Source organism: Saccopteryx bilineata, chromosome 4 (genome assembly GCF_036850765.1).
Source record: "Saccopteryx bilineata isolate mSacBil1 chromosome 4, mSacBil1_pri_phased_curated, whole genome shotgun sequence".
Taxonomy (NCBI): domain Eukaryota; kingdom Metazoa; phylum Chordata; class Mammalia; order Chiroptera; family Emballonuridae; genus Saccopteryx; species Saccopteryx bilineata.
The window spans coordinates 129,629,724-129,767,236 of NC_089493.1; the positions used below are offsets into that span (position 1 = coordinate 129,629,724).

At 47.4% G+C, this 137,513-nt stretch overlaps 3 protein-coding genes across 12 annotated transcripts; 2 read left to right on the forward strand and 1 right to left on the reverse strand.

Annotated features, from left to right (window-relative positions):
- Nucleotides 1-17,004: 17,004 nt before the first annotated feature.
- On the reverse strand, nt 17,005-36,536 carry STOML1 (stomatin like 1). Its single transcript, XM_066278125.1, is given in 12 exon segments — nt 17,005-17,133; nt 17,136-17,228; nt 18,175-18,198; nt 18,201-18,383; nt 18,825-18,866; nt 18,869-19,013; nt 28,140-28,145; nt 33,247-33,450; nt 33,766-33,917; nt 34,967-35,074; nt 36,394-36,496; nt 36,498-36,536. Coding segments are annotated over 12 exon segments (1,182 nt in total). The 3' UTR covers nt 17,005-17,050.
- Nucleotides 36,537-38,695: 2,159 nt separating this feature from the next.
- PML (PML nuclear body scaffold) lies at nt 38,696-88,032 on the forward strand. 4 transcript variants are annotated; one of them, XM_066278123.1, is made up of 9 exons: nt 38,696-38,932; nt 40,763-41,226; nt 63,363-63,943; nt 65,411-65,481; nt 71,028-71,165; nt 71,548-71,806; nt 73,102-73,154; nt 81,334-81,484; nt 82,546-82,688. In XM_066278123.1, the coding sequence occupies exons 1-9, from the start codon at nt 38,798-38,800 to the stop codon at nt 82,551-82,553; spliced, it is 1,860 nt and encodes a 619-aa protein (XP_066134220.1). In that variant the 5' UTR covers nt 38,696-38,797; the 3' UTR covers nt 82,554-82,688. The 4 variants fall into 4 exon arrangements, with proteins under 4 accessions (XP_066134220.1, XP_066134218.1, XP_066134221.1 ...); XM_066278122.1 differs by having other exon boundaries at nt 38,774-38,932; nt 82,541-88,032; XM_066278121.1 differs by lacking the exons at nt 81,334-81,484; nt 82,546-82,688 and adding an exon at nt 73,754-75,166.
- A 9,745-nt stretch (nt 88,033-97,777) lies between these two features.
- On the forward strand, nt 97,778-106,311 carry ISLR2 (immunoglobulin superfamily containing leucine rich repeat 2). 7 transcript variants are annotated; one of them, XM_066278129.1, is made up of 5 exons: nt 97,778-97,856; nt 98,084-98,251; nt 98,665-98,954; nt 101,197-101,333; nt 102,705-106,311. In XM_066278129.1, the coding sequence occupies exon 5, from the start codon at nt 102,713-102,715 to the stop codon at nt 104,939-104,941; it is 2,229 nt and encodes a 742-aa protein (XP_066134226.1). In that variant the 5' UTR covers nt 97,778-97,856; nt 98,084-98,251; nt 98,665-98,954; nt 101,197-101,333; nt 102,705-102,712; the 3' UTR covers nt 104,942-106,311. The 7 variants fall into 7 exon arrangements, with proteins under 7 accessions (XP_066134226.1, XP_066134231.1, XP_066134228.1 ...); XM_066278134.1 differs by having other exon boundaries at nt 98,772-98,954; XM_066278131.1 differs by lacking the exon at nt 98,665-98,954 and adding an exon at nt 100,565-100,656.
- The last annotated feature ends 31,202 nt before the right edge of the window (nt 106,312-137,513 follow it).

Consider the following 137,513-nt stretch of genomic DNA (forward strand, 5'->3'; position numbering starts at 1 on the left):
ACACCCAGAGTGAGTCATGCAGGAGGTGCCCATGGGCAGGCCTGGCTGGGAGGAATGAAAGGCACTGCCCATACCCCAGGAGCCTCAGAGAAGGAGCCTGTGGATACGGCTGTGGAGAGCAGCCAGAACCTGGGACCTGAGGGTGCACATGACCCACGTCACCCTGGAAAGGTCAGAACTCTCTGAGAATGAGAAGGGCTTGAATGAGCTATAAAGCTAAAACTGAAAACATGGAAGTCAGGGAAAGCAGGTGTGCCTCTAGGTTCCCATGTGTCCTGACTATATAAAATCATTTGTTCTTCTTTTTTTCCTTTTATTTTTCAAAATCAAATGTAATCTACTTTGAGTCCTTGGCTACCAAGTGGAAAAGTCAATGTCCTGAGTCATCTTACTCTTACCCTAGAACATCAGAGAGGGGCCTGTGGTCTTCAGTCCCCTCTCGTGAGCTAACATAGGCTCTCTGACTGAACCTCCAAGAGTGGGCATCTCCAATTCCTGCGTAGCTTGGCCACAAGACACCACTCAGCTGTGTGCCTCAAAGTTCCTTGAGGACACTGTCCCCACTACTAGCAAAGCCTCAGCCCCCTCACCCAGCTTTTCATCCTCTTCCCTCTGCCAGCTTCCACCTCATCCTACTTAACTCCTTTCTCTGTCCCTTTCTCCCTGGGGCAGACTTCCATCATTCCTGGTGTGCATCATTCACAGACACTTTAGACCTAAGCCTTGGGGTGGGGAGCACAAGGACCTGGGGGGGGGGACTCCCAGCAGGAGGCTACTGATAATGAGGATGATGGCAGCTCACTTGTTCACACTTAGCCATGTGCCAGGCTCTGCCCCTAAACATTCTCCCTAGTTTAGTCCATGTAATCCTCATAAAGACCTGCGAGGCAGACATTATTGTTACCATTTTCCAGATGAGGGGGTAGCAGAAGAGAGAGGTCATGTGATTTGCTGTAGTTCCCTCAGCTAAGAAGTAGGAGAGCCCGGATTCTAACAAGGGCACATTCTGGGAACAAAGGGCGTGGCTTTCAGCAGGTCCTCAGAGGAAGTCTGGGACCAGAAAAAAAGCCGAATGTCTATGCTTTGAAGTGTGGCCAGAGTGCTGTTCAAATCTTCACCTCCTTCCTCCACAGTCCTCTGGAATCTCAACTCCTGCAAACAGCCACTCAAACACAGACTGGGGAAGGAGAGACAGCATTCCTCCCTGAAGGAGTGTGACTCATACTCAGATTGTTCTTTATGGGCAGAGGACAGAAGGAGCAAATAAAACACACCAACCATCAATGAGTCTAGCCGACACAAATAAAAATTAAAAATTGATGAGACGAGAAAGGGGATATTAACACAGCCATGGAGATGGCTTTTGAAATGTAAGAGAACTGTATACACAAACTCCATGCTTATGAATTAGAGTACACATTCAATAATAATATTGAGTGTATATACTTGTAAATTGCCCAAACTCATGCAATGCATGAAAGAGCAATAGCCACAGAAGAAAGTTTGGAAGTTGTCATTTCTGAAAACGATACCTGGTGTATAGCATTTGAGTGTGAGTTTCCTCAAACTGGAGGAATGGGTCGTGTATACATTATTTAAATTCTTCCAGGGCATCTGGGGGAAATGATGGTTGATTTCATGATCCTGAATGGATCTGATAAAGCCAACATCACCCTGATGTCCAAATCTGACAAAGATAGCCATCCTATCCCTCCCACCTTCCTGATGGTAACCACAGACCAATGTAGTCTTAGCAATGGAGACAAAAGCTCCAGATAAGAGGCCCCCAAAAGGAATCTATTATCACGTCTAATGCCGTCAGCATTGCTCATGACTGTCCGACCTTGGTGCTTGGCGCTCCTTCCTGTACCCCACCCAGATCATGCTAAGACAGAAATGGAACTCGATATCTGGCCCAGGCAATTTGGACACCACATTCACTCTGCAGCATCCCAAGTGCTCCCTCCAGGAAACAGAAACAGTACATTGGAGAGGGGGAAGGGGGGCAACTCTTGCAAAAACACTGAAAGCAACAGCTCAGACTTCTGCTGGAAATTTGTGGTCAGCTGGAATACCCTGTGGGGTTGATAATTTGTCATTTCTGTTCCTTTTTTGAGAAATTCTTACATGTTTGTTTCTTTGTTTTTAAATCAATGTCATTCTCTGCTTCTCCTTGCTGGGCTTGGTAACATCTGACTAAACACTCAAGTCCTGACAGAATTCCCTCTTTCGCTGTATCAATGTGCACACCCCCAAAACTTTGGAACAGTGCCTGCATGTGGCCACCTGGGGAATCAGATCCTGGGCCTAAGGGACTTGATCCAACTGGCAAAACATATATGTCAGACAAGAGAAGGGCTTTGGCCTCTGTTTGGAGTCCCAGCAGCCTTGGGAGCTTCCTGGCTAAGAAACAGACTGTCACTGCACGTGGTGGCCACTAGAGAGTGCAGGACTCAATATCCAAAATATGTGACGTCAAAGGCCATTTCATTTCTTACAGATGTTTTCATTTAAAAAAAATATATAATTCCAATATATATATAGTATATATATATAATTCAAGTATATTAAGGAGTAATTTGCACATAGTGAGCATTATAGGTATGCAGTTTGATGGGTTTTGACAATGATGTGCAGTTGTAGGAAAAAACACACAATCAAGATGTAAAATATTTTCATCACCCGGAAAAGTTCTCTCAGGCCTCTTTGTAGTCTACTTTCTATCCCCACCCTGAGAGTCTGGCAGCAATGAACCTGCTTTCTGTCCCTAGTTTTGGCTTCTCCGAAACCTAATATAAATGGAGTCATGTAGTATGTGGCCTTTTGTCTCTGTCTTCTTTCACTCAGCACAATTTTCTTTCAAAATTCATCCAACATTGTGTGTATTAATACTATAGTTACCATATTTCCCCATGTATAAGACGCTCCCAGGTCTTAAAATGCACCTTAATTTTGGGGCCCAAAATTAAAAAAAAAATTACATAAAGTTATTAAACTCAAGTTTTATTCATCATAAAATTCATACAACTCCTCATCACTGTCAAAACTCCCATCCATTAGCTTGTCAAATCACAGTCTTTATATATTGCCTCGTCCTCAGTCCCATCTATGGCATTTGAAATGCCACACTTCTTAAATGACTTGACAATGATCTCAATCTTGATATTATCCTGGGATCTTTTCACTCAGGTACAAACTTCTGCTATAGTTGGTTTCTTCATTCTTCCTGCTGGTGTCAAATTGTCCCCAGAAGACTTCATCCATTGATTCCATTCGTCTCTCATGGCAGCTTTGAAGGGTTTGTTAACACTGACATCAAGTGGTTGAAGCTGGGATGTCAAGCCTTCAGTTATGGTTTTTTTTTTTTTTTTTTAATTTTTCTGAAGCCGGAAACGGGGAAAGACAGACTCCCGCATGCGGCCGACCGGGATCCACCTGGCACGCCCACCAGGGGGCAACGCTCTGCCCACCAGGGGGGCATGCTCTGCCCCTCCGGGGCGTTGCTCTGTCGCGACCAGAGCCACTCTAGTGCCTGGGGCAGAGGCCAAGGAGCCATCCCCAGCGCCCGGGCCATCTTTGCTCCAATGGAGCCTTGGCTGCGGGAGGGGAAGAGAGAGACAGAGAGGAAGGAGAGGGGGAGGGGTGGAGAAGCAGATGGGCGCCTCTCCTGTGTGCCCTGGCTGGGAATCGAACCCGGGACTTCTGCACGCCAGGCCGACGCTCTACCAGTGAGCCAACCGGCCAGGGCTAGCCTTCAGTTATGATGGCAAGTTTTGTTTTTTGCTCTGCAGCAATCTTCTTTGTGTTTTTTGTTATGTGTGCCCTGAACTGATCAAGCACAAATAGGGCAGGTTTGCATAAAAGCCCACCTGGTCTCCTCCAAACTTTCTCAAACCAGATCTTCATCTCATCCTGATCCATCCAACCCTGTCATGAATGTGGACAATCACTCCTTGAGGAATGCCTTCTTTTGGCATTGTTTTGCGTTTGAAAATCAGCATAAGAGGCAGCTTGGTTCTGTCAGCACAAGCTAGAACAACTGTATAATGACTCTTTTCATGTCCACTTGTCTTCACATTTATAGTTTTCATCCTGTTCTTATCAACAGTTCTGTTACATGGGACATCAAATTGAAGGGGGACTTCGTCTATATTTTCAATCTGTCCCAACTCAAACTGGTGTGTCTTCCAACACTGAATGACAAAACAATGAAATTCAAGGACCTTCTGCTCATAGCTTTCGAGCATTTTTGGGCAAGTCTAGTGTGTGTACTCATGTTTAGTCCATTCTGTTTCATGAACCTGAAGCACCAATTGTGTCCTCCTTTGAAATCAGTAACTTCTTTTGAATCAGCAATTCTTCTTGCCTCGTGCTGAACCATCTTTGTGGACACAGGAATTCCAATTGCCCTTAGCTCTTCAATTCATATCTTCAGTTCCCTCTCTAAATCAGGCCATTTTGCTGACTTGCCTCTCATGGCCTTCTTCTGCAGTGGTGTTTTCAGTAGGGTTTCTTCTTCCCGTAGCCAGTCTCGGATTGATTTCTCAGTTGGAGGAGGACCAAACTTACATTCAGCAGCACGATTTCCATTTACGTTTGCAAACTGGATCACTTTTAACTTGAATTCAGCACTGTATGAAAATCTTTTCTGAGCCATTTCTGGGGAGAATGTGGCACAATGTAACCGTAATATTCCAATAACAACTGCAAAAACAATGAGCACAAAGACAACAAGCACGAAAAAGCAGGAAATGCAAGTAAAAATTCTACAACCACTGTATAAGATGGACCCAGGTTTTTGACCCCAAATTTTTCTAAAAAGGGTGCATCTTATACATGGGGAAATATGGTAGTTTCTCTTTTTATTTTCTTTTTTTTAATGAGAGAGAGACAGAGACAGGCAGTAAAGGAGAGAGATGAGAAATATCAATTTGTAGTTAGTTGCAGCACCTTAGTTGTTCATTGATTGCTTCTCATACATGCCTTGACCTGGAGGGTTCCAGCAGAAGCCAGTGACCCCTTGTTCAAACCAGCGACCTTGGGTTCAAGCCAGTGATGTAGGGCTTCAAGCCAGTGACCTTTGGGCTCAAGCCAATGACCAAGGGTCCTGTCTATGATCTCATGCTCAAGCCAGTGACCCCACACTCAAACTGGATGAGCACCACACTCAAACCAGTGACCTTGGGGTTTCAAACCTGGGACCTCAGCATCCCAAGTGGACACTCTATCCACTGCGCCACCACCTGGTCAGGCTGGCTTGTTCTTTTTTATTGCTGAGTAGTATTCTATTGTGTGGCCCACAATTTCTTTTTCCAAATACCAGAGAATAAACATTTGGGGCGTTTCCAGTTTGGGGGTATTATGAAAAAACTACTGCAAATATCTACCTACAGGTCTTTGAATGGACATAGTTTTCCTTTTTTCCTGGTGATATACCTAGAGATCAGGTTAGTGAGCCACATGAGGGTATCTTTAACTGTACAAAAACTGCCAAACTGTTTCCCAAAGTGATTTGTGTTCTACAAAGTGGCTGTTGTCACTTTATATTGTCTTTTTTTAAGCCAATCTAGTAGGTATGTAGTGGTGTTTCATTGTGATTTTAATTTTCATTTCTTTGGTGACCAATAATGTTAAGGCTCTGTTCATGTATATATTTCCTATCATATCTCACCTTTGATGATGTTTCTGTTTAAATCCTTTGCCCATTTTAAATTGGCCTGTCTTATTATTAACTTGGTAGTATTCCTTATTGTTCTAGATTGAAGTCCTTTGTCAGTTAGGTGTTTTGCAAATATTTTCTCCCAATCTGTGGTTTGTATTTGTATTTTCTTTTTAATTTTGGCAAAAGCCGACACAATCATGTTTCTTCTTGTAGGGTTGTACTGTTGGTCTTATCTAAGAAACCTCTACCTAAACAGGTCACAAAGATCTTCTCCCATTTCTTTAAGTGAGAGGAGGGGAGATAGAAAACTCCTGCATGTGCCCCGACCAAGATCCACCTGGCAGCCTCCATCTGGAGCCAATGCTCAAATCAACCGAGCTATCCTCAGTGCCCAGGGCCAACACTTGAACCAATCGAGCCACTGGCTGTAGGAGGTGAAGTGAGAGAGAGGGGGAAGAGAGAGATGGAAGGGGAGAAAAGCAGATGGTTGTTTCTCATGTGTGCCCTGATGGGGGATTAAACCCAGGACATCCTCACTCCAGGCCAACGCCCTATCCACTGAGCCAACTGGCCAGAAATTTCTCCCGTATTTTCTAATATAAACATATAATACTGTAATTTCCCCCCCCACATTTTGATGTGTTGTTTTTATTTAATTAAAAATATTCCTAATTATTCTCATGGTTTCTTCTGTCAATCATGAATTATTTGAAAGTGTTTTGTTTAATTTTTGGATATTGGGGGGGTTCCAGATACCTTTCAGTTACTGATTTATAGTTTAATTTCATTATTATGAGAGAACATATTTATATGAGTTTAATTATTTTGAATTTTTTTAGGTTGATGGCTCAGAATACGGTGCTTTTCATATGCCTTGAAAAGAATGCATGCATTGCTTTTGTTGGGTGGGGTACCCTACCAATGTCAGTCAGGCTAGGCTGATTGACGCTGTTACTGTTGCCACCCACACCCACATTGATTTTCTGTCCAAGCTCTCATTCTATTCAGTATTGAGAGATGGATTTGTCTATTTCTCCTTTCCATATGCATCCTGAGGGTCTGTTCCTTTTGCAAGCACCTTGGGGCTATTTCTCTTCTTGATGTACTTGACCTCTGTACCATTATGTACTGTCCCTCTTTATTCCTGGACATAGTTTCTGTTCCAAAGTTCATCTTTTTTTTGTTTTGTTTTTTTGCTTCTTGTTAATATAGACGTTTCCGGGTTTTTTGGATTGGTGTCAGCATGGCATGTCTTTTTGTCATTCTGTGACTTTTAACCTACCTAGGTCATTAGGTTGCGATCTGTCTGTCCTCCACAGCCAAGTGGGGTTCCACAGAGGGGCTGTGCGTGTGCTCTTGCTCTCCCCCTAGTGGTCGATTGCTGTTACTGTTCCTCTGTTCGGGCTGGCTCAGCCTCCTTGAGATTGTGCACCTGGGATGGGAAGAAAGGGCCTTGGCAGTGCTCCTGACTCTGGCTTTGCATCTCTGGTGGGACTGGGACAGGGCAGCGTTTCCTACCTCTCCAACAGAGTCTTAACTTCTGCCTCTAAGCGCACATGGCTTCATTTAAAAGAACCACACACACACCCAGAAGCAGATGAGGTTGTGTACCTCTTGTGTGTCTATACCAAGTGTGTGAGGTCTCTCCCCTCTCTTGCCCCCCTGCTCTCCCCCCAATCTCCCTCTTGGGACATGGTGGGGAAGGGACACCCCACCTCCACCCCACCCTTGAATGCTGTTTCACACAAAACTGCCTTCTTTGTCCCATCTTTCCTCAGAGGAGCCTGTCACTCTCTGAGGCCAGTTCTCTTGGTTACCTACAACTTTAGCTCTCTAGTGGGTTTAAAAACTATAGTTTGTGCAGATGGTTAGGCTGGGACTTGTCAGCAGATAGTGAGTGGCATTCTCTCGTGCCCTCTACAGCCCGAGAGGGTGCAGAACCCAGAGGGCTTTCTGTGCACGAAGTGCCCTCTGAGTGACCCCTACTGCCTTCTGAGGTGATGTCCATGGTTTTCTGGGCCTCGTGGGTGTTTGGATTGCCCCATTTTTGGGGCCATGTCTGCTGTCTCTCGTGCAACTGACATTCAGGGAACCCTGACTCCATTCCAGCACTGTTCTGAGTATATTTGTTCATTTCCAGCCATCCCTGACTCCTCTTTTTCCTCCCATCCCCACCTCCAGCCTATCAGCCGATCCTTGGCTCTGTCTTCAAGATAGAACCCGTTCCTTTCAAATCCAACAAACAAACAAACAAAAGGATGGCTTCCCCAAGGGCCCCATAATTGCATTTATCCCAGAGAAACGCAGGCTTATCTTCATGGAGGAACTTGCACACAAACGTCCATACCAGCTCTATTGATAATCAAGCCCAAACCTGGAACCTGGCCAAATGTCCTTCTGAGGGTGAACGGCACATCCATACCATAGAGATGAGATGCCAGCAATGAGAAGGATTGAATAGTTAATACAAGCAACAGCACAGGTGAATCTGCAGGAACGTACACTGAATGGAAAGCCCGACTCCCGTACAATTCCATTTGTGGAAGAAAAGTACAGACCAGTGGTTGTCAGGGGGTTAGGAATGGGGGGAGGGCTGTGGCTAAAAAAAGGTTGACAAGAGGAACCTCATGATGCTGGTACACAACATCTTGATTGTTGTGGTGGTTACGTCAGGCTACATGTGACAGAATTGCACAGAGCTACACACATACACGCACACATGAGTGCACAATAACTGGGGAAATCTGAATAAACTCTGTGGGGGCTCCAATGTCAGCGTCTTGGTTTGGATACTGTGTTTTGGTTATATGAGATGTTGAAGAAGCATGGTGGGGGGGTGTATGGAACTTCTCTGCATGTGTCTTTGCCTGTAAATCTATAAGGGAAACAGAAAGTTAAAATACATAGAACTAGAATCCAACCTCTTCTAGTCATCTGCCCTGATATCTCCCTGGTCTAAGCCATTCTTGTCTCTTACCTGAATTATCCCAACAACCTCTTAATATGTCTCTGTGAGTTCACCTACCATCTCTCCTCAACAGAACAGCTCTCTGGCAGTTCCTGTCATTTGGGGAAATAAAGACCAGCCAGATAGAAAAGCAAAGGCTATTTATTCAGAGCAAGGAGGGCAGCCTTGTCACTTTGTACTGGCAGAAAGTCAGAGGAGGTCGAGATGTGGGACAGCTCTACAGCAGAAGAAGGAAGGCTGGCGGCCTGGGGATGCCATTGGGGACCCGCGAGACATGGACCATCCTCTGGGGTTTATCAGGGGGCACATTGGCTTTCTCTGGCTGCTCCCAGGTTGGAAATAGCAACAAAAATTAGGGAAGCTGAGAGTTATGGATCGAGTCCTGAGTACTTGCAGCCAATTGTTACAGAAGCCATTGCTTAGCTTTGTGGATTGTCACGGAGATAGAGCTCTGGCTTCCCACAGGCGGCTTCCTGGGCTGATATGGGAGGCTGGTTTTCTGGGCAGGCTGCTGCCACTTCAGGCCAGAGTTCTTTTGTTGTACATGGTCTGGCCACTGCCCATCTGTATACTCGGACTTTCATATTCCACCGCTAGGACTCTCCAATAGCACCCCATGGCACAGAGCCCCTACGATGGCCTACGAGGCCTGACCTGGACTGGCTCACCTTCACACCTGGCCTCCTCTCCCCTGCTCTCCATCTCAGCCACCTTGGCCTCCTTGCTGTTCGAGAACATGCCAGGCCCTCTCCCAACGTACTAATGGCCTTCTAACACACTGAACGACTTTCTTAATTTTAATGCTGAGTGTTTCAGTCTAACTCTCCAACTAGAATGTGAGTTCCACAAGGAACCAGGTCTTGGTTGATTTGTTCACCACTGCCCCAGTCTTGTCTGGCCCAGGACAATTTTTTGAGTGGATAAGTGAATGAATATGTGAGTATATGTGTGAGCAGATATAACATCAACTCCTCTTTATTGAATGCTTGGAGTTTACTGGGCATTGTGCCAAGTGCTTTCATATAGTGTCCCTTTTCCACTCTCTATAGCTCTCCTACAGAGGAGGCATTAGCAGAACCACTTATTCTTCAGGTAAAATGGTCCCAAGGGACATAGCATCCAGAGTTCTGGAGTTTCTCAGGGACCTACATAAATGTTTAAAAATGAAAGAACTCTGGGATCCAAATCCAAAAACTTCAAAATGATGCATATTAATTAATATTTAATCAAATATCTACAAAATGTCATGAGTTGTTAATTTATGTCATTAATTTTGTGTTAGCTTGGATCATGAAATGTAGTGTTCACAATAATTTCATTACTTTTGGAAATAATTTTTAAATTGAATTAAAAAAAATCTGTGAGTACTTCAAGTAGAAACCAATGCCAGAGCGTGAGAATTTGCAGACATCACAGTGTGAATGAATGACTCATAGTTAGATAACTTCCAAGGCACAATCACAAAAATCACTTCATGTCATTTACAGTAATATGTTATGTTTAAGTAGCAATTCTGTGCATTTTAATAATTGATTTGGGGAGGAAACCTCCAAAATTAACAGCACCTCATGTTAGGGAAGTCTTAAATGAGCTTTGACATAATTAGCTCCATTTTACAGATTAACTCCTTGAGCTGCAGTTCCTGGGTCACACTAGTCAAACTTCCCTGCCCAGCTAAGTAAGCAGGGAGGCCTGTGCGAGTGACCCTATGACTTAAGATTTTATCAACAGCACTTCTTTCCCATGACTTTGTCAAAGTTCAAAAACACCCAGAGCCACACCCCTCCCCACCCCATCCCATGTGATAGGCTTTGTGTGGGTGAGTGCATATCATCCCACTTCCTTCCTGCCCTTCTTTCTCGTCTCTCTCCCTCTCTCTCTAATTTAAATTTCAAATGGGTCAAAAATTTATATGTAAAAAATGAAATTACAACAGTACATGAAATTCCTTTGTGATCTCAGAATGAAGGTTTTTTTATTTAATTAAAAAATCTAAGTGCCATAACCCTGGCCAGGTATCTCAGTTGGTGAAAGCACTGTCCCAATATGCAACTGTTATGGGTTAGATCCCCAGTCAGGGCACACACAAGAATCAACCAATAAATGCATCAATAAGTGGAAAACTAATTGATGTTTATCACTCTAAAATCAATAAATAAAACTTTTTAAAAAGTCTAAGAACCAAAAATAAAATATTTATAAATTCAGATACATTTTTCAAATTTCATGGGGAAATAGCAAAAGCAAAATTGAAATGCAAACAACAAATTGGGTTTCAAGAAAGAATTTTCTGCCTTAGCTAGTAAGCTTAGTTGGCCAAGAGCTTCATCCCGAAACCACAAGGTTGTGGGTTTGATCCCCAGTCAGGACACACACAGAAAGCAACCAATGAGTGCACAACTGAGTGGAACAACAAATGAATGCTTCCCTTCTCTCTCCCCTCTTTCTCCCTTCCTTTCTCTGTCTCTAAAAGTCAATCAATCAGTAAAAAAAAATAAGCCCTGGCCGAATAGCTTGGGTGGTTAGAGCATCGTCCCAAAATGCAGAGGTTGCTAGTTCAATCCCTGGTCAGGGAAACATACCCTGGACACAATGTTCCTGTCTCTCTGTTTCTTTCTCCCTGCTCCTCTCCAAAAATGAATAATTTAATTAATTAATTAATTAAATTAAAAAGAACTTTACAACTCATACTAGAAACAGCTTATCTTTCGTGTATTTAAAGAGCTCCTAGATGTCAAAAACAAAAATAGAAACAACCACTGCTAGAAAAATGGACAAAGTCAATGAAATTACAGTTTGCAGAAAAGGAAACACAATGGCTCATAAAAACATCTCAGAATGTTCAACTTCACTCAAAATAAGAGAAAGGACAATTGAAAGGTTTCAAAGTAATTCAATGGGGTAAAGCTATCTCTTCAACAAAAAGTGCTAGAATAGTTGGATATCTACATGGGAAGGGAGGAAGAATCTCAATCTTTTATTTTACACCATACACAAAACGTAACTCAAAATGGATTATAGACTAATACCTGAGTCTGGAACTTTTAGAAGAAAACATAGGAGAAAAACCTTCGAGACTTTGGAATGCATGAAGACTGCCAGGACGGGACACAAAACTTCTCACCATTAAGATATTATGGATTGAGCCTGACCAGGCAGTGGCACAGTGGATGGAGCATCGGACTGGGATGCGGAGGACCCAGGTTCGAGACCTTGAGGTCACCAGCTTGAGCGCAGGCTCATCTGCTTTGAGCAAAAGCTCACCAGCTTGGACCCAGGGTCGCTGGCTCGAGCAAGGGGTTGCTTGGTCTGCTGAAGGCCCGTGGTCGAGGCACATTGGGAGAGCAGTCGATGAGCAACTAAGGTGTCGCAACGAAAAACTAATGATTGATGCTTCTCATCTCTCTCCATTCCTGTCTGTCTGTCTCTCTCTCTGACTCTCTCTCTGTCTCTGAAAAGAAAAGAAAAAGATATTATAGACTGAATGTCATTGAAATTAAAAACTGTTCCTTGTCAAGAAGTTTGAAAGGCAAGCTGGGAGGAAGTATCCCCAATACACATGTCTGCTAAAAGGCTTGTAGCTGGAGTTTACTAAGAACTCTAAAATCTAGTGCAGTGGTAGGCAGTTACATAGGCGTGGGCAGAGCAAGGATGGTGGGCCGGGCACCAGTTGTGTTTCAGCTCCAGGCTCAAAGGGCGGTAAAACCAGACAAGTCTACCTGGCTGACCTCAGGACCAGCTGCTGCATTGAGTAATGACTCTGCCCTGGTGTCGACTAATCCTTAGAGCCCATGACCCTGAAAGGCTGTATCTGTAGAGCTAATAAATATTCTATTTTTTAAAATTTAGAAATTAAATTTAATGGGGTGACATTGATCAATAAGAGTATATAGGTTTCAGGTAAACATCTCTAGTATTTGAGCTGTTGATTGTGCTGTGTGCCCATCGCCCAAAGTCAGATCATTTTCCATCACTGTATATTTGTTCCTCATTACTCCCCTCTTCACCCCCTCCTCCACAACCCCCTCTCCCTGGTAACCACTTCATTTTTATCTATGTCCATGAATCTCATTTTTATATCCCACCTATATGTGAAATCACATAGTTCTTAGCTTTTTCTGATTTACTTATTTCACTTAGTATAATGTTCCCAAAGTCCATCCATGTTGTCATGAATGGCAATATGTCATCATTTCTTATGGCTGAGTAGAATTCTATTGTATATATGCACCACATCTTCTTTATCCAGTCCTCTACCGAGGGACACTTTGGTTGTTTCCATGTCTTGGCCACTGTGAATACTGCAATGAACATGGGGGTGCATGTGTCTACATACCAGTGTTTTTGAGTTTTGGGGGTATATGCCCAGTAGAGGGATTGCTGGATCACATGGTAGGTCTATTTTTAATCTTTTGAGGAACCAACATACTGTCTTTCATAGTGGTTGTACTACTTTACATTCCCACCAGCAGTGAATGAGGGTTCCTTTTTCTTCACAGCCTCTCCAACACTTGCTATTACCTGTCTTGTTGATAATAGCCAATCTAACAGGTGTGAGGTGGTATCTCATTGTAGTTTTGATTTGCATTTCTCTAATAGCTAGCAAAGATGAGCATCTTTTCATGTATCTATTTGTTGCTGTATGTCTTCATGGGAAAAGTGCCTGTTCAGGTCTTTTCCCCATTTTTAATTGGATTATTTGCTTGTTTGTTGCTGAGCTTTGTGAGTTCTTTATATATTTTGGATATTAACCCCTTATCAGAACTGTTGTTTGTGAATATCAGCTCCCATTTTGTTGGCTGCCTGTTTGTTTTGTTGTTGGTTTCTTTTGCTGCACAGAAGCTTTTTAGTTTGATATAGTCCCGTTCATTTATTGTCGCCTTTACTTCCCTTGCTTTTGGAATCAAATTCGTAAAATGTTCTCTACAACCAAGGTTCATAAGTTTAGTACCTATGATTTTGAATATTCTATTGAGATCCTGCTCTGGGACTCCCCCTAAAGTCTCTAGCCTTAAAAGCCCTTAGGACAGATGACCCAGCTGCTCCACCTTCAGGGAGCACACCTGCACCCCCCCATACACATGGGTCTCTCTTTTTCCTAATTTCTCCTTTGGCCTCTGTAACTTGTCTCCTAAAGCCCATTTCTTCTATCTCTGTGACTTTCTAAATAAATTTCCCCTCATATTTTGAGCCTTGACTCTGAATTCTTTCCTAGCCATAACTCAAGAGCCGAGGCTGCTGAACGGAGGTCCGGTCTGACTCACTGGTCAGGCATCAGGAGCTGGTTTTCGTTCCCACCACCATCAGTGTGTGAATACTATACCAGTAAAATAACCCAGTTCTTCAATGGGAAAAATATCTGAACAGACACTTCATAGAAGACCTGTGCCCGATACACACATAGAAAGAGACTCAAGTGTTGGCACCACTGCTGTGGAGTTGGTTTGACAGTTTCTTGACCCAGAAATTCTCCTCCCAAGTATTGACCCAATTGAAACCATATGCCCATCAAATAACACACTATGTTAGCATGGGTGTGAGGGAAAACACACTCTCGATCACTGATGACGAGAATGTAAAGTGCGGTAACTTCCAAACACAGTGTTTGGGCAGCATTTATTAAATTACAAATCCTTTGACTTAGCAATTTTCCTTCTAGGATTATACCTTACAGATAAACTCAACCACAGTTTAAATGGCATATTTAAAGGTTATTACTGCAATATTGTTTGGAATAATAAAACTCAAACACAATCTAAATGTAAGGCAGGTTAAATAAATTGTCATACAGCCATATAGTGGAACCATATGTGACTATAAAACTGAATGGGGAAAGTCTATGTGTGCCAATACTAAAAAACCCCAGAGGGTACATATTTGGATTTTCTCCTATATATGTTAAAAACAACAACAAACTTCTGGAAGAAAAACCAAGAAGTTAATACCAGGCGACACCTGTTTGAAGGAAGATACGGGAAACGTGTGGATGGAGACACTATATAATCCTTTAAAATTTTTGAACCATGTGACTGTACTAGCTATTCAAAATGTAAGTATTTAAAAAGTAACATCAAAATCACACATTATATATTAATATACTGCTCACAAAACTTAGGAAATATTTCAAAATGAATATGAGTGATAAAATATTTCCTAATTTTTGTGAGCAGAATTAGGGGGTATTTCAAAATGAATATAAAGTATCCCCTAATTTTTGTGAGCAGTATACAAGAAAGTGTTGTAATATATAGGCAGTGTCTCATCCACCACAGGGACATTTCCACCACATAGTAAGTTACTATTTTTATCCCCCCTCATACTTTAGGGTCTAGTTCCTCAAATCCGAGGTGCCTGTCTGCTTCTTCCAGCTGTGTCCTCGCAGGGGCTTTCCTTTCTGCCCAGCATGTTTCCCCATTTCTTTTCTTCTCTTTTCACCCACCTGGCTGCAAGCCTCAGATACACCTCCTCATGAAGCCTTCCCTGATTGACACCCTTCCCGCCCCTTCCCCTCACTAACCTTGTTAGTGCCCTTTTCCCATGGGGGCTGACAGGTTTGCTCAGTGCCCCGAAGCCCAGGGGCCCTTGGCCTGTGGGCCCACTTCCCCAGAGCACTGGCCTCGCCAGTGGCTGTAGTTCCAAGACATGGTGTTCAGCGGGCCTTGCTCTTCACCAAGGACATCACACTTTCGATTCCCCTAAACATCCCGTTGAAACTCCCCTGCCCACTGGGGAGTTTTGGTTCCCTTGAAGCTTTCACCAGAAGGTGCCAGGGCTGCCCTGTTTGACATGTGGGATTCCCGGGCTGTAGCAACAGAGAGCACAGAGGTGAACTGCTCAGATGGGAAGCCCATGGCTCTACCCGGAGCCCAGGCACCTGTGCAAGGCACAGTGACCCAGACGGTGGACAATGGGTACAATGATCACTCTAAGTGGCAGGAAGCCCAAGAGCGACCAGGGAGGACAATGACCCAGTAGGCCTCAGGGTGGCGGGAGTGGGGCATGGGGACAACACAGGAAGCTTGAGTAGAAGTCTGGCAGGCGGTCCCCAGGTAAGCGGGGTGGATCCAGCAAGGGCCACTGCAGCTGAGCCCAGGGTATCCTTGTGCCTCTGCACTGGGACCAGGTGCAGGAGGAAGGACAGAGCACTGGCAGGACAAAAGGACACAGCCCAGGGAGCAGAGAGGGCCCTGTGGGAGGCCTGTACCACAGGCTGCTCCACAATGGGAGGGATTTCTGTGGGGGGTTTTCACAGCCTCTTGGGAAAGTAAGACTCATTTCCCAGCACTGAAGAAGTCAAAGGCCCCTCCTCTGGGGCCCCTGGGGTTTGATCTGGTCAAAGAAGCAGAAAGCCAAAGGGCTCCTGGAGCTAAGCCCAGGCCACACCTCCATGCTAGTTTCCTCCCCTACAGCAGTGGAGAAAGTGACCCCAAGTGTGACCAGAGGGGAAGCTGAGGGCAGCCCAGGCTCCTCTCCTGAGTGTGACCACCTGCTTCACACCAGGTTAATGTTTTGGAGACCCTCTGACACACCCACACCTACCCCTGGCATACCTCCTCTCTGACTCCTGGCCCTGGGGCTTTGAGACCCCCTCAGGAGGGGATGTGTGGGAGAGTGATTGAAGAGCACCAGGAGGGCTGATGTCAACCTCCCTCACCCTGGTCCCTAGCCAGGGACACTGTCCCCTGTGTCCCTGACACTAGGGACACAGCCAGGCACATCCACCTTCATACCACACTGCTCTCTACTATGTTGTAAACACATTTATTTGAGTTTTCAAAAGTCTGGTAAGAAGCAAGGGAAGGACAGGGCTCCCCTTAGCTCTGCCTTAGACCTGGGCCGGCCATCAGGTATGCAAGACAGTCAGATAAGGAAGCAGGTCTTCAGGGCAGGGGGAGTGGGCCCTGTTGCGTCCTACCCCACCCCCACTGGCCAGTGCCTGGACTGCAATCTGAAAGGTAGGCCCTGCCTGGTCCCCAGATCCCTTTGGTTGCAGTGACCACTTCTTGGTGGCCATATCCATCCTCCCCATCCTCCACCCTCTCTGACTGCCCCCCCACACACACACACACTCTGGAGCTGGGAGCTGAGCCATGTACTTTGCTCCCTCTCACTGGGACCACACCAGCTGCTGTCAGACTGCTTCCTGGGCCCTGGTGCCCTGCCCCCCTCATCCCCAGTGCTGGGTACCCAGCTCAGGGTCGGTCACCTGGCAGGGGACTGGGTTGGACAAAGGCTTGTCCAGAGAACTGCTGTAGGTCAGAAGGGCAGGCCTCACCCTGCCTCCATTCCCTGGCTCCTGGCTGGGCCTGAACTCCTTGGGGCTTAGTAATCTGCGGTGTGGGCCAGTGCCTCTTCCTCCAAGATGGACCTCCAGCTTGCTGCCAGGCCTGGGGTGGACGGTGGATGGTCAGCCAAGGCTGCTACTTCATGGCCCTGAAGATAGCCTCCAGCATCATGGCTACTGCTAGGTCACCCTTCAACTTCAGCCGCCAGCTCATGTAGGCCCTAGGGGCAGCAGCTCCCTGCACAGCAGGGCCCGCAGGACCACTATGGCAGGGATGCTCTCAGGCACCCCACGCCCCACCCTCCCCCCTTGCCCTGTGGAAAGAAAGAAAACCAAACATGAGTAGGGGACAGCTCTGCAGTGGGGGAGGAGTTAGCATGTCCCACTGGGAGGAGCAGGGAGCAGTTGTTAAGCACTCAGACTCTGATACCCTGGGTTCAAGTCCTGTGGGCTATGTAACTGCTCAGAGCTTGTCTCCACTCTAGTGAAATGGGGATGTGATGTTATAAAGTACTGTACTTTAATTTGCTGGTTACATAGAGACACCAAGGCAGGATACAGAAGAAATTTTAGGAGGAGGTTTATTAATAAGCTGGCTACATATGACTACACGGGGTATAGCTAACCCAAACTGTGCAGCCTCGATCATAGTCCTGAGGCTGGTTATATAGACATGATCACATACTGGTTGGGGGGAAAAAGAGGAGAACATGATACCAAAGTCATTTACTGATAAGCTTACAACATTTATCTATAGGATCTATTAAAAGGAAAAACATCCCTACATATCAAGACCACAAGATAACACAGTAGCAATAAATGTCGTTTTATATATTAAAGACATTCCTAAATCTTTTAGGGTTTTTTTTCTCCTCAGAAGAGAGGGGTAAGGGGGGCCTGGCTCTCCTTTTTGAAATACCAGTATCAATAGTTTTGCAGTTCCTTGACACCTTATCACAGTGACAGTTCCTAAATCACAGGCTTGTGGCAAGAACTAGGTGAGACAACGCATGGCAGTGCTCAGCACAGAGCCTGGCACACAGTAGGCCTGCAACATGTGCAGGCTTGTGGCTCAGGAAACTGACAGGATGGTGGGGAGACAAAGGCCTGGATGATCCTGGTCTGAAGATAGCGTGTGAGCCCCTGACTGCTGTGGGTTCACCCTAAGCTGTTGGCAGGACCAGGGAGTCCGAGAAAGGACCGGGAGAGGGGCAACAAGCAAGCTAGGTGGGAAGGAGAGGGCAGGGAGGGGGGCCACACCTGTCGTGAAGTCCAGGAAGTAATGCTCTGTGTGCCACAGGGCAGGACGACATTGAACCGGTAGCAGGCCCCGATGTGGCTGACTAGGGCCTCAGACAAATAGGGCTCCAGAGCCACCAGCAGCCCCTCGGCCACAGGCTGCTTCATGTCGGGCCCAGCACCAATGTGAGGGACAGATAGCTCAACTATATTCACCATCTCTAAGGTGTCTGCAGGGGTGGCGCACAGGGTTGGGGAGAGAGGTAGAGAGGGGAGGGAGGTCAGTGTGCTGCCAAGGGCAGGGTCACTGTGGCCTCCATACCTTTACAGCAGTTCCCTCTTACATCCCCTCCCCCTCTGCTCTCGAGTTTTCAGCCTTAACTCCCCAATCCCATCTGAGCTACTGCAGCCTTGAATATCAATCAGTCTCTTCTGGGGATGCTGTTGCTTCTGGCCACACAGGCTCCCAAGGCCTCCAGCACTCAGACTCCGGGGCCCTCCCACTGCCTGAGCTCTGGTCAGCTCTAGAGTATAAGGGGCCTCAACAGACAGGCAGTGTGTGGCTTGCCCAAAGGTGCTCACTTCAGGGAGCAAGGAGCGAAGCCCAGCCTGTGCTGGGCACCAGACCGAGTGCCCTGCTGCGCCCCCACCCTTTTCTGGAGGCTCCTCACCTGGCCTCGGGGGCAGGGCACCTCCTGCCACTGAGAACATGCCCCCCCAAGGAAGTGGAGAGCCAGCTACTGGAGGGCACTGTCCAGGCCAGGCCCAGGCAGGTTGTCCTGCAGCGGCTGCAGCACGGTCTCCACTGCCAGCTCCACGCGGTCCACCTAGAGCCCCCAGGCCCTGGTCACATTGTTGATCTCCAGATGTGGGACAGCATGCGCAAAAAGGGGCCTCATTCAGTGTATCTTCCCAGGAGCACCTGCTGTGGGCATGCTGGCAGAGCCACACATGACCATGCTTGCACACGTGGCACCACACCTACCCTTGACGAGTTTCCACCTGTGATTGTGGGGCATGGGACAACTACAGCCCAGCTGTGGGATGCTGGCAGTAAGCAGCCAGGAGAGGGCCAGGGAGGACATGCAGCAATGAGTTATCCAGGTGAAGGGGCATCAAGGAAAGGACGGCCCTTCCAGACAATGGGAAGGACGCATGCACAAGCCAGAGAGGAGAACCGGAACGTTCTGGAACAGCAGGTCAGGTGTGGGCTAGGAGACTGGAGACAGCTGAGGGGTTCAGAGGTGGCTGCTCAAGCTCACCTGGATTTATTCCGAGGCACAGGAGCCGCAGGGAGGAGTTTTGTGGGAAGTTTACAGAGCAGACTGGCTTGTTGAGAAGTCTCTGGGCTGCCAGGTGGACACTGGGTTGGAGGGGGCTGAGGGCAGAGGCACAGAGACCAAGCAGGATGTTGTTTCAAATTGCTAAATTGCTGACAGAGTCCTGGCCAGGTGGCTCAGTGGATAAAGCTTTGTTCTGGCTCCCCAGAGGTTGTGGGTTTGACCCTCAGTCAGGGCATAGACAAGAAGCTATCAGTGAGTGCACAACTAAATGGAACAAGTGAAATAATAAATTGATGCTTCTCTCTCTCTCTCCTCTCCCCCATTCCTCTCTCTCTCTTCTCTATCTCTCAAATAAATGAAAAAATCAAACTACTGACAGGAAGGATGTGGAGCTCGTGTCAGGCAGACAGGCGGTGTGGAGCCCAGACACACCAGGGAGGAGTATCTGCAAATGACAGACGCTACAGCAAGACCCAGAGAAAGACCCAGGCGGCTGGTCGTCGGCCCAGATGTGCGATGGTGGAGGCGGGGGGGGGGGGCACCCCACCCTGGAGAGGCCAGTTTTCTGGTGTGGGCCATAGTGTGAGTGTTCACCCAGAAGGACACATAGTGGGTGATGCAGAATTGCAGATGGGTCAGGGAGGGATGATAACTTTTTAAAATACATTTAAAAAAGTTGTGGCTGGCACAGCCAACTGTCCAACAGGCAGTTGAATACATGGGTCCAGGGTGCAGGGGAGGGGCTGATCAGTGGTGTAAATAGTGTGCAGAGGCAGCGAAAGCCCCACGTAATTGTGCTTTGCCCAGGGGGTCATTGGTGAAAAGAGGCCATTGACAGAAACCTGGAAACTGAAAGCAGGACAACAAGGGGTTGTAGGAGATGACTCTGCACCTATGTAGATGGCGGTTAACTGCAGAGCAAGGGTTCATTGGAGACAGGAGATCTTAGGTGTGTTGGCCATGGAGAGACACTGTCCTGGGTTACTTGAGTGCATGTACACAGAATTCTTGGAGAAATGCCTCCAAGAACCGGATGTCCTTTGTGATTGATAAGCTCTGGGACTCTGACTCCTCTTGTGTCCTTGTTCATGAAAAGAAACAGTAGACATGCAGGGTTGGGGATGAAACGGATGGGAAAAAAGGCTTGTGTAACTCTAGTTTTAACTGCTGAGCTATGGTTTTTGGAACTCAATAAATATGCAGTGGCGCAGTTTCTCGGGGCTGAATCTGCCTAAGAGTTTCGGCCCTCTGTCCAGTTAATTTGAATCTGATGTGTCTTTTGCCTCGCAAGCCCAAACCGTAAAGAAATTCGTAACATCTGGTGCCCAATGTGGGGCTCCATCCCACATCACAGGGGCTTGAAGATGTCAGAGGTTGCAGTCTCGGGACCATCAGACCGAAGGGGGTACAAGACTGCTCTGTAGGTAAGTGAATCCTTCGGGAGGCAGAGTGATGGGGAATTCTCACACCAATTCCTCAATGGAGTCCCAAAAAATACATGATACTACTGCAAACATTATTAGAGGGTTATAGTGTAACTGTAAATAGTAAAAATATTAAGTTATTAATTAAAAATATAAGAAAGGGCCTGACCTGTGGTGGCACAGTGGATAAAGCGTCGACCTGGAATGCTGAGGTTGCCGGTTCAAAACCCTGGGCTTGCCTGGTCAAGGCGCATATGGGAGTTGATGCTTCCTGTTCCTCCCTTCTCTCTCTCTCTCTCTCTCTCTCTCTCTCTCTATCTCCTGTCTAAAATGAATAAATAAAAACTTTAAAAAATTAAAAAAATATATAAGAAAGCATTGTTACTGGTTTCAGCCACAAAGAAAGGCTACTTTAAATTTAAAAACCTGGAACCAAGTAATGAGAGGTTGACAGTGTGATCATCAACAAGGAGACACTATTCCCCTCTCTGTCTGGTCTCTTTATAATTTAATTTCTTTAGCTTTGCAGCCATTACAGTCTGATTCTGAATCTTCATGGCCTCTAGCTCGTCAGGTAAAGTTTGATATTGATATAGGTTGGGCAGTAACTGCTAAAAGGAGAGAAGCTTGAAGCATTACATCAATTGGTACAAACTCAATTAGAATGAGGACATAGAGAAGAATCACGAAGTCCTTAGAATTCTCCAGTCTTTGTAATAAAGAAAAAATACTGATTTTCTTTTCTTTCTAAAATATATATATATATATATATATATATATATATATATATATTTTTTTTTTTTTTTTTTTTTTTTTTTTTTTACACAGAGACAGAGAGAGAGTCAGAGAGAGGGATAGATAGGGACAGACAGACAGGAATGGAGAGAGATGAGAAGCAGCAATCATCAGTTTTTTGTTGTGACACCTTAGTTGTTCATTGATTGCTTTCACATATGTGCTTTGACTGTGGGCCTTCAGCAGACCGAGTGACCCCTTGCTCAAGCCAGTGACCTTGGGTCCAAGCTCATGAGCTTTGCTCAAAGCAGATGAGCCCGTGCTCAAGCTGGCGACCTCGGGGTCTCAAACCTGGGTCCTCCACATCCCAGTCCGATGCTCTATCCACTGCGCCGCCACCTGGTCAGGCAAAATATTGATTTTCTTTGGTGTTTTGGCTATGATCCTCTTAGCTATCATTTTGTTTCTTTCTTATTCTTTGCCTGGAAACTGAGGCAGGGGACATGTGTTGGATCTGACTATAGAAAATATCCCAGCAGCTGCCAAGAAAATTTTCTTGGGGAAATTTTATTTAGTCCCATCCATTGTCAGTCCCTCTGTCAGAAAATGTCTTGACTAAAATCAGGCAGGCATCCTTCTAGTCTGACTGTGCTTTGAAGTTCCGGGTTTCTCTCTGGTCTCTCTGGTTTGTCTGATTCTACTCTGTTTAGTTTTTGTTTGATGTTGTCTAAAATGTGATTTTTTAAGGCCTGAATTAAGTTTTTGCATGCAAAAATTGGAAATGTGGCTCTTATATTGAAAAAATAGTTTCATCTCTACATTTTTTGTTTTAAAATTAGAAATTGTAAGGAGTGCTCATTTAAATTAAAATTGAATAGAATATGAATCCTTAAGACTTGCTAATTTGGTTAATGAATTTTAAGGTGTATTCAAAGTCTGAAGTCAAATAATAATTCAAGTATTAAGATCAATCAAAGTTATGTTATACTTGTGTTTCTGTATTGAAAATTGTCTTGTTTGTGTGTGAAGATATGCTCAAATCTGTAGAAAACAAAGGAATTAAGCAAAATTAAGTCATTTCAAGAATTTATCTCAAGCTGCTTCAGGCAGTTGGCTGCCTGTCAGGCCCCATCCTGAAAAAGGGGGGGCCCTGAGGAAAGTGGGAATTTGGCTCCTCTGATGAGGGAAAACATTTATCTTGTAAATAATTAAAAGAGTGACTTTTAAATTACAGTCTAAACTTTCTGACAAAGATATTTTTATACTCAATATGACCAAATCCCTGTCAAAACTCTTAAAGAGTTAAAAACAGCTTGCTCCCAGTATAGAACTAACTGTCCTTATACACAGAAACTGCTATCCTCCTTTCAAACGGACTCTGAATATTTTGTCTCAAAAAATTTAGAGATGTTAGCTCAGATCGTTCTTTTGTTTTGTTTTGTTTTTTGTTTTTTGTTTTTTTTCTGAAGCTGGAAACGGGGAGAGACAGTCAGACAGACTCCCGCATGCGCCTGGCCGGGATCCACCCGGCACGCCAACCAGGGGCGATGCTCTGCCCACCAGGGGGCGATGCTCTGCCCCTCCGGGACGTCGCTCTGCTGCGACCAGAGCCACTCTAGCGCCTGGGGCAGAGGCCAAGGAGCCATCCCCAGGGCCCGGGCCATCTTTGCTCCAGTGGAGCCTTGGCTGCGGGAGGGGAAGAGAGAGACAGAGAGGAAGGAGGGGGTGGGGGTAGAGAAGCAAATGGGCGCTTCTCCTATGTGCCCTGGCCGGGAATTGAACCCGGGTCCCCCACACGCCAGGCCGACGCTCTACCACTGAGCCAACTGGCCAGGGCCTCGGATTGTTCTTTCAAAAGTGAAATAGTTACAATTTATGACTTAGTAGGAGAATCAGGCTTGTATTCAAGTTAATCAGAATACTAATGCTAACCCTTCTGTTAATATTACACAAGATGAACAAATATTTTAATCAAGACTAACACTTCAAAAACATCTTTGTTTCTAGCAATGTTAGCTATTGTGTCTATAACAATAAGCAGAACTAACTATTCTTACTAGATTTATGTTATTTCCACAGAGAATGTTAAATAGCCCAACACTGTGTCAAAGCTATGTAAATCAATCTTTAGAAAAAATTCATCAGAAATATCCTCAATCTTTAATAATACATTATATGGATGATATACTGATAGCTTGTGAAAATAATGATGAACTTTCAGTCACCCTTAAAGATGCTTCTGAAACCTTGAATCAGTATGGTTTAATTATAGCTGAAGACAAAATTCAAACATCTTGTCCTTTTACATATTTAGGAAATATAATTGAAAATTAAAGAATTAGTCTTCAAAATGTTAATTTATGAACTGACTCCTTGAATACTTTAAATGACTTTCAAAAATTATTAGGTGAGGGGGAGGGGGGAGAGGGAGAGGGAAAGGGGGAGGGGGAGGGGTACAAAGAAAACTAGATAGAAGGTGACAGAGGACAATCTGACTTTGGGTGATGGGTATGCAACATAATTGAATGACAAGATAACCTGGACTTGTTATCTTTGAATATATGTATCCTGATTTATTGATGTTGCCCCATTAAAAAAATAAAATTATTTAAAAATAAAAAAAATTATTAGGTGATATTAATTGGTTGAGACCCTCTCTAGGAATTCCTACTTATGCACTAATTTATTTAATATTATTCAAGGAGATTCTGATTTAAATAGTGGCAAAACAAGAGTTATCACTTATTGAAAAAATTATGCATACTGCTTATTTATATCGAATTGATACACATCAATCTATTCAATTAATTATTTTTCCCTCAGAACATTCTCCTTCTGGCATCATATGGCAAGAAAACAAGATATTAGAATGGTAATTTCTGCCACATAAAACTCAAAAGAAATTATGTACTTACTTAGAGAAAATCTATACTTGAATTATTAAAAGTAGACTTAGAATAAGGCAACTAATTGGAAATGATCTGAATAAAACTATTGTACCTTTAACATGTAATCAGATTTCAGACAACTAGAAGTTAAATACTGATTGGCAAATTGCATTGGCTATTTTGGTATTGTAAATAGTATCCTACAAATAAAAGAATCCAATTTCTAAAAAGAACACAATTGATTTTGCCAACGAAGGTATCGGCTAAGCCAATTCAAAAGGCTTCTACTTTTTATACTGATACAAATAAATTAGGTATCGCCGGATATACTGGACCAGTGATAAAGTAATAAAAACTCCATATACATCAGTTCAAAAAGCAGTTATCTGCTATATTATTACTTCTTAATGATTTTTCTTGCCTTATTAACAGTTACTGATTCACAATATGTAAAACATACAGTCAAACTTATAGAAACTGTTTACATTTCAAATGATGGTTCTGAATTACACAAATTGTTTCAAGAGTTACAACTTTTATTGTGGGAATGAAATTCGCTCATCTATATCACTCACATTCATTCTCATACAGCTTTACCAGGACTATATCTACTGAAAATAAAAAAAATTAATCAATTACTCATTGGATCAATGGAGATAGCTGCTAAATTTCATGCAGAGACTCATACAAATAAAAAAGGTTTAATGCAGCCTGACCTGTGGTGGCGTAGTGGATGAAGCCTCACTCGACCTGGAAGTGCTGAGGTTGCCGGTTCGGATCCCTGGGCTTGCCTGGCCAGGGCACATGTGGGAGTTGAAGCTTCCTGCTCCTCCCCCTTCTCTCCCTCTCTCTCTCTCTCTCTCTCTCCTCTAAAATGAATGAATAAATAAAAATAATTAAAAAAAAAGGTTTAATGCAAAAATTTAAAATAACCAGGCAAGAAGCTCAAAATATTGTTAGAAAATGTTCTCAGGGCAGTATTATAAATGCTCCTCCATTACCAGGAGGAATGAATCCTAGAGGACAACACAGTAATGACCTGTGGCAAATGGATGTTATTCATATTTCTTCTTTTGGAAAACTATCCTATGTACACTGTTCTATTGATACTTATTCTTCCTTTTGATGGGTCACACCTTTGCCTGGAGAAAAGGCTGATTGTGTCATTCAACATCTTATTAAAGCTTTTAATGTTATGGGCATTCCAAAAGCAATTAAAACTGACAATGGTCCGGCCTATACATCTGCTAAGTTTCAAAAATTCTTAGCATTTTGGAATATTAAACATACTACTAGAATTCCATATAATCCACAAGGACAAGTGGTTATTGAGAGCAGTAATCGCACTTTAAAAAATGTTACTTGGCCCTGACCGGTTGGCTCAGTGGTAGAGCATTGGCCTGGCGTCTGGAAGTCCTGGGTTCAATTCCCGGCCAGGACACACAGGAGAAGCACCCATCTGCTTCTCCACCCCTCCCCCTATCCTTCCTCTCTGTCTCTCTCTTCCCCTCCCACAGCTGAGGCTCCACTGGAGCAAAGATGGCCCAGGTGCGGCCCTGACCGGTTGGCTCAGCGGTAGAGCGTCGGCCTGGCGTGCGGGGGACCCGGGTTCGATTCCCAGCCAGGGCACATAGGAGAAGCGCCCATTTGCTTCTCTACCCCCACCCCCTCCTTCCTCTCTGTCTCTCTCTTCCCCTCCCGCAGCCAAGGCTCCATTGGAGCAAAGATGGCCCGGGCGCTGGGGATGGCTCCTTGGCCTCTGCCCCAGGCGCTAGAGTGGCTCTTGTCGCGGCAGAGCGACGCCCTGGAGGGGCAGAGCATCGCCCCCTGGTGGGCAGAGCATCGCCCCTGGTGGGCGTGCTGAGTGGATCCCAGTCGGGCACATGCGGGAGTCTGTCTGACTGTCTCTCCCTGTTTCTGGCAGAAGGAAGGAGATAATTCCCTAGAATTATGTTACATAAAGCTTTATTTACTTTAAATTTCTTAAATACAGGAGAAGATAATTTGCTGCAGATAGACATTGGACAAAAAATAATAGTTCTAAGATTAATCAACCTGTGCATTATAAAAATGAATTGGATCAATGGGTACCTGGTGTAGTGCAACATTGGGGAAGAGGGCTTATAGAGTCGTTGCAGAATCCGGTGAAGTCCTTTGGATCCCTGCTCGCAGAATTAAACTATATGAGTAAGAAAAGTAGATTATTTCCATATCCACCCATTGCCGAGATGAAAGAAATGAATTTTGGAAGAACCTTAAAGCGCCGCTGCTTGGTATTGAGAAGGTTAAAATGCCAAGTTGGGGTCAACTTAAAAAGCTGACCCTTGAGGGTAAAAAAAATGCTACGAGCTACTAGAAAAAAACAAAATGCTACTAATCTGTTCTTTTTTTTTTATTTTTTTTTTATTTTTTTATTTATTCATTTTTAGAGAGGAGAGAGAAGGGGAGAGAGAGGAGAGAGGAGGAGCTGGAAGCATCAACTCCCATATGTACCTTAACCAGGCAAGCCCAGGGTTTCGAACCGGCGACCTCAGCATTTCCAGGTCAACGCTTTATCCACTGCGCCACCACAGGTCAGGCCTCTATATTCTTTTTTTTGTATTTTTTTTTTTTTTGTATTTTTCTGAAGCTGGAAACAGGGAGAGACAGTCAGACAGACTCCCGCATGCGCCCGACCAGGATCCACCCGGCACGCCCACCAGGGGCAACGCTCTGCCCACCAGGGGGCGATGCTCTGCCCCTCCGGGGTATCGCTCTGCCATGACCAGAGCCACTCTAGTGCCTGGGGCGGAGGCCAAGGAGCCATCCCCAGCACCCGGGCCATCTCTGCTCCAATGGAGCCTTGGCTGCGGGAGGGGAAGAGAGAGACAGAGAGGAAGGAGGGGATGGGGGTGGAGAAGCAAATGGGCGCTTCTCCTATGTGCCCTGGCCGGGAATCGAACCCGGGTTCCCCGCACGCCAGGCCGACGCTCTACCGCTGAGCCAACCAGCCAGGGCTACTAATCTGTTCTTAGCACGATTGCCTTGGTAACAATTCTGGTAAGTATGGTTGAAATTTTTAGTTACTGGGAATACATCCCTAATCCTCCATTAAGTAGAGCTATTCATTAAGAAGATAGTGCCATTCCTATTTTTATTAATGATTCTAATTGGCTTAAGGGCCTTTTGAGGATAGAGGCCCCTTAGTAACTTCAGAGGAAGGCATGAAATTAGAAAATTATACAACAGGAGTTGAGGAATTACCTATATGTATAGGATATGAACCACATTGTTTAAAAATAGAAGCTCCAGCTTGGCTCTCTATTGTAAAAAAATAATAGTAAAGGAGAAGGAAAGAAACATGTTTTTGTTACAAGGATATGGATTTAAAGGTAATATACATCTATACCTGGTCCTGAACCTCCACCTGATTTACTACCCTGTCAAACTTCAATTGTTAATCAGCTAAGTGAATGGGTACATTGGGAAAATTACAGAGGTGAAACTGCTCGGGTTTTACTTAATATTTCCTATGGAAACGTCATACATTGGAGCCCTTGTGGTTCTGCCCAGTGAAAGGGCAGGGTGTTGATCTAAGGTGGCATAAGAACAATGGTTCAATTACAGCTGATGGTAGAGGTAATTAACTATCATATGGCATGGAGGAGGGATGTCACCTCAAGCTCCACATATAAAATTTGGCCCTATACAATATCATTTGTGGAAAGTAGCCATGGCACTTAAACATATGTCAGCGTGGAAAGGAGAAATCTGGAGAGATTATTCTTCTAATCATACTATTTAACCTTTAAGAAGAATGAGTCACATTTCATATCTGCTTGTGTTAGCTTGCCTTATATGTTTATTACAGGTGAAACCAAATGGACAGCTGAAAATTATTCAATAACTTGCGATAAGTGTGCTTTTCATACATGTATTAACTCTTCTATTCTTTTTAATAAAAATAGTCAAAGTCTATACATTTTAAGAGCCCAAACAGGAGTCTGGATTCCAGTACAGATGCATCGGATGTGGCAAGATTCCCCTTCCATGATGCTGTTACAACATTTCATTAAGTCTTTGAAGAGAACCAAGAGACTGGTTGTACTGATCATCACCATCATTATGGGACTAATAGCTGTATCCACCGCGGCTACTGTATCTGAAATTGTATTACATCAAAGCATACAGACTGTGGACTTTGTGAAAATATGGCATGAAAATTCTGAACAAGTATAGATAGTAACATTAATGCTAAAGTTAATAACTTAGAACAAACTGTGATTATGTTAGGAGATCAAATTATTAGTCTGCAAAGACAAATTAAGCTAAAATGTGATTAGAATGTAACTACTTTTTGTGTTACCCCTATTCCTTGGAATCATACTTATTTCCCTTAAGAGAATGTTAAAAAGCATTTGTTAAATCATGGAAACTTAACTATGGAAATTTTAGATTTACAAAAGCATACTGATGCTACTTTTAAGGATCAGTTGAAATTGATTGATAGAGAAAATTTACTAACTGCTATTTCTGATGGAATCAGTAATTTGTATCCTCTAAAACAATTTAAGATTTTTGAAGGAACTGTAGGAGGCATTGTACTAATCATTTGTTTTATATTTCTTTTAGTATATATAGTTAGAAGAAGAGACAATTGGCATCAAAGCAAAATAGAGCAGCAATCTGCCATGTTATCTCTTATGCTACATAAAGGGCAAGCAAAATAGCCTTTACATAGCATTCAGCTCTAGAAATTAGAAAGAAAATGTATTATAAGTTTTTTAATAGGTAGAAACATCACCTGCTAAAACTAAGCATTTTGGAAGGGACGTTGCTCCTCCCTCACTCTCATGGCTATATATAACTGGCCCCTAAGATGGCTGGTTAGTCAATGATGGGTAAGATTCCTGAAGGCAGGAACAACCTAAGACAGGCACAGTAGAAGAGGGGCCATAAGGAGAAGGCTTAAGAACTAACAAAGGTGAGGCTCAAACCCTCACCCCGGAGAATGCAGGAGACTGCTCTCCTGAAGTAGTGGTCATTATCCACTGTCCAGGCCACCTAGAGAGGAGGACTCCATGGAAACTCTAGAAAAACTAAGCAGCTGATGATACTATCAATAAGGTAGCCATAAAACCAGTAGGGTTTTTAGGAAATTTTAGTAATTTTACTAGAACCCTTGTTGCCAAAGGTTTTTTTGAAACAAATTAGAAAAAGATTTTGCTAGAAAGGGACTACTAGGTATAAGTAGAGGTAGTTAGAAAAGTCAGTGTAGGCTAAGGGACTACTAGGTGTAAGTAGAGGTAGTTAGAAAAGTCAGTGTAGGCTAAGGGACTACTAGGTGTAAGTAGAGGTAGTTAGAAAAGTCAGTGTAGGCTAAGGGACTACTAGGTGTAAGTAGAGGTAGTTAGAAAAGTCAGTGTAGCTAGAAAGGGACTACTAGGTGTAAGTAGAGGTAGTTAGAAAAGTCAGTGTAGGCTAAGGGATTACTAGGTGTAAGTAGAGGTAGTTAGAAAAGTCAGTGTAGGCTAAGGGACTACTAGGTATAAGTAGAGGTAGTTAGAAAAGTCAGTGTAGGCTAAGTAAAAAAGAAAAAAGGGGGGTATGTAGGAGACGACTCTGCACCTATGTAGACGGCAGTTAACTGCAGAGCAAGGGTTAATTGGAGACAGGAGATCTTGGAGTGTGTTGGCCATGGAGAGACACTGGCCTGGGTTACTTAAATACATGTACGCAGAATTCTTGGAGAAATGCCTCCAAGTACCAGATGTCCTTTGTGATTGATAAGCTCTGGGACTCTGACTCTTTTTTTTTTTTAATAAATAAATTTTTATTTAAATGGGGTGACATCAATAAATCAGGGTACATATATTCAAAGAAAACATTTCCAGGTTATTTTGTCATTTAGTTCTGTTGCATACTCATCACCCAAAGAGAGATCGTCCTCCGTCACCCTCTATCCAGTTTTCTTTGTATCCCTCCCCCTCCCCCTCCCTCCATCCCTCCCCCCACCCCCGTAACCACCACACTCCTGTCCATGTCTCTTAGTCTCACTTTTATGTCCCACCAATGTATGGAATCCTGCAGTTCTTGTTTTTTTTCTGATTCGCTTATTTCACTCTGCATAATGTTATCAAGATTCCACCAATCTGCTGTAAGTGATCCGATGTCATCATTTCTTCTAGCTGACTAGTATATCATGGTGTATATGTGCCCCATCTTCTTTATCCAGCCTTCTATTTTTTTTTTTACAGTGATTAAAAGCCTTTAAGCAAACTCTTGGCCCATACAGCAAGAATCCATAAAAGAGTAGTGTCCTTAGGGACTCTGACTCTTCTTGTGTTCTTGTTCATGAAAAGAAACAGTAGGTGCACAGAGTTGGGGATGAAACAGATGGGAAAAAAGGCTTGTGTAACTCTAGTTTTAACTTCTGAGTTATAGTTCTTGGAACTCAATAAACATGCAGTGGCGCTGTTTCTCAGGGCTGAATCAGCCTAAGAGTTTCAGCCCTCTGTCCAGTTAATTTGAATCTGGTGTGTCTTTTGCCTCACGAGCCCAAACTATAAAGAAATTCGTAACCAGGAAGGAAGAAGGAAAAGCCAGGGTGGGGTAATGGAAGCCCAGGGGAGCAGATGCTAGATCTAGAATAAGAGAAGGATGAGTGCTCAGAGTCAATAGCCACCACCAGGGGACTCAGGGGAAGGACAGAAAAGTACCCTCCATGTTAGCAAGGGGGACTTCTCCATGTCTCTTGGGAGACTGGGTGAAGCCTAGACCGAGGACGGGAGGGAAGGAAGGAGAGGGGTGAGAGGCAGAAAGGCAGGAAGAAGGATGAGAGGACAGAGGGAGCAGGGCCTGGGCCCAGAGCACTGCTGGTGAGGGGCTGAGCCTCAGACTGGGAAAGTGGGTGCTTCCAATGAAACAGCACAGATGTTGATGAGTTTGAAGGGGTGATGCTGGAGAAAGCTGAGGCAGTAGGAGGTAAGGCCTGCTACAGAGAGGAGTGTGTGAGGGTGGGGGCGCTGGACCAGAGTAGGGAGGGGGACAGTAGCTGTCCTAGAGCAGCTGAGTAGAATGGCAAGTAAGAGGTGGGGAGTGTTCAATCCCTCCATATATATTATAAAACACAGGCAAAAAGGGGAGTGAGGATGAAAAATGTGAGAAGAACCAGCGCTTCGGGAGATGTGCAGGCCTTCTTGAGATTTCACTGTAACCAGAGGCACTGACCCCACGTTGCCTGCAGCCAGCTCAGTCTGGGCAGTGGGACCTCAATGGGCCCTCAATGAACAACTAAAGTGAAGCAACTATGAGTTGATACTTCTCATTCCTTCCCCTGCCCTCCTCTCTCTGTAAAATCAATAAATACAATGATATGAAACCAGAAATCAATCACGAGAAGAAAACTGAAAGACACACAAATCCATGAAGGCTAAACAACAGGCTACTAAACAATGAAAGGGTTAACAACGAGAGCAAGGAAGAAACCAAAAGATACTGTGAGACAAATGAAAATAAAAATGCAACAACCCCAAATCTATGGGTCACAGTTAACATAGTTCTTCTTTTTTTTTTTTCAATTATTATTTATTTTAGAGAGAGAAGAAGGGAGGAAGGAAGGGAGCGAAGGAGGGAGGAAGGGAGGGAGGCAGGGAGGGAGGGAGGGAGGGAGAGAGACAGGAACATAGGCTGCTCCTGTATGTGCCCTGACCAGGGATAGAGCCGGCAACCTCTGTACTTTGTGACAATGCTCTAATCAACCAAGCTATCCAGCCAGGGTAACAGTTAACACAGTTCTAAGAAGAAAAGTCATAACAATACAGGCCTACCTCAAGAAACAAGAAAAATCTCAAATAGACAATCTAAGCTTCCACCTAAAGAAAGTAGAAAGAGTTAAACAAAGTTGATAAACCCTTAACCAAACTCAGCAAGAAAAAAAGTGAGAGGAAATAATAAATAAAATCAGAAATGAAAGCAGTGAAAACTGACATCACAGAAACACAAAGGATGATAAGAAAATCAATCAATCAATTAATCAATCAATAGAAAGCCCTACCCAGGTAGCTCAGTTGGTTAGAGCCTCATCTGATACGCCAAGGTTGCAGGTTTGATCGCTGGTCAAGACACATACAAGAATCACCAATGAATACATGGATGGATGGAACAACAAATGTTTCTCCCTCTCCCTCTCTCCCTTCCTCTCTCTCTAGAATCAAATAATAAATAAATAAATAAATTTAAATACCAAAATCACCCTGGACAAACAGCTTGGTTGGTTAGAGCATCATCTCAATACACAAAGGGTGTGTTCCAGTCTGTCTCTCTCCCCCCCCCCCTTCCTCTCTCTCTAAAATCAATAAAATAACACACACATGCACATGTGCACCATGGAGCACAGAACTCCCCAGAAGGTGACTGGGCCAGGTGGCCCCCCCCTGCTCCTGTCACCACCTGCCTGTCCCAAGTCTACAGAGGGCCCAAGGCCCAAGGTTGTCATGGTAATGCCAATAGAGCAGTGAAGAGCAAAACTTCAGCAGTGAGAGTTAGCCCCCAGGAACTGCTGCTGAGACACACCCTGTGAGAGCCCTTTGCTTCTCAGGGCTGGTCTGCCCAGATGGCTATAGCCTGTCCTCACTTCCCTTCCTCTGCTCATCGCCCCACTCACACCACTGGCTCCTCAAAGGCTGTCACACTCTGGACATACAGTAAACTGAGGCCCAGAGTGACTTGCCACTGCTTACTACTGAGGCACTAGCCCTCGCCCCCACCCTGAAAAGCCCCTACCAGGAGTTGGTCATTGATCCTGAACTTCTCTGTCTGGATCTCCTGCAGACGCCTCCTGAGCAGCGCCTTAGTCATGGCATTCTGGGTTGTCATGCATGTGGCTGTGTTCAGGTCCTTCACCATCATCACTGACAACACCGGGTCCCAGATGCGAAACTGGACATCAGCCCCCACAGACAGCACAGCCCTGTCCTTAGAGGCCAGCTATTGGGGGAGGCCACAAAAGAGGAGAAACTCAAGGGGCTGAAGCTGCAGGGAGGTGATGCCACTGAGACCACCCAACTTGACCCACATACCTCGTCACCAGGCCTCATGGACAGAATGGTGAGCCCAAGTACACGGGGCTAGGTATATGGAGCCAGGATGGACTCCCAGACTCCATCCTCCATTGTCTGGTCTACTCCCTACCCACCTCCCCTGGGGCCTGATGGCTATTAACAGGCCAAGGTACTGGCACCCAGAATACATTCTGCACAGGCCCCTACTTGCTCTGTCTAGGAGAGCCGAGAAGCCCCTCACCTTGCAGGGAGGGGCATTGAAGGCTCGCGTCCTCAGATCCACCCTCTGAAAGGAGTCAATGAAGGGCAGGAGCAAAACTATACCAAGCCCTTGAGGGATACGGATCCAGCCCAGTGGAAACACAATCATCCATTCATAGGTGGGCATGATCTGGCCATAATGGCAAAAGAACGGTTGAGAGTGGTGAGCCCAGGCTGGCAATGATGTCTGCCTACGGCCCTCCCTCTCCTCTTTCCTCCTTGCCCTGGGCAGTGTCAGGTATCCTTAAATTCTGTTTTTAGATGAAAACACCAAAGCTCTGAGGGGTTAAGTGACTTGCTCAAAAATCACAAAGTCCCTGTGTGAAATGGGCAAGATCTGAACACGGTTCTGAATGACTGGGGAGGCCATTCTCTCCCCTGCCACATGGACTGACTTGCTCCTCAGAGCAACTTTTCACCTCTGCAGTCTAAAGCTAGATGTGACTCACACTGGGAAGCTGTCTGCCCTTGAATTAGGGGCAAATTGTGGTCTGGTCTTCCAGCATCCCCAAGCAAAGGGCTTTGCCAGCTTTGGGAGTCTGGAGTCCTCAAAGAAGTAAATACATCCACATTAAGAAATGAAGGCCCAGAGAGGCAAGATGACTTGGCCAAGGTCACAGTATTTGTTTCAGGAACAGTATTAAAACTGGATTCAGGACTTTCTAAGGACTTCTTTCCAGACCACATGAAACCCGAAGGCTTTCTAGAAGAGCTGACTATGGCTTAGGACGGCACAAGGTCAAGGCCTGCCTGGGCTTCCACCTCACTGCAGCCTTTGGTGTGATCTTCAACTGTAGCATATACCTTTCCCCTCCATACTACCCTCTGTGGAAACGAGGCCTGGATTCCTTTCACTCATCTGCTGGGCCAACTTGAGTGTTTTTCATTTCTAATGTAGCCTAACCCAAAGGGGGTAAGATTTGGCAAAGCTATCGGTATACACCGCTTTAACACCATCATCCAGGGCCCAGGACTTGTGGGAGTTTGGTTCCCATATGACTGGACAAATCTGAGCCTCAGTTTTCTCATCTGAAAGATGGGAGTGAACAATCCTCACCCAGTCCGTTTCACAGAAGTCTGCTAATAAGGGAGGAAGGCAGAGGATGGAAAAATTCATCCATCAATGTCAAAGCTCTCAGTATGGTCCAACCACCCTGGGGCTGTCCCTGTCAACCTTATCTTTAGGGCAAATCAGCCAGAAATGGGGAGGGTAATTATCAGCAGCAAGAAGCCCAGGAAACTGATGAGGCCATGGCAGAGGCAGGAGGGCCAGGTCTGAGGTGCATCGGGGACAAGAAAACAGAGGCAGTCAAGGGACACCAACCAGATCTGGCAGGACAGCTACAGATAGAGTGAACATGTCAACTGTACCCTTTGCCCACCTGCCATCCTTCTCAGGGCTCTCTATCTGCCTCCTTGCCTAATACTACCATATCTTTGGGCAGGTGCTAGTTAACCCTCTGCTGGACAATGGCCACTGGATCTGAGAAAAACATGGGATACCTTTCTTATTGGGGTGAGCAGGAGTCAATTTTGTCTGCTTTACATCACCTTCCCAGGCTTGGCATCGAGCCAGGAGCCCCTGGGAATCTATAAACACAGGCTGAATTGAATTGAATGCTGCTGGCATAACTCACTCCTTCTCTACCAGCAGCCCTGTAAGTTCGCCTAAAGGGATAAAGCATTAATGACCCACCGATAGGGGTCATAGGTGAGGACTAAGATGATCTTTCCTACCTCACAATTCTTTCATCCTACTTTAATGCCCTAAGGACAATTAAATGCATGCTTCACTTGAAGAGCTTCAGGCGAGAGGTGGGAGAGAGGGGAATGAGGAAGATGTGGCTCTTCAGAAAACCAGGAGCCCTAAGATTGGAGTGGAGCTGAGAAAGCCTCAGAATCTGGGACAAGGCTATTCTCTGTTCTCCTTCTGTTTCAACCCTAGACAGAAAGTAGACAGGAACCTCTGCCCCGCCTTCCTAGGAACCCGGTACCCTCTGGGCTCTAGAAGCCCCAGGATACCAAGTCTCCTTTCCTGCCTGGCTCTCTGATCCACAGGGCCCCTACAGAAAAGGAACCCTTGGGTGAGGTAGCTGTCATGACAAAGGAGGGTCAGAGAGGGACCAAATCCTCCACGGTCTAGTCGTCAGGCTGAAGGAATGTGGGATCTGGAATGCGGAGCTCCAGGCTCTGAAGCAAGACAGGGCCAGAGCAGACTCGCAGGGGGCGCATCTCCACCAGGAAACAGGGATGTGCTCAATCAAGTTCAGGGAGTACAGATGTGCGGGTGTGTGTGTGTAAAGACCCTGCCACTTCTCAGCAGCCTAGTGCCCTTGGCGCGCTGATGACCTTCTATGCCCAGACCTTGATTTCTTTCTGGTCAAAATGCCCAGGCCTAAGGGCTGACGGCAGCCAAGGAGGAATGAGGCGGGGCGGGGCTCCCTGGAAGAAGGTGAAATCCTACAGGCCCCTCTCCACATCGTGTCCCCTCTCGCTCCCTCCTCTTCGGGCGCGACTATGCCAGCCCAGCTGACTCGTGCGAGGCAGAAAGTTCGGGCCGGGGGATGCTGGCCAGGTCCCCGCGGTCCTTTGTGCTGGGCGACCGCTCACCGGCCCCCGGCCCCGCCCCGTTCCAGGAACAAGCATCCTGTCTGCGAGCTCAGGAAGCCGAAGCTCGACTGCTGGAAACGGTCAAAGTCCCCCAAGGTCAGCGGCACCCCCAAGCGCCCGGTACCCAGACCTGTCGAGCATTGGTCTGGACAGTTAAAGGCCAAAAGACAACACGCCCCGCAATCCGACTTTGCTAGAGCCGATCTTCCGACCTCCCCTTCGCCCCGCCCCCGAGGCCACTTCCGGTTTCCACTGCGCAGACCCGGCACAGGAGGCGGGGTCAGGTGGGTCCGTCTCCCTCAGTATCACAGCGCCACCTGCACTAGGAGGACCGAACTGCGGCCGCGGGGTTGCGGCGGGGAGCGTGGTCTTGGTTCCCGGGAGTGCGCAGGAGTCCTCGCCTTGATCTGCGTGTTTCCTCTTAGCAGTAGAAAAGGATCAGGAGGGAGAAGTTGGCTTTGAAAGGGTTTTTTTTCAGGAGCCAAATCTTATCCAGAATCAAGGAAATGGTTCCATTCCCTCTCCAAACTCAAGTCCTGTGGTAGGAGTGTGTATTGCTGGCAGCCAGATGGAGGCTTATCTAGAATTACAGTTTCTCCACGGGTGTGTTTCACTTTGTGTCCTCACAGCCCAGCAAGCCGGGCCTGGCACAGAGTGGATCTCTGTACTTATTTGTGGACTAGGTCACTGTGGTCTACTTCTGAACTTTGGCACACACACACACACACAAAGAGGGGATATTTCATGTGCAGACTTCAGGGAGTAGGCAGGGTACAGAAGAAACGAGGGGTTGGCACAGAGCTCTCACGAGGTAGACTCTCCAGAACATCCAGAGGTAGATCCTTATGTCCAGAAACAGTTACCCAGAGGTATCTTTTCTCTTCAGGGCTTAAGAAAACCCAAATGCAAAAGGGAAATTTACTCTGAGAAACACTGACTCCCAACAGGGCACTGAGGCAGGCTGTCTTCTAAAATGAACAGTGATTAATAAAGCTTTGCTTGTCTCAGTCATGTGCCAGTCTGTCTCCTCATGCCCCGCAACCGCCCAGCAATAGCGCAGTTCCAGGTCCCTTTTGCAGAATGGCTGCTCACCATCTTTGGCTTTTCCTAGTTTGATGGCCAGGTTCTAAAGCCTTACGGGTACGGGTACTGGTCGGCTGTAGTGGAGGGCAGGCTCCCGAGGCCTCACACAGTCCCTGGGAACTTGGGTCTCCCCCACTTCTCCTTTATACACACCCTCAGATGATAAGCCTTTACAAGAGCAAAGCCCTGTCACCATCCCTTGTAGCCTGTTACAAGCTGGAACTGAGCGCAGAATGGGTACACAGGGGTCAGCATAGTGGTTGGTATGGTTTGAAGTGTGGAGCCAGGGGAACTGGCCCCTGTGAGGCCACCTGGAATTTTACCTTCTCCCCTTATCAATTAGGGGGTCTGACATGCTTCTCTACTGGTCAAGAGCTAGCTTGCTTTCCTCTCACTTTTCATACTCAGTCCCCAACTCTCCCCCTTCCTTATCCATCCTCCATTGCCTAAGATTCACTAGCCTTTCCAACTGTCAGTCAAGGCATCATCCTGTTCCCCTCATCTCCACTCAGTGCCCTCCCAGTGTCTCTGACTCAGGTCCCTTCTTGCATCCCACAGCCACTGTCCTATAGATCAGCCACCTACCTCCAGGTTGTCAGTGCTTTCCTAACATGTACAACATATCACCTTGTTCCCAGGTTCCAAACCAACCCTGTCCTCCACAAAACTGGTCTATCTCCTTAGCTACAGTCTTGCCCCAGTCCACTCCTGGCACGACCTTGCTCATGGATACCCTCTTGAATCAGAAAATAATCAAAAATAGTTTCCAAACAGGCCCTCCTGTTTCCAGGCCCCATGCCTTTACACTAATGTTCTCTCCCCAGTCTCTGAATCCCTGGTGAATTCTCACTGTTCCAAATCCCAACTAAGGGACCTCCTTCCTAGCCAGCCTCAATACTGTGTGGAAATCCCCGTTTGGAGGGCTGCCCTCCCACTAGATCTGGGATTCTTCCAAAGCAAAAGCCATGTGTGCTCATCTGCGAGCTCACTGCGAGCTGATGAATGGTTCAAAGCCCAAGGCGGGGGCCACCTCCCCAACTTCCGCTCTGCGGCTTTCCCATTACCCCGTGTCAGCTGTGCGTCTCGCGTTCTCTCTCTACCTCCTCCACGTCCTGGGCGTGTCTTCGAGTTCCCTAGTCAGCCTCTCTTCCTCTAGAACTGCCCCCAGCTCCTTTCTCACTTCCTTTCTCAAGGCGGGCCCTGAACCGACACCGCCCCTTTCGTACAGTTCCGGAAACTCTACCTTCTGGCGGTTGGTTCTCGTTCAGCTTCTCCCGCCACCCACGATCAAAACTGAGAATCGAAACTGCGCTGGGTCCATGCAGCGGGAGTCTGTATCCGCCCGTTCTTCTGGGTCCCAGCAGGACCCCGCGCTGCCCCACGCGCCCACCATGCCTCCCCCGGACCCCCTCTCCGAAAGCCGTGAGCCCAGTGCGGACCACAGCCCCACAGAGGTACCTGCTGGGTTTGGGGAGATGGGGTTTTAGGCTTTGTTAACTTGCTAAAGGGAGAGGACTTGGCCAAGTACACAGAGGGACGACCAGACCTTAGGATCCTGACCCTTTTGGCTCAAAGCAGGAGTAGGGGAGAGTCGGAAAGGGGACCAGGATGAATTAGGGGAGCCCCGCGCCATTCTCCATTGAGCAGTGGCACCTGGACCGACTCTCCCCACGCGCTGGCGACTTGCCTCTTTGCCCCTTCCTGCTTTGACAAAGGCCCCAGGGCAATAGCCTTATCGCCTCCGCCTGGAGCTTGGCTCTTGACGGGGAAGAGGGGGGGAGGCATGATGGCAAAAACAATACCTAAGTACTAGATCAGAATGGGAAATTGGCCCGGACAAGAGAGGTGAATCAGTTAAGGCCTCGCAGTTCTTGTGGGGGTTTTTTTCTCCAGGAAGCCTTCCAGATCCCTCTCCTGGAACATCCTGCCGGCCCAACCCCATTCCCAAGGAGGTTTAATTAGGTTTTTCTCTTAGAAGATTTGCCTTACTTTTCTGAGCAAACTCCCAGCCTCCCATCCCCAAAAGGAACTACTTAGATCACTTGCTCTATGTCCTTCCAGGCCCCTTTGAAAGCACAAATAACACTAATAGCAGTAATTTGTATTATTTGCGTAATTAAAACTGGGAATAATGCTGCTTAACATTACTAATTAACACTTATGAAAACTTCTCTTGGGCCATGTACAGTGTTAAGCACTTTTTCTGCATTTTTAAAAATTGTGATAAAATATACGCAACATAAGATTTGCCATTTTAAGCCTGACCTGTGGTGGCGCAGTGGATAAAAGCATCAACTTGGAACACTGAGGTCACCGGTTTGAAACCCTGCACTTGCCTGGTCAAGGCACATATGGGAGTTGATGCTTTCTGCTCCTCCCCCCCTTTCTCTCTCTCTCTCTCCTCTCTAAAATGAATAAATTAAACAAAACAACAAAAAAAAGATTTGCCATTTTAACCATTTATAATGTACTGTTCAGTTTCATTAGGCCCATACACAACGTTCTGTAATGCTCACCACCATCTATTTTTAGTTTTTTCATCACCCCAAGCAGAAACTGTACCCTTTAAGCAATAGCTCCATATTCTCCCTTTCTTCCAGCCCCTTGTAATCTCTAATCTACTTTCTCTCTGTGAATTTGCCTACTTTAGATATTTCGTTTAAGTGGAATCATACATTTGTCCTTTTCTCTCTGATTTAGTTCATTTAGCATAATGTCCTTCCATTTTAATGCTGAATAATATTTCATTGCATGTACTACATTTTGTTTCTCCATTAATGGACAGTTAGGTTGTTTCCACCATTGGCTGTTATGAGTAGTGAGTGTGCTGCTATGAATGTGGGTATATAAGTATCTGTTTGGGTCAGTGTTTTCAGTTCTTTTGGGCACGTATCTAGGAGTGGAATTGTCGGATCCTATGGTAGTTCTATGTTTACTTCATATAAGGTTTATGTGTTTCCTGTCTCCTTTCTAAACTGAGTTCCATGATGGTAGGGATGAATGTGTCTTATGTATGTATACATGTATCTCAGCTCCTGGTACTCTGTCTAATGGGGAAGGAGATGCTCAATAAATTGTGGAATTAGAATGGGAAGGCCTAAGTAAATGGGAAATTGGGGATCTGATAAGCCTGGGTTTTGCCTCATCCAGTGACTTTCTGGAATGGAATATGAAATCCCATTCCGTCCTCCAGCCATTGGGGCAGGTGTCGGGTGGTGGGGATGGGGGTTGAGGAGAGTAACTCTTGGGACTTCAGGCCTTACCCCTCCCCTCTGGTCCCCCAGCAAGCCACGGAGGAGTTTCAGTTCCTGCGCTGCCAAAGCTGCCAGGCAGAAGCCAAGAACCCTAAGCTGCTGCTTTGCCTGCACACGCTGTGCTCAGCATGCCTGGAGGCCACGGGCATGCAGTGCCCTGTCTGCCAGGCGCCTGGGCCCTCGGGTACTGATGCGCCTGTCCTGGATAACATCTTCTTTGAGAGTCTGCAGCGGCGCCTATCGGTGTACCGGCAGATCGTGGACGCTCAGGCCGTTTGCACCCGCTGCAAAGAGTTGGCAGACTCCTGGTGCTTCGAATGTGAGCAGCTCCTCTGCACCAAGTGCTTCGAGGCGCACCAGTGGTTCCTGAAGCACGAAGCCCGGCCTCTGGCCGAACTCCGCAGCCAGTCGGTGGGAGAGTTCCTGGAAGGCACGCGCAAATCCAACAACATCTTCTGCTTCAACCCCAACCACCGCAACCCTACACTGACTAGGTGAGCCAGCGGGCTGGGCTGGGTTGAGTGGCGCATCCAAGAGCCAGGTGGAGAGAAGGTGAGTGGGGAGCAGCGATCCAAAGTCCAAAAGCTGAGAAGGTAGGGCAAGGAGCTTCTAGGGTCTTTTTGGAACTCCAAGCAGCATCTGTAGCATTGCACCCACAAATTACGCCATGCCACACTTGTGGATTGTAATAGTTTACAGTTTTCCCCTGTACTAAATAATACGGCAGAATTATCTTTGCATCCTAGTCAATCATTCCTTTAGGATAAATTTTTAGAAATGCCATTGCTGGGTTAAAGGGGTATGAGCATTTGACATTTTGGTACCTATTAGCAAACTGCTGTTCTGAAAGTCTTACCCTGGAATTTTATGTACGTGCTGCCGTGGGATCTCAGTATAGCTGGACCCTAGGATGAGATAGATGAAGGTAGTTTGCATCTGAAAAGTCAAAACTGTAATAACACTGCTGTCTGGGAATGTGTGTATGGAAAAAAAATCAACTCCAGTTATTATTATTATTATTATTATTTTTTTTTTTTTTTTCATTTTTCTGAAGCTGGAAACAGGGAGAGACAGTCAGACAGACTCCCGCATGCGCCCGACCGGGATCCACCCGGCACGCCCACCATGGGGCAACACTCTGCCCACCAGGGGGCGATGCTCTGCCCATCCTGGGCGTCGCCATGTTGCGACCAGAGCCACTCTAGCGCCTGAGGCAGAGGCCACAGAGCCATCCCCAGCGCCCGGGCCATCTTTGCTCCAATGGAGCCTTGGCTGCGGGAGGGGAAGAGAGAGACAGAGAGGAAAGCGCGGCGGAGGGGTGGAGAAGCAAATGGGCGCTTCTCCTGTGTGCCCTGGCCGGGAATCGAACCCGGGTCCTCCGCACGCTAGGCCGACGCTCTACCGCTGAGCCAACCGGCCAGGGCTTCCAGTTATTATTTTTATTAAACAGCACACTTTCAATTCCTTTTTTGATAAATGATGTATTTCTATGGTTCAAAAATTACAAACAAAAGGTACATAGAGGGTAAAGTGTCTATTCCTCTCTCTAATCTTCATAATTCCCCCCACTTTTCCCTCCCCCATCCAGGTATCCATTGCCGCTAGTTTGAATGTTTCTAGAGTTTTCTTTATGAATTTATGCACAGATAGGAATATATAGTTTTTTGAGGTTTTATTTATTACCCTGTTTAGCCAGACCAGGCGGTGGCGCAGTGGATAGAGCGTCGGACTGGGATGCAGAGGACCCAGGTTCGAGACCCCGAGGTCGCCAGCTTGAGCGTTGGCTCATCTGGTTTGAGCAAGAGCCCACCAGCTTGGACCCAATGTCACTGGCTCCAGCAAGGGGTTGCTCGGTCTGCTGGAGGCCCACGGTCAAGGCACATATGAGAGAGCAATGAACAGCTAAGGTGTTGCAATGCGCAATGAAAAACTAATGATTGATGCTTCTCATCTCTCTCTGTTCCTGTCTGTCTGCCCTGTCTATCTCTGACTCACTCTCTGTCTCTGTAAAAAATAAATAAATAAATTTTTTATTACCCTGTTTAGCCAAAAAGGTAGCATACATATGTGAAATTTGGGACACCCTCCCCCAGTAGATTGTTTGTGTATTGTGTGCTTGTTCTTGGTGATGGGAAGGTGTTGTATGCCCGTGGGAGACGTGCCAAGAACCATGTACCAGGTGCTTCAGCGGAGTGTGGCTCTCTTCCTGGTAGGAGGTTTACCATGGCCATAACAACTGCCTTTCCCTGTACCCATTCCTCAACAGTGGATATTATTGTTTGAATTTAGATTTCTTTGTTTATTTATAAGGATGAGGTTCAGCAGCTTTTCATAAGGTTTACTTACCATTGTTTCTTTCTTCATTTGTGAATTGCCTATTTAGGTCCTTTGCATTCCACCCGCCCCCGAGGAATTAATCTTTTTAATTTGTAAGAGCCTGTTACAGTGCAAATACATTCCTCCTACAACACAAGGTACCCATGTTTAATTTTAGTTTTATATACTCCTATCCATCAGGCTCTTTCTATATGGTGTCTGGCTTTGATTATCCTAGGAAAGATTTTTTTTCCCCATGCCAATGTTAAAAATATTTTCTTATACTCTATTTTAATAATGTCATAGTTAAATCTTCAATCTGGATAGTGTTTAATTTTGTGTGTGAGTAGGAACCTTCATTTTGCTTTTCTCTCCAAATGGAAAGCCAGATCTCTCAACTTTTCATTGAGAGATTTTAATCGTTTTGTGTACTAAATGCCCACAGAGTCATGAGTATGTTTGTAAATCTCTGTTCTGTGCCAATGATCTGACTATTCCTATACTAATCCTTACTGCTATACGGATTTCTGTAGCTTTTTTTACTTACTTTTTATTGATTGATTTCAGAGAGACAGACAGAGGAAGGGAGGACAGAAAACTTTCCTTTGTTGTTCTGCTTAAGTTGTGCATTCATTGGTTGCTTCCACAGGCAATCTTGGTGTTTTGCGATGATGCTCTTACCAAGGGAGCTAACCCCTCAGGCCTGTAGCTTTATTTTGATAGGGCAAGTTCCCATTTTTGAAAAATAATTTTATTTTCTTTTGCTTTGTTTGTTTGTTTTTTCTTTGCTCTTAAGCAGTTTTAGAACTTATATATTTATTGGGATTTTGATGAAAATTTCAGTAAATCAGGAGAATTGGCCTTATCTCTGGTTATATCTTTCGGGTTTTATAGTTTTAATCACCTATGTCTTGAACTTTTTGAAAAAGAATTTACTGATTGATTTGAGACAGAGAGAGAGAGAGAAACATTGATTTGTTGTTCCACTTATTCATTCAGTGGTTGATTATTGGATGTACCCTGACTGGGGATCAAACCTTGATATATGGGGAGCATGTTCTAACCCACTGAGATACCTGGCCAGGGCTCAGACTCTTTTATTCTTGTAGGTTTTCCAATGGATTCTTTTGGACTTTTTATGTAAATATATCATCTACAAATAGTATAAAACCGTCTTTCTTTCCAGTATTTATATACATTACTTTGTGGCTTTTTGTTTCATTGGCCAGAACAGTATTGCGTAATAGTGGTTAGAAAAAGCAATTTTATCTTCTTCCTACAGTTCATGAAAAAATTATGTTTTCTTGTTCCCTCCTGACCAGAAGGTGGCACAGTGGATAGAGTGTCAGACTGGGATGCAGAGGACCCAGGTTCAAAACCCCAAGATCTCCGGCTTGAGCATGGGCTCCTCTGGTTTGAGCAAAGCTCACCAGCTTGAACCCAAGGTTGCTGGCTTGAACTCGGTCTTCTGTAGTTCCCCCCCCTACCCCCAGGTCAAGGCACATATGAGAAAGCAATCAGTGAACAACTAAGGTGTCGCAAAGAAGAATTGATGCTTCTCATCTCTCTCCCTTCCTGTCTGTCTGTCCTTGTCTCTCTCTCTCTCAAAAAAACGAAAAGAAAAAGAAAGTTGCCTTCCCATTTCTTGTTTACTAAGAATGTTTTTTGTTATTTTGTATTATTTTTAACAAATAGAAATATTTGTTAAACACTCAGGAATGAGTGTTCTTTTCAACTTTGTGAAGGTTTCCTTTCACCTTTTAGTCTGATGAATTATAGTAATAGATTTTTTTGTGTTGAAGTATTTTTTAATTCTCAGGGAGAAATCCCTATTTGGTAGTGATATACTATTATTATTTTAATTCATTGCTAGATTCCATTTATAACATTTTTTGAAAAGATTTTATTTATTCATTTTAGAGAGGGGGGAGAGAGAGAGAGATGGGAGGAGGAGCAAGAAGCATTAGCTCCCATATGTGCCTTGACCAGCAAGCCCTGGGTTTTGAACTGGCGACATCAGCATTCCAGGTCAATGCTTTATCCACTGCGCCACCACAGGTCAGGCTATAACTTTTTATTTAGGTTATTATCTAACCTAATATTTGTAGATGTGATCAAACTATTATTTCTTATTCTTTTTCTGCTCTAAAATCTTTTAAAGAACATAAGCGATCAAGGCTTATACAGTGTGTCGGTAAAATCATGGTGCACTTTTGACCAGTCACAGGAAAGCAACGAAAGAAGATAGAAATGTGAAATTTGCACCAAATAAAAGGAAAACCCTCCCAATTTCTGTAGGATGATATGGCAGCATGTGCGCATGCGCAGATGATGGCGTAACACCGTGTATACAGTGGAGCAGCCCACGGCTATGCCAGTCGAAATGTGGACAGTACAGAGGAAAGTTCAGTGTGGTCTGTGGTTCGCTAAATTCGAATCCGTGACCAAAGTGCAGCATGAACGTGTTTATAACGAAGCGCCACTACATAGGAATAACATTAATCGGTGGAATAAGCAGTTGAAGGAAACCGGCAGTTTGGTGGAGAAACCCCGTTCTGGTAGGCCATCAGTCAGAGACAAGTCTGTAGAGGCTATATGGGATAGCTACCTAAGGAGCCCTAAAAAATCTGTGCGTGAGCCCACATCGAACTACACTGAATAGATATGAAACTGGGAGAGTTTTCCTTTTATTTGGTGCAGATTTTACATTTCTGTTGTCTTTTATTGCTTTCCTGTGACCGGTCAAAAGTGCACCATGACTTTACGGACACACTGTAGAAGTTGCTTGAAAAACTCTTTGAGACTGGTGCCTTTTTGGAAGAGTAGATTATTTCCCACAGTATTGGTCTGCTTTGGATCTTCACTCAGATTCCCAGTAACATTTTCCAGTTCATTCTGAGTTATCTTTCATAATTTAAAAGTATCTTCTATACCTGTAATCATATTTACTTTCTTATTTCTAGTATATATTTGTGGTTATTTCAGTGATCTTTTCAAAGTACTAGGTACTGGCTTTATATTCCTTATTGATATTGATGTTTTGTTTTGTTTTGTTTTAAGAGAGAGACAGACAGGAAAGGAGAGGCAATGAGAGGCATCAACTTGCTGTTGCAGCACCTTAGTTGTTCATTGATTGATTCTCATATGTGCCTTGACTAGGGGGCTCCAGCTGAGCCAGTGACCCCTTGCTCAAGCCAGTGACCTTGGGCTTCAAGCCAGCAACTTTTGGGCTCAAGCCAGTGACCATGAGGTCATGTCTATGATCCCACACACAAGCCAATGACCCCGCACTCAAAGTGGTGAGCCCATGTTGAAGCCAGCAACCTCAAGGCTTCAAACCTGGGTCTTCAGCATGCCAGGCCAATGCTCTATCCACAGGCTTATTGTTTTGTTTCAAGTAGCTTGTAATGTTTGGATTCTGTATTTGATGTTAATTTCTACAGTCTGTTCACATATTATATGAGTTCTATATCTGAGACTATATTAATGTTTTTATTGGGGCCTAGCATATTCCTTGAGCTAGTATATTCCTAGGACTTAAAAAAATGTGTATTCTTTATAGGGTACATACATACACCGACATATGTATATGCACATACTATATCACATATATCTGTTTTTACTCTTGTTTAAAATATTTTAAAAGATTTTATTTATTGATTTTAGAGAGGAGAGGGAAGGCAGTGGGAGAGGTCTGGGAAGCACGAACTCGTAGTAGTTGCTTCTCGTATGTGCCTTGACCAGGCAAGCCTGGGGTTTCCAACCAGTGACCTTAGTGTTCCAGGTCAACGCTTTATCCACTGTGCCCCCACAGGTCAGGCAATTGTTTAAATTTTTTTAGCAAACATATTGAACAATATTTGTATGAATGTACATTTATTGAGCATAGATTATCACTAGTCTCCCAGATATGATCAAGCCTTTAGCATACTTTTTCTTCTCTCCTTTTTCCTCTTCCCAGATTTAGTAGAAATGACATGAAATTTTAGTTCTAGATTATTACCAAAATTTTATACCTTTTTTCTTCTAAACACCCCTATTTAACAGTTATTAAGTGTCATGATCACATTATAACTTGCTTATTATTCATCTCTTAGGTTTTAATTGTTTTCATTGCTCACAATAATTATTCCTATAGTATATCTTCCAATTTCTTCAGTTATTTAATGTGATTAGTTTCCCATTTTGCTGCATTACTTCAAGTAAGTTTTTGTTTGGAAATATTTATTTTCAGAGGTCTTACGTATCTTATCTTGCATGTCCTTTTGCTGTCCCATCAAGGAAAGTTCAGGTAGTGTAAAACTCTGGGGTCACCATCACCATACCTTCTTCTTGGAATATGTAAACATGGCTTCAGAAGTTTCTGGCCCCCAAGTGTTGCAGATGAGAAATTCAGTTATTGTCTAATTATTTTTTCCTTTGTGAGTAATCAGTTTTTGTATGCTAAGAATTTCATATATTTTTAATTTTTAAAAAATATTTTATTTATTGGTTTTAGAGAGAGGAGTGAGAAAGAAGGAAGGAAAGGTGAAGGGAAGGAGTGGGAAGCATCAACTCTTAGTTGCTTCTCACATGTGCTTTGACTAGAGAAGCCCTGGGTTTCAAACCGGTGACCTCAGGGTTCCAGGTCAGTGCTTTATCCACTGTGCCACCACAAGCCAAGCTAATTATTTTCATTTTGCTTAAAATGATTGATCAGGCTATATCAGATATAGGTCTTTTATTTTTCTTCAGTGCTCCTTTATGACATTGTTGATTTGAAAATTCAAGTCTTCAACTCAAAGATGTTGTCTTCTGCTTTTTTATATATTGACTCCCCTTCATTTGCTTATTTTTTTCCTTTTTCAAACTATTGTTGTATGGATATTGGAACTCCAAGTGCACCTCTTACATCTTTTATCTTTTCCTTAATTCTGTTATTTTGCTATTTTTTCTTTCAGGTTCTCAGAGAGCTCCTTGAATTAATTTTCTAATTTACTCTTTTTTTTTAAGTTTATTTATTTTAGAGGGAGAGAGAAAAAAAACATTGATTTGTTGTTCCTCTTATTTATGCATTCATTGTATGTGCCCTGGCAGGGACCAAACCCCCAACCTTTGTGCTTTGGAATGACACTAACCCAGTGGTCCCCAACCCCCCAGCCGTGGACCGGTACTGGTCTGTGGGCCATTTGGTACTGGCCCGCAGAGAAAGAATAAATAACTTACATTATTTCTGTTTTATTTATATTTAAGTCTGAACGATGTTTTATTTTTAAAAAATGACCAGATTCCCTCTGTTACATCCATCTAAGACTCACTCTTGACACTTGTCTTGGTCACATGATACATTTATCCGTCCCACCCTAAAGGCCGGTCCATGAAAATATTTTCTGACATTAAACTGGTCCGTGGCCCAAAAAAGGTTGGGGACCACTGCTCTAACCAACCAAGCCATCAGGCCAAGGTCAACTCTTTTTATTTTTTAGGAGACCCGTTTCTACTATTTACTACTTATGATGAGTTTTGTTTTTTCTTTTTTTTTTTTTTTTTTAATTTTTTTTTTAATTTTTATTTTATTTATTCATTTTTAGAGAGGAGAGTGAGAGAGACAGAGAGGGATAGAGAGGAGAGACAGAAACAGAGAGAAGGGGGGAGGAGCTGGAAGCATCAACTCCCATATGTGCCTTGACCAGGCAAGCCCAGGGTTTCGATCCGGCGACCTCAGCATTTCCAGGTCGACGCTTTATCCACTGCGCCACCACAGGTCAGGCCGAGTTTTGTTTTTTCTAACAGTCATGCTTTTTTTATTGCCAAAAAAGTTTCGTGTTCTCAGTGTTTTCTTGTCACTCTGTTCTTGTTTTCTCTATGTCGTGTGTTCCTTAATCTCCCTGGAAAATAAACAAATTTAGAATTCTTAGATGTTTTATGTTTCCTCTGTTACCCCCCCTTTTTTAAAAGTATGGGCCTAGAATTAGTTTAGGCTCCATTTGGGTTGCTGATTCTCTTTCTAGATCCCATTGGCTCTGTGATGTGTGCACTCATGTCCACGTTGGCATCTAGATTGTACAGTGTTAGCTGATATGGGCAGGCAGTGGTTATAAACCACAGTTTCCACCTCACACCCCTACAGCAAGGAGGGTGGGGCCCCTTTCCCAGATAGTAGTGGCTACCTCTAGTGTGAGGGTCAGGGGTAGATTTCTCTGCAGGTACAATGGGCAAGGCTGGTTTAGCCAGCAAGACCCAGAAGCATGGCAGTTAGGCTTAAAAAATTTGACCCTGTTGCTTAAAAATCAGGCAAACAATTCACCTTGTTTCATAACTTATCAGTGCTTACTGGAAAAACTCATGTTGTTTTTTATTTTTTTGCATAAAACCTTGGTACCAGAAATAACCCTCAACACTCTCCAGTAAAAAGTCACTCAATTTGTTGACACTGAGCTGATTAGGACATGTTGAAGAACACCAGAGTTGGTCTTAAACTGGGGTCATTGGCATTTGATCACCCTTTTGGGGGACCCATTCTTTCAGCCCACCTTCCTCCTGGGTGACTGGCCCTCTGTGAGTGAGATCCCAGTGTCTGGTGAAGGAACAAGACCTGTAGTTAGCAGTCAAGGCTACAGGGTGTTGTAAGGGAGCTGTTAGTCTCTCTGCTTTAATAGGTCTCTTATCACACTGCCCTGTAGCTCACATACTTCCTTGCCAGGGGTCCCTATCTGATGTGTTTGCTCAAGGAAGAAGGCAGGCATAAAGACAGTTGATCTCAGAAGAGTCAACCTGCCAAGCCTGTTTTCTGGGAAAGGCAGCTTCCAAGTGGATGTCCGCATAGCCTGGCAAGGAAGGAAGGAGAAAGGGCAGGGGCGGGGCAGAGCAGGCAAAAGCCATGTTGCCTCTGCTGCATTTCAGGAACTGTAGGAAAAGGTGGGCCATGAAAGTGGGGACTACAGGAGTGGGCTGGGTCAGGCAGACAGGCTTGAAGCAGTTAGGAGATCAGGACTCTGTCTTGCAACTTCTAGGATGGAGAGTGTTCCCAGCTTGCTTCTTTCTCGTGCAATTTACTCTTGATTTACCAGTGGATGTCCTATAGAACACAGTGTGTGTGGCACCCTGTGGGGGCTCTGTTGGAAACCCACTGTTGGGTGTAAAGGCACAGTGGAAAGATGGGTCCCCTCTGCACTGTCCTGCTGTGATTGAAGAGGGTGAGTTTGGGAACAGGGAGACCCGTATTTGCATCTTTGGCTGCATGCTAATTTGTATTTCACTTCATTCCATAAAGAATTTGAGTAGACTTTCCACCATGCTTTTGGGTATATGTGCCCAAGAGAAACTGAAGCAAAGAGTCTTGACCAGGGCAAAGGGAGCCCCACTGGGAGTCGGAAGCCATGGTATGGGTGGGGCTGAAGCCTTCAAGTGGGTAGAGATGAAAGGGTGGGGAGAAGGCCAGGGCCTGTCTGACCTAGAAGTCAAGGTGACTTCCAGCCTTCTCATCATGTGTGATGAGGACACTGGGGAGTGCCTTCCTAGCCAAAATTAATATGGGTCTAGAATGCAGGATGAGCTGAGACCCATCTCTGGGTATAATATCCTGAAGCTTGACCAGATAGGGTGAGGGAATTAACCAGGTCTATCAAAGCTTATAGCCAAAAAGAGCCTGAATTATAGTTGAGCAGAGAAAACAAAAGACTTGATTAATAAAGTCTAGAGGTGTGATGGGATCATGAACTGATAAAAGAGCTCCCAAGACCAGAAGTTGGAATAATCAGTAGCAGGTTAGGAAGAGGCACGCCAGGCAGCCAAGGGATGGTTCTGGGGCAGAAGTAGATACCATGCAGTGGCAAAGCTCATGGCAAGGAAGGGGAAGGCTGCTGGATGAAGAAGAAATGGAAAATGGTGGCCCCACTTAGGGCCAGGGCTGGGGGAGGAAAGCTTGGTGCCAAGGGAGTAAACTAGAAGGAGCTCCCTTGCCCTCTGGAAAGTCTGCATCCTCAGTGTCTGGCTGGCCTCCTCATCTTGGCCCTTCCTGGTGCCCACCTGTGAAGTTAACCGTCTGTGAAGTTATCAGTACATTTTCATTTTATTTGGGAATAAAATTGGTGAGCTCCCTGGGATTGAAGGCTGGCCTGCCAGGAGGTAGGGCACAATCAAATGACCTGTTGTCAAGTTTTTCTGTGATTCACCCAGGAAACTTGGTTTCAGAGCCAGGGGCAACTGCTTTTCCTTCCATGGGGTGAGGTTGGAGAAGCTCAAAGATAGATTTGGCTGAATCATATGTGGGTGAAAGAAATTTTCCCCCTCCTGGTGCCCTTTTATGTCTTGTAGAGAAAAGCAAGGAATTTGAAGTAACCCAAGCCAAGATCAAGGTTGGAGTTAGATCCCTGTCTCAGTTCTCCTGAAGCCTGATCTTTGCTTTCTCTAGCTATAAAGAGTGGGCTTTGCTGCTCAGGGTTGTGGAGGCCTTAGACATTTTAGAAGAATTTTTAACAGTGAGACTGGAAATTAGCAAGCTTTTATTACTGCTTCCTAGATCATAAGATTAAAGTTCCTGGAATCACATCCATCTACCTGTCCATCTAGCCACAGAACAAATCATGTATTGAGCACTTATTTCATGTCCGGCACTGTGCTCACTGTTTCTGGGAGAATAGGAATCCCTGCCTCTGACATCTGAGTCTGGAGGGTTTCTGTGGGTGCGCACAGCCCTGTGCTCTGTGTCAGGGACCTGCACGTATCAGAAGACATGGTTGAATAAAGTACTAGGGCAGTTTTAAGGAGGGGAAAATTGTGTTTGGGAGTGTAAAGCCAGAAGCCAAGGCCAGGGCCACCATCACAGCAGCCTCCTGGCCCATGCAGGTTCGCATTGGATTCGGACAGTCAGTAAAGAAACAACGGAGCCAAAAACTGATGGGCCATAGTCTTTAATCCTAGCTTGCACCCGGCAGGCAAGTAAAAACACACACTGGGCTCCAAAACCCACTCACATTCAGTGCTCACAAAGCTACTGACTTATCCGAGTTTCCTAGAATCAAAGGTTTCTAGCTCACCAGACTTATTTACCACTGTTCCCCATCTCCTTCCTTCACCAGCGTCAAAATGCACAAATTGGCTTCTCACTCAACACTCCGCCATCTTGGCTGCTTCTCCTGGCCACATGGCCTCTTTCTGCTCTCTGCTCTGCTCCCTCTGCTCTCTCATGCTAATCATCCCAGGCACCAAGAGAGCAAACTCTCGTTCTGCCCCCATTTTATATTGTAGCTTCACAACCTCTAATCCAATATACAAAATAGGGAAGTCTCTAATACAAAGTCACTTCTCTGAGGCATGATTGGATTGTGCCACCCCACATCAAAAAGGGTAGGAAAGGCTTAATCCCAAAACCAAGCCCCAGGCTACAAGGATTCTCAACACACATTAATATCACCTGGGCGATGGCCTCTTCATGGGCAGCACCGTCTTTAACAAAGTGAGCATAATATATTTTATCTGCCCAACGGAGGATCAGGGAAAAGAGTTGACTTTTTCTTTGAGAAGAGGGGAGATTGTGAGACAGACTCCCACATGCATTCCTACCAAGATCCACCCAGCAACCCCAGTCTGGGGCCAGTGCTCAAATCAGCAGAGCTCCAAGGAGCTATCATCAGCACCTGGGGCCAACACTTGAACCAATCAAGCCACTACTGCAGTGGTTCTCAAATTTTTTAAGTCGGGGCGCATTTAAAATCCTACAAATAATTGTAGGTGCACTATATACAAATTTCTGAGAAATATGTTATAATAATTAAGTCAGATATTTTTTTTTTTTTTTTTTTTTTTGCATTTTTCTGAAGCTGGAAACAGGGAGAGACAGTCAGACAGACTCCCGCATGCGCCCGACCAGGATCCACCCGGCACGCCCACCAGGGGGCGATGCTCTGCCCATCCTGGGCGTCGCCATGTTGCGACCCTCCTGGGTGTCGCCATGTTGCTACCAGAGCCACTCTAGCGCCTGAGGCAGAGGCCACAGAGCCATCCCCAGCGCCCGGGCCATCTTTGCTCCAATGGAGCCTTGGCTGCGGGAGGGGAAGAGAGAGACAGAGAGGAAGGCGCGGCGGAGGGGTGGAGAAGCAAATGGGCGCTTCTCCTATGTGCCCTGGCTGGGAATCGAACCCGGGTCCTCCGCACGCTAGGCCGACGCTCTACCGCTGAGCCAACCGGCCAGGGCAATTAAGTCAGATATTAAAGAAAAAATATAAAGTCCAAGCGTGCTTTTATGGTAATTAAACGAAATAAATACAACAAAATTAAATTTACTCTGACATTTAAAAACATTTATATGTTACATTTTTTGAGTTATGCTTTTTAGAATTCGTAAAAAAGAGGTTAAAAAATAAAAAAAAAAAAAAAAAAGTTATCTTTTTATATATATAGATACATTCTTAGTAAGATTTAGTAAATTCGGCAGGTCCCGGCACGAATGTGTTAAGTTTTTTCATTCTGTGTTTATGAGAAACATGAGCCTGATGTGTCCTAGTGATTTCTTCAATGTTTGGGCATATATTTGAAAGGCAAACTCTCATTTCCTTGTCAATACATTGAAGAATTCCTCTCTTTTTACTCTTAATTGTGTTGAGGGTAGAAAATCATAATTCACATAAAAAGGATGTTGAAAATTGTAAAATGTTCAAAGCTTTTTTAGATATTGTCACATATTCTTCTTTTATAGAAATCCAAAAGGCTTCAAGAGACAATTCCTTATGTTTAATCATCAATCCACAATTAGTGGATATAGCTGCCAGTTCTTCTTCTTCTGTTAATGTTAAACCAAAATCACTTGAAGCTTCCATGAATGGGTTTCTAATCCAATTATGTTGTTCAGTGTTAAGTGATGGAAAATGCTATAAATTAAATTTTGCCCATCAACCTTCAAGTCCTGTTTTATTTACACTTAACTTTTGCTCACTTCTAGAATCGGGTTCTTTAATATCATGCTTCTTTTTGAGAAATCTATTCATTTTATTTGGGTGTATTTATCTAAAAATAATATAATGATGTGTTAATAAATATAATAATGATATGTTAACAAAAAGAGCAGTATTTTAGTAATGAAATGGTATAATAGAGTAACTATATTTATTTTTATATCTGGGCACATGCCACAAACCAGTGCAGCTAGTAATTCCAGGTCCCAAGTGGGAATGGTACAGAATTAGGAATATATGCAGAATTAAGAAAATACGGGCTTGGGAGGGCCCTGTAATTGCTGCTGGCAAGAACAAAGCGCACCCCAAAACTGCATCTTGCTTTATTTATAGAGCAAAGTGAGGCCATTAGCAGATCTTAACACCAAACAAAGGATAGAAGAAACTTGCCTCCAGTCTTTCTGGGGAATATGGGGGGTAGTGTAAACAATCCAGCACCACAGCTTGACAGCCTTTTGCAACCTAATCAGGCAGGTGAGGTGGGGGGTTGGGCAGACTGTCAGTTTACAGCCAATTCCCCACACCTCTGTCCCCCAAAAATCTAAACTCCAAAAACCCTGCTGGTTTTTTGGTCCCCAATAGGCACACGTTTCCCTGGAATACCATAGGGCGCACCTGGAAATCTTCTAGGGTGCACCAGTGCGCCCTGGAGCACACTTTGAAAACTACTGCCCTAGTGGCTGAGGGAGGAAAGGGGGAAAAAAGAGGAAGAGGGTGGAGGAATAAGTAGATGGTCACTTCTCCTGTATGCCCTCACTGGGGATTGAACCTGGAACATCCATATGCCAGGCCTGTGCTCTATCCACTGAGCCAAATAGCCAGGGCAAGAGTTGACATTTGAGCTGTACCTTGACCTTGGAGGTTTGTGCGTTTCACCTAAAAAAAATGTATAAGTTACAAATTTTTAGTTAGTGGCTTAAGCAAAACATGAAGTGAATGACTTAAGTTAGACCTTGGGTCTCACCTTATTAGATATTGAAATTGTGTTACCAGGACCAATTTTCCTTCGATTTCTTGTGATCTGGCTTCCCTCCAGATCAGCTCCATCTCCCTCTCAGCTGCCAAATGATTGCAGCAGCTCCAACAGTTAGACATCCTGATCCTCAAGTCCAATGTCAGAGAGCCAGAATCGTTTCCCTCATGGGCCAAGAATGGGTTGTGTGGGCTCTCTAAAGGGGAAGTCCAGTTCTGTGCGGTACAAAAAGAGAAAGAAGTGTGTCCTTCATGTGTCTTGGGCAAACATCTGGCAACCACTGCAAGTGAAAGCCAAGCAGAGAAGTGATTCCAGAAACCGAAGTGCGGGAACTGTCAGCGAACAGCCTTAAGTGAGGTTCCTGCCATTTTGGTGACTGGAAGCTCCCCTTTTCCAGTGTGTTCAGAGAATGGGCTGTCTGACTGAGGTCTACTTCTCGTTAACACCACAGATCACTTTCCTATCTTTTGAAATATTTTTCTTGTGCTGTCCACACCCTCCACACCCTATTGAGGAGAGAGCGGCTCTCCTTGTATAAATGAGGCGAGAGGCCAGAGCTTTAGTGAGAGCTGACCTAGACAGGAATGCCCGCCCACCTGACTGCAGCCATGCTCCTTGCCTCCTCTGCTGCCGCTGGCCCCTGCACCCAGGCACTCGACTAACAAATGGGGCTGAGGTTTGCAGAGAAAGAATTCAATAAATCACTTGTCTAGAACTCAAAGTATATTTTCCCTGAGAATTAGATTAAAAGGAAGCATGCTATTTAAGCAGTGTTAAAATTTAATTGTCATCGACTTGAATGGAAGGAAAAGGAACTGAAGTAAAACTGGATCTGCTAAGCCTCAAAGAAATATTTCTTTATCCTAAAATATTTTCCTAAAGGATCTCTTTTAAGATTATGCAAAACAATTACTAAGACATTAAGGGGTGGCAGTCATTATAGCTTGCTTTTAATGAAAGTCTTCCATTTTAGACAGTAGGGCCTGAGCCCCTGCTGTGAGAGGTCAGGATGGTCCCCTCCCATGAAGCTAGTCTTGGTTCCATGCCACAGTCACTCCAATGGACCAGCACTAGTCCTTTCACTTTGACATCATTTTTCATGGATTTTTTAAAATTTTGATTCAGCTCTTGGTCAGGTGGATGTCCTCAATGAGCAATTTTCTTTCAGAAGGATGTTTGTGTTCTGAACTCCTAGGGCCTCTCAGTGTTGTGAATGTCTGTTGGTTGCTTTTATAGCTGAATGACATCTTGGCTGGGTATAATAATATACCTGGGTCATGCCCTTTCTTTTAGAACTTTGCAGACCAGGCTGCATTGTCTTCCAACATCAAGTGTTCATGCAGAGAGGTCCAAGGTCCAACTTACTTGCTTTTTCTGTCTTGATGCCTAAAGATTATTTTTTATTCTCAAAGTTTATTAACTTAACCAAGCTATTTTGGTGTTGAATGGTTTGTATCAAATTATTCTGGAACCTGGCCTGCTCTTCCAGTATAAAAATTTTGTTTATTTCAGTGAAATTTTCCTATGTCACTCCTCCTCTCCTTCTAATTTTCCTTTTCTTGCTCTATGACCCTTTGTATTGACAGTTTTTAATTTATTATTTTAGAGGGGTTTTTTCAGGTTAACTAATCTTAACAGTATTAATTACAATTGTGGAGAAACTTATTTAATGACTGTTGAATGAGTAACAAAGATCACAGTATGCATTCAAAGCTACATAAAATCACTATATATCCATTTTTATAAAAAGTACTTGAGAATATCAAAACTGGTTGTGTCACATAGGATTCACTGCCTGTTTCTATCTCACCAGGTTCTATTAACATTTAATTTTTAACTCTAGTCACTCTGCCGCAATCAGGGCCATTCTAGCGCCTGAGGCAGAGGCCACAGAGCCATCCTCAGTGCCTGGGCCAACTTTGCTCCAGTGGAGCCTTGGCTGCGGGAGGGGAAGAGAAAGACAGACAGGAAGGAGAGGGGGAGGGGTGAAGAAGCAGATGGGCGCTTCTCCTGTGTGCCCTGGCCGGGAATCAAACCCGGGACTCCTGCACGCCAGGCCGACGCTCTACCACTGAGCCAACTGGCCAGGGCCTGCTTTGAGAATCTTGATCATCACTGTACTTGTCTATGTGGTCTTGGCTCTAGTGACCTTTGAATTGTGGGTAGTGCCATTCACTGCCATGGGGGGGGCAGGGCACCTGCAATGCAGTGCACCTGCTACCTACTAAATGAGTGATGTGGCCCGTTAGAACATTGTATACCGTTCATATGCCAGCCTGTGTCTTGGGAGCAGGGACCCCTGTAAGAGAGTGGGAAAGGAGAAGCACAAACTTGCTTGTCTTCAGTTTTGGGTGTGGGGGTAGCATGAGACAGAAAGAGTGTGAAATAGACAAGGCTTCTGCTCACCTTCCCTTGCTGCTTCTCTTAACTAGTTTCTTTCTAGTGTCTTTAGTATCTTCCTCTCTAATCCCTCAGGTTCTTCCCCCATCTCAGCCACCTTCTTCTCAACCAAGGAATGGTTGCCATAGGGCTAATGCTTGTGCTCCCTGGGAGTGTCCCAGGATCTACAATTACCCATCTCTTCTCCTGGCTCCAGAAGTCTTGTTTCCTCCACTGGGTCACCCAGGAGATAGCAGGAAAGCAGTCTGATTAAATGCATTTGTACTACTGTGTAAGTGACTGGTGGGTCCCTTTAAATGCCCTCTAGCTAATTACTTGAGTTTTCAAAGGAGGCTGCTCCTTTTGCTACTCCACCAAGGTGGAAGATCCCCCTAGTCGGCTCTTGTAGGGGTTGGGTAGGGGGAGGTAGAGTGGAGTGGAGAGCTTTTCAGTTGCGTTTGGGAAGCCAGGCCCTTCCCTGGTGTCCTGCTTGGGGAGTGACTGGCCCTATTTTCATAGGGTTTTTGCTTCCTGCATTTCTGAGGTACCCTATATTCTAGAACAGCAGAATTGGCATGCCGCTCTGGTCTCAGCAGGAGGTATGGCTGGAGTGGGGTGGCTTGACCAGACTGGGAAGGGGGCAGCCCAGAGACCACACTTGGTGCTGACATTTCCTTACTGCCTGAGGTCAAGAGGCTCACCCAATAGTGGGGCTACCCATGTGTATATGTGTAATTAGTGCCCCCTCTTCTTTGATGGTTCTAGAACATCTAGTATATACCTGGCACCATGCTGATCATTTCACATATAACAGCCCAAATTTGTCCTTGCAACAGACTAAGAGAGGCATCCTTATCCCCATTTTATAGAAGGGCAAATGGAGATGCAGAAACAGAAAGTAATTTCCTCTAGGCCTCATGGCCAAAAATCAGAAGAGCTCAGATTCAGGTCCGAGTCTCACACCCTTTCTGCTGTCAGACAGCCTCCGGCATGACAGTTCAGACAGAAGCCGCTTTAGGATGGGAAGATTGAAGGCCCTGGCTGGTTGGATAAGTGGTAGAGCGCTGGATATCTGGGTTCAATTCCCGGTCAGAGCATACAGGAGAAGTGCCCATTTGCTTCTCCACCCCCCCCCCCATGTCCCTCCCTCTGTCATTGCTCTCTTTCTCTCTTCTCCTCCTGTACCCATTGCTCAATTAGAGTGAGTTGGCTCTGGGCACTGAGGATAGCTCCAAGGCCTCCCTCCACCTCAGGCGCTAAGAAGAGCTTGGTTGCTAAGCAATGGAGCAATGCCCAAATGGGCAGAGCATCACCCCTAGTGGGCTTGCCAGGTGGATCCCCGTTGGGGCACATGTGGGAGTCTGTCTCTATGTCTCCCCTCCTCTCACTGAATAAAAAAAAAGGATGGGAAGATTGAGAACCTGGGAAACATGGGGCTCCCAGTAAAATATTAACAGCGTAGTCAATTCATTGAATAGGCATAAAGTGTTAAGTGAAACAGCCCATTTTGGGGAAAAAGAGGAAGAGCTTTGTGGGTAATTCCTATATGGAATGGTCTTCAAGGGTTCAACATCGACTCCTGTTTGAAATCCAAATTCCTCTGCTTGAAATTGATTAGAAACTTCTAGAAAATCTAAATAGGGTGGGAAGAGGCTGGGAAAAAAAGAGAGGTAACTCTCCTCTCCATATAGACTTTCCTTTCCTTCAGGCTGTCTCTGTAATTATCTAAAACAAGTGAACAACATGTATGTCCCATAATCTGCTTTTCTTATAGGAAGTCATGAATATCTTTATGAAAAATAGACAGTGTTGAGTTTTTCGGTGGTTTTTGCATCTGTTGATTGTGTGATTTCTTCCATTTCTGTTGTGGTTATAAAAGTCTTTACTGTTATGAGAATAGTCAACTGTGGTATCTCTATGGGATATTTCCGTATTTAACTTGGAGTTGTCAGAAATGTATCTTGGCGTATGTATGGAGCAAAGCTCTAACTTGATTCCCCCCACCCCCACCCCAGCCACTTTTCCCAATTCCAATCGTTGAAAACCCTCTTAATGTCCGTTAGATTGGTATGCTTTCTTTATTATATAAAATATACATTCTTACAGATGGATACCAGGGCCCATTTCAGGACTATCTGGTCTGTTCTGCTTACACTTCTATTGAGTCTTAGGCTAGCACCACACTGTTTTAATAATGGGAATTCTGTAACATGTTATCTGGCAAAGAAAACTCCTCTTCCTTACAATGATTTTTTTCAGAGGTTTCTTTACCTGTTCGATCTGTTTACTCCATCCTGTGAAATTTAGAATCAGTTGGTTAAGTTTTGAAATCTCATTCATACTCTAATTGCTTTAAACCTTTATGTGAACTTGAGGAGAATTAATATTAAAATATTTAGCCTCTCTAATCTGGACCTTGATACACTTTTCTGGTTTTTTTAGATTTTCTCTCTCGGTAGGTGTTTTTGTCCTTTTTCTCCATATTTTAAGTCCTTCTTATTTCCTATTAGGATTATGTCTAAGTTTTTTTTTTTTTAATTTGTTTGTTCTTAGCACTTTAAACATTGCTGTTGTGAATGGGAGCATGGAGATTTTTTTTTCATTTGCTTTGCTGGGATAGAATTATGCTCTTCTCTTACTTCTAGAATAATCTAGCCACCTTGCTGAGAAGCTCTTTATTAACTCCGTGGTGTTTTGGTTCCTTCCTTTGAGTATTCCAGGAGCAAATGACCATCTTAGCTTTCCAGAACTACTCCTCTCTCCACTGGTTAAGACCGCGGTGTTGGCATAATGCTCCCTGTGAGCTGGTGTATACCTCCCTGCTGGCTCCCCCAAAACGCTGAGAATGCAGTAGGTGAATCAGGGTAAAGGAATCCTAGCCAAGAAGGTCATTGCTAGTCCTAGGACAGCCCCGTAATGGTCAGTCCAGTGCAGGGTCTACACTTCAGTTTTATCAGAAAGCTGGTGGCTTTTGAACTAAGAGGGTTTGATGGAGGCTAACTAACTTACAAAGGACTGAATGTCAGTTGTCTATCCAGAGGGGAGGCCCTATTCAGGGCTGAAGGGGCCTAGAAATAGAACCCAGCAGAGACTAGAGTCAACCAGGTTTTTGTTTGTTTGTTTGTTTTAATTTTCCATTGATTTGAGAGGGAGAGAGGACGGAAGGGGGAGAGAGGTGAGAGAAAGCATGAACTTGTTATTTCATTTAGTTATGCACTCATTGGTTGCTTCTTATATGTGCTCTGACCCAGGATCAAGCTTGGCACACTGGGCAGTGCTCTACCACTTGGCCAGGGCTGACCCAGAAACCCTTGTTCTCCTTCCAGCCAGGCCACCTGAGGTGTGCCCCTCCTTGGCTTGGAACACACTTTCTAAGGAAAGGGAGCTGACTTCAGACTCAGCCCCTTTCCTATAGGTCCAAACAGAAAAATGACAGCTGCTCTAGTTCGTAGTCCTTTATTTCTATATCCTGTAAAGTTGCCCGATTTATTAGTATTCCATTCTTTAATTAATTAATTATTCTTTTAGTGAGCAAGAGAGAGACAGGAAGGGAGAGAGACAAGAAGCATCCACCCACAGTTGCGTCACCTTAGTTATTCATTGATTGCTTTCTCATATGTGCCTTGACTGGGAGGCTCCAGCCAAACCAGTGATCTCTTGCTCAAGCCTTTGGGCTTAAGCCAGTGACCATGGGGTCATGTCTCTGATCCCATGCTCAAGCCATGCTCAAGTTAGTGACTCTGGGATTTCAAACCTGAGTCCTGCATTCCAGGCCGATGCTCTATCCACTGTGCTCTATTCAGGCTTGTTCTTTAATTTAAAAACAGGTACTATATTCACAAGGCTCAAACATGAAAGCAATCTAAAAGGCAAACAGTGAAGTATCTCCCTCCACATCTACCCAGCCCCCTCCATAACTACTTTTATTATGTATCCTTCAGAGATTTCTTTATCAAATATAATTAAATATGAATATATTCTTCTTTTTCTCCTCACTTACACAAAAGGTAACATCCTGTACAGAATATCCAGAATATTTGGCATATAGCACGTCTGCACTTTGATTTTTTTTTACTTAAAAATACACACCATAATACATGTATTGAACACTTATTACCTGCTAGTTACTGTTCTAACCTTTTATATAAATTAACTCATTTAATACTCCTGATCATCCTAATTTTACTTCTTGTTCATTTTCTGTACCTTTAAAATAAGCATAATAATAGTTCCTACCCCATAGGATTTTAGGAGGGTTAAATGAGTTAAAATTTGGTATGTTTATGATTCTGCCTGATACATAGTAAATGCTATGGAATTGTGTGCTAGCTTAAGTCTGTTAAATAAAAATACACACATTCTTTGATCTAGCAATACTTTTTTTGGAATCTATTTCATAGAAGCAAAAGCATCCAGACATTAGGCTACATAAAGCATTGTCCATATTGGCCAAAAAAGAAAAAGATAAAAAAGAAAGAAAAGGAAAAAAAATACATAAACAGGAAATTGCTGTAATATCAGTTAACAGGACAATGACAGTCAGTTGTGGTCCATCTGGAATGTAATGAACTATGAAAGAAAATACATTAGATCTATACTTAAAAGACCTATATTTCATTCAATGTCCTGAATGAAAATTAAATTAAAGGAGGAAGTTACAAAGTAATGGTATAACATCTCATTTAAAAAAAGTTTTTTTAAATTGATTTTAATGCGAGAAAGAGGAAGGCATCGATTTGTTGTTCCACTTATTTATGCATTCATTCACTGATTCTTGTATGGGCCCTGACCCAGGATGGAACCTGCACCTTTGGCCTATCAGGACGATGCTCTACCAACTGAGTTACCCAGCCAGGGGTCTTTGATCTCATTTTTTAAAATACAGGCATCAACAACCCCCCTCAATTTATCTGAGCCATTATTAGAACCTCTGAATGTCTCAGTTTTTCCACTTGTGTAATGAGGATCACAATCATTCTCCCTTACCTGGCTCTAGGGAGGATGAAGTGGGATGAAATGTATGAAGTCCTTAGACTCCTGCCAGCAGCTGCATAGGCTGGATATCTGTGGTAGGCAGCTTGAGTGGAGAACGGTGTGGAAGGATGTACCCAGCATGCCACCATGGTCACCTGGTTACCTCCGATGTAGGGAAAGGAAATTTAAAAGTGGTGGGAAGAGATAATTGGTTTTAAATATGTGTACACACACACGCACACACACACACACATCTTTGCATTGTTTTATGGAGGTTAGCCATTGTTACTTTAGTAACTCTTTTATATTCTAATGCTTCACTGGTAGTTTGGATACTGTCACCATAACCACAAACACTGAATTGGGGAAAGTACAAACCTGGAAACATACCATGATTCAAAGTTTTGTGATTTTTAAAAAAAATGTTTTCCATTGATTTGAGAGAGAGAGCGAGAAGAAAGGAGGGAGGGAGAAGGGGAGAGAGGGAGAAAGAGAGAGTAGCAACAATTCATTGCTCCACTTAGGTGTGCACTCATGGGTTATGTGCCCTGATCCTGTGACCTCGGTGCACCGGGATCACGCTCTAGCCACCTAACAACCCAGCCAGGGCCAATGTTTTGTCTTTTTTTTTTTTTTTTTTTTTTTACAGAGACAGAGAGAGAGTGAGAGAGAGGGATAGACAGGGACAGACAGACAGGAATAGTGAGAGATGAGAAGCATCAATCATTAGTTTTTTGTTGTGACACCTTAGTTGTTCATTGATTGCTTTCTCATATGTGCCTTGACTGTGGGGCTACAGCAGACTGAGTGACCCCTTGCTCGAGCCAGAGACCCTGGGTCCAAGCTGGTGAGCTTTGCTCAAGCCAGATGAGCCCGCGCTCAAGCTGGCGACCACGGGGTCTCGAACCTGGGTCCTCCGCATCCCAGTCTGACTATCCACTGTGCCACCACCTGGTCAGGCAGTTTTGTCATTTTTTTAAAAGAGGAATTTAATAAAAACTTAGAGGAGGAAAAAAGCAGGAGAGCCCTCAATCAGTGCTGCCTCGTTCATCCACAGCATCTACTGCCGAGGCTGCTCTAAGCCGCTGTGCTGCTCTTGTGCGCTCCTGGATACCAGCCACACGGACCTCAAGTGCGACATCAGCACAGAGATCCAGCAGCGGCAGGAGGAACTGGACGCCATGACGCAGGCACTACAGGAGCAGGACCACGCCTTCGGTGAGGTGCAGGCGCAGATGCGTTCAGCCAGCTGTCAGCTGGGGCGCATGCGCACCAACGTGGAGGAGCTGATCCGCGAGAGCGTGCGCCAGCTAATAACACACGTACAGGCACAAGAGACAGAGCTGCTGGAGGCGGTGAATGCGCAGTACCAGCGCGACTACAGGAAAATCGCTGGCCATTTAAGCCACCTGGACTCGGTGCTACAGCGCATCCGCCTGGGCAGCACCCTTGTGCAGAGGATGAAGCGCTACGCCTCCGACCAGGAGGTGCTGGACTTGCATAGCTTCCTGCGTGAGGCGCTGTGCAGCCTGCGCCAGGAAGAGCCCCAGGGTCTGCAGGCTGCCGTGCGCACCGACAGCTTCGACGAATTTAAGGTGCGCTTGCAGGACCTTGTCTCTTGCATCACCCGTGGGACAGGTAAGCACCCAAGCCACCCTCATGGCTAGCCTGTTTAACATTTAAGAGCTTGTGCCCTGCTGCTCTCTGGGGACGGCGGGGGGGAAAAGATTATTTTCTTGTGACAGAAAAGGAAACTGGATTTTGTTTTGTTTTGTTTTTTCATTGTCTCTTGGGTTTGATCACATCATAGGTTCCAGGATGCAGGATATAGGGCGAAAAGAGGCTGCACCCACCCAGAGGGGTCATGTTTTATTAATTTACAAGTCTGTGGGTTAGCTGTGATCTTGTGGCTGCTGGGGAAGATAAGAAACTTCAGAGCCGAGAACTAGATCCGATATCATTTTAGCTCCAGAGGGACCAACCATTCATTCCAAGAGGTTCTCTTAGGCCACCTGTGTTCAGCAACAGAGAAGTCAACTGGAATCTGAGGTTTGGGTGGAAGTGGGCTAAGAAAACACCCTGGGGTGGCTGGGTGCTTCCCCAAAGCACACTGTGGCTTAATGGAGAAGATCATTTACCCCCAGAATGGCCTGCCATCTGGACCAACTGCCACGTTGTGGGCCCTGCCGAGTATCGGGCACTTGGGAAGTGGAAAACAGACCAGTTCTTCAGCTCAAGTTGTCCAGTCCAGCTGGGAGACAAAAATGGGGGCATATCACATAGCAGGAGAAAGAGAGAGTACTTGGCTCTGTGGTCCTGATTCAGGAGTTGTAGCAGCTCTGCAGAGCTGAATATGCTTTCAAGAGATTTCAAGGGGTTGGGGTGCGCAAGAGGGCCTCCAGGGTGAGGAGGCTTTAATGGCTTTTTGATGAACTCTCTAGGCTGGAATCTGAACTCTGGACAGCTGGTGTGAAAAACGGGAGGGAGCCTAAGAATCATAAAGCCCCAGGACAGGTGCAAGTGATGGAGAGCTCACTCCCTCCTGCCTTTGGGTCTGATGGACATAGGCTCATAAAACTCTAGCCCTAGAGTGGGCGTGGCCTTGTGCCTTCTCCACCTAGGTGGTGAATGCCTCCCCATAAACAGAAAATGACCCCACAGACTTTTAAACAGCTTGCCTTGGGTTTTGTAGTTGGGCAGTGGTCAAGAAAGGAGTTACATATTTTAATCTAAAGCATGAGAGATTTAGATTAAATTTAATAAAAGCCAGGCTGTGGATCAGAAGAGTAGCATAGAGCTCTCACTGTAGGCAGAGAAGTCGGTGAGCAGTGATACCTTCAGCATTGTTTACACCTGGCTTCGGTGCTGGCCCACAGATAGAGAGGTGCACTTGTTGTTTGGGGCCAAAGACAAGTGCTTACTGATGGCACCCTTCTCCCTTCTGGCTGGGTTCATGCCCAGTGCAGTCAGGGAACTGTCCTTCCAACTCCTAGCCCCTCTGTGGGGCTCCAGGAAAAACAACAGGGACATTCCCTTTCTCCCTCTGTTATGTGATGTCACCAGTGATGTCACTGACCTTCTTATGATCTTCTCTATATTTTCCAGATGCAGCTTTACCCAGGAGAGCCAGCCTAGAGGCTGCCAGCACTCCCAGGGAGAAAATTGACATTGACCAGGTGAGATGGGTTTGAGGGCTGACAGGGAGGTAGTGCATGCAGTCCAGCTGGTCAGGCAGGTTGGGAGTTCCCCTATGTCAGAAAGGAATTCGAGTCTTGCTGTCTCTGTGTCTACAGGCAATAGAGTAGGGAGAGTGAATGAGAAATGGACAGCAAGTGGCCAGACTGGACCTTTTGGTAGGAAGGACGAAAGGAGGGGCTGGCTTGCTCTAGGTTCTTAAATGCCGCAGTAGCTCTTTATAGGACATGACCTCTTGATGGATTCAGGAGCAGTTAGAGCCATGGGTGGACAGGAGGTGAAGGAGGTGGTCACTGATAGGTACCCCTGATGACCTCTCGCTTCCCTGCATACCACCTCAGATATATGAGCCTCTTCTTGGGTCCAGCATATGGACCTTTCCTTCCTCTTCCCCCACACATGGTTTTTGGAAAGGAATGGAGAGTGGGACCAGGAGTCAGACCTCCACCAGAAGCCTGGGTTCTATCAGTGTGCTTTTCTGAGCCAGCATATAGCCAAAAACCATAGTTTCTCAAAGTGGGAAGATGCCCGTGCCCCCTCTAATGTTGGCGTTCCCCTGCAGTGCTCCTGACCTGTTTCTGCTCAGCTTTCATACATAATCCTCTAAGGAGGAATCTCGCTCATTCTTGAAGGTAGTCCCTCTCATCTCTGGACTGTTCTGACTTGAGTGGTTCCCTGGGTAGAAATGCAGTGGCACCCCTTTGACTTGCCCTCTTGGGTTCTACACTAAGGTCAGCTTTCTAGGTTCCTTCCAGGACCAGGCATCTGGTTTCCTCCCCATCTTGCTCATCCAGCTTTGCATATGCCCGTCTGTCCACGATCTAGGCCCAGAACTTATCAACCATCCATGGAAAGCAGGTCTTCTGGTGGGGGTAGTCAGAGTGGCAAGACTTCCTTGCTTTGCTATGGCATGGCCCATAGGAGAAAGAGATTGGTAAAGACTGGGGCAATCAGGAAAGGCTTCCTAGAGGAGGCAGAATTTTGGATCTGAGAGTTTTAGAGCTAGGAGAGAGCATGGAATCTAACCCCCTCTTTTACAGAGGATGAAAGGCCCAGAGAGAAGGTGTGGTTTAACCCAAGGCCACATGGTGAACTAAGGGCCAGACTAGAAGTCAACTCCTGCCTTGGGTATTGCATCCCCATATACACAGCTTGAAAAGTTAAAAAAAAAAAAGCCTGACCTGTGGTCGCACAGTGGATAGAGTGTCGACCTGGAACGCTGAGGTTGCCAGTTTGAAACCCTGGGCTTGCCTGGTCATGGCACATACAGCAAGCAACAAGCAATCGATGAACAACTGAAGTGAAACAACTATGAGTTGATACTTCTTGCTCCCCACCCTATAAAATCAATACATAAAATCTTTTAAAAATTAAAAAAAAAGGTTGAAATACGACATTTTAATTTTTGGATAGGTAATATAATCGTGGTTAGAAATAAAAACGTAGCAATAAATGTCTCACTCTCACCTTTATCCCCCATCTGTCTGTCAGTTCTTATGCCCACATATCTATCTTTATTAACGTATTATATATCCTTCCAGAATTTCTTTGTGTAATTATAAGTAAATACAATTACAGATATTTGCTTTTTCTACTCTTTCTTTGCATGTGGGTAGCATAGTACTGTACACCAGGCTTTTCACCTGATGAAGTGTTTCCTCCTGGTGCCTTCTTGCGTCACTGTAGTAGTCCACTGAGTGGATGTGGCATACATTAGACCACTTCTCTGTCGATGCATGTTTAGGTGGTTTTGTGTTACCTGCAGTGCTAGGGTGAAAAGGTCCCCAGAGAGAGCATATGAATAATAGTGGAAAGTCCCTAGGTCCACAGACCTTAGTTGACTTCCAGGCACCAGCTGCTGGTTGATGCACAGCAAGGGAGCCCCTATTGCCCATGTAAGGTCTAGCATTTTGCTGGGTCTTTATCTTAAGGTGACCTCTCACAACCCAATACTAAGTCATTTGAACTTGGAGCATCAAAAAAAGACTCTTTTTGCAGAGTCTTCAAGTAATAGGCTGGAGGAAGGGGTGGGTAGACCAGTAGAGCTGGGGGAAAGGAAGTAGGTAACACTGTCAGTGCAAAGGACAGGTGTGGCGGCTCCAGTGAGGCAGGCATGGGCCAGCTGTCGCAGGAGTCAGGTCCATCAGCCAGGAGGGAGACAACCACTGGACCCAGGCCCCTGCCTTAGGAGGTGGGAGCTGGGCTTCTGGTTACAACACTCATCCCTCTGTTAGGACCGTGTGCCTAGGTGGAGCTGACAAAGCATGACCACAGGCCTTAGACTAAGACTGTTGGGGGTGCAGAGATGGCTCAGGCATTTCCTCTCCTTGGTTTGTCATAGGCTCTTTCTGTAATGATATTACAATACTCTAATGAAAAAAAAAACGTTAAAGCTATAAAATGACTGTAAATCGGGATTTTTTTTTCCTTTACTGAGCCTTCACAAGTGCCTGCTTCATTAATGTTGGGGATGGGTGTCAGGGAGGGCAGGACAGAGGCACAGAGGAGCTTCCCTCTGGGGAGAGCATGGCCCGTGGGGAGAGGTCTTTGACAAGCCAGCCCATAGAGCCAGACATTGTCACTGTGACAGTGAACCACCCAGAGACCAGTTGAAATGCTCCAAGGGGCCAAGGGGAGGCAACAGTCCTGGTCAGCAGGCCAGAGGACTGAAGCCCCGTCCCCAGCCTTACTCAGATATTTATTAGCCAGTACAAATAAGTTAAGGAAGCAGACAGTGGAAGTTTCCAAGGGGTAAAGGACAAGGAACATGCTGACTCCTAATCTCTGTTCTGACAGCCTAAACATTTTCTGTTGCTGAATCTTATACTGCTGTTTTGCTGTTTCCACTACCACTGTCTCCAGTATGGGTCAGAGAGACCCTGGACTCTCGTCCATTCAGGGCTTTCAACCTAGGGCGCCTCGCTGTCTCTAATTGTCATTCTAACTCTGCGTGTCTTCATAGCATGTTCCTACAAGACATGAGAGGAGAGAGCGGGATCTTTTTAACTTAAAAAAGAAAACACAGTTTTTTTAATGGTGATAAAATACACAACATCACACAAAATTGACCTATAAGTGGAATTGCTGGATTATATGGTAATTCTATTTTTAATTTATTGAGGCACCGCCCTGCAGTTTCTCTAGTGGCTGCACCATTCTACACTCCCACCAACAGTTCACAGGGCTTCCAGTGTTTCCACATTCTCACTGATACTTTTTAAATATTTTAAATCTAGTCAACACTTTGTAGACACACACACACATACCTTTAGCTAAAACAGAAGTTTTGAAGGACAAATTACACTTATTGCATGGGATTACTCTAGTATCATATTTTCTGTTTTTATGAAATAAGAAGTGCAGGTCATGACTCACTCAATGGCTTTTATGATCCACTAATGGGTCACAGTGTATACAGTAGGTTTACAATTGTGAGTATGCAAAACACAGTTTATGCTTGTGTTTATTAACGTGTTGTTTTCTGTACAAACCACTGTAAACCTACGTTTGCCCAACCCTGTGTAGTTTGAGACACACTGGCCATCAGTGGAGACTGTGCCCCTCCCTGGAGTCCGAGATTGTCCATTCTCTCTCCTTCCTCCACACAGCCCTTATTCTCTGACTCCAAGACCACTCTCCTCCCTTTTTGTAAAGATGCTGAGCAAAAGACACCCAGGGTGGTGGGAGGAAAGAAGAAAGTCAGACCGTGACAGCAGATTATGGGGCCCACGTTGGAGTGCAGATACCAGGAAGAGCCGTGCCTGGCTTAGGTCCCATACCTGTCACGTAGTCCCGTTGTACTGGGCCTTTTCCCTGCCTACCCCAGCTCAGGCTTGACCAGGTCATATCTGGTGTCCCCCTGGCCATGTCCTTCCCCCACAGGAGGGGCAGAGCTTGTCCCAATAAGGAAAGCACATCCCTAGCCTTGTAATCTCAGAGTCAGCCGCCTGCCTTTTCCAGGGCAGGTGTGCCAATGGCGGGGGGGGGGGGGGGCTCGCTGTGCCGGGAGTGGTGGCCATCCACTGAGCTCACATAGAGTTTCGGGCACCGAGGGGTCCGATTAGGGACAAGAGTCTGGCCTCCCCTGTCACAGACTGCACTTCCCCTGTTATTCCTGTGCAGCAGGTGGTCCAGCAGGCCAGAGTCACACAGCAGGGAAAGGTGGTGGGGACTGATGAGTGTCAAGGAGACAGGGTAGAGGGAAAACCAGCTGTTCAGGCATGGGAGGGAGCTGCCCTTTCAGAACACGGGGCTCAAACCCTAGTCTGGGCCCTTCCTTGGTTTGTGACATGGGAGTTCCCTCCCCTCTCCTATGCTCCAGTGCCCATCTCTGTGGATTAGGGATCATCACAGGATGGTACCTACCTCTTTTTTTTCTTCTTAAGCCATGATTTCTTTTCATTGGGGTTAAAATTCACATAAAGAAAGCTCACTGTTTTAACCATTTTAAAGTGTACAATTTAGTGACACTTGGGACACTCACAAGCTTGTACAACCACCCCACCTATCTAATTCCAAGGTATTTCCATTACCCCAAAAGGAAACCTGAAGCTATGAAGTGGCCACTCCCTAGTTGTGCCTGCCCCTACCTCCTGGCAACCAGCAAGCTGCTTTCTGTCTCTGTGTAGTTAGGGATTCAGGATATTTCACAGTGATGGAAATAGACAATGTATATCCTTTTGTGGCTGGCTTTTCACTCAGCACAATGTGTTCAAGGTTCATTCCCATATGTGTATCAGGATGTCATCCCTGTTTATGGCCAAATAATATTCCAGTGTATGGGAGACCACCTTGTGTTGACAGTTTTTGGCTATTGTGAATAGGACTGCTGTGGGCATTCACGTGCAGGTTTTTGTTTGAATGTCTGCTTTCTGCTTCTTTGGGTAGAATTGTACTTAGGAGTAGAATTGTTGAATCACACAAGAATTCTGTGTCTGACTTTTGGAAGATCAACCTCTGCTTCATCTTGGGATGGGTATGGGAAGCACTCAGACCTGTGCTGGGAGCAGAGTAGTAACAAAAACTCTGCCGTCATCATCGGGGCTGAGTTCCAGGTGCTCTTGCCGGTGTCTTACTTAGCAATGTACTTCTTCCAACTACCCCATGCAGTAGATAGCATGGCTCTTCCCATGAACGGAGGGGGACTGAGACCTCTCGTGAGTTTCAGGTGATCTGTCCAAGGTGCGTAATGGCCATGTTTATCTAGGCAGAGGGAGACCAGTTTCAGCTCAGTGGAAGGGTGTCCTTCCTGTGACAGCTGTGTGGCAGGGAGCTCTGTGGGCTAGATGTTGAGCAAACTGTGAGGTGTTGCTGGGCAATGAATCTGGTTGCCAGCACCTCAGGGTCATGAGGGGAAGCCATGGAGGCTGTGGGGAAGGCTCCTAGTCCCTATGGGCTCTGGGCTTCAGACCCGGCAGCCTGTACCTTTGGTGGATGAAGCCTGGGGGTTGGGTTGACCCCAGGCCTGGGTTTTCAGCCCTTGTCCTGCTGCCCAGTCATTTCTGATTCTCCTTTCCTGATTTTGCAGCCAGGGGGGGCACAGATGGCTCAAGCACAGACCCTGGGCCTGGCTGAGGCTCAGTCTGTAGCCATGGTACAGTCAGTTCCCGGCTCACACCCTGTGCCCATGTACGCCTACTCCATCAAAGACCCCTCCTACAGGGAGGTAAGTTCTCCCCTGTGCCCACCTCCCCTTCTGAGAGCCCGGATTCCACCAGGCAATAAGAGGTAGATCTGGATGAGAATCCAGACCTTAGTCAGCACCTCCTCTCTATGTCTTCCTTGCCCTTGGCCACCCTGTCAGGCAGTTAGTTGCCTTCTACTCTAAGCATATGAGCCTCTCCCAGGACAGGCAAAGGCCAATGGTTAGCGGGCTGGGCCAGTGTGCATGGCATCCTGGGAAGGCTTCCTGTGTGGAGAGTGGCAGGCTCTGCATGGGGAAGAGCGGAGTGGCCGGCCACAGGCCCCTGCCGCCTGGGTCTTGGTCTCTGCCCACCCTAGGGCCCCTGGAAGCTTCTTACCCATCACTGTGACTCCACACTGTACAGCTCTCCAACATAGCCACACCACAGAAGAGGAAGTCCTGCCAGACCGAGTGCCCCAGGAAGGTCATCAAGACGGAGGCCGAGGAAGAGAAGGAGGCCAGGGCGGCTGGCAGCTCCCCTGAGCAGCCCAGGCCTAGCACCTCCACAGCAATCTCACCACCCCTGTTGGAGAGGCCCCCCAGCCTTGACCACCACGCCAAAGAGACTGAGGAGATACTACTACTCAACAGCAACCACGAGACTGTCAACTTAGGGGAGGCAGGTAGGGAGGTCAGGACATCAGAGGCTGAGGCCTGCATGCTGCCCCTCAGGGGCTAGGTGGGGTCCCTCTTCTGCATGCTGACCCCAGCCAGGGAGCCCAGAGCCAACAGCATTCCCTGTGTTCTGTTCTGCCCTCCAGATGGGGTGAGGAGAACCCACTGTTTGCTGGGGGTGAGAGTGTGTGGAGTTTATTTCACCAAGTGTGGGTCCCATGGGGGACGTTCCTTACTTAACTCCTTCCTCCAGCACCCTCTTACAGAATGCAGCACTGGGCCCCTGCAAAGCGTGGCTCTCCCCAAGTAGTGTTTGTTTGATGGGTACCTGGCACGTTTTGGAGAGGGCTATACCCATCAGTTCCCAAGTTTTTCTGCAGAGGCCACCGCCTAAGTTCCCTTTTTTGTCCTAGATATCTCTTATGGACACTGTCAGATCGGGAGTCCTTGGACATGAATGACCTAAGGTCAGCCCATGGAATCCTGGAATGTTCAGAACAATCCAGCTTTGTTCTCCTTCTAGGTTCTAGCCTGAGCCCGAACCCTGCTCACACACCAAGCCCTAACTCAGTGGTCCCCAACCCCTGGGCCACGGACCGGTACTGGTCCATGGGCTATTTGGTACCGATCCGCGGAGAAAGAATAAATAACTTACATTATTTCTGTTTTATTTATATTTAAGTCTGAATGATGTTTTATTTTTTAAAAATGACCAGATTCCCTCTGTTACATTCGTCTAAGACTCACTCTTGACACTGGTCTCGGTCACGTGATACATTTATCCGTCCCACCCTAAAGGCAGGTCTGTGAAAATATTTTCTGACATTAAACCGGTCCGTGCCCAAAAAAGGTTGGGGACCACTGCCCTAAATGATAATCCTTGCTTACATACACTGTTAGTAAACCAAAAGGTTTTGACTAGATAGAGGGTATCTTTTTAACCTGAACATCTCAGCTCCTGGTTCTGAGAATTGGAATATACCATTGTGCTTCTTGAGTGCAGAAGGTTCCAGACCAGGTGGTGCTGGTCAGACTTCTGCAAGGGGCAAATTGTGCACTCAGGGCCTGCAGCCAAATTTAGTATACACAGACCAGACACAGCAGGCAGTCACAGAAAGCCACGTCGAATAAACAGGTCCATGTAGGTGCACATGGTGAATGGTGATGTCTCTTGTTATAGGCCACAGGTCACCCACCCAGTCTACTGGCCCGCACAGGTTCCCCTGGGGAAAATAGGATACGGCGGGGGGGAGTGCGCATTCCCAGCAGGGCCTGATGCTGCCCCCCACCCCACTTGTTTCAGAGGAGCGCGTTGTGGTGATCAGCAGCTCAGAAGACTCGGATGCTGAAAACTCGGTGAGTGGCCCAGAAGTTTAGCCTGGAACTCCTGCCTCCCCCCCATTCCGGGTCCCAGGGACACAGCCCCAATGGGTGACTCTCAGACTTGCCTTGCGTCTGGGACATTATCCAGCAAGGTAGTAAGTCCTGAAAACAGTCTCCAAGTGCCAGCTGGGGGCCTGGACCGCCCCAGCACTCTCTCCAGATGCGGGGCCTTACAGTCATGGTAGATTCTCCTTGGAATTGTTGGTAGAATGCTTCCTTCCTGAGCTGCTTGTTTTCTGGACTACCCATTGCCTTTGTTGGAAGCTTCCTTATGCATTACTGTCCTCTGAGTCCTCAACAAGGGTGGTGGGCATCAGTGAGGGCCAGTGCAGGGGTGTGAGGGCACAGGGCGGCACCGCCCAGGGCCCACACAAGCAGGATTCACTCCAGGTGAAAAAGAACTTCTTTAAAGCCATCCTGTAATGGCATAGTGGCTTGTGGGTCATGACCCCTCTGTCCCTGAGGTTTGTTCATGGAGGCTGGGGAAAAGGGGATCCAAGCAGAGTGAAAGGCTGGACTGGGTGTCCTCTGAGACCCTTCCAGCTCTCAGTCTGAGGTTCTGTATTGGAAAGTGCATGGAGCCCAGGGAGACCACCACGACAGACTCTCGGCCAGCCCACTCTCTGCTGAGAACACAAGGAGCATCCTGTGCCTGCCAGGCCTCCCATCTATCCCGAAGTACCCTGGCTCAGCCTCCCCACAGTTCCACCAACCAAGCTTTCATCCCTGATGCCAAGTCTTTCAGCAAGCCTGCCGGGCACCACGAGCATGCCACCCTCTACCGTGGGATCAGCTGCCTCTCTCGCAGAACGCAAAGAGTCACCCGCCTTCGCCACATCTTCCGTGTCCCACTCAAAGCGTATGGTGTCCCCATGTGGACTTGTCCTTCCCCTATGCCCCATGCCACCACCTGTGCCATCACGGAGCCTCCTACCCATCCCACCAACCCCGAGGAGTGTCTCACTTGCCTCCAGAGGGCCATCGGCCAACGCCGGCTGGTGCGAAGGGCAAGGCAGGCTCTTGGCCACCATCTCCGGGGGTCCCCCCATGTAGCTCAGTGGCTGAACAGCTTGTTTGCTTTTCCTCCCACTCCTTTGGCTTCCCAGCTTGATGCCTCTCCCAGGGGGCGTAGGGCAGGAGTCCAATTGTCCCAGACTTTGGGGGCAGAAATCTGCCCCCAGGATTCTGATGGTACCCCTGTGGAGAATTCCGAAGTCCAGGCCACACTGGAAGTCCCTCCAAATGCACCTCCACCACTCCCCTCCCCAGAGAGGGCTCCTACCAGCCCGGGTCCCCCTCAGACAAGCCTCTGAGGGCCCTGTGTCCTACCTCCACAGCTGCTGGCCACCGTCCTTGTGCATCCTGTGCCAGCACCCACACCTTGCTTCTGCCACCTCTGTATCCCTGTCCTGCCCCACCCAGCCCACTCTCCTGAAGGCCCTACGCACACCTTGGTCAAGGCGTGAACCAAGGACGGAACGGCTGCATGGACGATGGGCAGTGAGATACCAGTCCTCTTTAGCCAAGAGGGCATAACAGATTCAGGCCAGCACTCCACACATGCCTAGGCCTCTGCTCAAAACAAGGACGCTCCTCTCAGCCTGTGTACCTGTCCCTGTCCCCTATCCCACACCTTACCCCTGGGCTTCTGCCAGGGTCAAAGCCCATGAGGGCAGGGACAGGGTCCACCCCAGGACCTAGCTGGTGTGGCTGCTCAATAAACATCTGTTGAAAGATCGCCCTTGCAAACCCTTCCTCCTTGACCAGCAGGTTCCCTGTGCGGCCTAGCTCTTCCCTGTAGGTGGCTTTTGTCACCTCCCTGCACCAAAATTTGGTTTTCCCATGGGGTTACGAGGTCCCTCTTTCTGCCACACTGAGTGTCAGAGGTTAGAGGCGGGGTCAAGGCCCTCTGTCCCTCCTGGGCTATTTCAGTCCTACCATCTGGTAAGATACCTGTGTTGTCAGGGTTCTGGGTCTCTAGGTGAACCCCACTTTCCCCAGCTTGTCTCAGACATCCCCCCACTTCGCCCACATAAGGAAGACTGTGGCACCTGTCTACTTGACTTCCCAGGGGCCTTTGCTACAAGGCTGCTCCTGGAACCTCGCCATCACTGAGCTGTCTTTCTCTGAAGTAGTTCACTCAAGGCTGACCACGGCCCTCTAAAAGCAACCTTGGAGGGACTCGTGGTTTGCGCTGCACTGCCCCTGAAGTTGAATCCTGTTGGAGAAAATGGACAAGAGCAAGGCCACTAGGGACAGTCAGTCTAAGGCTCTCTCCCACTTCCAACCCAGCCCACCACCCCTCCACAGCCAGAGCTCTGGGCCCTCTTCCCCACACACTGGGCAGGTGGCCGCACCCTCTGCCCTGGAAGGACAGCGGGAACCTTCCAGTGGCAAGGTGGTCATCAACATCCCACTGTCCAGCATCCACTCAGACTGACGTGACCCTGACACATTCTTCTGCCCTGTCGGGTGGAGGGCCACCCTCCTCCCTTGGGGACTCCTCAGTTCTGGCCCCAACACCACTGTCTTCTTGGAAGCCTACCCCGTCTCCCGTCCTCATCGGCATCTTTAAATACGTCCACCCCCTTAGGAGCCACATCTAAACATGCTGAAGGAAGTCTTCCCCATCTCAGAATCTCCTTTCCTCTTCTCCTTGTGTTTCCAGCTCCTGGTGCTCCTTGCTCACCCTACTTCCCTGCTTTCCCTCATTGTGCAGTGGACCCTGCCTGCCAGCACAGGGTGACTTCCCTGCCTCCAAGTCCAGTGGTCACCTTCAGTCGTCACTCGTGGCCAGCACTGGGCCCTCCTGAGAGACCGCTTCTCAGGGTAGGAGGGCTCCCAACTGCAGCCTAGTTGCTGCTCCTTTCCTCTAGTCTAGGGCGTCTGTTCCGTGAAGTGTTCAATCTCCGGTTCTGGGCCCTCTTCCAGTGTGATCTGTGTGTTCTCCCGTGAGCTCAGCCAGGCCTGTGTCTTCTCTTAACAGCCTGGGAGGCTGCTGACGCCTGCCTAGTACCATCAGCGGCCCTCCTGCTGCTCTCGGGTGCCCCAGGGGGACTTCTGGCCCATCTTTTGCTCTGCTTGGGGAATTGTGCCACCTGCTCAGTCCCACGAGCTGAGGCCCCAGAACTGCCCAGGTCACCCCCTTTCTACTCAGCCAAACGCCTGGTCTTTCCACGTTCCAAATTTCTCTGGATTCTGGGCAACTTCTTTCCATCCCGTAACCTTGATAAAATGAAAACACAATTGAGCCTGGAGGGAGATGGAAGCCCGCAAAGGAAAGAGAGAGAAGGACTGGATGCTACTGGTCTCGCCAGACTTCCCAAGAGTCGGGCAGAGGGAGTGACGCCACCTGTTTTGGGCGGGGGCTCAGCCTAACCACTGGCTGTCAGGAGCTAGGTGGTGCCCGAGGTTGATCAAGGAAGGAGGGAGAAGCGTGTTGCAGGTGATGAGCTAAGCATGTAGAAACAGGTGCTCAGCTGTGAGACTAGGCCCAGAGGTGTGAGGAGAGTGAGGGCCACCATTTTTGTGTAGATGTTCTTCAGACAGTTTTTAAATGAACCATTGCAGGAGTTCCGATCTTGTTGGAAAAAAAATGTAAAAGAAAAATTAGTCCCTTTCCCCCCAGTGCATTTCTTACCCCCTCCCATACCCTTCTAGACTCCTGGTGCTCCTAGGGCATTCAAAGCAGCTTGGAGGGAGTGGCAGGGTTTCATTCCCTGGGTACTCCAGGCTCCTTCATTTCCATGGCCTCCCCCTCCGTGGCCTTTCTCCCACCTTCTAAAGACAGTTGCAGAACACTGGCCCACTGCCCTGCCATGTTTTCCAAGCATGCCAGGGCATGCAGGCGCCCTGCCCCCGCTCAGGCTGCAGGAGTCAGTTACTAGTCTAGAGGCTCTGGGGGAGACCTCACCCCTCAACCAGATGAGGCATTGGGGTTGTAGTTGTTGGGTGAGGGGTGAGCTCCAGGCATGGCTTTGCATGCCTCTGCCTTGGGCCCTTAGAAGAAAATAGGTGTTCTCACTACTCCTGTGACAGATGGTTGGCCCCAGGGCCTGGCAGCAGGAAGAACAAGTGGAGGCAGGAGTGGGCCTGGCTGAGGATTGTGTCAGAAAAAAGGTGCTCGGCTGGGAAGCTGGGAACCATGTCCCCCGAGGGCAGCAGCAGCCTGCAGAGGGGCTGGGCAGAGGGGCCACAGGCAAGCTAACTAGGCAGTCCATTCACAGAGTCAGAGGAGGTGTCTCCGAGCCTTCTGGTCTTTGCGATAGCTGGGGTCTTGCATCTGTGGACATTAGCAATGCACGTGTCTTGCCAAAGCAACCCCAGCTGCTGCTTAAGCTCAGATGCCAAGAAAGTCCCCCAGGAGCTGGGGGCTCTTGGAAAGCAATGTCAGAGCCTAGGTAGATATCTTCTGGTGACTAGATGCTGAACATCAAAGGGTCTGGCTCGCCCTGGCCGGATAGCTCAGTTGGTTAGAGCTTCCTCCCCAAACAAAGGGTCTGGCTCCTACCTGGCCTACTGATGACTACACATGGACTCAAGCAGTTAGGACATTCCTCAACCCTTCCTGACATGGGTCACTGGGGGTTTTATCAGGGACGGAATTCTAGATCCCATCCATAGAGGCCCTAACTGAATCAGTTCAGGGTGGAGGCTGGGTATCAAGTTTTCCAAGCCGCTAATGCAGACCCAAACGAGAAAACCTTGAAAGAGTCGGGGGGGTTCAGAGACATGCTGCCCAGACACGGGTGTATCAGCCTTGCATGGAGATGACCTGGACCTCCTGGAGTGTTGACCGAAGTGTCAGCCTGGCTGCTCCCTCTGAGCACCCTTTCGTGTAGCCGGTAGACCTGTGGGGTCGAGTTGGAAAGCGGTTGAACTGGGAAGTTAACCTGAGATGAGAATAAGTGAAATACAGCTTGTTGAGCCAGACTACGTGTGTCCCGAAAGAAAAAGCACCCATCTCCCTCATGGCTCAGTCTGAAAAACACTGTCCCTTCAGTGAGTGTAACAGAAAATAAATCCCCAGATGCATGTGTATCCTTCAGAGGATCCTTTTTAGAACTTTTGGTGGCACTTCAGAGCGTCCCATTCACTTCCAGCTGTCATCATCTCTCACGCCCTAGGGCCTCAGAGCGCTTCCCCACAGCTCACTGTCTGGTCCTCTCACCAGGACACTCGTCTGTCCCCACATCGTTGCTGCCCCCGTCCTTTTCCTAGCTGAGCAGACCTCTGCTTTTTCCAAGGCAAGGCCCTTTCTTGGTTTCTTGGGTTCTGGTTTCTGACACCATCCCTCCCTGTGCACCCCCACCCACTCAGTCACCCTGACTGTGGAATAGCTGAGGGGACAGGAGTGGGGGTGGTACACAAGTGTTTCCTTAGTGAGCAGGGGCCTCTATGTGCTGACTGCCCTTTTGTTAAACTGGGTCTAAAACCAGGTGGTGGCACAGTGGATAGAGCATCAACCTCAGACATTGAGGTCCCAGGTTCAATGAGGTCGCTAGCTCAAGCATGGGCTCACCAGCTTAAGTGTGGAATTGCGGGCTTGAGTATGGGATCATAGACATGACCCCAAGATAGCTGGCTTGAGCCCAAGGTCACTGGCTTGAGCAAAGGGTCAGTGGCTCGGTCCTCCTGTCAAGGCACATACGAGAAGCAATCAATGAACAACTAAAGTGCAGCAACTACGAGTTGATGCTTCTCCTCTCTCTCCTTTCCTGTCTTTGTTTCTTTCTTTCTCTTGAACATGTGCACATGCTAAAAAACAAAAATAAAAAACCTGGGTCTTTAGAAAAGCCTTTTTAAAATGTGCAGGTACTTCCCAGGGTCGGGTAATGGAGTTTACAGGTGGCTGGGGTTCAGTGGAAGCTGTTTCTATGAGACCAGCCCCCGAGGGAAGTCATGTGTGATGATAGTCCCCCAGGGCAAGCGGAATGTGGTAGGTAGAGGAGTCAGACTGGGAGACCCATCTCTTGTCTACTGGCAAGCTGATTGGAGAGGAGGTAGAATCCTTTTGTTAGGGGAGCCTGAAGGGTCTTCAAGAAGTTCAGGTTGTGGGATGTTTCCATGACCATAAAACAAAATGACCCCAGTACAATGGGAGGTTCTAAACATGAAGTCCTGATGGCCACCACAAATGACCCTGGTGTAAAGATGGGGGAGCTGGCCCACAGATACAGCCTATGGCTCTCCAAGCAAGGCCCTTTCTTGGTTTCTTGGGTTCTGGTTTCCAAGTTAGTGACCCTAACTTGGAAGAGAATGTCCTAAAAGAAGATTCTGGCTCTAAGGCCTGAAGGACAACAAGAGGGAGAGACAGGTGGAAGCCCTTGGGGTCACTGTGGGGGCTCTTGCACCGATGTTTGGAGCAAAAAGGAGGAGGAATAGCTCGTGTGCCGTGTCAGTGGATGGCAGAGAGGCATCAGCTGAGGGAATGAATCTTCAGCCATTGGCAAGAGATAGCTAAGGCCCAGGCAAGGACACAGCGAGGGGAGTCCAGTGCTCTACCGGCCCAAGTGCGACAGTGCTGCTGCCTCGCGGACAGAACCCACTCTGAAAGGTTGGAGAGAAGAGGTTCTGGGTTCTCCCATGAGGGTAGAAGGAGGAGTCTCCAGTGCGCAAGCTGTCAACTGCAAGGATGATGATGTAGAAGACTCTTGAGTGATGGAGGGAAGCTGGGAAGGTAGGGAAGACAAAGCCAGTTATGCAAAGTTCACCTTGGACACATGGCCCATTCAAGGGAACTGATATGCAAAGACATTGACAAAGTCTCCTATTAGGGCCTTCGATCTACCCGGAATGCCCAGGTTTCTCTGAGTGAAGCCCACTCTGGGTGGATTTGCAGTGAATGTGTCCATCAATGCTGGGAGGCACTGGGTGAGCCTGGGGGAAGGCTGTGAAAGGCAAAGGAAGCGGGAAATCCTAGGAATATCCATCACGGTTTACCTGTGGTTAGTGATGACTTAGCTCGTGGCTGAAGTTTTTTTCATTAAATGTCTCGCCTGGAGAACAGAAGGGCCTAGGAGAATATGCTAATTATCTCTCAGGCCAGGGACATTAGTCAGAGGACAGGGTTTATGGAGGCCTCAGATGGCCCCAAGTGAGGCTGCCTCCATCTGTGACTCTCAATGCCAGGGTCTGTGTGTCCACCTAGGTGTGGCATCCATAGGAGGAAAGGCTGAGGCCTGCTCTGGAGTGTGTCCTGGCCATGCCCCTCAGCCAGCCCTGGGACATTGGCCATGTCCCTCCCTCATGGTCTCTGGCAAATATGCACAGGTGGCATTCACAGGAGGCTCTGATCAGGCCACCAAAGGCAACATCTGGGTTTGGCAGCTCTGCAGGTAACAAGCAATTAACTTCAGGGGAGGCTGCACCCCCCTTTATAGTCCCAGCCCCTTGGGAGCTGGAGCCCTTTGCCTACACCAGAGACCTTTCAAACTGTTCTTGTCTGGTGCTCAGATTGGAGGATCCCTAAGCATCTGGGTTCCTGATTGCTGCCCCATGGCCACCAGGCACCACTTTCCTCCAAATTTCTCAGTGCATCCACCTAGGTGTGATGTCCAAGGGCCAGCAGCCCTCCTCTTTCTATAGGACATTGTGACCTTGGCTGGCTTTGGGGACAAGAAAAGCCAGGTTCTTGGCCTCTTCCAGAGAAACATCTGGGGTTTGAGATGAGGCCTTTTCCTCCTGTTCCCAGTTCGTGTTTCTTCTGAATCTGCCCAGAGAGGCAGTCAGGAGCAGGCGCCCTCAGCCCTACCCACCCAGCACTCCTCGCCCTATGCACACTTGCTCCGATGTCCCCACTTTCACACACACACTGTGTCAGCGCAGGCTCACAGATTCACACATACTCGCCCACATGACCCCATCCTCTCCCTCTTCACTGACGCCTGTGCACCGGCTGAAACACGGCCCACACACGTGCACACATACATCCATGCCCTACCACGCACACACGTGCCCATGCACATGCCCCCACCTAGGCACACACTTGCCCTTCCCCACCAACTGCCCTTGGTCGTGTGCACGCAGATGCCCAGACCGTACCAACTTGCTCATCTGACTACACATTCCTGCTTGCCAGCACCTGTCTGCATGACCAAGTGCTCCCTCTCGCCCTCCAGACCCCTGACCTCTTGGTTTTTCTGTGTTGCAGTCCTTCCAAGAGCTGGGTGACAGCAGCAGCGAGTCCAGTGACCTTCAGCTGGAAGGACCCAGCTCCCTCAGGGTCCTGGAGGACAGCCTCACAGACCTCCAATCAGAAGACAGGCCCCTGGTTTTCTTTGACCTCAAGATTGACAGTGAAAGTGGGTTCTCTGTTGACCATCCCCACCCCTTTCTGGCTTAGTCTCTAAGTCCCCAAGACAAGTGCAGGCAGAGCCATCTGCAAGGCCCAGGAGAGCCCTGAGCTTGGGCCAGTGACTGCAGCCAGGTGGTGGGACTCCCAGGTGTACCAGTGGTTGTGTGAGTAAAGACGGCTGCCTTGACCAGTGCCTCAAAGGACAAGGCAAGTGCTTCCACAAGTGCCCCTCTGATGTGCACATCTCTTGGGGAGATGGAGTGCCTTGGGGAGACACCTCTAAACAGAGACCCAGGCTGCAGAAGTCACTGCTCTGAGATCGGGGTCTCAAGCCAGGCATTGGCTGAGACTGTGCATTTCTGAGTACATGGCCCATTCTACAGGCCAACAGGGCTGAGGTCACAGGAAGATATGACCCCTTCTTCCGGAAGCCTCTCACCTCCCATAAGTTTGCCCAGGCCCTGCCTCGGGGCACAGGCTCAGCTTGGGGCTAGCCCAGCCAGCCAGAAGCAACCAGGTGTCTCCGCAAGACAGGGGGTCCCTGGCAGGCCTCACAGGAAGCTCTGGGCCACACTTTGAGTGCAGTGGACTGGGCAGGTGTGCTGCCTGTACTCGGGCTCCAGCAGGCGGAGAGCCTTAGCTAAGTGATTAATGGGACTGGAGACCAAGGGCAGGAAATGAAGGGCTCTGTAGAAACTGTGGGTTTTGAGGGTAGGTGGGTAAGCTGACAGAAGAGACCGGGAACCTGGATCTAAACTCAGGGGCAGGTGGCAGGGGAGGCGGTAGCTGGATTCCCTGAGGGTGACCAAGGGAAGTCTGGGGGCAGCAGATGTCCCCTTCACCTTGGCCCTAACAGAGCCCTCACATCCTAACAGAGCCCCCCCCCCCCCCAATCCTAGCAGAGCCAGGGGCACAGTTGCAAATGTTTGGAGTTGATATTTGGTTCTTGACAGCTGGCCCAAGGCGGGACCTCTGGTAGTGGGTCGGCACCACTGGAGGCCCCCCAGCCCTGTCCAGTGCCTCCATGTCCCAGGACCTCACCCAGCTCTTCTCTCCCGCCCAGCCCAGGAGATTAGGCAGCTGGCAGCTGTGAGCCAGGACAGCAAATTCCGAGTGTTCATCCAGCCCGAGGCCTTCAGGATGTGCTCGAAGGCAGTCTCCCTGGAGGTGGGGCTGAAGCACTTCCTCCGCTTCCTGAGGTCCTTGCACCGCCCGACCCTGGCCTGCTACAAGCTGTGGGGCCCCAGCCTGCCCAACTTCTTCCAGGCCCTGGAGGGCATGAACAAGCTGTGGGAGTTTCAGGAGGCCATCTCCGGCTTCCTGGCCATCCTGGCCCTCATCCGGGAGCGTGTGCCCCAGGCCAGCAGCTTCAAGCTCAAGAGTCTGGCCAAGACCTACCTGGCGAGAAACATGAGCGAACACAGCGCCCTGGCTGCCGTGATGACCATGCGGGACCTGTGCCGCCTCCTTGAAATCTCCCCGGGCCCCCAGTTGGCCCGGCTCACATGCTCCTTCAGCAACCTGCAGTGCTTTGCGTCCCTGAAGCCCCTGGTGCAGGCGGCCGTCCTGTCCCGGGCCGAGGCCCACCTCCTGGCCCTCCACAACGTGAGCTTCGTGGAGCTGCTGAGTGCACACCGCCGAGACCCTCAGGGGGGCTTGAAGAAGTACAGCCGGTACCTGCAAACCCCCTCCCTGCCCCCCACCCAGTCTGCTCTCAACCTGCCGGCTTTGAGCACCTACTTCAAAGACTGGTTGAAGGGGCCAGAAGACCCCTCTTCCCCTCTTGCTGCCCATAGCTTAGCCAAAAGGGCCTGCCAGCAGAGCTGAGGGGTAGGGATGATGGCTTGGAATGTGTGGGTACGAAGAGGGTAGGTTCCCCTCAGCCAGGCCCTGCTGCCCATCACAGCATTCCCAGGTCCTGGTCCCTAATACTCAGCGGGTGTTTGATCCAGAATTAGTTCTTCTCTGGGACCAAATTCCCTTTCTCTAAAAATCCCAAGAGAAGTTCCAAAGACCAAGCAGCACCCTCCTAGAGCCACCAGATCCCCAGTGCACCAGTGGATTAACTCACCAGGCTCCTGGCCCTCCCTTACGTGAGCCAGATCCAGGGAAATCCTGGTTGAAGAAGGCATGGCCTCTGGGGTCTCTAAGTGCCCCCTGCTGTCTTGCCCCAGCCACCTGGCTTGCCACTTCCATGGGTGTCCTTGAAGCTCCCCCTGGCCCCCAGCCACTGCCCAGGGCACCTGCTGACAGCTCCCATGGACGCTGCCTGCAACACCAGTGGCCCCACAGGTGCCCAAGTGCCTTTAACCAAACTGCCCCTCGTGAGCTTGGGCTCTCTCAGCCCCTGCCTGCCTGGAGGCGGCTCTCTGTCCCCACTCCCTAGAGCACGGTCATCCGCAAAGGGCTTCATGTGTGCAGAGATAGGAGCTGCTATGCCCTGCTTGTCCCCTCTCCCCTCCACACTTGCTACCTTTCTCCTGGCCATGCAAACAACTCCCTTTAGTTAAGGCTTTGCTCTTTGGTCCTCAGGCCACTGACCCTGCTCAGCATGGCCCTTTGCTGTGTCTGCACAGCCCACCTCGGCCCTGCCAAGGGACACCCTCCTACCCAGTGCTGCTCTGTGTGTGTCCAGGGACCCTCATCTTGGCTTCCCCAACAGCCTCCACCCCAGACTTCTGCAACTGGACTCTAGGGTGGGACCCAGCACACTGCTTAGTTTAGCAGGGTGTCCAGTTGATGCTGATGCTTGCTGAGCCCCAGAACCACAGCTGGGTAGACTGTTCTTCGAAGGAGAAGGAGTGTAGGGCAGCAGGGAAAGTCCGGCCAGACCCCGGCCATGCATCGGATGCGACCTAGGAAAAGAATGGCCCTTCCTGAGTCCCATCTCCACCTATACAATGGCTGGTTGGCCAGAATGGTCTCAGAGTACCATCCAACTCTGTCATTCTGGGGTTTTAAGAATGGACCACAGGCCACTGAAGCAGTGGACAAGATGGTTTCATGTTTGAGCCCTAGCCCTAAGCTAAGGCCTCAGCCTGTGGTCACACCAGAGCACTGCTGGATCAGCAGCAGAACTCTAGCAGGTCAGGGCTGTCCCTTCTGACTGGCAGAACTACTGTCCCCTCCCTCTCCCATCCCTGTTCCTAGGTTGTTGCTACTAGAATGCAGCCCAGACCCCTAGACTATGGACTTGGGCTTTCACAGGGGTAAAGTCTGTGCACCTGCACTTCATCCCCCTCCCAATGGGTGCCCCCCAAACCCACTAACGAGTTACATCACACCTTGCTACCACAGCGGGAGTGCTGGCTCCAACAGTGAACTCTGATGCACTTAAAATAAAATTCCAGTTTAAAGCAGGTGCTGCCTTTAAAGCCTAGTGGGAACAGGCTAATGGGGAAGGAGGAGGATAGGATGAGGCCCCAGCCTGGCTGTCATGGCCACCATCTTGGCAGCTGCAAGGCAGCCTGGCGCTGGACTGAGCAGTGCTCTATGATCCCAGCTCAAGGCCTGTGACCTTCAGATGTAGCTCCTGTAAAAACGGCTGTTCTGCTGTCTCCACTTTCACAGCTTTCAATAAAGACGGGCATCTTCAGAGCCTGATGCCACCCACCCGGGAGCGACTGAGCAGCCCCCCACCTAGTGAAGGGGCGCTTCCAGGCCTTGGGGAGCTGTTCTTGGTGGGGACGTTTCAGGACTTAGCAGAGCAGAAAGTCCCTCATTGCTTACTGCGGAGGACCTCATGGATGTGAATCCCCCATTCCAAGCAGAGAAACGAGGGTGGGTCAGGAACCAAGCTCCAACTCCCAGGGTCACCCCTAGAGGGAGTCAGGAACCAGACAACTTCACCTCTGCCCCCTGCTGTGTCCCCAAAGCCACAAGTGGTTAAACCCTTAACTAGGAAGGTAGGAGATAGCCGGAATATCAGCAACATGGGACTAAATGTGTTGCTGTCTTGGGTGTTGTAGGCGGAATCTGTATTAGCTCCCGCGGGATCCTTGTGGCATAGGCCGTGTGGGTAGCAGCCCTCCCCTGGCCTGGGTGAGCAGCCAGGTAATGTGGTTTGGTCGCTGCCACCACTCTTAACCCCAACTGCCTCTCCCAGGTGCCTAAAGTCCGAGCCTGGAGTATTTAATCTCTCAGAGCAAGTCCAAATATGTCACCCGTGCTTCATCTTTGAATTCTCCGTCAGATTTATCCATGTCAGCTGACCACAAGTCTGCTGGGCCAGCAGTCAGGACACCGAGTTTCAATCCTCAGGGGCCTGTGACTGGTCTGGTGCGTCAGGCTCGGGCTCTGACTCTGTCCAACAGATGAGGCTCATTTTTATCTCAGGAGGTTGTGTGAACCAGTAAGATAATGCTTGTGAAAAATAGCTGTTTATTATGTGAAGAATCATACAAATTAACGTAAGATCATATTTTATAGACCACCAAAGTGACAGAGTTATTTCTAGAGAAAATAAACAGATATTCAGTCTTAGCCAAAAAGAAAAGTGCATGGATTTGTCTTCAAGGGAATGAAAGACAAGAGCTGGGGCAGAACAGGTAAGGGTGGGAGTCTTGGGTCTGAGGGACAGCAGGGAAGTCTGCCTTGGAGTGGCTCTACAGTCCCTGGCTCTGTGTTCCCAGTATGTCCAGATGGGAGGCTGCAGCCACACGGACCTGAAGTGGAGAGCCGACTTGCTGTGACACCTCAGCCCAGCCTTGTTCCGGGGCCTCCTCCTCAAGCCCAGGGGCTCCTCACCTCAGGGAGATCATTTAAAATTTTGCTTTGACCCCCAACCTTGCTGCATAACTCCTAGCTGCTGCTACCTAGGGTGTGTCCCCACTGTGCCCCTGCCCTCCTCCAGCCCTGGCCTGCCTTACTCCCACTCTTCTTCCTGCCCTAGATTCACTCTGACACACAGTCCCAACTGGGACAGTACTCCATATTCCATATCGGAGTTTATCCTGCACCCTCAGTTTGCTAGGGGCACCTCAATGCATCAAGGTTGTGGGTCTTTAAGGGACACAAAGTCAGTCTCCTCCTCTGACTTGTTTCTACACCAGCCCTGGTGCCCTGCTATGCATAGAGCACCTTTCTTTACTTACAGTTAAGGGAACCCCAGAGCTGGTGACACCAAATGTCAAGTCAGAGATCATCAAGGACATTGGAAGCAGAACTGAGCTAGAGCTGTTCCAAGGATTGGCCAGCAGAGGGCGCAGCAGCCCCACCGAGCCTGGCGTGGAGGCCACTGCTCCACGTGGGCGGGAACTAGTGGGTAGGCTTTAAAGCGTCACGCATACTTCCGGTGGTATGGGAGCTAGCATTATGTAGGTGGTGCGTGGAGAAACATTTTTAAAACGTTAATCGTTTCTGTGATATACTTGCTCAGAATGACTACAGTGAGATTCTTTAAAGGTCTAGTTTAAGGACAACTTTTAAAAATTGATTTTTAAAGAAAGGGAGGGAGGAAGAGAAACATTGATCTGTCATTCCATTTATTTATGTATCCATTGGTTGCTTCTTGTATGTGCCCTGACCCTGGATCAAACCTGCAACCTTGGCATATCTGGATGATGATCTAACCAACTGAGCCATCTGGCGAGGATTTGGGAAAATAAAAGTCTTAACTGATGTTTTGAAACTGGCTATAAGAAAGGTTTGGAGAATGATTCTCTAGCATGAGGTCTAGGAGCTCTGGACAGGATGGGAGCTTCAGCTGGTTTAGTCTGGGCCTTCTGAGCCACGTACATGACTTGAGGGACGCCTGGCAGGGGCAATGCAGTCTGCCTGGCTCCACCAGCAGCCAGAATCCTTCCACATTCATGGAGGACTCTCCCGTTTGTGGTATTGTCCTTAAAGCCCTTCAGTTCAAGGAAGTGCTTGGCACATTTCCTCTTCTGACTGATGAGGACATGTGTCACCCGGATGGTTGTTGGGGAGATGTCAGAGGCTGGGTTGGGTCTCTGGCTGCTGACTTGTGTTGTTGCTGAGAGCTCCCACTTTGTGCTTTGACCACTGTGACCCACTCACTTGGGCCTCCAGATGGTGCATGTCCTCTCTCTGGCCGGACCAGAGGCACGGAGGGCATCCAGAGCGTTCATGGTGTATAAACAGCTGTAGCCGGTTGTGACTCCCCTTGGTTTCCAGCTGTAGCTGTCTTCATCATCATCTGCAAGGAGCTTAATTCCTGAACCCTGGATACTGGAATATCGATGTTCTCTTTTAAGTCCTTGGGGCCACTGTGTCCCACGGCAGAATTTCATTACAAAGGGTGTGATTTGCCTCTTCGCAAAAACAAATAGCAGTACAGCCTGACCAGGTGGTGGTGCAGTGTATAGAGCATCAGCTTAGGATGCTGAAGACCCAGGTTCAAAACCAGCACAGGCTCACCAGTTTGAGTGTGGGGTCACCAACTTGAGCATGGGATCATAGACATAACCCCATGGTTGCTGGCTTGAGCCCAAAGGTCACTGGCTTGAGCAAGGGATCACTGGCTCAACAGGAGCCCCCCGGTCAACATATGAGAAAGCAATCAATGAATAACTAAGGTGCCACAACTGTTGAGTTGATGCTTCTCATCTCTCTCCCTGTCTTTCTCTACATAATTAAATAAACAGGAGTACAAATGCCATGCTCCCGTAGGCCATCACTGACTGACAAGACATTCATGCCATGGCCCCCTACCCCACGCAGAACTGCTCAGGTCTACCCTGCTGCCCTGCTTCGCCTGCCTGGACTCCTCCGAGGCAATGACACCTGGGTTTCCTGAAGGTCCTAGCCATTTTCTTACGGGGAAAGGCCAAGGCTGACTCGGTGACTCAGCCAGAGAACACGAGGGACTGGTGGTGGGTTGAGGGAAGAAGCAAAGATGGATATTAAGTAGCTACACACAGAAAGGACACAGGTGCAGCAAAACTCATAACTGTGAGAGTTGGGGACATAACTGTGGGAAGCCCTGGGTTACCGCTGGAATTAGAACAAGGATTACAGATGAGGGTCAGAGCAAAGGTGAGGGCCCAAATTAGAATTGGGGTAGAGATGGGGAGTAGGGTTAGGAGTTGGGGTAAGGCCTAAAGTTAGGGTTTGGGGTTATATCAAATTTAGGGTCATATTTGGTAATTAAGGTTAGAATTGGAGTTAGGAATGTGATTAGGAGTGGAGTTGAGTCGCTTTGAGGGCCACATGCATTTGACGCTTTAGCAGCAATTAAAAAGTCCATGAAACTCTAGACAGATGGGCAGAAGCTTCTGAGGAAGACCCCTAATGTGGCACCCCAAGCACAGTGCCCCTCCTCCACCCCAGCACCCTCTTTTAGAAGCACCCAGCAGGGGTTATGCCTGAGCTCACTGAAGGGGGAGGGGCCAAATCCAGGAGTGAGAGCCTTCAGCACAACCTGGTGAACAACACTCAGCTAATACAACACTAGACATTCAACAATATCTTCTCACTAAACACAGGTCCCTCATTTAGCCGGCCCAGGAGCCCGGTGTGGTGACATCCTCACCCTTATGTTACACATGAACATAGGATAGTGTTTGAGTGCCTTGCTCAAGGTCATTAAGCTTGTTGTATATGGCAGAGTTGGGACTTGCCCCCAGGGTGCCACTTGGGGCCCACACTGCTGGGTGCACCACTGTGTGTTGAGGGAGCCAGTTTCCAGCTCTCTCCTTCCTGTGCCCTCATGGTCTGCCAGTCATAAGATGCAAAATTCCGGCACCTGAACGCTCACGCCCCATCCTTCTGGTCTCCGCACTTAAACTTACCTTAATTCTATTTTTTTCTTTTAGACTATTGCTTCTCAAACCTTCCCCCTCCCCATTCTTACCCTATAAGTATCCTTTTTAGACATTTTTTCCCCTAATAATGACTCCTTGCAATGAAATTTTGATACATCCATGTAAGGTTTTCTACATACAAGATCATGACGCCTGCAAGTAGAGAACATGTGACATCTTCCTTACAAAGACATACTGCTTATCCGTTCATGTCCTCCAGTCCTTTGGAGGGTCAGAAACCACTGGAATACCTAAGATTGTTTATGATTCCCCTCCTCCCTTCCCCTTGAACCAGTTTTTACTCTCTGGTGTAATACTGCCTCTTTTGAGGATGCATGATTTCAGGGGAGTTATCTGCATCCCCAGTCACAACACAAGTCAGAAGTGTCAGGGGGTAGTAACCCCTCTACTTGGTTCTGCTCACAGTAAGGGAGGAGGTGGGACCAGGCTGGGAGGAGGTAGAAGGGATCATGGGCAGAGGTATCTAAGGACATGCTTCCCTGGAGTGGCCTGGGTCCTCAACTCAGCCTGGTGGCAGGGCCTGGCACTGGGGGCTGAGGAAGGCAGCACCTTCATTTATTTCTGTGTCCCTACCAAGGTGCCAGCTCCAGACCCTTGAATAAAGGAGATGCCTGCCTGACCTGTGGTGGCACAGTGGATAAAGCATCCACCAGGAATGCTGAGGTCGCTGGTTCAAAACCCTGGGCTTGCCTAGTCAAGGCACATATGGGAGTTGATGCTTCTTGCTCCTCCCTCTCCCTTCTCTCTCTCTCTCCCTCCCTCTCTCTCTCTCTCTCTCTCCTCCCCCTCTCTAAAATGAATAAGTAAAAGTTTAAATAAATAAAGGAGATGCCTGTGGGTAGGGATTCTACTGAAAGAAGGGTCTAGAATTTTAACTGACTCCCTACCAAAAACAAAACAAAAAACCAGGAAGTTTGGACACCTCCACCCACCCTTACAAAATGCATTTGCTGACAAGTGAGGGGATAATTCCTTCATTCTTGGCTCAAGGAACTTCATTCAACTTAGCCCAGAGGAATCCTTTAAAGACCAGCTGCCTGAACTATGCTAAAGTCAGTTTATAAATACAAACATCCCAAACTTGATAGCCAAGCAGATTGCAAAAAGCTAACTACAGATATTTTCCACAAAGCTAGCCAGCCACACAAGGGTGATAGAACATGCTGTGGAATCCAGTGTCACTTTGTCTGAGTGTCTAAAACGCTTTGTTGTCAGACTGTGTGCAGAGGGCCTGGGGGCAGACTTTACTCAAACGCTGAGGCTCTTCTGGAGTTCCATAGCCTCAGAGTTCCCCAGCTGACACCAGGGTGGATTGATCTTACAGTTAACCCGGCCAACCAAGGAGGAAGTGCCTGCCCATGGTGGTGCCCTTGTCCTGTCTGCTTAGGAGCAGGGAAGTTAGAACATGGGTGTTGCAGGGGACTTAGTTCGAATGCCAGCTCTGTTTTGTGACCTTAAACAAATTGCTTAGCCTCTGTGGTCTCATATGTAAACTGGGGGTGATCATACATGCTTCAAAAACTGAGGATTTAATGAGAAAACACACATAAAACACTAAACTTTGTGAATTGACCATGCTCAATTAAAAAAAGATAACTATGCCTGACCTGTGGTGGCACAGGGAATAGAGCATCGACCTGGAATGTTGAGGTCACTGGTTCAAAACCCAGGGCTTGTCTGACCAAGGCATATACGAGAAGCAGCTACTAGGAGTTGATGCTTCCTGCTCCCCCCCTTCTCTCTGTCTCTCTCTAAAATCAATAAATAAAAAATATTTTTTAAAAAAACTATACTTCGCCTGACCAGGTGGTGGCGCAGTGGATAGAGCGTCGGACTGGGATGCGGAAGAACCCAGGTTCGAGACCCTGAGATCGCCAGCTTGAGTGCGGGCTCATCTGGTTTGAGCAAAGAGCTCACCAGCTTAGACCCAAGGTCGCTGGCTCCAGCAGGGGGTTACTCGGTCTGCTGAAGGCCCGCGGTCAAGGCACATGTGAGAAAGCAATCAATGAACAACTAAGAAGTTGCAACGTGCAACGAGAAACTGATGATTGATGCTTCTCATCTCTCTCCGTTCCTGTCTGTCTGTCCCTGTCTATCTCTGCCTCTGTAAAAACAAAAACAAAAACAAAACAAAACAAAAAAAACAAAAAAAAAACTATACTTCTCCTAGAGGAGAAGGCATTGTGCTGACCTCCCCTTTTCTCTCCTCTCACCCCTCCTTTTCCCCTTCCTTCCCCTCCCTATTCCTTCTTCCCTTCTCTCCCTCTCTTCTGGTTCTAGTCCATTTAGGATCTGGGTGATTCTGTCCCCAACTACTTCTCCTGGTACATCTGTTCCCATCTCTCCAAGCCTCCTGGATTGTGTCCTCTACCCTGACGGGGTCACCCTGCACGCTGGAAAGATTTGCAGCACAGTTCGCTTCAGCCCCCACCTAGCTACTAGATAAAGCCATCTGCAGGCAGATGGCAGAAGGTTAGGGTTGGACAGAGGAGGTCCAGGGAGAAACAAATAAATACATCAAGTTTCCAGCTGTGTCTAGAGATAAGGCCCAAAAGAGGAGGTGGAGGTGCTCACAGCACGCATGTGGGTGCCCCCCCCCACCATACCCGGCTAGTTCACACGGGCTTCGCCAGGAAAACCTATTTGAGGCACTTTATTTTATTATTTTTTTTTCTTCATTTTTATTTTTTTATTTTTCTGAAGCTGGAAACAGGGAGAGACAGTCAGACAGACTCCCGCATGCGCCCTACCGGGATCCACCCGGCACGCCCACCAGGGGTGATGCTCTGCCCACCAGGGGGCGATGCTCTGCCCATCCTGGGCGTCGCCATGTTGCGACCAAAGCCATTCTAGCGCCTGAGGCAGAGGCCAAGGAGCCATCCCCAGCGCCCGGGCCATCTTTGCTCCAATGGAGCCTTGGCTGCGGGAGGGGAAGAGAGAGACAGAGAGGAAAGCACGGCGGAGGGGTGGAGAAGCAAATGGGCGCTTCTCCTGTGTGCCCTGGCCGGGAATCGAACCCGGGTCCTCCGCACGCTAGGCCAACGATCTACCGCTGAGCCAACCGGCCAGGGCCTATTTGAGGCACTTTAAATGTTGGAGAGAGCTGTGCCTGGGGGGTTGTCCTTCCTGAGAGGTTGCTGCATAGAAGGACCTCTCCTCATTTTGGGTTTGGTAGGGACAGGCCCGAGCTGTGAAAATACAGCAGACTCAAGCTACTGTCCCAGCTAAGGCAGATAGGTGGGGAGGAATGATTAGCCCCAGGGCACGAGAGGAGCGACTGAAGTCAAGAAAGGAGACTTTTCCAAAGTCTTACAGGAAGTCAGTAGAAAAGCAGGCACAACACACTGACCTCTGATCTCCTCCTGCTCCAGGCCCTTCACACCGAATTGCACCTGGTTGTCCCCAAGACAAAGCCATTAGAACCAGCCTGGCCTGGGTGCCTACTTAAGGGCAACTCTGCAACATACCATTTCAGGAAGGGTCCTCCTTCCTCCAGATCTCTGCCCAACCAGCTGCCTGGATGGAAGTACTCTTTCTGTGGGACCCCAATTGGGGAGAGTGGGGGAGGCAGCATGCTATTACTAGAGCTGCTCTAATTGAGCACAACCTCAGTCTCTTGGGGTGGAGGGGTGTGTGGGGCTTTTACAGACCTGAAGTGGACCACCTGTCCCATCCAGAAACCACCCTTAGAGAGGCCTCATTGGAGAGTCTCAAGGGCCTTCTAACCAGCAAGTGCAGGGATGGTCACCAAAATGGGCCTGTCTTAGACCACAGAAGCTGCACACTGGGGGCATTGCACAGTCTCATCTGCTCTGTGACCTCCCTCTTAGACTCAGTCTTCCCACTTATAATGTGAAAGCACAGGGATGGAAGACCTCCAGGCTTTGAGCTCTGAGGCTCTGGGACTCTGGACAGCTTCCTGTCCACTAGGTGGGTGTGGGCTGTTTTCCAGCTGTGACCCCAGGTGACCTGTTGGAGCAGATGGAGCATGTACAGGGGATGCTAGCCTTCCAGAAGCCCCAAAGTTCACACCCAGGAGACCAGAACATGCTGAGACATGTAGGAGCCTATAAGCTCTCTCATAGGGCTGAGATGCCATCTGCCTGGTTCACAGTTGTGCCCATGCCAAGTACAGCCCTGGCAACATGGGGAGCCTCAATGACTATTTGTGGAGTGGATGATGTAACACCCCCATTCCTGCACATCTATCCCTTGGCTTCTGACAACTCAACACCTGCAGCTTTCTCCCAAGGTCCACCCTTGGGCTGCTGGAGCCGATTGCCTTTGGACACAGAGAGGGATGTGTCCAGAAGTTTATATCCCCAAGGCAGCCTCTGGCCAATGTCTGACTGCTGTGCAATCACTGAAGCAACTTCCCTGCCTAAATCAGGACAAACTCTGTACAGAGCTTCCTGAGTCAAGCCAGGCAGGGACTTCCTGAACCCATACCCTGCCTTGGGTGGAGTCTCAGAATACGTGTTTATTATTGTGGCCCTCTCAATGTCCCCTGATGGCACCAGGCAGCAATGAACTGAGGGTCGCAGAGCAGAAAGTTGCCAGACTGCAAGAAAAGTTGTGTCTCCCTTCTGCATGCCTCACCGGCCAGGCAGCTCCTGGCAGACTTGACCTTTCTTCTTGGGCCCATGTACCTACTCAGTGACCAGGTTTTGTCACTAGTGACATCACTTCTTCCAGCCCCCGAATCCTCCTACATGAAGGGCCTTTGGAAGCAGGACTCTCCTTCCCCACAGAGCAGTAAGCAGTATGTTTAGGGGGAGGGGGAGCTCCTGGACCCAGGTGTGCTGATGACCTCAGGAGATGAGGCAGGCTCAGTGTGATGGGATGGCACACAGGGAAACCGCCCAGGGTGTTAGGAGGGCCAGCCACAGTCCTCAGGCTTTCTGAAGATATTCTGCTACAGGAAGCCTGAGTAGAGGCACCCTAGAAGCCGGCTCATCCTCAAACGGGCTTCTAAAGCCACAGCTCCCCAGGACAGGGAAGAGCAGCACTGGAAGGGCCACAGAGCCCACTCAATCTGTCCTTCTGCCTCTGTGATGGTGGAAACTCATCAGGAGGAGCTGAAGATCATCCCAGAGTCTGGGAAGCTGGCAGCCTTGTGCTGCCTCCCCACTTGGCATAAAACCAGGGTGAAGTCTTCCTTCTGTGTTCTACCTCAACAGCAAAGAGCTTCTTCTCTTCTCGGCCATGGGGCTGGGTGACACGTTCAGGGTGTGAAGTCATGCAGGAACATTCTTCAGTTCATAAACATCTCCTGTTCATCAGTCCTCAACTAAAGACTGAAGCTTTCACTGCTCTGAAAATCGCTTTGGAGCCAGCACAGGCATTTCTGAGAATACATTTTTATCCTTTTAGGAATTCTTTGAAAGTGGAGAATTGTCTAGTCGGTATGTATGGCTTTCTAAGACAGCTTTTTGACCCTGTTCCTCCACGGGGTCCCGACCTTGCTCACACACTATGCAAATAGACTGGTCCAGTCTCCAGATAAGGGGTTAGATCTAATACAGTTTGTTATCATTATGGTCAGCTTCATTTCAGTTCATTTTCACAAATTATTAGATGACTCTGATCATGTAGTTTCCCCACGCTTTATTTAAGGGGGTTTCTTGGCCCTGGCCGGTTGGCTCAGTGGTAGAGCGTCGGCCTGGCGTGTGGGGGACCCGGGTTTGATTCCCGGCCAGGGCACACAGGAGAAGTGCCCATCTGCTTCTCCACCCCTCCCCCTCTCCTTCCTCTCTGTCTCTCTCTTCCCCTCCCGCAGCCAAGGCTCCATTGGAGCAAAGATGGCCCGGGTGCTGGGGATGGCTCTGTGGCCTCTGCCTCAGGTGCTAGAATGGCTCTGGATGCAACAGAGCAAAGCCCCCTGGTGGGCAGAGCATCGCCCCCTGGTGGGCATGCCAGGTGGATCCCGATCGGGCGCATGCGGTAGTCTGTCTGACTGCCTCCCTGTTTCCAGCTTCAGAAAAATGAAAAAAAAAGGGGGGGGGTTCTTGTGTGTAGTGAATCTTGAAATGGACTCCTCAACCTCGGTTTCAAGGCTAGAGGATTATTGTTTTAAGTCAATCAATTCTATCCCCTGTGCCAGCAATCGGCTCAGAGACAGGGAGTCCTAAGCCAATGTGTGTTGACAAGGCCTGCAGGGAAGCTGTGGTGTCTGGAAAGAATCCAGCCTCTCTATTCACCAGTCTGTTACCAATAAGCATGTAAGCCCAGCTGCTGCCAAGCCCTCCAGGGGCACCAAGGAACACAAGTCTTAGGCTGCAACCCTGTCAAGGATGGCAGGGGAGAGAGACAGAGAGTATTTAGGCCCACTGAAGTCATTCTTCAGTCAACCAGCTCAAAGCCAGCCATGTTTCCTGCTTGTGAGATGCTACCCTTAATCTACTTTGAGACAGAAATTTGGTTATCTGCCAATGAAGTGGCTGAAGCGATTCCAAGCTCTCCCTTCACCCTGCTGGGCAGGGGCTGGCTGCCCTGGACTCTCCTCTTTGGAGAACCAGTCTTGCCCACACTCGGCAGAACAGCTAAGCATGTTCCCCTCATGGGCCGGAGGGCTGCCTTCTCCAGGCAGGGGTTCCCACCTCTATCGAGACAAGTACAGACCTAGATAATTACATGAGATGCCACTGGAGGCGCCATTGTAAATTGAGATGGCAATAAAGGGCTTCGCCTTCATGCTAAGCTAATTTCACGAAAGCACTGGGAGGAAGGTTGTGGATGGGGTCCCAGATATTAATAATGTCAAGCTTCATCTGTACCATTCAGGAAAATTCCTCCCAGTCACCTCCAGGAAACTGCCACAGGTTGTTACTTTCCTCTATATCAGCAGTCTTCCCATATGTAAATTGTGTGTGTGTGTGTGTGTGTGTGTGTTTTCCCTAGAAAATGATTAAAACCACAGAGCCCAATAAATACTTAAACGGATGGTGAGTTTAATTAAAAACCTTCTACTACAGCTGCAGCTGCAAGCCCTTCTTCCTGTACAGGTGCACCTGGTTCAACCTCAAGAATGCAGGTTGAAGTATCTTAGATTAGAAGTCTGTACAAATACTAATGGTGATTCTGATTGCTACCTATGCCAAGGTGAGTGTGTATGGAGGGGGGTGAAGAGAAGCAGTTGAGGGTAGGGCCAAGGTCATTCCCTCTGTGAGGGAGGAAGGGCAGAAGCATGCAGAGGCATATGCAAACAGAACATCACTTCCCACCTGGACTCAACTCTGCAAGGCAATAATGGTGGCGAATTCTAGCTATTGAAAAAAAAAAGCTCATTTCTGAGCACTAAATGCTAGGTACTGGGAGCTTTGCATGCATTGACTCATTTACTCTTCACAACAACCCAATAAAATAATCATTTTTATGTACAACCCTTTCTTCTATGGCACAGAGAGGTTAAGTAGCTTGGTCCAGGTCACACCTGTAGTACATGGTAGACTCTGATGTTAGAACTTTTCCTCCTAACCACAATGAAGAGTGTGTTGAAGGGGAAGGAAAGACGAAAGGTGGGAGGAGGTTAAACAGAGGAATGGGCTTTCTGCTGGAAGTTAGAAAAGGAAAGCAGGTTTTGAAAATGATGGGAACACTGTGTGAATGTGTATGCATGGGGAGGGATTTGGGTGAGGCTGGGACAGGACCACCAGAAGCTGAAAGATGGGAAGCACTGAGTAATTTAGGAGATTCTGGTTGTAGGGCAGCTGTGGGGAGGATCTCCTGAGCAGGCTGCCATGATCGGAACATCTGATGCCCTCCTGGGCCCTGGCTCTCCAACTTTCAGAGGTCCCCCCACACCCATGAACTTACCCATGTGCTACACTAGATGCAAGGTTTGTACATTGCAATGATTGAAACTGAACCTTGATAAAACATTTATTTTTTCCAGTTACAGTTTTCTTCTCCCTTCTTAAAGCCAAAAGACCTTTTTCAGATCTCAGACATCTTATAGGTTCCTGACAAAGTCATGGACTTAAGGACTGACTTCTAAGGCTCCAAACAAGGCTGAAAGAGAAAGGGCTCCCACCAGGATGAGAAAGGTGTACTGGAAGGTTCTGTCCCACAAGGCCTAAATTCGTTGGTATGTGCCAGGGATTATTCCTTCATCGAGTATCCAGAGGGTGCCTACATTGTGCTCTGGTCGCTGGAAATAGTAGGGTGCACAGTGAGGTCTGTACCTGCATTAGGCAAGTAAGAAAGTTGGAGATTCTTGGTATATGTAGGCTGGGTGGACATGGGAAGGAAGGCTTTGGTGCCTCGATTAAGAATTCTGCACTTTGGAACATTGCCTCTGGGATCTGCAGAGAGAGGACAGCTAGCTATAGCTCTCTGGGGTTCCAGCCTCAGCCCTCCTAATCCAGTGCCCCCAAACATTTCCCCGGCCTCGGCGCCCTGCAAACGGTGTCCAGCAGGGGGCGAGCGCGAAACAGGCCTGGGCAGGACACCTTGTATGGACAGAGCCAGGGAAGCCAGTGCCAGAATCCACTGGGTTTCGACCCATCCCACTCCTGGGACCAGCGGAGATCCCAACTTCGAAGTTAGAAGTTGTTTCTCAAAAAGCAGCCCGGAGCTCCAGCTATCGGCCTTTGGGTATGTCTAGGGTCCAAACCCCATCCTGTCCAAAAGCCTACTTAGCCTGGATTCTACAGATTCCGCATTTGGGAGGCTTATCCCCTTCCTCTCCCCACACCTACCTCTACCCATCCGATTAGGGGCCTGTTTCTTTAACGATCAAAGATGTGGGCGGCGGTGGGGGTGGTATCTTAAGCTCCCGTTTCCCCAGCCCCTCAGTTACTGTACCATTATTAACATTATAGTCATTTAGACTGCTCCGGCGCGCCTGGCGGCAAGACAACAATCACTCCATCTTCCGGCTGAGCCCGGAGTCGTGGCCCTTACCCGAGTTCTCCGCGGACCTTGCCAGGGGCAACTCGGGCTTCAGGCTGCCGAGGCAGGCACTGGGTTCTCCAGGGTCGGAGGCAAGGGTAAGGGCTGTTTACCCCGAGGGCACGCTCGCTCGGGGAACAAAAGCACTCGTTGGAGAGTGGGCGGGAACCGCAGGGGCCAGCGGGAGCCCGCGCCTCTCTGGGTGACCATCGCGCCCTTAGTGGCGGCCCTGTCACCTGGAGCCCTAGCTCCCTGCTGAATTGTCCCCCCTCCTTCCCCCGGCTCCTGCAACCCCAGCGAGAACGCAAGGGAAAGGGTTCTTTCTTGGCCCGCGGGCCCCGGAGGTTCCCGGGATGCTGGCTGGAGAGGTCCCTACGGTCCAGGGAAACACTCCGAGGAGAGTGAGGGAAACCATTCTCACTTTCACTCCTCGGCCTCTGTCTTACTGTCCCTCAACCCTTCCAAATTGTCCCCTGCCTGCCCACTTCTCCGTCCGCCTCCTCGCAAAAAGAACCAGAAGAGAGGTAGAAACTGGGTGGAGGGCCCACTAGCCGCGCGCCTGCACACAGGAGCCTGGATCCCAACCTCTGAGCCAGCCGCCCCACCCCGCCCTACCAGGGAAGGGCTCCAACGTCTGCCATCTGAATCCGACTCCCCATCTTTGATGCTGGGCCTCCGACGCCCCCAGACTCCTCTTCTCCGGCCAAGGCTTCCTGAACCACCTCCTCAGGTTTTCCAAGACGGGGACAGCACTCCCAGGAAGACCCCCTTGCTCCGCCGCAGACAAAGAGGCTTTGCCAGGTGCGCCGGCTAAGCCCCTTCCCGACCCAGCCAGGCCCAAACCCCTGAGACTCACTTCTGAACTAAGGACGTGTTTCCTAGTCCAACCATAAGGACAAAGTGCTCTCGCCCCTCCTGCTCCCTCCCCCTGGGTTGGCTGCGGGGACTACAGTCGTAGGTGGAATGAAGTTTCGGGTTCTGAATTCTGAGCTGAGCAAGAGGCTCTGGTCCCAGCCCGCTTGGCCTCCTGTAGCGACAGCAGGAGGTGGAGAGGGAAGGGGGGGGGGGGACATAAAGCCTGCTTTTGCCGGTCTGTTCATATTTAATTTACAAAGGATCCTCAGAACCTGGGTGGAGTGATTCTTTAGATACATTACTCCTCGCTGGGTCTCTCCCGGTCTCTCTCCCCTACCACCCTAGCTCATTAAAATGCTCCACATTTAAATCTGGAGACTAAGCCTTTCAGAGGGCCTTCACCTGCGCCTCCATCCACTCACCGCAGCACGGGGTGAGGGCTGGTGCTGGGGGAGTCTAGGGTGGCCTGAAAGCTCCGTGTCTATGGAAGGGCCGGGACCGCAAGGGCTTTGCATATGTCCGAAAGCCTGTCACCCATTTCTCGATTCTGGCCAGCAACTCTGTCTCCAGGGCTGCAGTGGACAGTCCAGGGGGGACAGGAATCGAGTTTTAGCCAAATGACTGACATCCCCGCGCTTCTGCCCCCTGGTCGCTAAAAGAAATGTCGAGGTTTCACCAGAGAGAGGGAGTGAGTGTCGGGAAGAACAAGTATTGGAGTGTGTGTGGAGACTGGCTGTTGTGTGCACGTGTGAGACACTAGGAGGGTGGTGAGCAGCCCAGACTCTGGGAACCGCGTGTGAGGTTGGCAGTGTGTTCGCTGGAGAGGCTGTTAAGATACCGGCAGGGGAACGGAAGGGAGAGCGGTGTTGGAACCTTAAGTTCCCAGTCCACAGTGCTCCAGAAGAGCTGATGTTGTGTAATCCCTTTCGGTGCAGTTGTCTGCTGCAGCCCCGACGCCCCATTCGCCTCTGTCAAGACCTGAGGGTGAGGCGTTGGGTGCATTCATCCAGGCTTCCTGGAAGTGGAGTCTGAACCCACGTGCCACACCCGGCCCCTCCCGGCGGTGCGCAGAAGCAGGCGAGTTGGACCGTGGGTTTCAACGCTAGTTTAGCCACAAAAGGCCAGAAGTAAAGAGTCGGGCTTAAAAGGCTGGGCAGCGGCAGTGGTGGGCTGGAGAGGGGGCATCGCTTCCCGTTTGCCTTGCAAGGCCATGCATTCCGGTGTTCGGGTTGGACAGGCGCGGGGCGAGGCGCGGGGGGCGGGGGCGGCGGGGGAGGGGGGAGAAGCAAGGGTTTGTATCTGCCCAGATCGAGGCAAAAATGATAGGGAGGGTGAGGTGCTCTGCTAACACTATCAATTATGCATTGTGTTGAACGTGGCTTGGGGAGGAGGCAGCTAATGGGAGAGGGGGGACTACGGGCCGGAAGGGTCCGCGCGAGCTCCGCTGCCCGCAGCTCAGCCGGTCCCACTCGAGGTCTGTATGCTGCACTACCTTCCTTTGCAAAAAAGATTTTAAAGGCAAAATACGACCCCTTGCCTTCCCCCAATTCCTCCAGGATGGTTTGTCTCACATGTTGCGGGGCGTAACAGCAGCTCCCGTTCAATTAGCGGCGCAGCTCACGGGCCCTGGCGGGACCTGCTCGTGAGGGTACGTGTGAATATGTGTGCGTTCGGGACAGGGAGAATGGTGGGTGACCTAGAGAAAGGTGTGCCTATGAAGATGTGCATGACTGTGGTGAGAGTTCAACGCATCCATGCGATGATTGCATGATGATGGATAATTCTAACATGTGAAGGTCGACTGCGTGGAGGGGGTGAGAGTCTATGTTAATGCGGTTGAACGTGTGTGTGGGTTGGGGCGATGAGATAAGGAACGGCAGCAATGTCTGCAGATGTGTAAATAGAGGGGAACATGGGCTATGGAGGTGTGGGGAACTGGGAAGAGCCCAGCCGAGGGCGGTAGGCGCGGGGGTGGGGGGCCCAAACGCGCCCTGACCAAGGGTAGAGCCTCTGTCGCGTTAACAAATGTTAAAGATGCAGGAGGTGGGAGAGGCTGTGCGCGTCCCTGCCCAACCGGGAGCGCGCCAGTACACTCTTCAATCTGCAGATAGCGAGAAGTGGGAGAAACAGACACGAAAGGAAAAACTGAAGTGGGTCCTCAGGACCCTTTCCCCTGTCCTCCCCACAGTCGCAGCAACAGATGTGGGAAGCGCCCTGGGGCTGTCGTCCTGGCTCAGAGAAACCAAGCCTGGAGAAGAGGTTGAAGCCAGAGGCAGCGTTCAAGGAGTCAACTAGCAGCAGGATCGCCTCACAACCTCGATCCAGGTGAGGGTAAACCCGGCTTGGGGTGCTGGTCCCTTTGAGATGGGGGAGGGATGAGGAGGAGCCGTCCTCGGGAGCAAAAGTGGAGTGAGGGGATCAAGGGTTCCCAAAGATGAATGTGGGAGGGGCTGTGCCGATCCTGCCTGGAGCCCTAGGTGGGAATGGGCTGTGTAAGTGCATTTGTGTGGCTGGGGATAAGAAGGTTTTTATTGGAGAGGGGTCCCTGGAGCATCGTAAAACTGCAGAAAAGAAGCAGAATCTTGAAACTTCCCTTACTTCCTTAGCTAGTGGCAGCCCCCATGACCCCTGGGCTAGGGACCCCTCGGCTCCCTTGGGAGCCCCGTGGGCTCCGCGGATCAGGGAGAGACCTTTAGTGACGTTCCTTCAATGCTCCCGGTCCATGCATGGGGGGAAGACCTCCTTCCTTAGATGGAAGCCTGACTGAGTAGCCCTGGTTCTTCCCTCGAGGGAGCTGCAACCCAAAGCAGGTAGCTTAGGTCGCGGGCTGAGGGGCCTGCTAGTCGGCTTCCGCGGGTTCCTCGGCTCTTGCTTCCCGCCACAGGTTCTCCGCATTGCTGATCCGCCGGGATTTCAGTCTTAGTGGAGGGCTGTGTACAGTGTGCGCTTGTGTCCTTGTGTGTGTGTGCGGGAGGGGGGCGGTTCCCGTGAGGACTTGTGTCTTTGTGTCTGTCAATTCCCACAGTGAACAGGAAAGCGCTTTGCACCGTTGTTCGAGAACCCTGTACAAATGGTGGTTTCGGCTGAGAGAACAATGAGGTCTCCAGGGTATACTGTGTCTGTCTGGGTGCCTTTGTATTTGCGTGTCTACAAAATGTGCTGTGAACCTCTTACAGAACTTGGCGGTTTGATGGCGGTGGCCCGAGCGTGCGTTTGTATTGTTCTTCTGTATGGGCGTGTGTGCGAGTGCTGTACAGGGGACAAAGAGTTGGAGGGAGGGCACCAGACACAGACAAAAATACCCTCTCTGTGTATTCCTTTCACGCGATTAAACAATGGCTTAGAAGTACAGACTGGGGTCAGTGCAGAGTCTAAGGCAGACCAGCGACGGCAGAGCTTGTACACAGGGCCAGCGTCAGGGTGAGGATGTAGGTAGAGAGAGAGGAAAAAAAAGAGCAAGGTAGAAGGCCGCTGGAAAAGGAAGTTTAGGGCTCGGAGAGGGAGCATGCATTGAATCTTGAGACTCTTACTGGGCCCCACCCATGCCGAAGAGAGGCACCTGGGCATAGAGTAGGTTACCGGAGTCCTGGAGTCTCCTTTAGACTAGTTTGCAGAGGCAGAGCTCGATGGGGGAAGGAAGCTGAGGCTCGCCGCCAAGTCACCTTCCCCCACCTCTTCCCCCGGTTCCACCCGCAGGATCCGCAATGGTGCCCTTGTGGGCAGTGTGGCTGGCCTGGGCGCTGACAGAAGTGGCGGGAGCGTGCCCAGAGCCGTGCGCGTGCGTGGACAAGTACGCGCACCAGTTCGCCGACTGCGCCTACAAGGAGCTTCGGGAAGTGCCGGAAGGACTACCGGCCAACGTGACCACGCTTAGTCTGTCGGCCAACAAGATCAGCGTGCTGCGGCATGGAGCCTTTGCCGATGTCACGCAGGTCACCTCGCTGTGGCTGGCGCACAATGAGGTGCGCACCGTGGAGCCAGGCGCGCTGGCCGTGTTGAGTCAGCTCAAGAACCTCGACTTGAGCCACAACCTCATATCCAGCTTCCCTTGGAGCGACCTGCGTAACCTGAGCGCGCTACAGCTGCTCAAAATGAACCATAACCGCCTGGGCTCGCTTCCCCCGGATGCACTCGGTGCGCTGCCGGACTTGCGCTCTCTCCGCATCAACAACAACCAACTGCGTACCCTGGCTCCCGGCACCTTCGACGGGCTAAGTGCACTGTCACACCTGCAACTCTATCATAACCCCTTCCATTGCGGTTGCAGACTTGTGTGGCTGCAGGCCTGGGCCACGAACACCAGAGTCTCGTTACCCGAGATCGACTCCATTGCGTGCGCAACGCCAACCGCGCTACAAGGCGTTCCGGTGCACCGCTTGCCGGCTCTATCTTGTGCACCACCCAGTGTGCGTCTGAGTACCGACCCGCCCATCGAGGAGTCGAGCAGCACCCTGCGCGCCGGCATGGCATTCATGTTACAGTGCGTCGCGGAAGGACACCCTACGCCCCGCCTGCAGTGGCAACTTCAGATCCCGGGTGGCACCGTAGTCTTAGAGTCGCCGGTCCCCAGCAGGGAGGACTACGGGGACAGGATGGAAGACGGAGAGGAAGAAGGAGATGGGAACAGGCCGACCCAGGCAGAGGCCCCAACCTGGTCTCCGGCACCCGCTTGGCCCTCGCCCCCAGCCACCCCACGCTTTCTGGCACTCACGAACGGCTCCCTTTTGGTGCCCCTCCTGACTGCCAAGGAAGCAGGCGTCTACACATGCCGTGCTCACAACGAGTTGGGCGCCAACTCCACCTCAGTACGTGTAGTAGTAGCGGCTGCCGGGCCTCCAAAGCACGCTCCCAGCACCGGGGAAGGCGCGGATGTGCAGGCCCCGACCTCTGAGCGCAAGTCCACAGCCAAAGGCCGGGGTAACAGTGTCCTACCCTCTAAGCCCGAGGGCAAAATCAAAGGCCAAGGCCCAGCCCGGGGTAACATCCTTGGGGAGACAGAGGCGGGGCCTGAGGAGGAGGCAGGCGAGGGAGAGGAGGCGGAAGACCAGGTCTCGTCGGACCCGGTGGGGGAGCAGCGATGTGGTCACAGGGACCCCTCACGGTACGTGTCCAATCACGCGTTCAATCAGAGCACCGACCTCAAACCGCACGTCTTTGAGCTGGGTGTCATTGCGCTGGACGTGGCGGAGCGCGAGGCGCGGGTGCAACTGACGCCGCTGCCGGCGCGCTGGGGCCCTATGCCTGGCGGGGCTGGGGGAGTTGGGCAGCGGCCCCTGCGCCGACTCTATCTGTGCCCGGCTGGGGGTGGTGCAGTAGTTCAGTGGTCGCGTGTGGAGGAGGGTGTCAACGCCTACTGGTTCCGTGGCCTGCGTCCTGGCACCAACTACTCCGTGTGCCTGGCGCAAGCAGGCGAGGCGTGCCACGTGCAGGTGGTTTTCACCACTAAGAAAGAGTTGCCCTCCCTGCTGGTTATCGTAGCGGTGAGCGTGTTCCTCCTGGTACTAGCCACAGTGCCCCTGCTGGGCGCCGCCTGCTGCCATCTGCTGGCCAAACACCCCGGGAAGCCCTACCGTCTGATCCTGCGGCCACAAGTCCCTGACCCCATGGAGAAGTGCATCGCCACGGACTTCGACCCACGTGCCTCCTACCTCGAGTCCGAGAAAAGCTACCCAGCAGGTGGCGAAGCTGGTGGCGAGGAGCCAGAGGAGGCCCCCGAGGCGGACCTTGACGAAAATGTAGAGCAGGGGGACCCAGGTGGAGATTTGAAGAGGGAGGAGAGCCTGGCAGCCTGCTCGCTGGTGGAGTCCCAGTCCAAGGCCAACCAAGAGGAGTTCGAGGCGAGCTCCGAGTACAGTGACCGGCTGCCCCTAGGTGCTGAAGCGGTCAACATTGCTCAGGAGATTAACGGCAACTACAGGCAGACAGTGGGCTGAACCTTCAGCTTGCCCAGCTGCCCAGTCTCATCCCCTGCCTTGGGTGCTTGGGAGCAGAAACCTAGGGCTGTCAGAATTTATGCCCTCCCCCACTTACCCCACCCTCTTACCCACCCCCTGACTTTGACTCCAGGGGACTTCTAGTAGGGAGTAAAACGATTTCACCAGTCCCCTGCCACACCCACGACCGACATTGTCCTTGTGGGCTGGATCCCTCCGCAAGCACAGTTCCCTGCTCCTTGCTCCCCATTAAGACACCACCGCTGACCTTGAGGCGACACCCACGCCTCTCCATTCCCACGCAATTGTTATATTCGAAATCTGCCCCCCAGCCCACCCACCGAGAGCCCTGGAGCAAGAGGAAATGAGAGAAGACATTGGAAGCATCTGGTAGTAACTCTGTGGCTAGGGGGTTGGCCCGGGACCCTTAATAGACAGACGTCCCTAGCGCAGAGCGCTGTGAGGTCCCGCCTCAACCCCTATTCTAACCCTTTCCAGGGTGCATGTCCTGAAAGCCAGGGTTCAGGAACAACAACTCCCTAGTATTTGGTTTCAAAGCTCCCTTGAGACTAGGAACCAAACCCCACCCCCACCCCACTCTGCTTCTGACCAGCTGGAGCTGAGCTGGTGCCAGAGCCACCTTTGAGCTCCGAGCTCAGATTTTCATATTCACGTTATGTTAAAAAACACAGTGACACTCCGGGTCTGGTGCTAAGACTTTTCCCAGCCTTTGGGGAAATTGGGAGCGGGGGGGGGGGGGCGCGAGCGTGTTGGGGGGCAGGGAACCGTTTTCTCCCGCCCTCTCACCTAACTTAAAGCGCTTCAGACCTTGCTCCGCCCCCCATGGGTGCGTGTTTGGTCCAGGGCCAGTTTCGTTGTGGAAGACTTGGGTTTCAAGAGATCGGTGCACTTGACAGCTCAGCTCCCGCTGCTGCATGGGGCCCAGACCTTGGCTCAACTGTGGCGTCCCGGGTGGGTCCCCTGGGAGAGCTGTCGCAGCAGGATCAGGACAGACAAAAGCCCCTGGGTCCTCAAGTCCCTCCTCCCCGTCCCCTACCCCTCTTCCGCGACAATGGTCTTCGCCTTGCTTTAGTCCTAGACAAGCGTGCTGTGTAGAAGAAAACTCTGTGTCCTGTGTCGTGTGATCGTGTAGTGTAGGGGCGGGCGGTCAAGTGGGCGGGGAGGGAGGAGGGAAGAGGAGGGTGGACGCCTCTCGGAGACTCTGGCTCCTTTTTTTTCGGTTCTTGAAGGAAAGTATCGGTGTCAGGGTGGGGTGGGTTGGGTGGTTTCCAACGTCTGGACCAGCCCGGTCCGTGAAGCGCAGCACAAGTGTGGCCCTGAGCGAGGTAGCCCCCGCCCATCCCCCCCTGGGGGGGCGCGCCCTTTTCTAAAGGCGTGTCTGTATGTACACAGTCAATAAAACAATTGATTCGAACTGGGCTCGGTGACTCTTTGTCAGCGAACAGAGGGAGGGAGTGTGGAGGGGGATGCGGGAGGAAACCGCAGAAGGAAGGAGCCCCAGGCTCCTCCAGTTGGGATCCTTTCTTTTTGAGATGTCCTGCTGGTTTGTCCCTTGATTTTGCCAGGTGTTCACACCCGACATCTGCTGCCTATGCCTCCAGCTCCAGGGTGGAGGGGCAAAACCACGTGTGTGTATAAGGGGGGGGCTGGTAGAGAGAGTAGGGTGGGCTTCTAAGGAGAGGATGTGTCGCTGAAGACTGAACATGAGAAACTCCAGGGTGTGTGCACAGTTCTCCTTGGGTTGACCCTGTCCCTATGATGGGGTGTTGGCTGAGTGTGTATGAAACTGCTGAGTTTCTGTGTCTCAACACCAGCCTCTAGTGGTTTGAGAAGCCAGTGGAGAGATTCACAAGGGCAAGACCACTGTGGTTTGCACAAAAGAAGTCTCAACAAACTACAGATCAGGCAAAGAACGGGATGAAGAGCAGAAAAGGGGCAGCCTGGCAGGGTTGATTCCACAGAACAAGTTGGTACCTTTAACCCTGGAGACTAGTGCCTGTGCACTAGTGTTGGGAGGTGGGGGCTGGTGCTCAGTGTGTGGTCCATGGACAACTGCCAGGGTGTGCGAGGCTGCCAGGTAGACTGAGATGGGTGCACAGGTAGAATCAGGTTAAAGCACATTGATTTAATAGTATCAGAAATGGGGCTTCTTGGGTGGAGAACAGAAGAGACAGAGGGATCCACCATGATCAGGACTAGCCTGGAGTGCTGTTCCTGGGAAGGCTATGCATTTCAGCCGAATCTCCCTGTAGGACAGGGAGTGGCCAGGAAAGAAGATGGATGAGTAGAGGAATAGCCATGAGGGAGCTGATGAAGATTCCATCCCTATTCTCTGTGGGTGCTTGGTCTTCCTAATTGGACCAGTCCTGGCTGGGGACCAGGCCCAGGACCAGACAACCAGAACACTATCCTAGCCTGTCTCCTGTCACCTCAAATCAGAGGTGGTGGCTGTGACACTCCCCAGGGCTGGAGCCCAGGTTCCATGCCCAGACCAGAGCAACTACCTTGGGGAGAAATTTCCTGAGAGTTGTGGCCAGAAGCCTGCCAAGGCAGCCCACCCCAGTGTCAGAAACACAGCTCAGAAATAACATCTTTTAGAAAAAGTACTGCTTTTTCCTACCTGAAAATGCTGCCTTTGAGCAGGGGGCAGGGACTGCCCAATTCCTATGGCTGGTTTAGGACTCTACCCACATGACTGTGTTTGGACAGAGGCCTGGCTGGGTCTCTGAGTACTTATCAATATTGGTCCAACCCAATCCTCTGGTCATGGGTATGAAGGGAAAGGGGGAGAAGGGATTCTTTCCATCCCCATCATCCTAAGGATTGGGGACTCTCCTGGAGACCTTCCAACTTCCTAGGAGCCTGAGTGTCCCTAGGGGAATGTGCAGAGTTGCTGAAACTTTAGTCACCTCTTTATCCTAGGCCAGTCTTCCTAAGGATACACACACTGCTTGTCTAGGCCTCATGCTTCCTGAGCAAGGCCAGGCCCTGCCCACAGGACAGGAATGGATGGGTGCTGGAGGTGAAAGACCAGGGTTCTGTGACACTCTACTGACTGCCCATTAAAATGCTAGCCCTCTTGGAACTCTCTTATGTATGTCTGAACATTTGATATGTGCACAGAATGGTCCCCAGGCTCTGGCTTCCCTTGTCTTTTTTACAATTTTATTCTTTTATTTCTTTCCCCTCTTTCCTCTGCAGCCTTGTTTTTTTCTTTCTGCCTCTTCCCTTTTTTCTTCCTCAAGAATCTCATAAAATCTATGGGCTGAAAGGGAGCCTGAAAACTTGCCAATGCAATGACCCATTTGAGGTTTTATTCTTTTTCTACAATGGCCCTGTTAGGTGCTTGTACTTTCCCAGAGGTGAGAGCTCACCATTCACTTCCACCCCACCAAGGAACCAACTGTTGAGCATTTTAAACTGTCACCTGTCCAGGGCATGGCGCAGTGGATAAAGCACCAGCCTCAGATGCTAAGGTCCCAGGTTAAAAACCCTGAGGTCACTAACTTGAGCATTGGCTTACCAGCTTGAGTGCATTGTTGCTAGCTTGAGCATGAGATCATAGACATGATCCCATGGTCACTGGCTTGAGCCCTGTCCCAGTAGAGCCCAAGCTCTACGTGGATCAGGTGTCCCTGATTCGACTTCTCCGTGCAGTGGGACACTCCTGCTTATCAGCAGGGCTGGCAAGCTCTTTGAGACTACTCTTGAGGTGGCTGTGAGGATGCTACTGTTAAATGCCACCGGAGGAAAGACATGACCAACACACAAACTAGTTGCAATAATCACACAGGCAATTTATTACTCACAAATCCTTTTGGCGTGCCTGAGTACAGCTTAAGGAGGCCCCATTGGCGTGCTCCTCTCGGCTGGCTTTGGTCAGAGCTCAGAGTGGCGTGGAGACAGTCCACATCAACCTTGGAGTCTGGGCGACTACTGCAGCATGGGGGGCCCTCAGCTTTAGTACCCTTTCTGGCCAACGCCTTCTAACAGGGGTCAATCTACAGGATTATCACCTCAAACCACCTTTTTGGGAGTTCCTCAAAGGGAACCCCCTTTATGTCAATCTACTGAAATGTTTACATTAAATCACTTTTTAAGATGTTCTCATTATCATTAATTTACAAAGTCAATGTAAATAATACCAAGCTACTTCTTATCTATGTATAACTTCACACACATACTAACTGGGCTCTGCTTGTAAGTCAGAGTCTGTTTATCACATTACAAAGTTATGGCACTAAGCCACTATATTAATTCCTATCCAATTGGCATAACTTTACTTAATTTTAATAATTATTTTTAATATCCTTTTAATTACATTTATATATCTTCCATATTTTTATATTTCTATATATTTAATTACTATAACCTTATATTACTACAACAAGCCCAAGGCCACTGGCTTGAGCAAGGGGTCACTGGCTCTGCTGAAGTCCTCCCTCCCCCGCTGGTCAAGGTACATATAAAAAAGCAAATCAGTGAGCAACTAAGGTGCCAGAACTATGAGTTGATGCTTCTCATCTCTCTCCCTTCCTGTCTTCTGTCCCTGTTTATTCCTCTCACTCTCTCTTTCTCTCTCAAAAATAAATAAATAAATGAATAAATAAACGTGTGTGTAAAGCCGGTATCCATGGCCACCACCACAGCTGCCTGTCCCATGCAGGTTTGCATTTGATTCAAACAGATGGTAATGAAACAACGGAGCCAAGAACTAGTGGGCCATTAGCTTTAATCCTAGCTTGCACCCAGCAGGCAAGTAAAAACACACACTGGGCTCCAAAACCCATTCATTCAGTGCTCACAAAGCTACTGACTTACCTGAGTTTCCTAGTATCAAAGGTTTCTAGCTCACTAGCCTTATTCACCTCTGTTCCCCATCTACTTCTCTTTGCACAAACTCTCCACAGACTGGTTTCTTCTTCAGCACTCCACCATTTTGGCTGCTTCTCCTCTCCTCCACGTGGCCTTTCTCTGCTCTCCTCCCTGCTCTCTGCCCTCCTCCTAGAACGCAATCACTCTTCCCTTTTAAAACCTTTTGGCACGAAAACCCTCCTCCAACACATATTAACATAATCACGCCCATCCCAAGCAATCACTTGGGCAACAGTCTTCCACGTGGGTGATGGTCTTCCACGTGAGCAGTGCCATCTTTAACAAAGTGAGCATAATATATTTTATCTTCCCAACAATCCACCCCTATGCTCACTTTACTACCCACATCTATACCACCGGCATCCCTGTGCAAGGAAATTAGGCACATTACACAAATTATAACAACAGCACAAATCATACAGTTTCAACAATTACAAAGGTACATTTCACCAGTCTCTGAGCACTTTGCCAAAAGCACAAAATGTCCTGGTCTTCTTTCTAGCTATTTGAAAGGCTTCCTAGGGCAAAGGAAGGGCCTCCAGCAAAGCCGCCCCCACCCCCATCAGGATATTTCACATTGTCCAAAATCTGTAAGTCCATCCAACAAAGGAGCCAGTGCCCACTCCGGTCATAGTCCAGGAATCAGTCCAAACACATGGGGCCTCAGCCACCCCCTTCATCCCTGCCATCCTGGCAGGTCTTACACTGTCCCAAAGAAGAGCACATGGCAATGGCAGTGAGCATTTTCATCTCTGCTCCAGAGAGCATGATGGCATCTATCCTATGTCCCAAAATCACAGACGTACCAGGAGCATAGCAGGTGCTCCTTGCTGCTGGGCTCTCATCTTCTGGAGACTGCGGATTGCAACTCCAGCCCAATTCTCCTCATCCTCCAAAGAGGAACTGAAAACACCAGCTCCCACTGCCGGGCTAGAGCCCTGAGCTGCTGCTGCCTTCTGCTCCGCAGACTTTGTAGCCCCAGCCCCGGCCTGCTGCCAACTGCTGACTCTCCACAACGTCCAAGGGCATGCTGCAACTCATGATCCTGTGATTCCTTCTCCAGCGTTTGTTCCATTTCCAGGTGAATCTCACAAACCTGGTTGGCCTCCTCCAGCGTTTCCTCCAGCTCCAGGGTAAGCATCTCCTTCTCCCACGTTTGCTCCAGCTCCTTCCACTGCTTGGTTTGCAGGTCCCAGGCAGCCTCTTCCACAGAGCTCTTGGTTTCCTCACACATGGCTGTAAAAGTCAGCCAGCCTATGGCTCCCAAAAGGACAGCCATGGGGAACCATAACAGCAGCCAGTCCTCTACTCTAGTGGTTCCCAACCCCTGGGCTGCGAACTGGTACTGGTCCGAGGGCCATTTGGTAACAGTTCACAGAGAAAGAATAAATAACTTACATTATTTCCATTTTATTTATATTTAAGTCTGAACGATGTTTTATTTTTTAAAAATGACCAGATTCCCTCTGTTACATCCATCTAAGTCTCACTCTTGACGCTTGTCTCAGTCACATGATACATTTATCTGTCCCACCCTAAAGGCTGGTCCATGAAAATATTTTCTCACATTAAACTGGTCTGTGGTCCAAAAAAGGTTGGGGACTACTGCTCTACTCCACTGCTCAAAGGTGGCGGTGGCTCCATACTGATCTGTATCAAATCCTGCCACAGACTACGCCAAATGTAAAGCCAGTAGCCATGGCCACCATCAGAGCAGCCTGACCAGTGCAGGTTCAGGTTTGATTTGGACAGATGGTAATGAAACAACAGAACCAAGAACTGGTGGGCCATTAGCTTTAATCCTAGCTTGCACCTGGTGGGCAAGAAATACACACAGTGGGAAAACACTTCCCTTTCCATCAGGGCTCTCAAAGCCACTGACTTATCTGAGTTTCCTAGAATCAAAGGTTTCTAGTTCACCAGCCTTATTCACCTCTGTTCCCCATCTCCTTCCTTCTCTCTGCACAAACTGGCTTCTCCTTTAGCACTCTGCTCTCTTGGCTGCCTCTCCTTGCCTCCACATGGCCTTTCTCTGCTCTCCTCTCTAATGCTAATCTCAGGAACCGAGAGAGAGAACAAGCTCCTGGTCTGCCCCCATTTTATAGTGCAGAAATCAAAACCTTTAATCCAATATACAAACAAGGAAGTTTCTGATACAAAGTCACTTATCTAAGGCATAATGGGATTCCTCAGGAGAGTGCACCACCCCACATCAAAAAGGGTGGGAAAGACTTAGTCCTAAAACCAAGCTACAGGCTACAAGGATCCTGCCTGCCCACAACCCCCCCCCCCCCAACACACATTATAATCACGCCCATCCCAAGCAATCACCTGGGCATGGGCTTCCATGTGGGCAGCTCCATCTTTAACAAAGTGAGCATAATATAAATATATTTTATCTGCCCAACAAATGGGTTGAGGAATGTGTGTGTGTGTGGGGGGGGTAAGAAGGCTGGAAAATAGAGAATGCAACATGACAGCAGTGGCCTTGGGACTCAGAGCGATTTATCAGTAGCAGTTAATTCTTTGAGCCACAGAAACCAGATGGCCAGCCTGAGAAGTGGCCTTGACTCCTACAGAAATCTTGACTGCAAAAAGGTGACTTGAAAGGAACCCTTGTCCCGCTCCAGGGTCTCCTAACAAACAGCTCAGTAGGAACAAGAACCCTTGACGATTATCTGAGAAGGTCCATTAATATAAAAGGACAAAGATGCCTGACCAGGCAGTGGCACAGTGGATAGAGCGTCGGACTGGAATGCGAAGGACCCAGGTTTGAAACCCTGAGGTCTTAGGCTTGAACGCGGGCTCATCAGGTTTGAGCAAGGCTCACCAGCTTGAACCCAAGGTCACTGGCTCGAGCAAAAGGTTACTCGGTCTGCTGAAGGCCCGCGGTCAAGGCACATATGAGAAAGCAATCAATGAACAGCTAAGGTGTTGCAACGTGCAACGAAAAACTGATGATTGATGTTTCTCATCTTTCCATTCCTGTCTGTCTGTCCCTGTTTATCCCTCTCTCTGACTCTCTCTCTGTCTCTAAAAAAATAAAAAATAAAAAAATATATATATGGACAAAGGGAGGCACTGGTTCTTTGAGGAAGATGCTTGTTTGTTTGTTTTTTAAATTCATATCAAGTCTCATTAGGAATGCTGGCCATATTTTGACCTAAATGGAAGATGTTTTATAATTCAATCTCTTTTATAAGCTAGTCCCAGCAGATCTTTCCTTTCCAATATAATGCTATTTCTATTGAGTTCTAAGGCAAAATCTTGTCATTGAACACATGTGTTTTATAGTGCAGAAATCAAAACCTTTAATCCAATATACAAACAAGGAAGTTTCTGATACAAAGTCACTTATCTGAGGCATAATGGGATTCCTCAGGAGAGTGCACCACCCCACATCAAAAAGGGTGGGAAAGACTTAGTCATTGAACACATGTGTGCACCTTTCCTTCTTAATCTGGTGCCTGGAATGTCACTCTCCACTCATGACATCAGAATAACAACCACAACTAATGCTAAGACATCTAAAGATCACTTGAGTCAGTAAAGGTTTGGACTCTTACTCCTTGGTGGTGATGCTAATCTTGGTTTTTCCCTCCTGGATCTCAAGGCCATCCACGCATTTTGGTTGGTCAAGGAAAGGGGGTGGCAACTTGATATGACCGCCTCACGTCAGATTTAACATCAGAGCCTCCTCGGTGAAGAGACACTGCACAGGGAAAAGGAGGACCTGCTGTCAGCACAACAGGAAGAGGCAGCATCTGCAGATGAGAAAGAACCATGACTACACGAGCCCTGAGCACACGACGTTAGAGGGCCTTGTCCTGTCGGTGTGTTCCTGGCTGAGAAAAACAAGCCCTCGGTTACGGGGATCTAGGACAGGCCCGGTGTAGAGACTGTAAATTGCCAAATCAGACCTAACAAATCCCTATACCTTGTAAATCTCCAACATAAAGATATTGACCAGAGCAAATCCTGCTGAAAAAGTCAGGAGGCAGCAAGTGGAGCCGTTTTCGTTGTAGTGTGTCAATTAATTGATTACATTTGTGATCATTTGCAGCACACCCACCCACACACATGTGTTCAATGACAAGATTTTGCCTTAGAACTCAATAGAAATAGCATTATATTGGAAAGGAAAGATCTGCTGGGACTAGCTTATAAAAGAGATTGAATTATAAAACATCTTCCATTTAGGTCAAAATATGGCCAGCATTCCTAATGAGACTTGATATGAATTTAAAAAACAAACAAACAAGCAAGCAAACAAACAAACAAAATCCAGTCATCCAAACACCCCATGATGGTTTGAAAAATAAAACCACTTTCTGGGTTAAATTAGCTGGAAAGACTTTGTATCATCCTTTGATTGAAGAAGGAATTTAGGTAATTTGTGTTAATTGTGTATGCTTTGCCTGGACATAGAAATTTAATAATTGTGAGTCAAATAAGTTTGCAAATATGATGTATATGTTTGCTTGCTTATAGTTTGCATTGGGTGTGAGGGACAGGCTGTAAGCAGGCAGGGTCCTTATAGCCTAAGACTAAGCCTTTCCCACCCTTTTGATACTAAGATCTTCTCAACACTAAGCTTTTCCCCACACCCTTGACTGTTGCATGATGGGGGGGTGGTGCACTCTCATGAGGAATCCCATTTATGCCTCAGATGAGTGGCTTTGTATCAGAGACTTCCTTATTTGTATACTGGCTTTAAGGCTTTAATTTCTACACTATAACATAAGGGAGACTTGGGGCTCTCTCTCTGGGTTCCTGAAATTAGCACTGCAGAGGACAAGCAGCCAAGATGGTGCAGTGCTGGAGGAGAAGCCAGTTTATGCAGAGTTTGTGCAGAGGGAAGGAATGGGGAACAGAGGTGATACGACTGGTGAGCTAGAAACCTTTGATTCTAGGAAACTCAGATGAGTCAGTGACTTTGGGAGCCCTGAATGGAAAGGGAAGTGTTTTCCCACTGTGCATATTTCTCGCCCGCCGCGTGTGAACCAGGATTAAAGGTAATGGCTCACCAGTTCTTGGCTCCGTTGTTTCATTACCGTCTGTTCGAATCAAATGCAAACCTGCATGGGCCAGGCGACTGTGATGGTGGCTGTGGCTACTGGCCTTACAATAATTAAGTTTAAGTTTTCATGGAATAAAGAAAATAAAAGTGTTTATATATATATATATATAAAATATATTTTCTTATTAATTGTTCACTGCTTAAATATGTTCACTTGTGTGACAGGAGTTAATTTGGTTAGGGCAAATTAGATGCATTTTTTTTTCTCTTAGCAACAGTCTAGCAAACTGGTCCTTAAATTGAGTCTAAAATGTTTTCGAGGCATCCAACCATTTGCAAGAAAAAGTGTCACACTTGTAAGGATTAGAGGAACGTCATAAGAATTGATAAGTGTTTGAAATGGGGGAAAGAATGGGAATGAAGAATTCCCATTATCAGTGCTTTTAATAAAAGTAGCTTTTATTTAATAAAATTTAATAAAATGCATTCTTATTTTTAAAAGGTAAGAAAATGAAAATTTAGACAGGCTAAAAATGGAAATGGTTACCATATATTGTAGAAACATTTACAATATTGATAGTTGCTAACATTTATTGAACTCTTATCATATTCCAGGCATATACTGTGGAATTTATAAGCATTATTTTATTAATCCTTATAATAGTCCTGTGAGGTGATAATATTATTGTTCCACTTGACAGACAAAGAAACCAAAAAAGCAGAGGGCTAGAAATTTGCTGCGGTCTTACAGCTGGCACCTTGCAGGGTTGAGGTTTATACCTAGTTGACTCCAACACCAGATCTCCTAGTCACGGAACTAAACCTTCTGTCCATACCTCTATCAGTCTGAGCAAAGGATACTATATTTCACGTATTGCTAACTTTGCTAATTATGGAGTCTGTCTAGACCAGAGGTCTCAAACTCAACTCAGCATGTGGGCCGCAGAGCAAGATCACAGCTGTTTGGCGGGCCGCACTAGGTCTACAAAAGGCAACTGTTACGCAACACTTTTCTCACTGCAGTTGAAAACAAAAAAAAAAATCAGTACAACAAGCATAATCATACATGCAGTTTACTCAGTGTCACAAAATGACCAGAAACTGTAGTTCGCATCACAACTGCTGTTAACTAAGCTAATATCTAGCTAGGATGCTAGAGAAATGAAAAATACAAGTAGGCCCCTAGGCTTACTTAATTTTATCCAAAATATTTTGAACTTCGTGGATTAGTCTGTGGGCCACACAAAATTGTTCGGCGGGCCGCATGCGGCCCGCGGGCCGCGAGTTTGAGACCCCTGGTCTAGACAAAAAGGTTTTTCTTGCTGTCTCCCTTATTTTTCAAAATAACATTTTCTCTTTTATTATAAACATTTCGCATGATTAAAAGTAAAGGAGGTATAGCCACGTAGGAAGCATCTTCAACAGTATACTTAAAATTAAGGTATTAAAATTAAACTTGCTTATATATCACCACTTTTACTTTTGAGCTTATACTCAACAGAAATCAGCACTACGTCCATCAGAAAACCAGCAAGTTTTTTGGTATACACAAGCACAAAAATGGTGGTAGTGTCTTTATTTGTAATAGCTCCTCATCAGCCTGACCAGGCGGTGGCTCAGGGGATACAGCATCAAACTGGGATACGGATGACTTAGGTTCGAAACCCCAAGGTCGTTGGCTTGAGCGTGGGATCATAGACATGATCCCATGGTTGCTGGCTTGAGCCCAAAGGTCACTGGCTTGAAGCCCAAGGTCTCTTGCTTGAGCCCATGATCACTGGCTTGAGCAAGGGGTCATTCGCTCTGCTGTAGCCCCCCAGTCAAGGCACATATGAGAAAGCAATCAATGAACAACTAAGGAGACTAAGGAGCCACAATGAAGAATTGATGCTTTTCATCTCTCTCCTTCCTAACTGTCTGTCCCTATCTGTCCCTCTCTTTGTCTCTGTCAAAAAAAAAAAAAAAAAAAAAGAAAGTAAGAAATAACCCTGAAATCCACCAAAAGTAGAATGGGGGGAAGCTCCTGTGTTATGTTCTATACTATGGAAATTCATACCACATGACAAACTACAACTGCACACAATGGCACAGATGGCATGGTGCCAAGTGAGATGCAGACAGAAACACAGGTAATGCATTATTTCATTTATTTGAAGTTCAGTTATGGGCAGAACTAATTTTTTTTTCTCATTTTTTCGAAGCTGGAAACAGGGAGGCAGTCAGACAGACTCCCGCATGCGCCCGACTGGGATCCACCCGGCATGCCCACCAGGAGGCGATGCTCTGCCCATCTGGGGCGTTGCTCTGTTGCATCCAGAGCCATTCTAGCACCTGAGGCAGAGGCCACAGAGCCATCCTTGCTCCAATGGAGCCTTGGCTGCGGGAGGGGAAGAGAGAGACAGAGAGGAAGGAGAGGGGGAGGGGTGGAGAAGCAGATGGGCGCTTCTCCTGTGTGCCCTGTCTGGGAATCGAACCCGGGACTCCTGGACGCCAGGCCTACGCTCTACCGCTGAGCCAACCGGCCAGGGCGGGCAGAACTAATTTTTGATGAAAGATATCAGAGTATTGATGGAAGGCACTGACGAGGACTGAGGGGTGCTCAAAGGAGCCTTCTGAGGTGCTGGAAATGAGTTCTGTCTCAGTGTGGGTGGCAGTGATACGGGCATGCACACACAGAAATTCAACAAGCTGTATGCTTAAGGTCTGTGCACTTCGCTGGATTTGTTATACCTCAATTTTAAAAAATATTTATCTTTCTTATTGATTGATTTTATTTTTTTCTATATTTTTAAAATATTTTATTTATTCATTTTAGAGAGAGAGAGAAAGGTAGTGGGGAGAAGGAGTGGGAAGCATAGTTGCTTCTCATATGTGCCTTGACTGGGCAAGCCCAGGGTCTTGACCCAGCAACCTTAGCGATCCAGGTTGACACTTTATCCACTGCACCACCACAGGCTAGGTCAAGGGCTATTTCTAAATGTTATCTGTCTGTGAGTCTGTTTCTGTTCTGGCTTGTTCATTTAATCTTCTTCTTATTAATTTTTTAAAGATTCTACATATAAGTATCAATAAAATCATCTGGCATTTGTCTTTCTCTGTTAAACTTATTTCACTCAGCACAATACTCTGAGCTCCATCCATGTTGTTGCAGATGGCAAGATTTCATTTCTTTTTATGGCTAAGTCACATTCCATTGTGTATATCTTCCTTATCCCTCCATCTATTGAAGAACATTCAGGTTGCTTCCCTGTCTTGGCTGTTGTAAGTAGTGCTTCAATAAACATATGGATGTATATGTCTTTTCAATGTAGTGTTTTGGGTTTCTTCAGATAGATACCTAGAAGTGAAATTGCTGAGTCTTTCTTTGTCTCTTTTTATAGCCTTCGTTTTAAAGTCTACTTGTCTGGGATAAGTATTGCTAACCAGCTGGGTTTGTTTGTTTGTTTCCATTTTCATGAAATTCTTTTTTCATCCCTTTTCTTTTAGTGGCTGTGTGTCTTTTGATCTGAATTGAGTCTCTTCTAGGCAGCATAGTAAGGGTCTTGTTTTGTTATTCATTCAGCCACCAAATGTCCTTTGTTGTTGTTGTTTTGCTTTTGTTTGTTTTTTTAGAAGAATGTATTACACTATATTGGGGCACTGATTAGGGACCTTATGTGTGATAGCATCTAGCACAGCATTTTTTTTTTTTTTTTAAGTTTTCATTTCTCTGCTGGTTGGATAGAGTATTTCATTGCTGTTTTTTTTTTATAATAAATTTTTATTAATGGTAATGGGATGACATTAATAAATCAGGGTACATATATTCAAAGAAAACATGTCTAGGTTATTTTGTCATTAAATTATGTTGCAAACCCCTCGCCCAAAGTCAGATTATCCTCCGTCACCCTCTATCTAGTTCTCTGTGCCCCTCCCCCTCCCCCTAACTCTTTCCCTCCCTCCCTCCCATGTCCTCCCTCCCCCCCACCCTTGGTAACCACCACACTCTTGTCCATGTCTCTTAGTCTCATTTTTATGTTCCACCAATGTATGGAATCATGTAGTTCTTGTTTTTTTCTGATTTACTTATTTCACTTCTTATAATGTTATCAAGATCCCACCATTTTGCTGTAAATGATCTGATGTCATCATTTCTTATGGCTGAGTAGTATTCCATAGTGTATATGTGCCACATCTTCTTTATCCAGTCTTCTATTGAAGGGCTTTTTGGTTGTTTCCATGTCTTGGCCACTGTGAACAGTAGCACAGCATTTTTAAAAAAAGATTTTATGCATTGATTTTACAGAAAGAAGAGGGGAGGGGAAGCGAGAAGCATCAACTCACAGTTGGTTCACTTTGGTTGTTAATTGCTTGCTTGTCATAAGTGCTTTGACCCGGGAATTCCAGGGTTTTGAACCAGCAATGTCAGCATCCCAGGTCAAAGCGTTATCTACTGCACCACCACAGGCCAGGTATGATTGGAGCATTTAATTGCTTTAAAGTAATTGTTGATAAATATGTGTTTATTGCCATTTTATTAGTCATGTTTTTTATCTTTAATTTTTTCCTTCTTATTCTTAAAGAACATTGCATGTAATACTGGTTTGGCAGTGATGAACCCTTTACCTTTTTCTTGTCTGGGAAGCTCTTTAACTGTATTTCAATTCTAAATGATAGCTTTGCTGGGTAGAGTAATTTTAGTTGTAGGTCCTTGCTTTTCATCACTTTGACTATTTTTTGCCAATCCCTCTAGCCTGCAAAGTTACTGTTAAGATATTAGCTGACAGTCTTATAAGAGCTCCCTTGCAAGTAACTAACTGCTTTTTTTATTACTGCTTTTAAGATTGTCTCTTTGTCTTTAACCTTTTACATCTTTTTTTTTGTATTTTTCTGAAGCTGGAAACCGGGAGAGACAGTCAGACAGACTCCCACATGCACCCGACAGGGATCCACCCGGTGCGCCCACCAGGGGCGATGCTCTGCCCCTCCGGGGCGTCGCTCTGCCCTGACCAGAGCCACTCTAGCGCCTGGGGCAGAGGCCAAGGAGCCATCCCCCCAGCGCCCGGGCCATCTTTGCTCCAATGGAGCCTCGGCTGCGGGAGGGGAAGAGAGAGACAGAGAGGAAGGAGGGGGGGTGGAGAAGCAAATGGGCGCTTCTCCTATGTGCCCTGGACAGGAATCGAACCCAGGTCCCCCACACGCCAGGCCGACGCTCTACCGCTGAGCCAACCGGCCAAGGCAACCTTTTACATTTTAATTATCATGTGACTAGGTGTGAGCCTCTTTGAAGTCATCTTCTTTGAACCCTTTTGAGCTTCCTAGATTTGTATGTCTATTTCCTTTACCAGGTTAGGAAAGTTTTCTGTTATTATTTTTTCAAATAGGTTTTCAATTTCTTGCTCTCTTTCTTCCAACACCCCCATGATGTGAATATTAGTGCCCTTGAAGTTGTCCTAGAGGCTCCTTATACTATTCTTTCTTTCTTTCTTTCTTTCTTTCTTTCTTTCTTTCTTTCTTTCTTTCTTTCTTTCTTTCTTTTTCTTTCTTTCTTTCTTTTTTTGCTGTTCTGATTGGTGGTTTTTTGCTTCCTTAGCTTCCAAATTGTTTGATTCTCTGCTTCATCTACTCTACTGTTGATTTCCTGTAATATCTTCTTTATTTCAGTGATTGTATTCTTAATTTCTGACTGGTTCTTTTTTTTTTTTTTTTCATTTTTTCTGAAGCTGGAAACGGGGAGAGACAGTCAGACAGACTCCCGCATGCGCCCGACCGGGATCCACCCGGCACGCCCACCAGGGGCGACGCTCTGCCCACCAGGGGGCGATAATCTGCCCATCCTGGGCGTCACCAAGTTGCGACCAGAGCCACTCTAGCGCCTGGGGCAGAGGCCACAGAGCCATCCCCAGCGCCCGGGCCATCTTTGCTCCAATGGAGCCTTGGCTGCGGGAGGGGAAGAGAGAGACAGAGAGGAAAGCGCGGCGGAGGGGTGGAGAAGCAAATGGGCGCTTCTCCCGTGTGCCCTGGCCGGGAATCGAACCCGGGTCCTCTGCACGCTAGGTGACTGGTTCTTTTTTATGTTCTCTATCTCCATTTTTACATTTTCTCTCTCTTTTTTGAAGTTCTCATTAAGTTCCTCTACTATTACCCTGAGTTCATCCTTTATAACCAGTGTTTTCCTTTCCTTTTGGTAGTTTCATTTTTTTTAATTTAAAAAATTTTTGCTGGTTCGAAACCCTGGGCTTGCCTAGTCAAGGCACATATGGGAGTTGATGCTTCCAGCTCCTCCCCCCTTCTCCCTCTCTCTGTTTCTCTCTCCTCTCTGTCTCTCTCTCCTCTCTAAAAATGAATAAATAAAATAAAAATAAATTTTAAAAAAAACCTGTGCATTTGCCCACACACAAAAAAATTTTAATTTTTTCCAATTACAGTTTACATGTAGTATTCTTTTATATTATTTTTAGGTGTACCATATAGTGGTTAGGCAATCATATACTTTACATAAAGTGTTCCCCTTATAGTTTCAGTACCTAACTGGAATAACCATACATAGTCACTACAATATTATTATTATTATTATTATTATTAATTTTGTAGTGAGAGAGAAAGAGACAGACAGACAGGAACAGAGAGATAGGAAGGGAGAGAGATGAGAAGCATCAACTCATAGTTGTGGCACCTTAGTTGTTCATTGATTGCTTTCTCATATGTGCCTGACTGAGGGACTCTAGATGAGCCAGTGATCCCTTGCTCAAGCCAACAACCTTTGGACTCAAGCCAGCCACCATGGGGGCATGTCTATGATCCCACACTCAAGCTGGAGACCCCATGCTCAACCTGGTGAGCCTGTACTTGTTGGGGACCAAAAAGGGTTTTTGCAGTTTAGATTTTGGGGGACAGAGGTGCAGGGAATTGGCTGTAAGCTGACAGTCTGCCCAACCCCCTACCTCACTTGTTCTGTGAAACTGTGGTGCTGGATTGTTTACACTACCCCCCATGTCCCCCGGAAAGACTGAAGGCAAGTTTCTTCTATCCTTTGTGTGAAGTTAAGATGGTAAAATTTTTGGGTTGCCTTGGAGATATGATCAGAGATCTCACTGATTTGCTAATGGTCCACTTTGCCCTACAAATAAAAGAGGAAGAAGTTTTTGAGCACACTCTGTTCTTGCTAGCAGCTTTGCAGAGCCCTCCTGAACCCATCCTTTTTATTTCTTTTAGCACATTTTCTTAATTTTGTACTGTTCTCACTCAGGACCTGGAATTACTAGCTGTGCTGGTTCACAGCACATGCTCAAGCCAGTTACCTTGGGGTTTCAAACTTGGGTCCTCAGCATCCCAGGCTGATGCTCTATCCACTGTGCCACCACCTGGTCAGGCCCTACAATATTGTTAACTATACTTCCTGTGCTGTACTTTACATCCCCGTGACAGTTTTGTAACAACCAATATGTACCTCTCTATCCCTCCACTTTTTTCACCCAGTCCCCCAACCCCACCCCCGGCAACCGTCTGTTCTCTGTATCTAAACATCTGTTGTTGTTCATTATAGCCAGTGTTTTGGTCTCTGCATCTGGTAGATTGCTAGACTCCATTTTGTTTAGTTGTTTTTCTGGAGTTTTGGTCTGTTCTTTCATTTGGGACATGTTTCTTTGTCTCCTCACTTTGGTTGCCTCCCTGTGTTTATGTCTATGTATTAGGTAGAGCTGCTATGTTTCCCAGACTTTAGTAGAGTGGCTTATATAGTAGGTGTCCTGTAGGGCTTGGTGACACAGCCTTCCTAATCACACAGGGGGCATACCTGAAGCACCCCTGTGTGGGCTGTGTGCACCCTCCTGTTGTAGTTGTGCTTGATTGCTGTTGGCACATCAATGGGAGGGATTTTCCCCAGGCTGATCAGCTGCAAGGATTGGCTGCAACCACAGTGGAGGATGTACTTGTACAGGCCAATTTGCAGAGTAGGACTCAGCTCAGTGGGGTTTAGGTACCAACCAAATTCACCTCTTGAGTGTGTCACCTCTTGCAGGCCTGCAAGTCGGATGTGAAGAGGCCTCAGAGAATCACCAGGGCAGGGCCAACAGTGAGAGCCAGGTTGAAGGAAACTCAGATATGGCACCTTCCTGCAGAATCTTTTGGGATATGGCTCAGCATCAGCACTGGTTTCACAGCCAAAAGTTGTGGGGACTTGTCTGCCTGGCACTGGAACCTGGGCTAGAAGGGGTCCTGTAGTGGGGCTGGGACCCCTTACTCCTCCGGAGGAACCTCCGCAGCTGAGATAGTCCTCCTGATTTTTAACCTCCATAGGTGGGTATGGGGCCAGCCCTCCCACACCTCCACCCCTCCTACACTCTTGATGGGGCTTTTTATATCCTTAGTTATAGGACTTCTGTTCAGGTGGATTTCAGGCAGTTCTGAATGATGGTTATTTGTAGTTTAATTGTCATTTTGATGTGATTGTGGGAAGTTCTGAGAATCATGTTTGCTGCCATCTTTTATATTATTTTTAGTGGGTGAGAGAGAGAGAGGGAGAGAGAGAGGGACAGACAGGAACAGACAAACAGAAAGGGAGAGAGATGAGAAGCATTGTAGCACTTTAGTTGTTCATTGATTGCTTCTCATATATGCCTTGACCGGGGGCTCCAGCTGAGGCAGTGACCCCTTGTTCAAGCCAGTGGCATTGGGCTCAAGCCAGCAACCATGAAGTCATGTCTATGATGACATGCTCAAACCAGCAACTTCGCACTCAAGCTGGTGAGCCAGTGCTCAATCCGGCTACCTCAGGGTTTTGAACCTGGGTCCTCAGCATCCCAGGTCAATGTTCTATCTACTGCACTAAAAAGATGTTCTATCATCTTAACTAAAAATCTCTACCTCAATTTTTAAAACTGCAGAGATAACCCTTGAAAATAAAGCAAAAGATAAATATCTACTTATTATAGAACTGTACTATTCTATACAGTAGTCCCTAGCCACATGTGAATATTTGATTTTAAGTTTTAATTAAGTAAAATGAAGTAAAATAAAAAATTCAGTTCCTGCCTGATCAGGTGGTGGCACAGTGGATAGAGCTTCAGACTGGGACACAAAGGACCCAGGTTTGAAACCATGAGGTCACGGGCTTGAGCACAGGCTCATCTGGTTTGAGCAAAGCTCACCAACTTGAACCCAAGGTCACTGGCTTGAGCAAGGGGTCACTTGCTCTGCTGTAGCCTCCCAATGAAGGCACATATGAGAAAGCAATCAATGAACAACTAAGGTGCTGCAACAAAAAATTGATGCTTCTGATCTCTCTCTTTCTATCTGTTTGTCCTTATCTACCCCTTTCTCTGTCTCTGTCTCTCTCTCTCTGTCTCTAAAACACACACACACACACAAAAAGAAAGAAAGAAAAATTCAGTTCCTGAATCACACCAGAACGTTTCAAGTGTTCAATCATCACAGTTTACAGGTGGCTGCTGAATATGGAACTGCAGCGGCATAGAACATTTTCATCATCACAGACGGTAGCGCTGTCATGGAACACTGAAAAACACGGAAGTGTATAGAAAAACAGCCTATTAGTTATAACATGCCGATTCAATGAAAAACATAGTTAATATTTTATGTTATTCCCTGTCTCTCTAAAAGAATTTTTTTTTTTACTAAATCATGTGTAATGTATGAATGCATTCTTGTCCTAAAGTGATGAAATATTGATACACTGAAACTCCCTCTGGCCACCGCCTGCAACCCCAGAGCTCTCCTTGCTGGTCACCACTCTCACCATGGCCACATGTATATTTTCAGATCACTTTGTGCATGCAATTATACACACACATGTGTTCATATGGAAATAGACAACAATTTAATTAACACCCTCTCAGCTCAAGGCTATCTTCTATCTGGTTCAGTTCAGTCTCCCCAAGGGCATGCGGAGGGTGTTACCTCACCATCAACATTCCACCAGGAGTCTAGGGTTCTACTCCTCATCTCAAGCTACTGTGGTCCTGGGATATTGTAAGAGCAAAAATGTCACATGGGCAAGTCAGGGGGCAGGGGGCGGGGGCCGGGGGAACCAAGCACAGTCTCAGTGCAGAGCTGACAAGGGCTACTTCTATTGGGTGTTCTCTGAGCAAGGCGTTGGTTGTAAATGAAGAGGAATCTTTATTCCATACTGACTGTAGGGAGCGCGAGCTCGTGCTCCAGGACCAACCTGATGGCAACCAGGCCCAGGTGAAGTCGAAAGGTCTGCAAACATGACCCAGCTCACACAAGTGCCTCTCACCTTGGTCTATTGCTGCTTGGATGCCACACTTGGAGCAGGGACTCCTTTGTGAGGCTTCCTAGAATCCTCCTAGCACCGATATGATGATTTTCTCTGAGGAACACTACAGAACACATGGTACAGGCTCCTTCTGACTCCGACCAATACACTTTTCAGTGTTTGCCTTTTGAGTTCAGTTCTTAATTCATTAATTTTTTAAGTTTTATTTTAAACTGTGCCTTTATAGTTATTACTGTCCTCCTAAGTACTACTTTATAGCAACCCTCAAGTTTGGGCACAAAGTGTTTGCATTGTCATTTAGGTTTTTGGGGTTTTTTTTTGTATTTTTCTGAAGTTGGAAACAAGAGGCAGTCAGACAGATTCCCGCATGCGCCCAACCGAGATCCACCCGGCACACCCACCAGGGGGCGATGCTCTGCCCATCTGGGGCGTCACTCTGTTGCAACTAGAGCCATTCTAGCGCCTGAGGCAGAGGCCATGGAGCCATCCGCAGCACTCGGGCCAACTTTGCTCCAGTGAAGCCTTGGCTGCAGGAGGGGAAGAGAGAGACAGAGAGGAAGGAGAGGGGGAGGGGTGGAGAAACAGATGGGTGCTTCTCCTGAGTGCCCTGGCTGGGAATCGAACCTGAGACTCCCGCACGCCAGGCCGACACTCTACCACTGAGCCAACCAGCCAGGGCTGTCATTTAGTTTTAAATATTTTATTTCCATGGGATGTCTTCTTTGGCTCATTAATTATTTTGACATGTACTTTTAAATTTCCAAATGTATTTGGGGTTTTTTTCCTGCAACTTCTGTGGGGTTTTTGTTTGTTTGTTTGTTTTGTTTTGTTTCTTTTTTTATAGAGACAGAGAGAGAGAGAGTCAGAGAGAGGGATAGACAGGGACAGAAAGACAGGAACAAAGAGATGAGAAGCATCAATCATTAGTTTTTCGTTGCGCATTGCGACACTTTAGTTGTTCATTGATTGCTTTCTCATATGTGCCTTGACCGTGGGCCTTCAGCAGACCGAGCAACCCCTTGCTCAAGCCAGAGACTTTAGGTCCAAGCTGGTGAGCTTTTACTCAAACCAGATGAGCCTGCGCTCAAGCTGGTGACCTCGGGGTCTTGAACCTGGGTCCTCCGCATCCCAGTCCGACGCTCTATCCACTGTGCCACTGCCTGGTCAGGCTCTGTGGGTCTTTTTAATACTAATTTCATTGCATTTTTGTCCAAGAATATGGACTATATGATGTTGATTATTTGGTAATTATTAAAATTTGTTCTGAGGAATAGTATGGAGTTAATTTTTTTAAATGTTAGATATGTTTGAAAAGAGTGTTTATTATTGATTGTTGGGTTTATGATTATGTATTCATAATATCAAGGTTGTTAATTTTATTGTTTATCTCTTCTATTTTCTCATCATTTTTTTGTCTGCTTGCTTATTAGTTTCTGAGAAAGGTATGGTAAAAATCTATTGTTGCAGATTTATCAGTTTTTTTTTTTTTTTTTTTTTTCCTGAAACTGGAAACGGGAGAGACAGTCAGACAGACTCCAGCATGCGCCCGACCGGGATCCACCCGGCACACCCACCAGGGGCAGCGCTCTGCCCACCAGGGGGCGATGCTCTGCCGCGACCAGAGCCACTCTAGCGCCCGGGGCAGAGGCCAAGGAGCCATCCCCAGTGCCCGGCCACCCTTGCTCCAATGGAGCCCCGGCTGCGGGAGGGGAAGAGAGAGACAGAGAGGAAGGAGGGGGGGGGGTGCCCTGGCCGGGAATCGAACCCGGGTCCCCCGCACGCCAGGCCGACGCTCTACCGTTGAGCCAACCGGCCAGGGCCAGATTTATCAGTTTTTCCTTGTAATTTTGATTATTTTGCACTGCATATTTTTGGTCTAGTCATTAATTTATAATTTTTATTTTTACTAATTTTTAAAATTTCTACTTTCTTTGGGTTTATTTATATTTTTCTTTCTTCTAGGTCCTTGAGTAAAAAAATTAATTTTTAAGCCTTTATTTCCTTTTTTTTTTTTTGAGAGAGACAGAGAGAGAGAAAAAGAGGAAAGGAGGTGGGGGAAGAGCGTTGCTTCACTTTTAGTTATTCATTGATTGCTTTTCATATGTCTAGGTGAGGGGACAGGGGAGCCCACGGTGGAGGGCTCAACTCAAACCAGTGACCCCTTGCTCAAGCCAGTGACTTTGGACTCAAGCCAGCGACCTTTGGGCTTCAAACCAGCAACCTCGGGATCATATCAATGATTCCGTGCTCAAGTCAGTAAGCACATCAAGCCTACACTCAAGCCGGCAATCTCAGGGTTTTGAACCAGGGTCCTCAGCATCCTTGCTATCACTCAATCTACTGTGCCACTGCCAGTGAAGCAAAACCTTTATTGCTTTTGAGTTAATTCATTGAAGACTATAGATCCTCTGCATATTGTGTTAGATAAATCTTACAAGTTTTACTATGTACTGTGTTTGTTTTTTAAAAATATTTATATTCCTCCATGGCAGGGTGAATCAGTAGATAAAGCATCATCCCAGTGCACTGAAATCACAGGTTTGACCCCCAGTGGGATACATTTGCAAAGCAATCAATGAATATATAACTAAATGGAACAACTAAATGGAACAACAAGTTCATGATTCTCTCCCTTCCTCTCTGTCTCTCAAATCAATGGAAAATTTTAAAACAAAACCAAAAACAAAAAATGTTTATGTTTCATTATGGGATGATGAAACACTCATGGAACTGAATAATGGCCATGGTTGCATAATAGTTTGTCCTTACACCACTGAACTCTATAATCCAAGTGGTTTAAGTGTCATATTAGGTATATTTTACTGCAGTAAAAAAGGTTTGTCATTCCAGTTTGAATTTCCTCTTTTTTTTTTTTTATTTTTGTTTTTTGTTTTGTTTTTTTTTTTCCTTCTGAAGCTGGAAACGGGGAGAGACAGTCAGACAGACTCCCGCATGCGCCCGACCGGGATCCACCCGGCACGCCCACCAGGGGCGACGCTCTGCCCACCAGGGGGCGATGCTCTGCCCCTCCAGGGCGTCGCTATGCGGGTGACCAGAGCCACTCTAGCACCTGGAGCAGAGGCCAAGGAGCCACCCCAGCGCCCGGGCCATCTTTGCTCCAATGGAGCCTTGGCTGCGGGAGGGGAAGAGAGAGACAGAGAGGAAGGAGGGGGTGGGGGGTGGAGAAGCAAATGGGCGCTTCTCCTGTGTGCCCTGGCCGGGAATCGAACCCGGGTCCCCCGCACACCAGGCCGACGCTCTACCGCTGAGCCAACCGGCCAGGGCCTGAATTTCCTCTTTAACTCAAGAGTTTTCTTAAATGTATTTTAAACATCTCAAGTGGACAGTTTGGTGGTGGTGGTTGCTGTTGTTTCATTTAGCTATTTTTTTTTTTAATCTTAGCTTTACTATATGTGGTTTGTGAAGGTGTTACAGTATGTTTTTTGTTATTTTTTGTTTGTTTTATTAATTTATTTTATGACCTAGGGGAAAACATCATATATGCTTGAAAAAAATATGCCCTTTCTAATTATTGGGTGAAATAGTTTAGGTTGCATTTTATTAATACATCAAGCTATTTAATTGTTATCAAACCACCCATATCCCTTCATTTTCTATTTATCTGATTTGGGTTTGTTTTTTTGTTGTTGTTTTTTTTAGTGAGAGAGGGAGAGAGAGACAGAAGGATAGACAGGGACAAACATACATGAAGAGATGAGAAGCATCAACTCACAGTTGCAGCACCTTATTTGTTCATTGATTACTTCTCATACGTGCCTTGATGGGGTTGGGGGGGCTCCAGCCAAGCCAGTGACCTCTTGCTCAAGCCAGTGACACTGACATTGGGCTCAAACTAGTGACCTTGGGCTTCAAACCAGCAACCATGGGATCATGTCTATAACCCCACGCTCAAGCCAGTGAGCCCAAGCTCAAGCTGACGACCTTGGGGTTTTGAACCTGAGACCTCAGCATCCCAGTTCGACATTCTATCCACTGCACCATCACCTGCCAGGTGAAAAGAATAAAATCTTGCCCTTTGTGACATGAATAGATCTAGCAGATAAATGAACTAGTCATACAGAGAAAGACAGATTCCATATGATTTCATTTACATGTGGAATCTAAAGAACAAAATAAATGAACAAACAAAACAGAAACAGACTTATAGAAAGAAACTGATGGTTGTCAGATGGTAGCGGGCTTGGGAGACTGGGTGGAAAAGATGAAAAGATTAGGAAGCACAAATTGGTCATTACAAAGTAGTCACAGGGATGTAAAAGTACAGCATAGGGATATAGTCAATACAATTGTATTAACTATGTATAGCACTAGGTGGATACTTGAAATATCGGGGAGAAGACATCATTAATTATATAAATGTCTAACCACTACACTGCACACTTGGAATTGCCATAAAATACTATTGAATGTCAACTATAATTAAGAAAATAATAACAAATGTAGTTCATAGTTCATAGAAATTTCCTGCATAAAAAAACCTTCTACTTATTGTATTTTTCTTCTCAAGGTTTGCATGTTACACATTTGATGCCCATCTTCTGGCTTTTTTATTCATAAAACAAAGAATATATCTGAACCAGTTCTTCTTTTTCTTTGGCTATAGGATGTGCTCTAGGTATCATTAGGTTGAATTTTGCCCACAAAAAATATTGTTTGTAGCCCAGGAAAATATAAAATATAAAGCAATCAAAATCAGATCAGGACAAGAGCCCCATGGGTCTGTCAGTATGTAGGCATGGGAGCAAATGTTTGCTGGAAAATGACAGGGAATGAGGTTGCTCACAGTTGTCTTGGATTTGCCACTCAGCTGACACCACAAGTCCACTTACCAAGTGTCCACCGTTGCCCATAGCTAAACCTCTACTTTGCCTTGGCCACACTTAGGCAAGTTTGTCACTCTCCCACAGGCCCCTAAACTCTGCTCACCCCCAAGCCTGAGCCACACAGAAAAGTGGGACATGTGCCCCTTATCTGCCTCTCCTGGGAAATAGCCTTACTGTCAGACCTCACTGGTATTTCCCCTTGCTTTTTCTTTTCTTTTTTTTAGGTGAGAGGAGGTGTGATAGTGAGGCAGACTCCCACATGTGCCCTGACCGGGACCCACTTGGCAACCCCATCTGGGGCCAATTGCCCAGTACTGAGCTATTTTCAGGGCCTGAGGCTGATGTGCTCCAACAGATCTATCCTCAGTGGCTGGGGCCATATTCGAGCCAATCGAGCCACTGGCTATAGGAGGGGAAGAGGGAGAGAAGGAGATGGGGTGAGATCAGATGGTTGTTTCTCCTGTGTGCCCTGACCAGGAATCGAAGCCAAAACGTCCTTATGCTGGGCAGACGCTCTAGCCACTGAGCCACTGCAGGGCCTCCCTTGCTCTTTAAGCTTCCTTTCCACGGAGACTGCTTCTGTTTGTTCTTGTCTCCTTGGCCTTGAGAAGGAAGAGACTGAAGACACTTGCAGATACTGGGGTGGGCATGTGCTCCCTAGTGCTATAGTCTTTCTTTCTGATGGAAGTTCTTCTTCCTGAGTCTAGATTTGTGGTTGACAAGTTATAGACGTTGTTATTGGGGAACAAAAACTTGCATAACATCAGAAACCTGGAAGGGGACCCCAGCAGCAAGAGGAGTGCCCAACACCTTCCTTTCCTAGGGCTTAGACTGCATGTGGAACATAGTTGATACTGAATAGGTGTTATGGCTGGAAGGATAGATAAATGGATGGACGGACCGACAGACAAACGAACCAATGGTTGTTCAACACTGCCTTAGAAGCAAGATTTTCCCTGTGTGCAGCTGTAGCTACCAGGAATTCTAGGAACACACCCTTCTGCCTTGGAAATATGCATAGTCACAGAGCGGTAGATTTGAAGTTACTTTTCTGAGAGAGCTGCACCATGTCGAAGCAGATCTCTGGAAGTCCTTGCTCCTGGGACAGTCAGTGACTGGGCGATGACAGTAACAAACTGGACATGGTTAATATGACCGTCTCACATGCAACCAAAACCCCTGGTTGGAGATGCAAGAATGGCTGCCAGGTGTTTGAGCCCCTGCCCTCCTGCCCCTTGCTTTCCCCATGTTTACCTTCTCTGGCATCTTGCAGCTGGATGTAACGTGTGTCTGTCTCAGCAGCGGCCTGACTCATGGGTGACTCAGGCAGGAAGTAGATCTGTCAGTTGGCAGCTCTTGACAAAGCAGGTCAAACTAAAATCTGTTGCCTTTCCCCCAAGCAACTGCTGAGGCGCGTCCCACTCCCCTCCCCCCCCTTGGCGGCTTGGCTGGGCCTTCATCTTTACATCACTCTTGAAGGGCTCCGGACTATTTCTGGATCCCATATCTGTCCTCTGACAAGTCCCACACGTCTGCCAGCTTCCCCGAGTCTATGACTCTCAGAGGCATGGAAAAATGACATTGTCCAACAGCACTAGCCTCAGGGCCGCCGTGGCAAAAGATGGACTTGTCAAAAGCGGTCTGAGTACACATGAATGATAGTCACTGATCTTCCTGGTCACTGGTTTTACAAACACATCCATCTTTAAGCATTTTTTTAAAATCATCTAGTCATAGTTTATTATTTTTTTTACAGGGACAGAGAGCGAGAGAGAGAGAGAGTCAGATAGAGGGATAGATAGGGACAGACAGACAGGAACAGAGAGAGATGAGAAACATCAATCATCAGTTTTTTGTTGCGACGCCTTAGTTGTTCATTGATTGCTTTCTCATATGTGCCTTGACCGTGGGCCTTCAGCAGACTGAGCAACTGAGCTAGTGACCTTGGGTCCAAGCTGGTGAGCTTTTTGCTCAAACCAGATGAGCCTGCGCTCAAGCTGGCAACCTCGGGGTCTCAAACCTGGGTCCTTCTGCCTCCCAGTCCGACACTCTATTCACTGCGCCACCGCCTGGTCAGACTCTTTAAGCATTTTCATGGTTTGATTTCAATTTTGATGGGTTTCTCTCTTTCTTTTTTTTTTACTTAATTTTTGTTGTTGTTGTTGTTGTTAGCTGATTATTCCTTCTCTGAGCTGTCTGGAATGGCCACCGGCTAGAAACAACATAACCTGGACAGGGAAAGACATTCCCCTCCACTTGTGAGGCAAGCCTGGCTGCTCAGACTGTGGGCAGGGGCTCTCTTTTCTTTTCCCACTGGCCTAGTTTGTAGCTAACCAGTGGTCAGGTGGCCTGGCCCTCTGTGTTACCCAGGAATCTTTCTAACCAGCTGACTTCTGCCTAGTTCAGCCCAATCTGACAGACAACCTTCTGCTCCCTGGATGGCTGAGGGGAGCAGAGTCCCACCCACGGATAACTGATGACAAAGGCATATCTGATCTGTGCGTCCAAGTTGCTCCCTGGTCTGTGAATACAGGCTGTACCCCAGGAGGCTGCTCACAAGCCCTGCCCCCCAATGCAAAGAATAAGGATATCATGTTGGAGAAATCCTGCCATCGCTCACATTGTCCAACATGCTTCTACTCCCCTTTGTCACGTGTGAGCCTTAGAAGCAGCAATGATGATTAGAGCATCACCTCCTGACTTTCCATATACACAGTTGATAAATTGTGCATCCATCTAGAAAAGTCACCCTGAAAACCAGCCCTAGTGTGGGGAGGTGACACACTCTTATTTTGTTCCAAGAGATGCGTTTCTGCTATTCTCACAGTGCCGAGAGAACCTGTTGGGCTGGGAGCAGCAGCCTGGCTTGGGAGGGAGGGACCTACTATTCACCACACAGGGAGGCTGCACCTTACAAGTCCAGCAGGAGACAGGTATTTCTAAATCAATCAGATTTTTTTCTCCCCAAAAAGGACATAAATGTTGAAGTGAACCCAGCAGCCACTAAATTAGCCTGGACACACCACACAAAATAATTTCTGTTATTATATTGTTTCCTTGATTGCTTTATGAAACTAAGCATAGTTATGTTTCCTGGTTTGGAGGATGCAACTAAAATGTTCTGTTGAGAAACAAACTGGAGCAGTTTTGCTACCAGAGCTGTGTCTGTGGCTATTCCAGCAGGTGTCCACCCTACAGTGTATAAAGCAGTATTAAACATGGCAACAAAAACTTGTTCTCCCCAACTGTTAGGTATTTTGATTTGAAAGATAGAGCTGCAAATTGTTGGCCTCATTCCTGTGAAGATCTCTGTGCAATCAGAGGCAGATTAAGGTCAATTGAGGCCTTGGCACAGAAGAAAATATTGGGCCCTTTACATTAGAAAAAAGTATAAAGTTGGGGTTTTGCGGGGCCCTTCAGAAGTCGGGGACCAGGGCATGTGCCTGGTGTGCCTGCCATCAAATCCACCTCTGCGTGCAATTGAAGAATATATAAAACAAAAGTTTGTCAACATCTTGTCCACATGCAAACTAGACTTTGCTCATCTATTAGCATACTCAGCAAATGGTGCAAATGTAAATTTTGGAAAACTTCACTCACTCTGTGAACTTCTTATCATAGGAAACATTTTTTTAATCTTACCTGATAACTGTCCTGCATACCTTTCACATATCATTGTTAAAAAGTATGACTTACCTGTGGGATTGAAACTTTCATGAAAATTTGAGTTGCTTTTCAGTTTTTTCAAAGCATGTAGAAGTACTTAATGAGATCTTTTAAAAACTTATTTATGAGAGTAGAATAAGATAGCCTCATTACACATATGCCTACAAGATGTCTTGTAGAAAAGACTTCGCATCTTTTTTTTCAAAGTGTGAAAACTGCTTTAACTCAGAAACATCTTTTGAGGGTGAGAATGGAGGAAGGGGCTATACTGTTTCTCCAAAGCTTTTTGATGATCTTTGAAGAGACCATATAAAAAGGAAACTAAGTGGACCTGACCAGGTCCATACTGATTGTGACAAAAATTCATCCAATGAAAAAAAGACCAATTTCTTGGAAATAAGAGTGCTTTAGAAACCAAGTATCACCAGTGAAGGACAGTCAACTTAAATAGGACTTTCTGAATTTTGTTACTAAACCTGAAGCTTATTTGAACTACAACTTTTATTTCACAAGTTCAAATACCTCTAGGTTTTAAAGTCATTTTTCCTGAGAAAAGAAGTTTAATGTGTGATGGTATTTGATGTGATGTGAAGTGTTTTTAAATGATGAACATTTTATATGGACATTTTAGACATGAAGAACTTCTATGATGGTTTTTTTTAAGTGAGAGGGGGGTACATAGTGAGACAGACTTCTTCATATGCTCTGACCGAGATTCACCTGACAACTTCCTGTCTAGGGCCAATGCCCAAATCAACTGAGCTATTTTTAGTGCCTGAGGTGGATGTTTGGATCAACTGAGCTATCCTCAGTACCTGGGGCCAACACTCGAACCAATCGAGCCACTGGCTGTGGGAAGAGAAGAGGGAGAGAATGGGGAGAGTGAGGGGAAGAGAAGCAGATGGTTACTTCTCATGTATATCCTAATCAGGAAATGAACCCAAGACATCCACACGCAGAGCCAATACTATCCACCAAGTCAACCAGCCAGTGCCAACTATGATGAATTTATAGATGCAAAAAAACCAACTGACCTATAGCCGGCCTACCAAAACAAGCCTTTAACTACAGAGAGGAAGGACATTTTTGGAGAGGTGGAAATTAATTTCTGCTGGTCTAAAAATCTGCTGATGCCAATAAGTAAAATCTCAAGTATTCCAGACTCCAACACTTTTGTTGAGAGGGTGCTTAGTATGGCGTCATCACTCTGAACTGGCTCTAGAAATCAGTGTGATGTCAGCATTTCAGGAATCAGAGCTGAAAGTCACACTGAATTTTACACAGGTCTCCACTCAATTTTACCACTAAAAGAAGGAAGGGTGTTCTAAGGGCCAGGACAGTAAACATGTCCTACTGCAGCATGGGACAGAAGGAAATGTGTCATCTCTTTTGTTAAATATAGCTTATATCTGTTTAGTAAATACTATTATATTTATATTTTTTCTTTTCAGAAGACTTACATTATTGTCTTAAGATTATATAATAATCAATATATGCGATTTAAATATTCGATAGAGTTTAAAACGTTAAAATAAATTGCTACAGTGGAGGATAGAGAGACTATAAAATTATTGTTGTGTTTTTCTTACACATATTATATTTTTGATTAAACCTATTGATTAGCACTGATTGCCACTGTTCTTTGTGGTTTAGCTTAAATAATGGCATTAATGTAACAGAAAGTAAAGAAGACATAGAAGCACTTTCATAGAAGTACCTATTTTCATATTTGTGTAGTAATATTTTAAAAGGAATAGCATATATGAGTATAACTATTTTTTATTACTTATGGATCTGGGGGTGTCTGGCATGGCACAGCTGTGTCTTGGGTTGTCACTTAGCATAATGTTTCTGAGATTCATACATGTTGTTGTGTCTCGGTAGTTTAATTATTTTTATTGGTGAGTAGTATTCCATAGTATAGATGGATGTAGCAATGATTTTTTTTGTTTGTTTGTTTGTTTTTTTTTGTTTTTTTTTGTTTTTGCATTTTTTTTTTCTGAAGCTGGAAACGGAGAGACAGTCAGACAGACTCCCGCGTGCGCCCGATAGGGATCCACCCAGCACGCCCACCAGGGGGCGACGCTCTGCCCACCAGGGGGCGATGCTCTGCCCATCCTGGGCGTCGCCATGTTGCGACCCTCCTGGGCGTCGCCATGTTGTAGCAATGATTTTTTAAGCCACTAGCTGAGTGGACATTCACATTGTTTCTAGTTTTTGATGATTATGAATAATGCTGTTAATAAACATGTAGATACAGGTTTTTGCATGAGCACATGTTTTCATTTTTCTTCAGTAAGTACCCAAGAATGGAACTGACAGGTGGTACCGTAAAGCTGTGTTCCACTCGGTGAGAAACCCTCTTTTCTGAGTGGACATACCTTTCGCACCCTCCTAACAATGGATGCGTTCTTCTGGATCCTAGCTAGCACTTGATAATTTCAGTTTAAAAACGTTCTCCTTTTTCAGCCACTCTGATAGATACATAGTGCTATTTCATCATGTTACAATGCCATGGCAGCTCTGTTGACTGACAGTCTCAACTGTCTCAAATGAAACTGAGACAAAAAGGAAACGGGAAAAGGAAAACATCTCCTGTGAAATTGAAGGATGGGAAGGGTGTGGGAAAAGCTCCTGGGAAATGTGTGTGACCCTGAACACATTCTGGGTAAAGAACCAACTTTCTGCAGAAGATGAGTTGAAGGGGGCATCTACCAGACTCTCCCCTCTCCTGAAGCTCTCACCCACAGCCTTAAAATTTCTTCAGCAGAAAGGAATTGGGGAGGAGGAGCGAGAGCTCTTGCTCAGAAAGGCCTCTCTCAGCTGATGGCAGCCCTGTGAGCTCTAAGAGGGACAGTCTGCTGTCAATCTGTTGCTGCTCCAGCCAGAACCAGGCTCACTGACTGACTCTTGCCTATGGAATGAATGTATGAGTGTCTCTAGTCTAAGTGACTCCCTCGCCCCATCCTTTTGTGAACACTGCCCAGAAACAGTGACTACACTCTGCCAGCCTGGGGGGAAGTCGTTGTTGCTCGCTGCAGGTCTGATCTGTGGCCCATCTGTGGTCCTGTTTCCTCACAACCTCTCACACTATTCAACCCTCCGTTCTTCCCTTCCTATGGCTTCACCTCTGGAGCTGACACAGCCTCGTTAACAACTCCCTCTCTGATCCATCTTGTCTGCAGTGGATGCCAAATTCATAATCATGGTTTCTTACCCAGCCTTGCTCATGCCCAAGTGCCTGTACTGGCTCCTAGACACCCACAAGAGAAAAGCCAATGGGACAGTGACACATTTCTCAGCCTAACCTCAATGCTCCCTGCTCTAGAGTGACAATATAAGCACCTACTTTTTGTGCAGTTGTAAGGAGATGGTATAAATTAAGGGTCTGGCACATAGTAGCTATTTAAAGAATGATAGTCTGACAAGGCAGTGGTGTAGTGGATAGAGTGTCAGACTGGGATGCAGAGGACCCAGGCTTGAAACCCCAAGGTCACTGGTTTGAGCACGGGCTCATCTGGTTAGAGTGCAGGCTCACCAGCTTGAGCTCAGGGTTCCCAGTTTAAGTGTGATATCATAAACACAACTCCATGGTCGTTGGCTTGAGCCCAAAGATCGCTGCCTTGAGCGCAAGATCACTGGCTTGTGCAAGGGGTCACTGGCTCGGCTGGAGCCCCCCGGTCAAGGCACATATGAGAAAGCAACCAATAAACAACTAAGGTGCCACAACTATGAGTTGATGCTTCTCATCTCTCTCCTGTCTGTCTGTCCTTGTCTGTCCCCCCACCTTTCTCTGTCTCTCTTGCTTAAAAAAAGAAAAAAAAGAATGATAGATAGGATTTTCGGTAATTTCTGCCTTGAGTAAGAAAAAAAAGAAAGGTTAAAAACAGGGACATATTACCTGACCTG

Coding starts and splice junctions, on each gene's coding strand:
- ISLR2 (XM_066278129.1), top strand. CDS start 102,713: ATGGTGCCCTTGTGGGCAGTGTGGCTGGCCTGGGCGCTGACAGAAGTG.
- PML (XM_066278122.1), top strand. CDS start 38,798: ATGCAGCGGGAGTCTGTATCCGCCCGTTCTTCTGGGTCCCAGCAGGAC. Junction 71,166..71,547: donor AAGACCCCTCCTACAGGGAG/GTAAGTTCTCCC, acceptor CACACTGTACAG/CTCTCCAACATAGCCACACC. Junction 71,807..73,101: donor TGTCAACTTAGGGGAGGCAG/GTAGGGAGGTCA, acceptor CACTTGTTTCAG/AGGAGCGCGTTGTGGTGATC.